Here is a 144179-nt window from a genome sequence, read left to right as displayed (position 1 = left end):
ATCTGGAGACACCTTAGCAATCATCATTTCAAGCTCGATTACACTTCCTAATTGTAATTGATCTTTAAATCATGATCATGCCTAAAGACTGCAATGGCGATATATTTTGGTCTGTTCTCACACAAAACCAATTGGATCGCTTCTGAAGACATGGATTAAACCACTGCAGTCGTATGTATTACTTTTATGCTGCCTTTATGTACTTTTTGGGGCTTCAAAGTTTTGGTCACCATTCACTTGTATTGTAAGCAACAACAGAGCTGAGATATTCTTCTAAAAATTTTCATTTGTGTTCTGCAGAAGAAAATCATACACATCTGTGATGGCATGAGGGTGAGTAAATGATGGGAGAATTTTCATTTTTGGGTGAACTAACCCTTTAATGTTCAATGTTTTTGTACTGGGTATCTCCTCCCAAGTTGATAAGCCTATTTATTTTCCTATCCTAACTATGCACGAGTATATGGTTATTTGCATTTAATTGTATTTATTTCCCTTGCTGTCGGCAACTCCATCAGAACAGACCTGTGACCCTTTTTTGGGCAGAGACCCACCATTTGAGAACCACTACCCTAGCTGGTGATTCCTTGTTTGTGTTGTCTTAATTTCTTCAGAGGTGGAGAAGGACTTGGCCAAGCTGGCAGAACAAGGAAAGCTCAACCGAAGTCCAAACAGCCCTCACCGGAGCTTGCTTTTAACCCCTCTCTTCCACACCACAAACACTCATCCTGTCATCGGACAGACGTCCAGACCACAGTCTCCCAGCAGCCTTTCCACAAAGACAGCAGGCCTGCCACTTTACAACACTAAACCCACAACCCTAGTCATGGGCCGGACATCTCCCAGCAATCCCAGCAGCCGAGCCCAGACCCCTAGTGGAGCACGGACACCCAGCAGACCTGTGACCCCCAATAGTCTCTTGCGATCATTCACTGCTGGAAGCCATGGAAACACAGAGCGGGTGTATGGACGTTCTAGAAGCAGACCTGTCACACCAACTGGACAGATAACAAGGCCGATCCTCACACCCCCAGGCCTGAGCACTACAGATTTATATGGAGGCCTATGGAGCACACTGACAGAGGTATACATGAATACACATTCAGGGACATGCACATATATCTTAAAGTGTGTAAGGTTTCCTCAAAAAATTACTCAGACTCCAAACAATTACAAAGATCTTACCGTCTTATAATAAAACAATGGTGTACAATCATCGCAGTGCAATATTTTGGACTCTTTGTGAAGTAGTTCATAGAGATTGGATCATGTTTTAAGCTCATTTAATGCCGGCCTTGACAGAAGGTCCATCAGGTGAGGAATGTTAAAGCTCACCGTTGGTAACCCCATACACCTCAGGTCAATGGGTTCAAAATCACACATGCTCACTGTTTTTGTACCAGTTAACAGTTGTAGTCTGTCTTATAGTCTATTGTCCATCTCAGTTTATGGTCTTATCATAATGTTTTGTTGGCATTGAACAATGATCCACAGAAAATTAACAGGATATCCTGTATGTACAGTTGCCTGCTCTCAGTAGTGAAAAAGAAGTAGTTTGGCATTTTATAAGGCTTTCCTTCTCTGTTTCTCTTGCTTTCTTTTATTTTATAGTAATAGTGCCTATTAATACATCCAAAGCCCTTTTTAAAGTCTTTAAGTGGTGCAAACAGGAATCATATTGTTAGCTCATATTCATATAACTCATGCCTTGTTGAAATTATAAAAGCAGAAATGCGTTGATCACACGCTGATTCCGGCCACCTGGCTCAATAGCTGTTATATTAATAGAGTCTCTGAAAAAGAACAAAACTATGCACCTGTACATCTCATTCAGTTCAGAATGGGATATACAGAGATATCAGATGATTTGTCCTTTTTGTTTTCATAGCAATGCAATGCAAAGGCATGTACCACCAATACCTTACAAAACATCTGTAGAACAAATGGGTCTGACATGCACATACACCAGCTCTCTACATCTCTACTGACAGAGGATTTCATGGCATTCACTCGCCACCTTCCTGCACAAGCCAGAGCATTTTTCTCCTTTAATACCAGCAGACTTCCTGAATATTGGAGCAAAAGAAGTTACAGTATAAGATTCCTAGGAGGAAATGGTTAAAGTGGATTAAGGTGGTTATTGAATACACTGCAAAAAATAATTTTCTTAGTATTTTTGTTAAATATCCTTATAGGGATAGTTAAGTTTCTTCTTTAAATCAGAAGATAAGGGTTAGTAAACAATGGCAGAATTTTATTTTTTGGTGATCTATCCCTTTAAAACAAGATACTTTTACATGCAAAGAAAAATCTTTTTGCTTAAAACAAACAAAAATTGCATCAAAATGATATACCCAATGGCAAATGTTTATATATATATATATATATATATATATATATATATATATATATATATATATATATATACAGGTGCATCTCAATAAATTAGAATGTTGTGGAAAAGTTCATTTATTTCAGTAATTCAACTCAAATTGTGAAACTCGTGTATTAAATAAATTCAATGCACACAGACTGAAGTAGTTTAAGTCTTTGGTTCTTTTAATTGTGATGGTTTTGGCTCACATTTAACAAAAACCCACCAATTCACTATCTCAAAAAATTAGAATACATCATAAGACCAATAAAAAAAACATTTTTAGTGAATTGTTGGCCTTCTGGAAAGTATGTTCATTTACTGTATATGTACTCAATACTTGGTAGGGGCTCCTTTTGCTTTAATTACTGCCTCAATTTGGCGTGGCATGGAGGTGATCAGTTTGTGGCACTGCTGAGGTGGTATGGAAGCCCAGGTTTCTTTGACAGTGGCCTTCAGCTCATCTGCATTTTTTGGTCTCTTGTTTCTCATTTTCCTCTTGACAATACCCCATAGATTCTCTATGGGGTTCAGGTCAGGTGAGTTTGCTGGCCAGTCAAGAACACCAACACCATGGTCATTTAACCAACTTTTGGTGCTTTTGGCAGTGTGGGCAGGTGCCAAATCCTGCTGGAAAATGAAATCAGCATCTTTAAAAAGCTGGTCAGCAGAAGGAAGCATGAAGTGCTCCAAAATTTCTTGGTAAACGGGTGCAGTGACTTTGGTTTTCAAAAAACACAATGGACCGACACCAGCAGATGACATTGCACCCCAAATCATCACAGACTGTGGAAACTTGACACTGGACTTCAAGCAACTTGGGCTATGAGCTTCTCCACCCTTCCTCCAGACTCTAGGACCTTGGTTTCCAAATGAAATACAAAACTTGCTCTCATCTGAAAAGAGGACTTTGGACCACTGGGCAACAGTCCAGTTCTTCTCCTTAGCCCAGGTAAGATGCCTCTGACGTTGTCTGTGGTTCAGGAGTGGCTTAACAAGAGGAATACGACAACTGTAGCCAAATTCCTTGACACGTCTGTGTGTGGTGGCTCTTGATGCCTTGACCCCAGCCTCAGTCCATTCCTTGTGAAGTTCACCCAAATTCTTGAATCGATTTTGCTTGACAATCCTCATAAGGCTGCGGTTCTCTCGGTTGGTTGTGCATCTTTTTCTTCCACACTTTTTCCTTCCACTCAACTTTCTGTTAACATGCTTGGATACAGCACTCTGTGAACAGCCAGCTTCTTTGGCAATGAATGTTTGTGGCTTACCCTCCTTGTCCTTGTAAATGATTGTCTTCTGCACAACTGTCAGATCAGCAGTCTTCCCCATGATTGTGTAGCCTAGTGAACCAAACTGAGAGACCATTTTGAAGGCTCAGGAAATCTTTGCAGGTGTTTTGAGTTGATTAGCTGATTGGCATGTCACCATATTCTAATTTTTTGAGATAGTGAATTGGTGGGTTTTTGTTAAATGTGAGCCAAAATCATCACAATTAAAAGAACCAAAGACTTAAACTACTTCAGTCTGTGTGCATTGAATTTATTTAATACACGAGTTTCACAATTTGAGTTGAATTACTGAAATAAATGAACTTTTCCACGACATTCTAATTTATTGAGATGCACCTGTATATATATAAGCATAAACCTCTTAGATTTCTTTGAAAACAAGTGGACATTGTATTTTGCTTTGCTATACACAACACATAATTTCATTAAACTGACTGATCTCAGTTCAGGAGACTCTGTGCTGTCAGTAAAGGGTTCAACTTTTGACCTACAGAGTCATGTGACAAAGCAACATGGTGCTGATCACAGCAGAGTTTGTTTTTTGTGAGATACACTAACAAAACTACACCTCATAAGAAACCTAATTACATTTTTACATTGAAACCTGTTTGAGTCAAAAGAGTCTCTAGTTTCATCCAATATGCCATTTTTAAAATTTGAGCGATATATCACCACATAGAAATGCCAAAACCAATGTTCACTTATGTGTACAATAGCACAATGTTTTCATAAGAAATCCTATATTTACTGTGCATTTTCACATTGAGATATTTTTTGGCTTTCAGAGGCTTTATTTGTAGTTAGGTGCATTTCGAACTGTTCTGAAACCAATGCAGACAGACAAAGCAATAAATTTGAATTTGAATTTAACTTTAAATGTAATTCTTCAGTGCGGTTGTGGTTTATATCTGTTCCTATCATGTGTCTTGGTAGGATGAGTTTTACCAGCAGTTGCAAGCAGTCAGGAAGCCCTGGCGCATCCCTAGTGACACAGAGAGTGATCCTCCTGAGCAGGACAAGTGTGAGTATTTCAGCTCTGACCCCTTTGCAGTCCACTGTGGACCATGGTAAGGAAAATGGTATAACAATTAAAATAACATTTTCTTGTCCAACAAAATTGGAAATGACATGTAAGGAATCTTAAACCGCTTCGTGTTACAACTTTTGGTTACATTAGAAGGTCTTTTTTACAACCACAATGGATGTATCTTAAATTATTTGGTAGTTATTATGAACATAGTGAATTTCTCACTTACAGTGCTGTTTATGAATTGGCAAATCTGAGACTCTGTAGAGACCTATTAATGACAATATCTGATCTTCAGTCCCTTGAAAATAAATGAGTCAGGTCAAGGGAGCTACTTCCAAGTGCTCCAGTCCTTAAGGCAGCACTTTTATAGCTTTCCTGTCTCAGATTCTCCATATACGCAAGACAGCAGCATGTGTGGCTTTGAGGTTGAAAAATATCGGACACTTCTTAGATCTAAGATTTCCATTACAGTGGATGTTTGAAAGATTTAAACATGCTTGGAGTCATTAGATTATTATTATTTGTCCAAATCACGGTCCGTCATCTCTAATAAATACTGCTGGCCTAATTTTTCACTCTTTGAACATGACATGGCCAGAATCTTAGTGTCCCTCAAGAGCAATTAGTCTGTTAATGAGCTCAATATTTTACCATATCAAAGCTGTAGCTCAGAGAGAGTGTCTCTGAGTTTATGTCTTATGTAAGAATGATCGTGATCTTTATCAGAATGAGGATGATTGTCCTAATCTAATGAAGACGTTTTTAAACAAAAGAAATGGTAAAATATTTGCTTGCAACATGCTTGATTAAAGCCAAAGGATGAATGTAGTTTCTGAGAAAAATTTGGAGAAAAACTTCTGTGCTATGGAATCCATGTCTTTTCCACTTAAACTCAGAAACTGTCTTAGACAAATATTTGTTATAGATCCGGCATAATATTTATTTGGTAAACAAATGATTTAGACATACATTTGGAACACGAAATCGCACCGCCCAGGAAAGTTTTCATGAAAATCACAGGGCAAAATTTGTAGACAAGCAAAACATTACACATACAATCTCAGCCCTGCTAGCAAATGAAATGTAACAATAAGGACACTCCATTCTGCCAAGAACATACTGTATCTTACAAAAAGCAAGCATATTTCGCTAATAGCCTCTACAGGCTTGCTTGCTAGAACTGTCATGCCAGTCAGGCTATTTAAAGGAACATGAGGCACAGTCTGTTAGTGAGAGAGCCTGGCACTGCCAACCACAGGACATGACAAAATGCCACTTGGCAAAAAGAACATTGGCTGATTGGCTGCCACAGTGACTGTTGATGCTGTCTGTTGGAGTTGAGCCTGTGCCAACACAGGTTTCTGAATAGCCACCAAGTGCATGGCAAGACCAAGATCCATAACAATTTCCTATTATTGCAGAAACTTCCACAATGGGGTAACTGCTAACACTTAAAAAAAATCAAAAATCAGTGCTCCATTCCTTTTCAATTTCATGCTTTTAATACAATGCTCCATTTCCTAAGCAAAACTGATAACTTTAGTTCATGGCCATTATAGAAGGTGTACGGTGTAACTATTAAAGTATATACATATTTTACCCATGATTGATCAGTAATTCAGAGAATTTACTTATGGAAAACTACCATCTGGGTTCTACTCAAGCACATTTGTAACACTGACCATGTTTACTCCTTTGTACAAAAGGTCAGATTTCCTTGATTCCATTGAAGCACAAAACTTTTGGACCCCACTGTATGTTTATAAATGCTAGATATGGAAACTGTAACTATTTTTTCTCTCTGTATTTTGACTCTTTTTAGGTAATCCAAGTGGAGTGAGAGATGCCAGCAAAAGATCAGTGTTCTCAGGTAAGCAACACTAATACTAAGCAACCATAATTAAAATATATATATATATTTACATTTAAATAATGCAGAATAAAAGCATTTTCATTAGTGACTTCAGACTTTTGGATCCCAATGTATATAGTACACACAATGCACTGGGGTTAGTTTTGTAGCAGGTCCTTAAAGTCTAAGACTATATCAGGGCCTAGTGTTATGGAAAGAGTCTGTCTGATGGCCGTTTCTATTGACTTAGCTGGGTGCCTCTCAAGCATGTGGCAGTTCAGAGTCAAGGTAATGACGACAGTGTCTCCTGTGTGGTTTGACTCTTTGTGCCCAGCTGAGGTTTTACAGTTTGAGAGGGCAGACTGGCCCATACAGTCAATGCAGCCAATAAGCTTTGTGGTGGAACTGGGCTAACCAACCCAAAGCTGGGTGCCGAATCCTGTGACTTCATCCATAATACTGTATACACGCCCATGTATGTACAAAATGAAATGGATGGCAGCTCAGACACTCATTTTTCCATTCTCACATTTATCTTTGACATGTTCAAATATTAAAGGGTGTTTTTTATGGTAATTACTGAGGTTATTATGCTTATTAGTGGTTATATTGAACTGAAGTCTGTCTCTGAGCAACTAATGTTTTTGTCTTTCTGCAGGCTTGTAATGATGTGTATAGAACACACAGATTCAATCAAACATTTATGCAATTTAAAGGGGCATTTGAAAATTGATTTAGCAAGAGACACTTATTTTTTAAATTTTCAGCAGAAGATTGTGTACTTTTTCCACAGAAGTTAATATTTCTTAAAAATGAAGGTATTATACAGTACAGCCATTTAAAATGATAGAATGTAGTATGTTTATCAGAAAAACATAAGCCTGTACTTGAATTTTCTCTCTGTTAGCATGATTCTTGTCTGTCCATGAAATGTTATTATTTAATGCTGCCTTGCGTAAATAAATACAATTGATCACTTTATGTGCCATATCAATGGTTGGTAATGGGGATTTTAATAAGCCCTTTTAATAAAGGTAAGCAACACAGTAAACTATGTTTTATGGCATTAGCAGACAATGTGGATATTAGAATTGTTCCGGTATATGTACAATGTAAATCCTCAGTTGGACATGCACAGCACTGCCCTTGTGGACCTCAGCATGACACTCTATCATTCCCAAAAGCATTGTGTGTCTACAACTGGTGAGGACAGATTTCTAAAGATCAAATTACTTTGACTTTTATACCCACAGAAAAATATGTAGCCTGTTACCTGTTATATCCTTGTATAATGCAAAATAAAAAGATTTGTATAAAGTTGGATTTGTCTGCATCTGTGTTCGGGGGTACAAATGTGCTTACTTTATATGACTTTAAGACCCTATGAAGTCAAAACTGGTGTTTTGTGTCTTTTAGTCCATGTCTGTTTGCTTTGATGTCTTCTATAGTGTACTCCTACAAGTTTGCAAAAGTAACTTTTAGCAAAAATACATTTTCTCTTCTGGGAAAACAGACCAAAAATATTCATTACTCATCTCACACTATACAGATTTTTGTCAAAACAAATGCTCTCTAGAATGAAAATGTCTCTCACCCTAATACCTCTTACTTCTAACTAGCAATAGTAAATAGAAAATGATGTTCATGGCTGTGACGTACAGTAAACTAAAAGCCCCAATTTATTGTATCAATAGGAAATAGAAAACATGCGCTTGTTAAGCCATTTCAGGTGGTCTTTAAACACTCTCTGTTACTAACACATAAAGATGTGGCAGACTTCATCTGTTTGGTTTCTGGGCATGAATCTAAATGGAAAAGACCCAGATCTCATTCAAATCTCATTAGATTTTAACCCAGACTCAACTGTGTTTGAAATGTGACTCAACAGTGACATATTTCAAAACAACTGCACTTGTATGACAATTTCTGTAATCTCTGGAAATCTTTCCCCACTTACGATTAATTAAACTTCACATTTTCCCCATTAGCATGACAAATGTGTGTTTTAAAGCTGACGCTACTGAGAAATCACCAGCCCTCATTTTGTGGTTCATGCTTCAAGAGTTTTAAGTTGGTGATGTTGGCGGGTGTGAAAGTTGGGCAACGTCTTCTTGTCTCCATCACTCTCCCTTCTCGTGTTCTTGAGCTCTCTACCATGAAAAAATGAAAACACAATCATCTAAATTATAACTAAGATTCAGCCCTTCCACCCACCCCTCAAAAAAAGAACAAAAGAAAGTACCAGCAGCCTGTTGCAAGAAATGCCTTAAGTTTAGAAATCCCTTAGTGACAATACCCTTAAAATTATAACAAAGTGTTTTCTTAACTTAAGGGGTTTATTTCAATTGGCTCCAGGACCTCTTAGACATAGAATAGAATAGAATCTTTATTGACACACAAATTGGCCGGTAGAAATTGCTGCGGGTACAACTGGCAACAGGACGTCTAAGGAATAGAATAGAATAAAGTAGAGTAGAACAGAATCTTTAATGCCATACGACTTGGCCGGTAGAAATTGTTGAAGGTGCAACCGGCTCCATAACCTCTAAGGAACAGAATAGAACTGAATAGAGTCTTTATTGCCACACAGCTTGGCCTGGTAGAAACTGTTGAAGGTACAACTAGCTCCAGAAACACTAAGGAATAGAATACAATAGAACTGAACAGAATAGAATCTTAATTGCCACATGACTTGGACGGTAGAAACTGTTAAAGGTACAACCAGCTCAAAGACCTCTAAGGAATAGATTAGAATTAATTTTTTTATTAAATAAAATCTTAATTGCTACACGACTTGGCCGGTAGAAAATGCTGAAGGTACAACCAGCTACAGAAATTTGAAGGAATAGAATAGAATAGAATCTTTATAGCCACGAGAACTGGCCAGTAGACATTGTTGAAGATGCAACTGGCTCCACGTCCTCTAAGGAACAGATCTGAACAGAATAGAATAGAATTTTTATTGCCACAAGACTTTACTGGTAGGAATTTCTGAAGGTAAAACTGGCTACATGACCTCTAAGTTACAAATAGAATAGTATAGAATAGAATGAAATAGAATATTTATTGCCACAAGACTTGTCCGGTAGAAATTGTTGAAGGTGCAACTGGCTCCACGTCCTCTATGGAACAAAATAGTATAGAATAGAATAGAATCTTTATAGCAACAAGACTTGGCCGGTAGAATTTTCTGAAGATAAGACTGTCTACAGGACCTCTAAGGAATAGAATAGAATAGAATAGAATAGAATAGAATAGAATAGAATCTTTATTGCTACATGACTTGGCCGGTAGAAACTGTTAAATGTACTACCGTGTGACAAGGAGGAGGGCGGGGTCTACGCACGCCCGGGCTAATCAGCCGAGGAGAGGGATAAGTGTAACGAGATGCGGCAGTTTGAGAGAGAGAGAGAGAGAGAGAGAGAGAGAGATACAGGCAGCTGCCCTGTATGCGTTTACGTTTGTGTGACTTTGTGTTTAAGTTTATTAAAAACATTACTTTGATGCTTCGTCCGGTTCCCGCCTCCTCCTTTCCATTGAACCCTGTTACACACCAGCTGCAAGACCTCTAAGGAATAGAATAGAATCTTTATTGCCACACAACTTGGTGGGTAGAAATTGCTGAATACAACCAGGACTTCTAAGGAATAGAGTAGAATATAACAGAAAATAAAAGAATAGAATGGAACTGAATAGAAAATTATATTTATTGCCACGTGACTTGGCCGGTAGAAATTGTTGAAGGTGCTACTGTCTCCAGGTCCTCTAAGGATTAAAATAGAATAGAATATAAAAGATTATAATCTTCATTGCCACAAGACTTGGCCTGGCAGAAACTGCTGAAGGTATAACTGGCACCAGGAACTCTAAGGAACAGAATAGAATATAGAATAGAATCTTTATTGCCACACGACTTGGCTGGTAGAAACTGATGAAGGTACAACTGTCTACAGGACTTCTAAGGAATATAATAGAATAGAATATTTATTGCCTGGTAGAAATGGTTGAAGGTGCAACAGGTTCCAGGTCATCATAGGAATAAAACAGAATAGAATAGAATCTTTATTGCCACAAGACATGGCTGGTAGATGTTGTTGAAGGTACAGCTTCAAGAAATACATAAGACAGTGTATGAATGTGCAAGTAATACTATATACACTATGCAGTGCAGTGCACACTGAGCAATATACAAAACAGCACACTAACTTAGATACAATACAGACAGATTTGAGAAATCAGTGCTGTCATAAAAGTATACTTGAAATCTACATTGAAATCTCTCTCTTGTGATCGTGTGCAGATTCTGTATTTTTTTGGTGACGCAGAGGTCAGGAAATTATATGCTGGTGGCTAAGGGGATTAGAATAAATGTCAACATCGTATTTTTATTTCGTCATGAACTGTGAGATATATTCAAAGCAGCCCCACCCAGATCAAGCATCAGATCACTGGGGTCTTTACCCTGTGCCAAACCTCAAACCCTTTTTTTTTTTTTTTTTTACACTCAGCTCTTAAACAGGATGTGGTTACTCAAAGGGGTTTGTCTCTGTTTAGAGCTACAAAAAGAGCAATTCCAGTAAATGCACTATGAACGAATGTTCATCAGTTTCCTGTATAAAATTAAAGATTTCATTAACTATAGTCTGATATATTCCCACACCAGGAGTCAGGAGGATGGGATGTGGTTCAACAGGAATATGACTCAAACTTGCCAGTTCAAAATGGTGAAAAATAAAGGGTATTAAAAAACAAATTTCAGTTTTAGGACTTAAAATGTTAGCATGTGTTCTCAAAGGAGACTCCTATATTTGTAAATATTTGTATATATGTAAATTGTCACTTTGACATCAGCATTCCGCATCATACATTGTTTTTGGTTTTCAACTAATGGAAATGCTTTTGACATTGTAACAAGAGTTTTCATAGCAAATCAATATTTGCATCAGTGTTTACTTGAAAATCAAAGGTAGGCCCATTTTCTTGTTAAAAGTTCAGCAAAGTATACAAAATCTCCTGAAGCACAGATTTTCATAAAACCACAGCTGCTATGACACAGATGTCATCTTTAATATCTTTATTTGTGAATGTGTTTAGTTATATTAATATTGTGTCCATTGACATTTTATGAGATTTTATGAAACTTTTTAAGATTGAAAACTATATTATTGTATAAGGGTAAGTAGCCTATATATTTTACAGGTCACCATATTTTACGTTTTGTAATTTCGTAAGTTTTTCATATTTTTTTAAACATCTTTTCCTCCACTAGCTCATTCAGGTAAAAATATTCCAGTTAATCTTTTACTAATAATGAGGCCATAAAAATACATGTGTAATCATAAGATAAAGGAATTAGTTAAATGCTTTTGAAAATAGTTTCAGTATAGCATGTCAGTATCCAAAAATATTTCATGTCAAATACCCATGTAAATGTTAATTTCCTTTCATGTGTCATTATTAAAAAGAAATTGCCACAGAAAGGGTCAGTTTGCCCCTTTAAAAAGAATATATTTCCTTGTTCTTTGCCATCGTTATCTTATACTAATTATAATAGTCAACTGTGGGCCTACCCAGAAAAGTCCATGGTTGCATGTGATTTTGAGCTAATTGTTAATTCTGTAAAAGAGCAATAATTTTATTTCAAAATTGAGGCTATTATTCTATTCTTACCAATCCACTATTATCCATTTACTGCAGCATTTCCCATGAGCAGGCATACTGTCAAAGTCCCCAGGCCACCAAAGAACATCATGCACCTCTCACCATGTAACTCTTTCTCACATCTCTCTCTCACTCCTGCAGGTTTGGACCACCAGCAGTGGTCATCTGAATGGCCTCAGCTTTTTTATTTATGACTGAACTAAGTCATATTAATCCTGACATAAATGGCAAATAAATCTATGGTCAGGTACAAGTATGCTCTGAAGCAGTATACATGACAGCTTGTCTCTCTACTGTTCCCATAGTGTGTGTGTGAATACAGTTGAGCTGTTTTCAAAACCAGGCTCACATAAGTGTGGCACTTCTGTTCATTAGGAAGCCATCCGGGGTCTATGTTTGAATTCCATCTCTTTGGAGAGCCAGCTGTTCACTTGGAAGACTCAACTGAAAATCATTGCTGGACTTTGTAATATTATAGACACCCTTCCCCATGCAAAATGAATAAGTCTTTCATTAACCAAACATAATAATAATAATAATAAAGGATGATATCATTTTCTCCTTGTTTTTACTATTACTTTTCAATGCTTAATTATTTATGGTTTGTCTTTCAGAGGTCTTAAAGGGATAGTTCACCCCAAAATGAAAATTCTGTCATCATTTACTCATCCACATGTTGTTATGTGTGACTATCTTTCTTGCTTGGAACACAAAAGAAGATGTTAGGCAGAATGTTAGTCTCAGTCAGTCACTAACATACTGCCATAAAACCTCTGTATTGTATGGTCATAAAGATGCAATAAAAGTGAACGGTGACTCAGGCTGTCAGTCCCTAACATTGTGCTTTACATCACCATTTGCATTCCACAGAAGAATGTAAGTCATGCGGGTGAACTTTCCCTTCAAAGTTTGAGAGAACAGGTTTCAACTGATCTTTAAATACATTAAAAGCACTGCATGGTTCTTTAATCCCAGATTGTCAGACCAAAGAGACAGATCATTGAAGCATTATGTAGCAGGATCTGCACTGATGGTATTTCCTTAGGACAAACCTCAAAACCAACCAGCAGAACAGGTAGGGACACAGGCTTTAGCTACACATGTGCTGTCAATTTAGGATATAAAAGTCCAAATTACCAAGGTTAGAATCTTACCTCATATAGGCCATATGCATTCAGTTGTGGGCATAAATTTGTTGAGCCAATCACCTGAACCGTAAAAATGCCACGAGACTAATCATTCTGTAGCTGCAGTAAAATGACATCTTGACTAGCCACTATCTTGAGATGTGATGTCAAAGACAACAAAAGAGCGAAAAATATAAGTCCATTTTATGCTTTTAAGAGACCTAAAAAATACAAATGACATAACTTTTAGTTATAGAAGAATTATCTGTGATTGATGTGATGTTGCCAGCATTTTTGAATGGCTGTCAATGGAGAAAGATGGCAGCTGAATGATGTAGTTACAGCATTTGCCAGCAGAGGCCAACTAGCCTATGCTAACCAGTCGTTTGCCCCTGGCAAAATGACTCTCAAAATGGCTACCCCTCACTTGTTCTTCATGAATGAGTTAGAATCAAACTACTAATCAGTTTAGAGGAGTGGCCAAGTAGCATAATTAATGTGATATTTAGTTGGGTCGGAGTCAGTTTTTCACTTTAATTGGTCCATTCTTTGGTGAAATGGATGAGGTTTATCATACTTTTGAATGAATAGCTGGCCTGGATGAGATAACCTTCTGGAAGTATTGAGACCAAACAACATGATTAGACCATTTTTGAGGTCCTGCTCAAAATTCCTAAGGTGAGTCATTTGTTCATATCAGAGAGCCATATACATATTGGCAAAAGAGAGCAAACTATTCAAGGAAAATGTAGTTAACCCCTCACAAATCCATAAATTTTGGTTTGGTTGACTAGCCTTCCCAGCATTTTCAGGTATTTGGCTCATTTTATCTCCCAACATCTAAAGCAGATTTGAATTGCATTTCCTTTCAAGCAAGTCAATACTTGTTAGCTAGCTTGTTGATTCTGTGAAGGTGAATGAACTTGCTCAGCTAATTACAGCTTGAAGTTGTGACTGCCTGCAATGGACTTCGTATGGTACATTCCCTGTATGGTAGGTCTCAAACTTGATTTACCAGAATGTATAAGTCATTAGTTGTTTGATGTTCTAGCCAAATTATTGGAAGAGATTGTTCCTCATTACTTTGATTTCTGTTCCTAGTGAGGAACGATACATACTGTACCATTTGTAACAAATTTAAATGTCTAATTCCCAATCATCAGAACTAGGTCCTTTTAACAGATTAGCTCACTTTTATTGGGACATTTGCACATATTTACAATATGAAGATTAGCTCAACGATAGTTCACCCAAAAATGAAAATTCTGTCATCATTTACATGTTTTTCCAAACTGATATTTCCTCCTTTTTTTTATATGGAACACAAAAGGAGATTCGGCAGTATTTTAGTTTGTCACTACTCACTTTCAAGTCACTTTAATTCTTGCCTAATATCTCCTTTTGTGTTTCATGGAAGAAAGTAATACGAGTTTGAAACCACATGACGGTGTGTAAATGAATAAATGTTCATTTTGGGGTGAAATATCCCTTTACTACCAAATGGTCAAAGGAGCAGCTGTTCATTGTCCCTTGCAGGACTCTTTTGCAGTTAGACATGTAGCTTTCAAATAAGCCATTTAATCATTTTATCCTTGAAAGTGTTTATCTATGAGGGTGATCATTCAGTTAAAGAGTATGCACTACTAAACTGCACAAATGGTCACATTGACACAATGATGTCAGGCCACAAGAAACTTTCAAGGTGTGAGAGTTAGCTTGAAACAATGGAAGTCTTAAAAGTCCTCAAATGAAGAACCAACACTACTTGATCTGGCAGACAGGGGAACAGTTGTGCTTATCATTCAAGTAGAAAGACTGAGTATTTGTGCAGCATTCAGCTGTTTCTTTTTTGTTATGTCTTCTTACCTCATTTGTATGGACTTTAAATGATACGTTGCCAAAAAAACAGCGCTCTTGGTCAATGTGGTGACGTTTCTATTGTCTATAAAATATCGAGGACTGAAGAGGGAGTCATCATTTCTTAAGCACATGCATTAAAAGCCCTCTAGGCAGTAGTGTTTCATGCTTAAGCTGAAACAGACACTGTAGGTTGTATTCCCCCGCAACTTAACATTATAGTGTAAGTCATGACAGATCTGGATAAAATCTGGCTCTGGCTTTTATTTCATGGTCATTTTATAAAGATGTACTTGAACGTAAAGTGCACATCTGGATTTTTATGAAACTGTTATTTGTGAAATGGGTTTAAACTATTTATACAGCTTCTAGTTTTTGTCTGTCATCCATGTGTCGAGACCCCTTCGTCTTACTCCACTCATTCACCCTCAAAGTGTAGTTTAACTGTGGCGTGGACCGCAGAATGACTGTATGTTCTCTTGCAGTCAATCTGTCCACAGGAGGATGGGCAGTTTTAAAGGGCGATTAATATTTAGAAGGCTGGAATTTATTTCTTTGGCTATGTTCTTTCTGAAGACCATCTCTGGCCAGAACATGTGTTTTTTTAAATGGCTTAGTCTAGATCCTGTTCACAGTGAGTTTGCGTCTTTCAATGATTTTTGTCATGACTAGGCATTCAAAACAGAATAAGGCATAATCATGCTGACTGCAAAATTTTTTTTTTTTAAAAATTAGATTGTAAGATTGATAAACTTACAATGGAAGTAAATGGGTCCACTGTAACTAACATTTTTGCTTTAAAAAAAGGGGGGGACAAGTCTAAATTAAGGGAATAGTTCACCCTAAAAATGAAAATTCTCATTTATTCACCCTCATGCCATCCCAGATGTGTATAACTTTCTTTCTTCTGCTGAACACAGAATTTTAGGAGAAAATCTCAGCTCTGTTGGTCCTCACAATGCAAGTGATGAATGGGTTCCAATATTTCCAAAAGCACAATGACAAAATAAAAGTAATCCAGAAAATTCCAATTGTTCAATCCATGTCTTCAAAAGCAATAAGTGTAGGTGAGAAACGGATCAATATTTAAGTCCTTTTTTACTGTCAATCTCCACTTTTACTTCCACATTCTCCTTTTGTTGTTGGCGATTTGCATACTTATTGCATATTGCCACCTCTGGGCAGGGATAATTTATAGTGAAAAATAATTAAATATTGATCTTTTTCCCACCCACACCTATCATATCACTTCTGAAGATATGGATTTAACCACTGGAGTCATATGGATTACTTTTATGCTGTCTTTGTGTTTTTTGGAGCTTCAAAATTTTGGTAAACATTCACTTGCATTGTATGGACCTACAGAACTAAAATATTCTTCTAAAAATATTTGTATGTGTTCAACAGAAGAAAGAAAATCATACACATTTTGGATGGTTTGAGGGTGAGTAAATAAGAATTTTTTTGGGTGAACTTTTCCTTTAATTGTTGTGGTAATCAACATTATGCCACAAATGCTGTCGATTGAGCTTAACTTGTTTTGAACAAGGAATATTCCTTTTAAGCCCTGATTAGTCTCATGAAAGTTGTATGGTTTATAATCATACATCTGCTGTTTACATGAATTAATGTTCTTTATTTTCTAAAAGTTTGATAAAGTTGATATATAAGTGATATAAGGCATGGAAATGTAAGTCCCAATGTCTCGACGCCCATAAGGTGGCAAAACACAAACTCCATGAATAGGCTTGTTTACTAACCACAAGTGCTTCCACTCACGAAAACCATAACAGCACGGTACACAACAGGGGTGTAGTTGACTTTTACTGCTTCCTGGTGGAAAAGAGCTTTCAGCTGGCCAGCACCTGCAGAGCTTTGAGGCTGTGTTTTATGGTAAGTGACTGTTGGATGTTGACTTAAAAAAAAAAAATAGATGACCCCAGTTTCTTGTGAATGATGTGAAAACTCTATTCTCGCTTTTTTTTTTTTTTTTTTAAACCCTAAAGTTCTGTTGAGGTTGTCTTTATATCTGGGGTCCTAGAGACCCCAATGATGTATTTTTGAAAAATAAGAGTTATTTTTAAATTAACCCATCTTTCCCCCCTGAAACTCCTATAATACGTTCCTCTAACCTGTTCAAAATGCTATAGGCGAATACAGTTTTAAACCTGTATTTGATCACGAAGTAGGAATGCACTTTCCAGAAATGTCACTGGTATCCAATTTATTAAAGGGATAGTTCAACCAAAAATAAAAAATTGTTTTCATTTACTCAAACTCATGTTGTTCCAGTCCCATTTTTGAGTGAACTAACCCTTTTAAGCTTATCAGATTAATTGCATTGGCTATGAGAGTTCACTGACAGACCTTCAAACATTTGTCAGACTGACCCTACATTAATTGGACATTTGCTTATGAGACATTGTGATGATTTTAGGAGTTTAGGCATGTTGTTTCCTCTGTTCTCATGAAGCTTTCATAAACTGTCAGGGTGAACCATAAAAACAGGTTGTACTGGATGTGCTGATGTTTCCCTGTCTTTATTTCCCCCAAATAAAATCTGACTGAATGTCAAAAACATCTGTCCTAATATATTCTCTCCTTTGTGGCCACCCAGAGGCGTGTTGAGCCATTTTCTTTGATTTATTCGAGCATAACGCACAGTAACCGTAATGGGTTTGCCCCAGTCAACTTTCTCAGTATTCAGAAGGTCATCTGAGACAAGGTTTCAAAGCTGTGGGATGGAACAGAGTGAATTTGATTGGGGTGAGGTCGTTTTGAACGAATGTCCTGAGAGATGCTTGACCGAGTCAAAGTACACATGGATCAAATGTTTCATGTGATTCATGTATTCACAAGGTGCAGCAGGGTCCCTCGGTGTTGAGCTCATGATTGGCCACATGAAAGGAGGCCAAGGAGTGAATTGAATCCCAATTGGTAAACATCCAGATATCTTAAGGGAGCAGCAATGGCTTGTATAGAGAAGTGAGGAGGTGAATTGCCAAACTATCAGCATAACTCTGAACATAGACACAAATCTTTGTGATTGGTTCTAGCAGAAACTTGACAAGGGTGTAATTTTGTTTTTATAGCATCTTTTTCAGAAGGAGAAAGGGTTGTTGCCTTGTTCGGTGCTTGGGTGGGACCAGGTCCTGTAAGTGTGTGGTTTTTTTTTTTTTTTTTTTTTTTTTTTTGTATGATTTACTTTAATTTGACTCTGGCATCAAATTATGTCTCCTGTTCTCTTGGCTGGCATTTCAACATCCTCCCACTCACATTGTGCTTTTACCAACTGTGTCCTTTGTATTGATGATTTATAATGATCGAAGGTTTGCACCCAGGCTTGGGGTGTTTCTTTGTCATGTCAAGACTACGTTATTTAATTTAAAATTCATACTGCCTTGACATGCTATCAGAATTACACTTCCCACTTCTGAAGCCGTAATTAGCATGTCATGCTCAAGTGTTTTGAGAGAATAGGAAACATGGAAGATGGCAGGTTCATTCTTGCATTTTTTTTTGGGGGGGGGGGGACTCTTATTTTGACACCATGATCCTTGTTAGTCAGCTTGCTGAGGATAATAGAATTATTGGTCAAATTCATGATTTTCTCTGTGTATGTATGCATTAAATGGTCACTACTGATATACATAAATATATATGACTGAAAAGGCAAATGCTAATAAGGTAGCTGCATTTAAATAAAATGAATAAAACCTATCATTCACCACATAAATTGCTCTCTCCTCCATGCTGAAAAGTTTGTAGTTCGTCCCAATTTGAGAACTCTAGTATCAAAATTTCACTTAATGTACTCATTTTTACGACTCTGGGGCATTCATGTGCAACTTCCGAGTAGGAAATTCATATTTACGATAACTGCGATGGCATATGAAGGCAGCATTAGAATGTAGACTCTTACAAAAATTGAGAGTTCATGGCAAATGTCGCAAATTTGCCTATTGTTGTTTTCACATGCAAATGAATTTGTAATGCGTAATGTAACTTATTTGCAGCCTTATTTGCTTAAAGCTGCCAATATTTTTGGCCAAAACTGATGATAACTCCTGGTTGGGGGGGGGACCTTTGTTAGTCATTGATTATATTTTCACCTGAATGTCTTATCAAATCAAATCACTTTTATTGTCACACAACCATACACACAAGTGCAATAGTGTGTGAAATCCTTGGTATGCCATTATGTACTGTACCGTATAGTTTGAAGAGTCATAACTACCATTGGCTCACTCTTCCCACTCTTGCTTCTGTTGTACAATTTAAATGTGCTACAGTTAGATGCATAAAGCTGAAGTGTGTAACTTTTTCAATGTTAAAATACTTTCTCCTATCGCATCTTATTATGCAGGCACAACCATAAGTCATTTGTAGGTTGACTTCCCCAAAAAGTGTAAACGTTGTCCCCTGTGGCACTAGAAAAATGTTGCTCTGTTAATTTGAGCATCCCAACTAGCCAATAACTCAACCAGTTATGTAAGTTTGGGGTGAGACTATCTGTCCAGTTTACCGATGGAAGATGCTAATTTAAGACTTTTTTTCCACTCCATTTGGCAACACTAGAGGCGCTGACATTACACACTTCAGCTTTAACAATGCTGATAGTTTGCATACTATAAAACCATAAGAAACACGATTGATAATTTACTGAATGTGTAAGTATCTTGTGTTTTTTTTTTTTTTTTAGCTTTGTACTGTCTTTTGAATCAAGTGTTTCTTATGGAGCACATAACAGATGTTGCAATTCGAAGGAAGCACGTTTACAATTACAGTAATACAAATGTAATTTTGGTTAAGCCAGATGAGAACTTGTATGATGAATGAAGAGCTTAAAGCTCACTCTTGATGGCTAAAACAAATGGAACGCGTTTAGCAACCACTTAAAATGCCTTCATATCCTCAAGTAATTTCTTTGACCCCATAAAGACTTTCTGCTGTTTGAAAGACAGATGATTGTGAGACATTTGTTTGAAAGGGATGTAAATGTGCATCTAAAGTTCTCACGTTTGGCACGCTAGGGGTTTATATGAGTAGTGTTACTAACAGGCTAATTGATACCCAGGCCAAGTGGAGTAGGGTAAACAAGATACAGCTGCTTAACCGAACCAGCACGGTTCAGCCTTCCCATAATGCTCTTCCTGTTAGGCCACATGAGAGGCCAGGAGATGGGCACACAAAGGCAATGTTTGCTCAATCTATCCAAGCGAGGGTGCTCAACTGGGACCCTGAACTTTCCCATCGCTGGTGTCATGCCCTTTTTCTACAGGAAGTCTTTGAGTGAAGAAAAAGGTGCTTTTGGGCCAATCTGGAGGATAGACATTTAATGTACAAAGAATTTTGGGGGTATTAGTACCTTTTTTTACTTTAAGGGATCAGAATTAAACACTTACTACAGTTGTTTTCAGAAGTCAAATATTTTAAGATTGCTGCAAAATTTTACTAAGAAATTGCATTGGTGATGGAGTGATTAACCTTCTAATACAGGCGCAAGTATTAACTTGGGTTTTGGTGAAAACTTCAGAAATGGGGAGAAAAGCCTATATCGAAGAGGAAATTTAAAGAAAATTGGATGTAATTGTTTAAGACTTATTTAAATAAAACAAATTTATTTCCCAAGTATCATTACCTTAGAACATTTACTGTATGTATTCCAAGCCCTTGTCTGCTTAGTTGAAGCAGATGTTCTAACTCTGAAATGCTCCCTGTCTATTGAAATGCACAAGATAAAGCATAATCGGCCACACATTTTGTGTTTTCAGGATAGTCTCACTGTTAAAGAGAAGAAATTATTATTATTATTATTTATTTATTTATTTTTCCCTAGTCAGGTACAACTAGTATTTGTGTGAGTGTAGGACCCACAATGATCTCGTTCTGAATTTGGGGATATAATGAGGCTATAGAAGAGAGACTTCAGTGTGGGGCATTCCACAGAGTTGCTATGCTGTTAGAATGGATTGTTTGCTTATGTCGAGCCCGCAGAATAAATGAGGGCAACAGTGGGCGAATGTATTGACCGGACTTTTCTTTGTGTTATTCTGTCCATATTTGTAGAGTCGTGGCAGCATTGCAGATGGATAAAGAACACATTTTTGCAGGGGTAAAGTTTAGATAACAAAAGTTGAAGGTCTATTGGTAGAAATGAGGACAGTGTAGCACTCCTTGAATATAAAAGTTGTTTTTTGTAAGAGCTGATTAGTCTCTGTATACTTCTAAACTAACCTAAGTACTTTTAGTCTCTTGGGAACCTTCCTAGGCCTTGTTTGTCAGCCTTTCTTTCCCTCTCATTTTGTTAGTTTTATTAAACCACTTTTGTTTTTAAATGAATCTCTTATATTTGGGCTGTTGACATAATACGTTTGAAGTTGACATACTGTGAGATACTATACTCCATCTATTATTATGGATGGAGTTTTTAGGATATTGCGAGACCATACGGAATATTTTTATATTTTTAAAAACGCATGAAGGACCATGTAAAATCAAAACAAAAAGGGTAAAAAAAAAAAATGGAGAGTAACTTAAGGTCAACTGTTATTGGATGTAATATATACTGTACACTTTGCCTTAGACAGTGTGTATGTATGTGTGTGTGTATATATATTGAATTCATGTCATTAATATGGGTGTTTCTTCAACTTTGAAGACTTTAATGTCGCAGTGGTTGATTTTTATTAAAATGAACAGATAAACTTGGGGACTGAAGCAGCTGGATTGCATGCAGACCTCTGGGTCATGGGTCATGGAGGTATAACCCATCAGAACCAGAGTTGTGGAAAACCATTGTTCCAGATCCCCAATAAAGGGACACATGGTTCCCACACTCTTACAGTAGATCTGGCCTCTAACCAAGTGTCTGTTTATCATGTATGTATGTTATCGCATCCTTTCTGTTGGAAAGCATTAGCAAGAAAGATTAAACCAATGTGACGAGCCACAAATTATAAATCTAACTTGCCATGCTGTGTCTAGAATCGGCTGCATTTATAATGTTCATCTTTTGATTGTCAACATGAAAGTATCCTTTCCAGACTGGTTGACTTTGATTTAAAGTTTGTGGATGGGGCCTCTGGGTTCAGGCTGAGCTAAAGAGGCATTCTAAAGCAAAAGCGTTTATTTTTAAAGGCCTTCTGTAGGCTTTCATTAATATGGGGTTAAACAAACAGTGACACTGTGAGTGAGCTGATGGGCAGCTCAGACTGAATTTGTTCATTTTGGAATGCTGTTTAAAAACTGCATATTTGCCAGCTCTCCATAAATTACCTGTGTCAGAACTGCATGGGATAGTGAATTTAGAAATCTAGATTAATTTAAAGGGATAATTCACCCCCACCCCAAAAAAAAAAAGGGTTGTTTTTTTTTTTTTGTTTTTTTTACATACCCTCATGTTGTTTCAAACTCAAAATGAGTTAAGTGTTAGTCTTAGACGCCATTCACTTCCATTTCATTGAAAAAAGATGCAGTATAAAAAGGAATTGTTGTTGAGGCTAACATTCTGTCTCAATTCTCCTTTTGTGTTTCATGTAAAAGTCAGTCATATGGATTTGGAAAATGAGGGTGAGTAAATGGTGACATGATTTTCATTTTTTGTGTGAACTAACCCAAATTTTTAATATACAAACTTTTATATTTTGTTGTATTTCATATGGATGCATGTGGCCCACTTTTGCTGTTGCCTCCCTATTTTGGAAAGAAGTAAAGGATATAATGTGTTATTTAAAATTCCAGTCAAGGAAGTATGTGAAACCTCCGTACATGGTATCACAAGTTTTCCAACGCTTTCTCTTCCTCTTATCCGAGTCATTTAATATTATCACTGTTTATACGTGCTTGCTTAATGTTTACTGTACTCGCATGGTAAAATTTAAGGAGTGATGGATTACCGGCAGATAAATCTCTTTTAAACCCCCAGAATGACTCAGTTGTATTTAAAGTGAAGCAGTTGATGAAACAGGAAGGACACCTCCACCATCCATGACATCATCTGTGGGGAAAATGCTAAGACAGCCATCCCAAATATTTGAGTTATAGATTTATTTATGATTATATTTAAGAGGCTTTGACACATTGCCGAAAACATTTTCTAGTGTCTCTGTTGAATGGCAACTGTAAAATGCCAAGATGGTATTTTTTGTTTTAAATCTCTAGATTAGATTTAACAGAGGTAGATTAAACAATTAAAGTGGTAATGTGACTTGGTAGAAATGTCTGGCTTTTGTCTTGTGTAGTATAGTTTTAATCTTATGGCCATTTACAGGTTACATTTGATGTTGTTTTAATATTCCCCCATTTTGCTTGTACTATGTTAAAAATTATGAAGCATGTCCAAAGTCATTGTTTTGGCATCTTAAGCTCCACCTGAATCTAAATATCAGCTTTTATAAGATTTCATTTAAACAGTGACCCTCAAGTTTTCAAATCTACTTGATGTAACCAAATGTTGGTTATTTTTATTTTTTATACATTAAAAGGGACATATTATGCCTCTTTTTACACAATGTAATAAGTCGCCGGTGTCCCCAGAATGTGTCTAAGTTTCAGCTCAAAATACCTCACGGATCGTTTATTCTACCATGCTTTTGTAGCCCTGTTCCAGTGCTGTTTTAGTGTCTGTAGCTTTAAATGCAAAGGAGCTGCTGCTCCCCACATCCCTTTCTGAAAGCATTTCCTGCTGGTGCCATGAATACCCCAGCGACAACAATGCAAATAACACGGAGAACACACTAAGTGAATCATCTTACTGTATTGTGCATGACAGGTTGGGTGAAATATAAAACATAATTGTTTTTGAAATAATGACCAGTTTTATTACACGGAAAATCTTCATTGCATGACCACTCAAGCGGGACTGTGGAGCATGCCAATCAGTTTATATCTTAACCGAAACAGAGCTGCAGCTTAATTGTTATGGAATAAGGTAGTTGGGGACTAGTTTCTATGTTACACAAAGTGCAGTGTTTTCACAACAAGTGTTTTTCGCGCAACGTGCAAACAAGCAAATTCAGAAAGCCAAATTGCAGACTTTAAAAAAAGTATAAAGTGCGAAACTTACTACTAGCAAATCTGAAGTTGGGTCACGGAGAGTTGGTATCTTCCTTGATCCTTACCTTTGAAGCAAATACAGCCTTGTGTTGACCATCATCGATGAAGCAGTCGGAGTTGGCACAAGCGGCTCTAGCGAGGAGATAAATATGGCGGACTGAGTGCTGCTCGCTCAGGTTTTAATGAGGGCAGATCCTTTTCCCCTTTTGATGTCATAAGCAGGGGTGTAAAGTAACGAATTACAAATACTCACGTTACTGTAATTCAGTAGTTTTTCCCAGGAATTGTACTTTTTTTTAAGTAGTTTAAAAATGTTATACTTGAGTACATTTTAAGTGCTGTAACTGTACTTTTATTGTGCTATAATCCCACCGTCTGTGTTCGCTACTTCCCTGTCCTGATTTTTATTTTTATCTATCAACATGATTGGCTAGGGAGAGTCTCGTGACTCATCAAATCACATGTAAAAAAACTTGAACGGCAGCTGTAGATCGGCGCCAACTGTTATGGATGTGGAGGATGCCTCAAACACATTTCAACACCTGAACATCACGGCCGCACCTGAAAGGGCTTTTCGCAGTGAAAAAGGCCAATTGCTTGATTGTGTCATGTGAGTTTAGCTGTCTCAAGCCAGATATCAGCATTAATCCTGCCTTTTAATTTTAAGAAACATATCAAGGTAAATTTCATATTTCTGCTTATTAGATTCTGTGTGTCTATAATGTAGCCTGTAATTTAGCTATCTATCACTGAGATTATTAGGTTGATGTGAGAGATTAAGGCAATGTTATCAATAGGGTTGGGCAATATAATGATCTTGATGTTTATCTGAAAAAAAGAGAGATGTCCTCTATTGATGATAAATGTTTGAGTAATTTTCTATACTTAGCCTATGTTCTACATCTAGAACAGGGGTGTTCATTACATCGATCGCGATAGCAAGACAACCACTGCTTGGTTGATCTAGATGAAATATAAATTTTGACTTTATTTCCAGGCATCTGTAGCTGCGTGCTCTTTGACAAGTGGCTAATATTTGCGCGCTTTACGTGCGCTTGTGCTCCAAGAGCGCTAATGCAGGTACACCACTAAATGGTCAAATACACTTTATAATTCCACCAATGCCCGTCTTTGTGAGGCATTAATGTAAACTTGGTCGGTTTGGTCTAAAGTGAACGTAAACAGTGGGACAAAAAGCATATTTGCATCAAAAATGTTGGACTTTAAGTGTACATGTAACCGAATAGAGCACTAGGCTATGTCATAAAAAGGCTATTAATCAAACAATAACAGGGAAATGAGAGAACCACTCACTACTTTTGGCTGAATAACTTAAGTAGCTTTAAAAGTATTAATGTAATAGAATAAAACAGTGACATTTTTAATATTGTTAATTTTTTTTTTTTTTATAATACTGACCTCTGATGTAGAGAGTAATTTGTATAATTACCAGGAAAATAGAAATGATAAAATTTTTATAATTATGCTTAGCCTTTTATCAAGTTTTTTTCTAATGCCTGATAGAAAAGCATCAACCTTTTGTAGAGCAATACTTCAGGCAGAACATTCCACCAGTCACAAACTTCAGAAAATTGTGCATCATGTATTAGAATGAGAACACAGCTATTGCTGGGCTTAAAAGAAACAAGAACTAAATGTGGAACATTGTATCTCATAATTATTATGTGGCCCCCCCGTGTGCTACTTAAAGAAATAGTTCACTCAAAAATGAAAATTCTTATTTACTTACCCTCATGCCATCCCAGATGTTTGACTTTCTTTCTTCAGCAGAACACAATTAAGATTTTTAGAAGAATATTTCAGCGCTGTAGGTCCATACAATACAAGTGAATGGATGACAAAATTGACGCTCCAAAAAGCACATATGTACTTTTGTACTGCCTTTTAAGACATCCATGACTTCAGAAGTTATATGATAGGTGTGGGTGAGAAACAGATCAATTAAGTACATTTTTGCTAGAAATTTTTCTCCCTGCCCAGTAGATGGCGATATGCATGAAGAATGTGAATCGCCAAAAACAAAAGAAGTGAAAGTTAAAGTGGAGGTTGACTGAGCAGGGAGAATTTATAGTAAAAATTGACTTAAATATTGATCTGTTTCTCACCCAACCTATCATATCTCTTCTGAAGACATGGATTTAACTACTGAAGTCACATGGATTAGGCTACTTTTATGCTGGTTTGTGATTTTTGGAACTTCAATTTTGGCACCCATTCACTTGCATTGTATGGACCAAAAGAGCTGAGATATTCTTCTAAAGATCTTAATTTGTGTTCTGCTGAAGAAAGTCAGTCATACACATTTTCATTTTTGTGTGAATTATTCCTTTAAAGCACAATGCGGCCCCTGTACCAAACAATTGCTCTACCGCATCTATTGAGCGGGACATGATGTGCCAAGTGACCCTGCTTTTTTTTTGTGTGTGTTTATTTTTATATATTTTTTTTTTTTTGCATTCCTTGCATTGTTTTTGAACATGTTTTATGCGCAACAACTCTCTGTCGACATTAAGGGAAATTTTGACCCTACACAAACTGATTTTAATGTAATTGTTTCATACATTATGATATTGAAAATAACTTAATTTCTGTAATCATGTCGCCCTTTTTAAAAAAAAAAAAAAAAAAATCAGATTCAGTAGTGTTTACATTATTATAGATAAGTGACGTTTTAAAAGCTTTCAATCACAAAAAAGGGAATATAAAAAATAAATATAAATTACGGTATGTGTGCTACATTTTTAAATTGCAGCATAGAGTTTTTATTATAAAGGGGCATAGCTTTTGCAACTCAGTACTCGATACTCACTACTCATGAGTACTTTTAAATGAACTACTCTTGTTCTCTTACTTGTAGTTTTTAGGACAGGTACATTTACTTTACTCAAACTACACTTTAAGAAGTAACAGTACTTTTACTTGAGTATTATTTTTCAGTACTCTTTCCACCCCTGGTCATAAGGGGCTGCAAACCTGAACGGCTCGGTCGGAGACACTTTTTTTTTTTTTTTTTTTTTATTGATTGGGAAAGGAGAGAAACAAGGGGATGGTCTTTTACCATATTTTGTGGATGTCTACACACACTGGGGACACATAATTATGCTCAAAAAATTGAAAGTGGATTTTGTAAAATGTCCCCTTTAACATAGCTACCCAGCTCAGCACAAACAATGATGAGCTCCATTAAGGATATTAGCATCATCCTTATGGGCATACTTCCTCTTTTCCTCCCCTACTTGTGTGTTCTATTACCTGGCCCTCCTCCTGTAGTCACGGCCAGTAAAATGCTAATGAGGCTAAATTGCGGGAACTTCACTGAATGCACAAGAATGGGCAACAGGTCAGTTCAGATGCACATGAGTGACAGCTGCTTTTAACTCGCCCCTGTATGATAAAATAGCCTTGGTTGTCAACAGGTTTAGCTGCCCTTGTTCTAAGAGGATGCTGTCTCAATGACATGCATAGGGAATATACTGTCTTGTGTTGGGGAAGCTATTTTGGAACTGTAGTTTTGCAAACTACACCTAATTTAAAGTAGTTAAACTACAATCAAGTTACCTTTTTTTTATTAAAGTACTAAACTATAAGCTTTTAACAAAACCTAGCTAACTACAGAAGGGGGGTTCCAAAAGGGGGCGCTGTGTTGCGAAAAAAGTTTACGCTTAATGTTCAAGTCTCGGAGCACATAAGTCATGCATATGTGGTATTGTTTGAAAGATTAGAATCTGAACTTTTTATAGATATTCAAATCACTTCTTCTGCATTTGTTACATGAAATAACAAAAGGCCTAAAAATATTTGTCACAAATCGATGCCACCTAGAGATCATCAAATAAAAGTCTTTCAAATAGCACTTAAATAGACAAATCATATCAAAGGAAAGCTCTGAATGCAACTATAGTTTTTGTTGCCTTAATACCACAGTTCGAAAGATTTTCAAAAGAATCAAAGTGAAATATGATTTCTGTAAGATATCAAATTCAAATTTTTTATTTTTTTTTATTTTTTTTTTTTGGTGCACTGAACCTTGGATTTAGGATAGACCTCACCGAAATCACCAGCCGGTTGAACTGCAATGCACCTCACTGATCTCTGCCTGCATCACCTCGGTCTAATGAAAGACTACACTCTTATAATGGAATACATAGACTATCAATTAATTGCCAACAAAACCCTTCATCAGTCAACTAACAAAGGACAATGCATCTATGTGAACTTCTGCAGTTAATCCAGGATGGACTTCAAAGACTTTAGTCATTAATCTTACAGTTCATACAAAATCTTTGTTTAAACACTGACCCTTAACACTTACTTGGATTAATCAATTTAAACTGGCCCCCACAGTGAGCCTGGTTTCTCCCAAGGTTATTTTTCTCCATTAACCAACATCTTATGGAGTTTTGTGTTCCTTGCCACAGTCGCCTTCGGCTTGCTCACAGGGGTTCTAAATACAATTATTATTTAATTACTTGTTTTTAAACAATTCACAATCGTATTTTATCAAACTACACAATGATGACTGTAAGACTTTATAGATATTACAGTTTCATTTTCTGTTAATGCATGATTTTCTGTAAAGCTGCTTTGAAACGATGTGTGCTAAGCAAAACATCTTAGGAGACAGTGGTATGAAAAGTGCTGTATTACAAAAGTATCACTAGCATCATAATAGTATTCAAAATAGAATAAAGTGCTACAGATATTTTTTTTTTTTTTTTATTTAAATGACTGGTTAAGTGCTCATGGAAAAGATGTGTTTTTAGTCGTTTTTTGAAGACAGAGAGTGAGTCAGCTTCACGGATGGAGTTGGGAAGGTCGTTCCACCAACGTGGTATGATGAAGCCGAAAGTCCGGGGAAGTGTTTTGGTGCCTCTTTGTGTTGGTACAACAAGGCGACGTTCCTTAGCCGACCGCGGATTTCTAGTGGGCACGTATCCCTGCATAAATGATTTTAGGTATGCTGGTGCAGACCCAGTAACTGTTCTGTATGCCAGCATCAGAGCCTTGTATTTGATACATGCATTAACCGGTAGCCCGTGGAGAGAGACAAGGAGTGGTGTAACGTGCTCTCTTTGGTTCATTAAAGGCCAGACATGCTGCTGCATTCTGGATCATTTGGAGGGGTCTAGTTGCACATGCAGGGAGGCCTGCAATGAGAGCGTTTCAGTAGTCCAGTCTAGTTATGACAAGTGACTGGACAAGCAGTTGTGTGGCATGTTCAGATTGGAAGGGTCTTCCTGATATTGTAGAGTGTAAATCTACATGATCTTGCGGTCTTTGAGATGTGGTCTGTGAAATTTAGTCTGTTGTCGATGGTTACCCCTAGATTTCTGACCGATTTGGAAGGCGTTACTGTAGTTGCACCCAGCTGCGCGGTGATATTGTGTTCAACAGCAGGGTTGGCTGGAAAGACAAGGAGTTCAGTCTTGGCTGGGTTGAGTTGCAGGTGGTGCTCCTTCATCCAGGCCGAGATGTCCGCCAGGCAGGCAGAGATTCGAGCAGTCACTGTGGTGTCATTGGGCTGGAAAGACAAGTAGAGTTGCGTGTCATCAGTGTAACAGTGGTAAGAGAAACCATGTGCTTGAATGATGGGTCCCAGTGATGTTGTGTGTGTATATAGAGAAGAAGTGGCCCAAGCACTGATCCCTGAGGTACCCCAGTAAGTAGCTGATGTGGCTTGGATACCTCACCTCTCCAGGCTACCTTGAAGGACCTACCTGAGAGATAGGAATTAAACCAGTCAAGCACAGTTCCTGTGATGCCCAGCGAGGAAAGGGTAGAGAGTAATATCTGATGGTTGACTGTGTCAAAGGCTGCAGAAAGGTCCAGCAGTATCAGGACTGATGATCTGGATTCAGCTTTCGCCCGTCTCAGCGACTCTGTGACAGACAGCAGGGCGGTCTCGGTGGAGTGTCCACTTTTAAAGCCTGACTGATTGTCATCCAGCAGCTTGTTCTGTGAGAGAGAGGCAGAGATTTGATTGAAAACTGCCCTTTCAAGTGTTTTTGCCATGAATGGTATGAGAGAGACTGGTCTGTAGTGTTCTATTTGTGTGGGATTAAGTGCGGGTTTCTTCAGCAGCGGGGTTACTCGAATGCCATGCTAGATGTTTAAAATGTAGTTAAACTACCATACAATGCATCTAAATGAAAAATTTAAATTTAGAAAACAATTTATGGTGTCTGAACAATTACATTGGCATTCTTGGATTAACCAGATCATCTTAGTATAATAATTTGGATTTAATAGGAATGCATTGTTTCATTTTAAGATCCTATACATATTTCCATGCCAAAAAGAACATTGTCCTTGTCTGATTCAGTCCTTTTAAGCCTCCATTGGCTATTTGGGAATTTCCTATTTGCAAAATTGTTCATTTAACTGGTGTGAAATTTTCTGATTCATTTGAATGTTACCCCGAGTTACAGTATATAAATGGTTAACAGCAGTCATTAATAAAACTTTTCTTGTACACTGTAAAATCTAATTAGTTAACCTTAAAGCATTTAAACCAATTGTGGAATAGTCCAGTTTACTTGAGACAAATAAGTATATTTACTTATTTTTAAGCAATTGGTTTCCTCACTTTTTTTAAGTCAAATTATTACATTTTACAGTGTACATTTAACAACCACACCAGAGACGACAAAGTCCCATTGATTAGGGTTAATTTGCATTGTTTCAAGCTAATGGCCATGAAGGTGATTTACCTGTCTGCTTATCCTGTGTACACGCTTACTTTTAAATAAACTGCTGCAAAATTTTAGTGGCCATAAAGTTGTTGCCATAAGCAGCTGGTCAGAGTTTATCCCTTGGTGATCTCCAAAAATAAACTGTTATGGATCAATAGGGGAGAATGTGTGTGTGTGTGTGTGTGTGTAAACTCAGATCCAAGTCCATATTTACAGTAATTTCCATTGTTTCTCCTGCTATCATTTTCCCTGCTTTAAAAGTGGATATATGTAAGTTGGTATTTTAAAAAAGGAACGGATCAACGTTTGTTTGGATATAGTCTGTTTATTAAACTGCAGTGCGAGTTAACGTCATCAGAGCATTTGGTCATTTCCAACAAGGTCAGGATTTATCTAAACATTTACGTTAATTCTTAATATCTATATGAAAGCAGTGCTAGAATAGCTGTCATGGGCATTAACACTTTTAATCACCCCTTAAAATGTATCCTGCTGTTAATGAAAGATTTCTGCTTCTGTGAGTAATCCCAAATTATGCACCGGTAGGAAATGTATAACTGCATAACCAAAGATTGAAAAAAACATGTGTAAATGGCTTAATGTCATGGGATTAAATGTTAGTTTACGCTGAATCAAAGAGCATAAAAGTTTGAAGTACTTCCAGATTCAATACAAGTTAAGCTCAATCGAAAGCAGTTGTAGCATAATTTTGATTACCACAGAACATTAACTCATCTCTATTTAAAAAAAGGGGGCAATACATAAAAATACACACTGTTATAAAAGTACAGCATATCCACAAAATGTGAACATTGTGTTCATAATTTTAATTTAAAATCTCCTACATTATTTTAGTACAATAAAATTGCTTGCAGTGTATACTGGCATTGTATCATATTGGATATAACTACACAGACAAGGTGCCTTACTGTAACCATAATTTTATTTTTGTTATTTTTTTTGTATAAATGTAAGAAGTCAGTATTTTTTGTGGTAATCAACATTATGCCACAAATTCTGTCAATTGAGCTTAACTTCTATTTAACCCTGAACATTCCCTTGAAAGTGAAGGATTTAATGTGAGAAGCTGGCTCTAGCAACCAGGGTTACTAAAATCAGAATCAGCTTTATTGCCAGGTACGATTGCACATACAAGGAGTTTGTCTTTGTGACAGGAGCTTCCAGTGCACAACACTACAATACAGCAACAAGACAAAGATGATGATGATAATAATAAAAGAAAAAAAAATAGAATAAAAAAGAACATTGAATAGAAATATATAGATAAATATATAGAATACACAACAAGACTAATATATATGTGTGCAATGCAAATACAAATCTGTTATATACAGTGCAAGGGAATGTAATGGCTGAAGAGGTAGGATGTGTTGGATAATATAAAAGACTAAGCTGTGAATTGCACAATTATTTCTCAATGGGACAGTTTTAACTGTTCATGAGATGGATAGCCTGAGGGGAAAGAACTGTTCCTGTGCCTGACAATTCTGGTGCGCAGAGCTCTGTAGCGTCGTCCAGAAGGCAACAGTTCAAAAAGGTAGTGTGAAGTGAGTGGGGTCCAGAGTCATTTTTCCAGCCCTTTTCCTTACTCTGGAAGTGTACAGTACTTGAAGGGAGGGCATGGGGCAACCAATAATCCTTTCAGCAGTCCGAACTGTCCTTTTTGTAGTCTTCTGATATCCAGTTTTGTAGCTGCACCAAACCAGACAGTTACTGAAGTGCAGAGGACAGACTCAGTGACTGCTGAGTAGAACTGTATCAGCAGCGCCTGTGGCAGGTTGAACTTCCTCAACTGGTGAAGGAAGTACAACCTCTGCTGGGCCTTTTTCACAAAGGAGTCAATGTGGGTCTCCCACTTCAGGTCCTGTGAGATGGTAGTGCCCAGGAACCTGAATGACTCCACTGCAGTAGTGAACATACTTGCTTAACAACAATTTCAGTAGCATGACAGTAGCTCAGCTGTGTTTAAAACAGGGTAGCTTTTTCAGATGAATCACCTATTCATTTGAGCGCATTCATAGAATTTTTTTTTTTTTTTTGTAGCAAAATCTGCAGTTAAACACTACTGGTCGTCACTGTGTTCGACTCAGTTTTATTAGCTTTTTAATTATTAGTTAATATATTTGTTAGAGTTTTAATGATGTCATTTAATGTTTTTTAACAGTGGGCTTGTTTCTTGAATGGCCTGGATCTGTTACCGTTTAATGTATGTAAATGCCTGCATTACAAGTCACGCGTAGAGACTGCACTACAAATAATCTTTTCGTCACTCTGGCGGACTGAGTAGACCATGACGGAAATGTAACTTTTTATTAGTCGCATTTGTTTTAGTTTCCCTGATAAGTAGTATTAGTTGTACATTCGATTGTCTTGATATAGCCAATATTAACATTTACCGTAGGCCTAATTACAATTCATAGCAAGGGAGAGTCTGAGTTCTATTTAAGAGTTAGGGAACGTTAGCCTAATTTTAAAAAGTAATGGTGTTACCAAGGACATAGATTCCCAGGGAGATGGGGGGGGGGGGATTTTTGTCCCCCCCAATAATCAAAACAAGCAAGTACAACCCCCCATTATTTATACCATGATCAATGGAAACATGGATAAATGATTCACGCTGCAACCCCCACAATATTCAAGCCAAATCTATGCCCTTGGGTGTTACATTATTGTGCTATTGGTAATGAAAGTATGTTATGCCATTACTTTGTGTAGTGTCTTATAGGTCACACACACAGACTTCACTACAAATTATCTTTATTTGTGGTGGACTGAGTAGTTTTCCATCATGGTCTATTTTTATCAGACACATTTGTTTTAATTTCCCTGATATGTATTAGTTGTACATTTTGATTGTCTTGATTTAGCCGATAATAATATTTACCGTAGGCCTAATTAAAAATGTATGGTCACCCTATACATGTAACTTGTAGCTTGGGAAGCTGCAGTTTCAAAGTAGCTTCCACAGCACTACTAGCAAATAACTGATGCAAACCTTCAAGAACGGCCTTTAAAAGACCTTTTCATTTTGGTGCCAAGAGTGCTGGATAAGCTTATTATTCTTGATACCGACCTGCTGGCAAGACCATTGGATGCCAGACGTTATTGGAGGCTTTTCTCGCAGACTGTCATTTCCTCCCTTACATGTCTCCTTTTAAACATACGCTGATGTATGGTTTATTAGCCTGTTAGCACTCCCTGCCCCAATTACTCCTGCCCTAATGGAGCTGCTGTGACAGGTGTGTTGGGTAGTTTACATTCAGAAAAAGTCCCATTAAAACCTGTTTTAAGTGGCCAATAATTAAATGCTGCTCAAATGGGTGGATTACTGGGAAATGGCTATGTTAAGTGGTCAACAGCTCCAATGCTGAAGTTGGTAAGTAGATTATCCACTGCAAATCTTACTAACAACAGCCACTTTATGTCTCCCATACTCTTTAATGGTTTGATGGCCCAGCCTCTGCGGTAGTGGGAAAGCCTTGTTGCTCTTGTTCAGAGAACAGAGGTGTGGGTAAAACAAATGGATCTGGGTGTAGGAGTCAACCAGCACGAGGTGGGTTTAAATAGCAGCACCATAATAAACTCTAAATAAATAGTGGGTTGCTAACAGTGTGAGCTAGCCAGGCCGGAGGGCTGCTGGGAGCTGTCAAGAGTCTGGCGTTCTTGGAAAGACCTGGAGGAAGCAGGCACCCATTACAGCTTAGAGACAGCTCATGGGGATTTTGTTTATTTCAACACCCATTTGAGAGCATAGTGTCATGCACTGAGAGAATGGGAAGAGACTGCTTGACTGTAAGCTCCTTTTGTGTTTGCTTGGGTAATCCTTCACCATGCATTTTTCCTGTTTTATAATCCAGAACCTTCATAATACGAAACCCAAGTTAGTTACACTGAATGTTACCTTCCAGTTTCACAATACCATCTCCAGCTTAAGGCAACTAGATATAAAACACTTGCAGTAATCAGATCTCCTATCCAATGCAGACATTGTACCGAGGATGCTTTTGAGCATGCACCCATGCACCTTTTCAAAATAACCCTCATGTTTACAGTACCAAAAGGACAGAGGAATGTAGGAAATGTACCCAATCTGTATTCGGTCTCATTACGGTCCTGTTTGTAAACCTCCCTCAGGGACCATTAACTCAAAGGATTAATTCTTGGACAAAGAAAATGGCTTCACTTTCTCTTTCATGAGAACACACTAAAGTAGATATTTTTTCAAAAGTGCTGTTATATTAATTGTTTCTGCTGTATTAGGAGGACTATAGTCCAGCAAATCCATTTGTTCTACATACACTGTCACGTTTCGAAGGCTGTGTGCTCCGTGGGTTGCATTTGTCAGCCGCATTTGTCACAGAGGCTTGTTTCTCATTTCAGAAAAGCAAGTAGGACACAGAATGTAGCCTTTTGAATGTGACCATCTTTCACAGGAATTCGGAGGATGCAAGAGGTCTATCCTTCGTTGCCACTCAACCCACAATTCTTCGTTATAACTCTCCTGAAGTTTACATCAGATATTCCCTTCCCATTCAGAGCACTTGTGCAGGTTGAGAGTGTAAGGTGCTGTCATAGCAACCATATTACCTTGGTTCCGTTTGTCCTACGAAGGGCATCTTCTATAATTCTAAGTTTAGGGCGTTCGGTATACCGCTGCCTACAGAGGACATGTCCTATCTAGCAACATCCTTTTTTAATGAAAGAGACGCACAGATTTTAATTACACCTTCAGGTTGCTATACTCTAGAAGCTTCCTTAGACACAATATTGGCTCAACAATGCTACATGACCTCAGTAAGAAACATTAAAACCCACAAGGTCCAATTATATTTGCAATGAGGCAAAAGTTTTATTTTACTATAGGGATTGTTAGATATCCTGTTGAGGAACTTGTATTCTACTTCCACCCCAATTTTAATTGGTTTCATAAACTCATCTTGATGAAATAAACAGCCTCTTTATTTCTTTCAAATGTAGAAATTCTGTGCTTTTACCATTTAAACTGTGACATTTACTCATTTTAGCATTTAGGATGCAACCTACGAATGGATTACTGTCTGTCCCTGCATATTAAGCTGGGAAAGGAAGTATTTTAACTGAAAAAATAAATAAAATAAAATACATCTTTAAAGGCATGTACTAGTAGTTATCCATAAACTAGATTTGTTTCTAACAACATGTTAAGCACTATCACATCCGTTTACATTGGCCAGTAATGCTCTTCATTTTTGAGCATACATTACACTGAACATAAAATGTAATTAACTTTGGCATTAGCACAATATCTCAGCATTTCCTCAGTCATGAAAATTCCTCGGAAGCATGGCAGGGCTTTCAGGGGTGTACCGGCAGTTTGTTTACCTCAGGAATGGTGGGAATGTGTCCCCCCCCCCCACCCCACACAGATCCTTCTCTGTCCACTTTCCTTCCCAGACCTTGGCTGGGAGCTCCCCTAATTTATGACTCATTTCCTAAACAAAATATAGAGTTTCAGGTGTAAGTGTTCATATCAGTGGGCTTTTGGGGAGTGGGGGGTATACAACACTTTGGTCTGGATTTGATGGAGGCTGACAAGCTGGGCTTAGATTAATAGAGCCCTTGTGACAGAAGCTCACATCTGGAGGGTGACGCAGAGTGCAGACACCTGAGCCTGGTGGCCGTAATCTCGCTCACCACCTACTGAAGCAGCAGTCAGTGAGGTCATGGGACGAGAAATGAGAAATTATTTCCAGGGTTGCTACAGTTTTGCATTTTTAATTGCATGTTTTCTTAATGTTAATTTTCAAGTTGTTCTTTCAGTTTAGTTTTACCTTTGTCTGTTTTCACTGGTTGTTAGTTTAATTTGTTTTGGTTCTTTTTTCAGTGTTTTGTTGTTTTAGTTTTTTGGTATATTTAGCTTTTAATTTTTGTATTTGTGTGTTTCAGTATTTGAATGTATTAACTAACTAAATATGTTTTAAAGCCACTAAAAGGGCAATCTAGTGTTACTGCTATTTAGTGGCATTTTCATATTTTAGAGTGTGGGTTGTAAAGGTTTCAAATTAAATAATATATTGTGTATTTAAATAAAATATGCAAATTTTTGGTTTCAGTTTTTTTTTTTTTTTTAAATATGCCACTTTATTTAAGGGTACTCTACAGAGGATTTCTTGTTTAATTGTTTGTTAGAAAATAACAATGTCAATATTGGGCCAGTCCCTTAAAACATGTGTTAAAAATTGTGTTCTTGCCTTACTCTGGTAAGCCCACAATAATGATTTTGCATTGAGCTATTGGGTTTGATTTGACAGGAAATTTCAGGTCATTTGTCCTTGCATGTTTGTCGTGTCTGTTAAAAAAAAAAAACAAATCAGACAATATTATCTGGATATACAGTACTGTGCAAAATGTTAGGAATGTATTGTAAGGATGTTTTCAAAAATAATGTGATTTGAAATGTATTTATCAATTAACTTCATACAAAGTGCAGCAAACAAAAACTAAATTAATTTGATGTGACCACCCTAAGCATTTAAAACGGCACCAATTCTCCTAAGTACAGTTGCGCACAGTTTTAAGGTTGATGGCAGGTAGGTTGTTCCAAGCATCTTGGAGAGCATGCAACAGTTCTTTGTATTTAATGTCTCAACTGTTTCTGTTGCTTTATGCAATCCCAGACTGACTCAGTTGGGCAATCTGATCTTAAATGTAAAGCGAGACATCACCGTTACACCTGGTCGTCTCTTTTGAACACTTGTGTTCAGATTTCAAGGGGAGAGGATATGATTTTATGAGGACATGCATCAGTCATTACGTCTGTGAATTACTGAATGATAATAAAGCACAAAGAAAAAGAAAGCCGTAAAAACCGCTGCACAGTTATTTTAGTGCAGTACCTGAAACTGAGCTTCTACTGTGTGTGCTTCTCATATGTCACTACATGTAGATATCAGACACCTGAAGATGTTTTTTTTTTTTTGTTTTTGTGCATTCATGAAATCACAAAATGCATGTAAACCAACATGAAAGAAAAGTTGTGCCCGTTTTAGCGCTTATTTGCAAAGAAAAAATAAATAAGCATTTTAAGCTCTTTATATTTAATTGGCTTTAGCTCATTGTCTGTCTCTAGCTCATCAGGACAGTGTCAAGATATGTCTAATCAAGCTGGTTTAAAAATTTCGTAACGTCTGCAACTTTTTGGGGCTTGTCGCAGGAGTGCACACACTACAGGGCTGTTGGTCGTGAGATCTGAGACTTCTCATTGCAGACCAGTCGCTGACTCAACATGAATGAGTTTGAGTTGTGTAGTGTACACTAGGCTTAAAGGAATAGTTCACCCAAAAATGAAAATTCTCTCATTCACTTACCGTGATGCCATCCCAGATGTGTATGACTGTCCTTCTGCAGCAGAACACAAATGAAGATTTTTAGAAGATAGAGCTCTGTCATGTCCTTATAGTAGAAGAATAAGGGTGCCAGCACTTTGACGGTCCAAAAGTCATATTTAGGCATCATAAAAGTAATCCACACGACTCCAGTCGATCAATGAATGTCTTCTAAAGCAAATTGATAGGTTTGTGTAAAAACTAAATCGATAATGAAAACGTTATTAACTTTTAAAAAGCGCTTCCTGCCAGCATCTGATACGTAGCGTGTCTGCGAGTTCACACTAGAATTTGGAAGCGGCACTTTATTTACAACAGAAGAACGAATGTTATGCGAGAGTTCGGCCATTTCAAACAGCGTCAGAGCCCTGGACTGAAGTGCTGATTGAAAGTTAATGTTTTAATTATCGACTTGTTTCTTACATAAACCTATCGATTCCTTCAGAAGACATTCATTGATGGACTGGAGTCCCATGGATTACTTTTATGCTGCTTTAAATGTGACTTGGACTGTAAGTGCTGGCACCTGTGTGCTTCTATTATAAGGAACTGACAGACTCTATCTTCTAAAAATCTTAATTTGTGTTCTACTGAAGACAGACAGTCATATACATCTGGGATGGCATAGGTAAGTGAATGAAAATTTTCATTTTTGGGTGAACTATTCCTTTAAGACTTTTGCACAGTATTGTACGTCTTGCAGAACGTTTCTTTTTACTACCAGTGACTCTTAGTGTAGCCTAGTTAGTCAAATCTGCTCTGATATGGTAATCATAGGCAACCATCGTTATTCCACAGGATAATTAAACCATTATCGGATTCAGCCGTCCAGAGTAGCAGTGCAAAACAATGTTCTTCGGCAAGAAACTTGAAATTCTATAAATCAACCACAAATGTCAGTAGAAGGCCTAATTCTTTTGTGTAACTTCAGCTAAATTTTTTTTTTTTTTTGTTAAAGATAATAGCAAGAGAAAAAGTAGGTGGGGGACAAAGTGTGTACAGAGAAAATAAAGTGAGTGTGTTTGTCAACAAAATTCCAAGCTTCAGTTTCGTCCAATGTGGTTCTTGGTGAGGCAGGCAGAAAGTATTGGAATGGCACACGCCTGGATGAATTTATGATCTGTGGAAAATGTGCAACTGCTCTCAAATTTAACGAGTTCTACCAAAATAAAATACTGTATACACAGGTGAAAACTTAATGTGGCAGCTCTTTAAAATTTTTGATATGACTGACTGCTTTGGTTTGTTAAATGTGACTTATAAATGGGCATATTTCTGTACCTTTTAAGGAACTTTGTTAATGAAAATGTTTGATGTTAGAGGCTGGTAGTGTCTAATATTTAAATTTTGTTTGTATTTGCGATTCCAACAGTACTTCTGCAGTAAAGCTAGGGCCTGTCTCTTACCTATTAGGTTGTGAGCTGTGCTTGGAAGTTCTGAGCTATAATTTCAACACCTGGTGCCGAAATGTTAAACAAGTGATCTATTCCTCCTCAAATTGGTAGGCTAATGAAAATGTCCATTTGGATGGTAACTGGTCACATTTCTGACCAAACGTGCCTTGTTTAAGAGTGCTTCCCCATTAGCGCGCTTTGTACGAACCAGAGCAGAAAATCTATTTAAATTTGGGTGGAACTCTAACAAATTCTAGTTGGACCAAGCAATCTGAGAAATAGTGAAAACATCCTAAGGGGCTGTTCACATAGAATCCGTTTGCACTGCTGTCTACGCTGTTTAAAGGAATACTCTGGGTTCAATACAAGTTAAGCTCAATCAGCAGCATTTGTGGCATAATGTTAATTACAACAAAAAAATAATTTTGATTTGTCCCTCAAAAAAAAAAAGAAATCAAGATTACAGTGAGGCACTTACAATGGACATGAATGGGGCCAGTTTTTGGAGCGTTTAAAGGCAGAAATGTGAAGCTTATTTTATAAAAACCCTTGCTAATCACTGTTCACATGCATATTGTTTACATCCTATGGCTTTTGAAACGGTGAGTTTTATTTAACATTTACGGATTGGCCCCAATCACTTCCATTTTAAGTGCCTCATGTAACCCAGATTTTTATTTTTTTTATTAAAGAAAAGGAGGGACAAGTCTAAATTTGTTTTAATCAACATTTATGCTACACATGCTTTTGAGCTTAACTTGTATTGAATCTGGAATATTTTTTTTTTTTCATGTAAACATGCATTCAGATGTCTTTTTGTATCTTGCTGTTGTCTCACGCCATGATTGCTGCATTTTTTAGGTGCTTTGTCAAGTTAAAAATAGCTTTTAAAACACCAGTGTTTTATTCCCCTCTGGCTGCACCGTGTCTCGCTGTTTTTGAACGCAAGAATGTGTCCTGTGTAAACCCTACCTTAGTCACTTGAATTTTGCACTGCGTTTGATGTAAAAAAAAAAAAAAAAAAAAAAAAAGTCCTGTTTTTACACACTGTTTGTCATCGTACTCCAGGATTAGGATTTCCACTTATTCTTCTTTAGTGCATCTGGTTAATTAGGGGAGCCAGTTTAAACAGAACTAAACTAACGGTAGAGGTATAATGTTTGGGGAAAGACAAGATACATTGATGTGGTGGAAAAGTTGGAGTGTCTTTACTCCATCCACTCCCATCTCCCCATAGTGCTGCTCAGATGTCTCAAGTGTTTGTTTTCATAGCCTTGTTATACGGTGTCTAAACCGGTGTGTGGTACTGCTTATGCATGGGACATTTGAATCTTTAGAATGGTACAGGTTAGACAGACGCATATTAAATGTGTTTTTAACATTTATCCCATTGTTCTGACCTATTAGTGAAAACAAATTGGTAACTATAAAAGGTGGCCATAAAAATAATAAAAATACTATTTAAGGGAAGTCAAGCCTTTTTTTTTTTTTTTTTTTTTTTTTTTTTTAAATATCCCATTTTGGCAGCACATGAAGTGTAACAAAGGATCTTTACTATAGATTTCCTTCACATTTTGGAAGATATTTATGTTTTTTTAAATCAAGGTAGTTCAGGATCCACCTTTTTGCCAGTATTCAAATGCAGTAGTGTTTTCTCAGTTTTCCTCTTTCTCACCAATCCTTTTATATCTGAGGTGCGTGTGTGCGTGCAAATGCCTACAAATGAAATGGCAAAAATAATAGGTTTTCAGAATACTCCCTCAATCTACCATAGGTTGGACAAAAGGATATCTCCGCCCCCAAACCCATGCCAGTGGCTGAGCCAATGATACCATGTTGGGATGCTCGAACAAACAGAGCAATGTTTTGATAGCCACACAGTGATTACAGTTTTTGGGGAAATCAATCTACAAATGGCTTGCTTACAGTTGTGTCTGCATATTGAGCTGTGGTAGGAGAAAGTATGCCTATCAAGGTCCTTCTAACTTGAAACCCTGAGAGATGTGAAAGGTTAGAGTTAACTGAAACTGTACATATGCATTTATGTCTGTTGTACATCTGGGTGGATGGTAATGTAAGTGTCCATGTGATGTATTCTTAAATGTTGTAAAAAATTTGACATGACCATTAGCGATTTACAAAACTCTTTTTCTGGAACATCAGAGTTTAGAAAAGGAACACATCCTTTGGGACTAAAATATGAAGGTAAGAATTTAGCAAAACTTGAGAACTTGTAGATTTGAATTGAGAATTTGTATGAAAACAAAAAATCTGAAATTTGAATGTTACAATCTGCACTCACAGAAAATAATCAAAAACCTGTGTTCTGAATTCAAATTTGCAGACAAATATTCACAAATGTGTACAATGTAATTCACATAAATACAACAACAGATACATTTATGTATTTCATTTACTTTTTAGCCTTAATTCAGTTTTGCAGTATAACCAAAAGTCTGCACTTAAAACCTCTCAGATCTGGCACTGCAACTTCAAATCTTAATACCTTCAGTTTTGCAATTTTTGTGATTTAAACCTGTAGCAAAACTCACTTGTGCGCTAGTAAATCCACATGCAAGAGAGCAGATAGCCTGGGTTGGGCGGGGGACGGGGCCAATGAAGTCACTGGAGCTGGAACAATCAATGCCGGACAAATCAAAATGGATCATATTACTTGGTTTACTTTATAAAGACTTAGGAGTAAGTTATAATGAATCTACATTGCATCAGAAATAATATATTTATCAGTCCAGAATAAAACTTATTACTAGAGGCCATTTTTAAATGTCTTTTTTTTTTCTTTTGTTCTAGTTAAAGGTCAGTTTGAACTTTTTTGTTTAAAGGTCTGTTTTATCAGCCCCTACATGCTGAACTATAACAAGAGTCAAGCAGTTACAAACTGAAGTTAACGCTTAATAATTGCCTGATTGCAATTATTTGCTCTAATCGTGATCATTACAGATTACCATGATCATTGTGTGCTTTAATTCCAGTGACCATATTGCCATCTAAAAAATGTTAAGTGAATTATGAAGTCTCATTTCAAACAAGAATGTATGGTGTGTTCAGTACTATAATATATATTTATTCAGGAGTTGTAGGAAACAACAAACTAAAATATTAATTTAAGGCAAGATTGTTTATAATCTATAGATAATATGGTTAATATACTGTATCCATTCATATCCATTCTGTTGAGTGTTTTACACTTCAAAAAAATAAATTAAAAAATAAATCCTGTTTCTGCTGACCAGATTGAATAAAATCAGCTATGAGGCTGATGGCCGCAGTGTACACACGTAAATAGTAACTTTTGAGCATTTCAGGTTTTCAAAAACGTATTGTGTATTAGCTGTTGGAATAATTTTCTGGTGAAAATTGAGAATTTCTTTCTTTACTCTTCCTACTGATACTTAAGCTCTTTCATATTTTGCATGGATATATGGAACTTGTGGAATTTGACAGTTGGCTGGATAGTCGCATCCCATGTAGTTTTACAGAATACAAACACCTTGTAGAAATATTTCTTGAGAGAATTCTCTCATTGCCATCCTTAGACATTACGTGTGCGGTCTGTTGGCGCCATGTTCTGCATTGATCAACGGGTTAAATTTCCTGTTTTGATTTGTTATATGATAAATTCACTCTGTATAATTTTATTTTCAAGATATTTATCAGCCATTGCCACTGCTGGACTTATTTTGGTCTTGAAAGATGGCACTGGCACTGCTGCTTGATGTCATCGCGTGGTCGTTTTTCCGTTTTGATTTGGTTCTGCATCGATTGTTCCATCTTTTGTGATCAGTGACGACTTCATTGGCCTTACCCCCTGCCCAACCCTAGCTATATGCTCACTTGTATTTGGATTTACAAGTCCACAAGTGAGTTTTGATTTATTGTCTGTGTGTGCAGATTGCAACATTCAGCATCAGGGCTGAGTGTAAATTTCAATTTACAAGTGCAAATATTTATTGAACAAATTCTCGTATTCAAATCGACATGCTTTCAAGTTTTTCTAAACTTTTACCTTCACACAAAAGGACCTACTAAATCAAACTGTTACAAACAATTTATCCCACTTAAGGTCATTAATGACACATGACTAAGCTTAGTTGTGAAAATAAAAAGCCTCCTTGGCCATAACCTAACACCCCACCCCCCGCACTAGAGAATCCAGATGTTCGTAGGTAGCGGTGCATATTAAACAATGGATGTCATGCGAGCTGTAAATCCTGTGTGTGAAGAGGGAGTGAATGATCTTTTCAGATGGCTGCGAGTGTCTTTGACTTTCTACCAGACTGTTAAAGTGTTCTTCAGCCCACCGCTTTGTTCTCCTTCAGCAGTCTTTTCTCATAACCACAGTAACAGGTGGGCCTCACTGCTTGATCTGAGCCCGAGTCTGTCCTGTTTTTAGTAGTAGAGGGGTCTGTTTCTTGTCTCTGCAGCTTTTGTTGAATAGGAAAATGGCTGGTGCCAGAGTGTTTATGGTACATTATTTCTTTGTTGGCTCATCACAAGGTCTTTTTAAACTCCATGGCATTTTTTCAATGCGTAAAGTCTGCTGTGCGTGTTCCTTGCCTGTCCCATTGATGGAATTAATAGAACATCCTCCCAGCTTTAGAGTCTCTGCCAGAAAACTGCTGTAGAAGTGTCTGGAAACATTTGTAATGCTACATAAATGTCAAGAGAACAGGGCGACTGTATGTAGACCAATATAAAAGCCTTATGGATCCATGCACACAAACAGCAGCCAACCTGAGGTTGTTTAATGGTGCATTTCAAGCTGTTTTGTCCCCACAGTCAGCTCTCAATGTCAATTAGGTGACCTTTTAACCTTTTGTGAACGGTTTTCATTCATTTTGTGTAGGAATGTGTAAAACTACAGATTTTCATAATCTACAAGTTTGTGGGTTGTCTGAACCACTAGTATGTCTTTAAAGGGATAGAACACCAAAAAATGTAAATTTGTCATAATTTACTCACCATGTCATTCCAAACCCATATGAGTTGCTTTCTTATGAAAAACCCCCAAAAATGTTTTACTGAACATCTCTGTATTGCAAAGACAGAAAATGGCAATGGATAGTGCCTTTTTTTTTTTTTTAAGCTGAAAGATGACCCAAAAGTATCAAAAAAGCCAAAAGAGGTAAAAATGTAAAAAGATTTACTGTCACTCCCTCATCACAGTAGTATTTACTATATTTTAAATTAATGTCACAAAGCATAGTATTATAAATGTGCATAACATAAAAAAAATTGTAAAAAGAGAAGTTTGCTACATTTACACTGTTACTTTAAGACAGAAATGCATCATCACAGTCTGTCAAAGGTCCATAGGGTAACTGACTGATTTTTAACAAAGAAAATAGGCTACAACCTCACGAATTGACTAGTCTGTTGATGGGCAACCATCGTGACCCATCCCCAAATCATCAAATTAAAAATAACTAAACAAATTTAAATAAAAAAAAATCTAATTAAAAATAGACTTGCCATAAACCAAGATCTGTTTCATTACAATACTGACTTTGTCAATTCTCATCAGCATTCACACTTGTGCCGTGACTAACTGGAGTCTAATGGCTTTTTAGTGCTTTTCAGAGACTTGTTATTGCCATTTATTTAGCCTCAGGACATCTAAAAAGATGCTTGCTGATGATTTAATGCACTCTGAGCTCTTGACTCTCACTTGGCCTTGCTAAGGATGTCTGTCTTTAGATACTTGTGTGCAAATGCGTCCTTTAGAGTCCTCCTTTAAATGCTTAATTATATTTTAACACAGATGAAAGTGCATTTCTGTATTAAAACATTTTGCCAAACAGGCTTTGCATTTTGAATCTTAACATCTTTTGATCCCACATCATAAAACTTCACCCTTACTCATACATATGTGTTTTCAGGATAACCCAGTTTGAAGTCTTTCATACTGGGGTCACTGATTAAAGCAATTACATTTCCAGGGATTTTCGTCTACAATATGAATGATGGTTAAGGATTTCCTCAATGTTTCATTTGAGGTCAGCGAATGTGACCAGATGTGTTGAGCATGTTTTATGATGTGAAGCAAGCCTGTATTCCGGGGCTGAATAAACCGAGGTCACTTAGGGAGACATTGTAAAGACTTTTATTTACAAAATATTGATTCTCTAAAGGGCACACTTGCAAAGCATAATGGAGCGAATTATCATCTGAAAGTTAGTGGCAAGTTGGAGTCTCGGTGTGTGTGTGTACATGTTTATACTACATTGTGGGACCCAGCCAGTGGTCCCCATGAGGGAAATGGCTTAATACAACATACTAAATGATGTTTTTTTTGAAAATGCAAAAAGGTTTCTATGAGGGGTAGGTTTAGGGGTAGGGTTAGGGGATAGAAATTATTGTTTGATCTGTATAAAATGCATGGAAGTCGATGGAGTGTGTGTGTGCGCTTTATGGACCAATTTGTACCCAGAAGTGTGCAAAATACGACAAAACCTTCCTTTTGGGGACATTTTGGAATGTCCTCATTCAGAAAAGCAATACTTAATTTTTACAGTTCTAATGCAAAAAGTTGTCTGTTGGGGTTATGTTTAGGGTGTGGGTTAGGGTTATTTTATAGTAATTATGGTTAGCTTTGTATAAAGACAATAGAAGTCTATGGTTTGTCCCCATTTAAATAGCTGAGCCAAACGTGGCATTTGTGTGTGTTACAGTTACTCTAAAATGTTCTTCTAGGTCAATGCTGAAGGAATATTCTGGGTTTAATTGAAGTTAAGCTCAATCGACTTTTTTTTTTTTTTTTGGCATACTGTTGATTACCACAAAAAAATAATTTTGACTCGTCCCTCCTTAAAAAAAAAAAAAGTTACAGTGAGGCACTTTAGGCCTCGATATACTTCCGGAGAAGTTTTATTTGTTCTTCACTCAGAGGTAAAAAGAAGTTCTAAACAGCCGAATAATGGTACACTGTTTACGAACATTCAGACACCAACCACACCAGTGTGGGAGGTGTTTAGAAGTACATTTACGTAAATATGAGGACGCTACATGTAAAACCTAAACTAAGGTGACATTAAAATGTGTTTTTAATGACTTGATGCCTCATTCTATGAGTAGAATTCACACTAAAAAAAAAAAATTTTTGCCACACGATGATGAAAGTAATATGCTGTATATGCAGTAGAAAATTTTTAGTTTGTCTTGTTTACATTTTGAATTCATGACGCTAATGTGTAAATGCGCTAGACACGGTCATAATATGCACCGGTTACACTCTGTTATTGTCATTTATGATGAGTGTATAGAACTGTTAATGTGCAGAATAAAGAAAAGAATGATGATAGGCTTTGGGCAGATGTGTAAATGACTTTCACTGCAGTTGGCACATGAGTGAATGGGCATTTGAGAGTATTTGAGTTGAATTTATTCCTTTTTTAGACTAATTAAACAAAACAATCGCATTACATGGTCTTTGAAAATTTCTCTACATGAACAATCATACAGATGTAGGTAAATTTGAACCAGCTCACTAATAACTCTACATGCCGGTGTGTTCTTGTTGACTGATTTTGACTGACTGAACAACATAAACAAAATATGCTGTTGGCATCAAGGTAGGTGGAGCTATAGGTCACACCAACTGATGACGTGGACCAATGGTAGTGAGATGGTGTTAAGCAGTCAGTTAGAAGTTTTCCTAAATGTTCGCACAGGCGAGCTGTTGCGAACCACCAAAATAAACGCAAAAACAGTAATTTTAGCCAGATTTTCATTCTTTGATTTCGTATTTAGTATATTTGGGCCTTTACAATGGAAGTGAATGGGGCTGGTTTTTGGAGGGTTTAAAGGCAGAAATGTGAAGATGATGATGATGATGATTATTATTATTATTATAAAAGCACTAACGTTAATTCTTCTGTAGAGACTTGTGTATTATTTGAGCTGTAAAGTTTAGTCATTTTTACTATCATTTTAGGGTTTGTTGATATTACATCGTCATAACAACGAAGTTGTAAAATTGGCTGTAACATTACACAGAAATGGTTAGCAAGCGATTTTTATCAAACTAAAATCATGTTAACACACATTGTTTTTGTCTTGTGGCTATACTTTTCAAAAAGTGAGTATTTTAACATTTACCGATTGGGCCCCTATTCACTTCCATTGTAAATGCTTCACTGAAACCAAGATTTTTGCTCTTTTTTTTTTTTCTTTATAGAAAAGGGCAATTCAAAATTAATTTTTGAAGTAATCAATATTAAGCCAAAATGCTATCGATTGAGCTTAACTTGTATTGAACCCAGAATATTTCTTTAAGAAAATTGTAATTCCATTTATGCTTTTTATGTACACAACCAGTCAAGAGTTTGGACAGACTTGGTTCCAAACCCATACAACTCTTTATGTGGAACAGAAGATAAAATGTTTTAATATCTCGGTCCATCATTTCACAGTGCCCCGAGTGTTTATGCGAGAACTTGCATTGTTTTTGGGTTTTCTGGTTGTTTCTCACCAAAACCTACTGGATGTATATACTGCATATATATATCTCTGACACATGCAAGCACTTTATCTTCAGATTATGGACACATTCTTTATTCAACAAATTTGTTCTCTGTACATCACACATTAAGGATAATTGGAATCATATTATGATGTCATATGTATAACAATGTGATTCTTCGTTGATGTTTTGATGTGGTTTCGATGATATCTTGCACTATCTCTTGTGGTGAACTTATTTTGATTAATGACCTTGGGCATCTATAAATGGCATCTGGTATGCTGATCTCACCCTTTTACCACAGAGCAAGAAGAACTCAGAGCCTCAACTTTTAGTGATCACATCACCAACTGTCACAGACTGGCTTTGCGTTTAGTGGGTTCTGACTGCCTAAAGACAAACCGAAGCTAAATCGCAGCCTGTTACGCTATACGAGAGGTATGGAGACCCAATGGGTGGGTGAGCTGCTTTGACTGTGACTCCCCCACTTGGATGCATAACAGTGTGAGTGAAATGGCAGTGATGGTCTCAGGAGAAACCTCTAAATTGAGCATAATTTTGCCTCTCGAAATCCTGTCTTTGTTCTGGCAGGCTTTCTGTTATCACTTATGGAAAAATAAGGCCATACATGATGTGGGTAATGCTTTTAGTGTGGTTATTGCCATGAAAACTAGCAGGTCTCATAAGTTTAAAACATAACATACTCTATTTTGATTATGTCTGAGCTTTAATCGCATTAAGTGAACGTGGGGAGATGGCTTTTATCCCTTAAATCGTTGTGTATTTTCAAGAACTAGCAATTCGTTCTGTCAGTTAGTCCAGCGTTATTACTGAAATACTGGGCTTTCAATTAAGACACTATTTTTTTTTTATGTAATATACTTGGAGTGGTCAGGGTGAGCCATGTATGTGGTTTTGGTGGGTAAATCTCTGGAAAATGAGGAGCATTCCACATTCTACACAGTCCTGCAGGAACAAAGCTCCTTTATAAAGATTAATGGCTACCACAAAAAAAACATGACTTCTGCTTCAACTATAAAGTTCTGAATATGAAGCAGCACATCTAAAATGTTCATCCTTTGAACTACAGTGATAAATCTACAAACATAAATCTTTGCATCGCTTATATTTAAAAATATAGACACAGCAATACCTTGACAGGGCTTTGTATCTGACTAAAATGGTTCACACACTGCCAAAACATTGGACGAAACATTACACATTCCGCTTACATTGTGTCCATCTCTTCAGAATGACACTAGAACTTGGCTAAGTCTCAAGCAGATGAAATCAATCTTGATGATCAAAGGCCACAAAAGTAAGCATGGCAAAGAAAGCTCTTGCCCTGATCTCCATCTGGACTTGGGACTGTCAGTCATTTTTGCACACTGTTAAAATACAACCCTTTTTATACTGTATAATATACTAGGATACACTTTAAAAGGATAGTTTACCCAAAAATGAAAATTCTCTCATTTACTCACCCTCATCCCATCCATCAAGATGTGAATGACATTCTTCTGCTGAACAAACTTTTTTTTTTTTTTTTTTAAAGAATATCTTGGCTCTGGGGCCTGTGTAGCTCAGTGGTAAAGACGCTGGCTACCACCCCTGGGGTTCGCTAGTTCAAATCCTGAGTGACTCCAGCCAGTTCTCCTAAGCAACCAAATTGGCCCGGTTGCTAGGGAGGGTTGAGTCACATGGGGTAAACTCCTTGTGGTCGCTATAATGTGGTTCATTCTCGGTGGGGCGCATGGTGAGTTGAGCATGGTTGCCGCGGTGGATGGCGTGAAGCCTCCACACGTGCTATGTCTCCGTGGCAATGCGCTCAACAAGCCACGTGATAAGATGTGCAGGTTGACGATCTCAGACACGGAGGCAACTGGGATTCGTCCTCCGCCACCCGGACTGAGGCGAATCACTACGCGACCACGAGGACTTAAAAGCACATTGGGAATTGGGCATTCCAAATTGGGAGAAAAAGGAGAAGAAATAATAATAAAATCTCGGCTCTGTAGGTTCATACAATGCAAGTGAACTCCAAAAACACCAAAAAAGGAGATAAAGGCAGTATAAAAGCAATCTATAAGACTCCAGTGGTTTACTCAATGTCTTCTGAAGCAATCCAATTGGTTTTGGGTGAGAACAGACCAAAATGTAACTCCTTTTTCACTTTACATCTTATCATTGCAGTCTCTAGGCACGATCATGATTTCAAGCTTGATTACACTTCCTAGCATTTGTCACATGCACAGAGTGCTAGTTGCCACCTATAGGAAGTGTAATCGAGCTTGAAATCATGATCAAGGAGACTGCTGTCAAGATGTACAGTGAAAAAGGAGTTATATTTTGGTCCATTCTCTCCCAATACCAACTGGATGGCTTCAGAAGACATTGGTTAAACCACTGGAGTATTATGGATTGCTTTTTTGCTGTCTTTATCTCCTTTTTGAGCTTTTGGAGTTCTGGTCACCATTCACTTGCATTGTATGGACCTACAGTGCTTAGATATTCTTCTAAAAATCTTCGTTTGTGTTCAACAGAATAAAGTCATGCACATCTTGGACGGCATGAGGATGAGTAAATGAGTGAATTTTCATTTTTGGGTCAACTAACCCTTTAAGGTTTCCACTTCAAGCCTGTTCATCAAAATGTCCTTTTACATTTAAAGTGCTATCATACTATTATCTTCGACTGGTTACCTAAGCGAGTTGCAGTATGTGAAATAAGGAAGGCAATTTTATTTCTGTGGCTTAGGGATGTTACTGGCCTTTTTAATAGCATAATATAAACTCCAGAAAAAAAAAAAAAAAACTTTAACCAGGGTCACTGGAATCAGCCAATCAGAGGAAAGTCTGTAAATTAATTAAATCCAGCAAACATATATACTACATGGTGTTGAAGTCAGATTACTTATGATTTAAATTAGTCTTTCTGAGCCACTGAAAAGTGAAAACTAGATTCTAGATTGAGTCACACCCTACCTGCTGAGACTATATATTTATTAGAACAGTTGTTTAAACCACCCTGTTATTAAGAGTACAGGACTAAAGTTGCTTGGCCCAAATGATTGCTTCATTTATTTGGTTTTCGCTGTCCAGACTAAGCTAAGACAGTCAGTAGGAACCTGTGGATATTCTATATACTGTATATTAAATTAATATTATTTTTATTTTTTATTATTTTTAGATTTTTCCCCTTTTTCTCCCAATTTGGAATGCCCAATTCCCAATGTGCTTTTAAGTCCTCGTGATCACGTAGTGATTCGCCTCAATCCGGGTGCCGGATTGGACGAATCTCGGTTGCCGCTGTCTGAGATCGTCAGCCCGCACATCTTATCACGTGGCTTGTTGAGCACGTTGCCATGGAGACATAGCGTGTGTGGAGGCTTCACGCCATCCACCGCGGCAACCATGCTCAACTCACCACGCGCCCCACCGAGAACGAACCACATTATAGCGATCGTGAGGTGGTTACCCCATGTGACTCTAAGCTCCCTAGCAACTGGGCCAATTTGGTTGCTTAGGAGACCTGGCTGGAGTCACTCAGCACACCCTGGGATTCGAACTCCAGAGGTGGTAGCCAGTGTCTTTACCACTGTAAGTGTTGTCTGAACACTTTTAGTCCTTTTAATACTGTCTTCCTGCCTTTGCAGGTTTCAACCTCTGAACAAAGTTTGCTCTAGTTTTCTTAACTAGCTAGACGTGATAAAATTATCTTAGCAAGCAAAGTTTGCAAAAGTGAGGATTCCTGCAATTTCCAGGGATCAGATGACTTTGTTCTGGCAGGATGTGTTATTGTAACTTGTTTAAGCTGGAAGCTTTTTGCAGCCCAACCAAAAGGGTGTGAATTGGTTGCTGACCTGCAATTTAACATTCCAACTTTAAGACTTTTGAAATTAGCCTGACCTGAAATGAGAGAGTTCTGAATTTCTTTCTATGCCTTTTTGATCTTCTGTTTTCTACAGCTTAAATGTATAACTATGGCCTTTCCACTCTGATCTCTCTGTATTTTTGCTTTAAATGATATTTACCTTTTATAGTTGTTTTAACAATTGTTATTTTTATATTATTTTACGTTTTCCTTTATTGGCTAAACTTGAAGATGTATTGTATTGCTATCAGTATTGGGTGTAATCTGATTACAAAGTAATTACTGTAATATGATTACTTTGTAGTCAAAAAGTAGTGTTATGCATAACATTAAACTATTGTAACCAGATTACAGTTACTGGCTTTCAAAGTTAATAACTTAAGTACATAACTTGGGTTACACATTTCTAAATTAATATTATTTATATATAAACCATTTAAAATATGATCAATGTAGGCCTACCTCTGTTTGTATTTCTGTGACAGCTGATGGGACAACGACATTGAAACAAGGAGGAAATCTAAACATTATTTTAAATCATTGAGTGGAAAAACAAACTATTCTGTGAATTATTTCATAAAGTAACTTAAGCAAAGTTATTTGTAATTTGATTACTTTTCATGAAGTAATCTGTAAAGTAATCCAATTATAATTTTAGAGAATAATTAGTAATTTGTATTGGTTTGGATTCTATTTGAGTAACTTACCCAACACGGATTGCTTGGCAAAACTCTAAAACAGTTAAATGGCCAGCATTTGCATATTAATTGTGAAGTGTGTAATTTCTGTGCTACTAGCATCACCAAACAAAATTTTACCAATAATGATCCTTTTCAAACGGTTTTCCCAGACACTCCACCTGTAGTCCATGATTACACAAACGGATAGTCCTGCCCCAAACTCAAGTGACTGGTTGGGCCGATATATCTATGACCTGCTGCAGGCTACTCAAACAGAGCAATGTTTGATAGCGCCACAGTCTCTACATTTCTTGGGGAAATCAACCTAAGAATAGCTTACTTATAGTAGACTTTGCATATTAAGCTGGGATAGGAAGTATTTTATTATCCAAACAAATTACACACCACCTTAAGCCGTTTTCTGAAAACTGTACAAGTGAGCTTTTCCATAATACTGCCTGCTTAATCTCTCTATATTTGACTATGTACTTGGATATTGATTTCACAGAGAATGACCTTTTAAGGCTGATGTTCAAAAACTTTATTATACAAGGTTTTTTTATTTATTGCTTACATGTATAAGGAGATGACGATGTTGGTGCTTATCATATTTTCCCCATGAAATTTAGTTTTTTCCTCATACCAATTTTCATGCAGGTATGAAAAGGTCTTTTACCACAGGTCCAGGAAAAAAGGTAGTGAAATTGTGACTGACCCCTGCACAGAAAAATGTCCTTTTGAAGTTGCCTCTACATATTTTTCTGGTTGACAGATCAGAGCAACAGAGCAGAAATCAAAAGTGCAACTGCTTTGATGCACTGGGTACGCTGCAATTTTCATCACTAAACAAACTTTTGAAAATACTTACCTGAAACATAGTACATCTAATGATTTCAAATCTCAGCATGAAAACACAAGGTTGCTGTAGTCTGTTTTGGTCTTTTGAAATTTTATCACGCATTGACAAGCAAAAACATCATCAGATGATGTGTGATATGTTAGATTTGCCAAGATACACAGAAAAGCTGGGCAGTAATGGAAATGAAAAAAGCTAGAAAGAAAAAATGTCTTTCATCCTTCAATGCTCAAGTGTTTTTTTTATTTTTTTACTTTTTAAATAATCCAAGTTTTGTATTCCAAAGCATTTTGACCCCCATGTTCGGCCCCCCAAAGACATTTTAATAGCTTGAAAATCATACTTAACACTTTGACTTTTACTAATGTTATGAGATCTGACTATAAACTAAATGTTAAATTCTAAACATGATAACATGCTTCAATCCCCCATTAAAAACTATACATTACTTATTATCTGCCTTTTGGATTTTGATTAGGTCAAAAAAGGAACTTATTAACAGATTTTAAATTGAGTAAAAAAAAAAAAAAAGAATAATAATAAATCATTGGGGTCTCTGGGACCCAAAATACAATAACAGTAAAGGCAATCTCTACAGAACATGAGAGTTAAAAAATTAGGGTACTTTTCCAGAGCTCCCAATCTACGCAAAATAAGTCTAGCAAAAGGGCTGTAATTGGAATTTAAATTAGATGTGATCATTTTAACCAACAATTCAAGATGATATACTGTTAGTTAATATTTTCTGGCCATGCAGTAGGAATGTCACAACTCGAGGAGCTTATAGAATTCCTGAGCACCAACTGTGAGGTGCTTTCATTTCTTCTTCCATAAACACAGCCTACTGAAGGATGAGGCACGCTCAATTTAGCTAAGTGAGCAGTCCCCCTTTCCCTCGCCTTTCTTCAAGAAACATCTCCCATTGTGTTGCCACTCCCAGAAATAGTCCATCACACTCTGGCTAACATTGAAGATACTGAGAACTTTCTATAACTATTTCATTTTCCAATGCCTGGGGGTACAAAAACCCATACGCTGGTTTACAAAAGTTGCCAGGACCTGTTATACTACAAATAAAGCTTCCCAAAGTCTGGCCATCCTGTGTGCGTATAAAATAATAAAAAAAAAAAAAAAAAAAATATATATATATATATATATATATATTACACACATGCGTGCGCACACACACACTGGCGGCCAAAAGTTTGGAATAATGTACAGGTTTTGCTCTTTTGGAAAGAAATTGGTACTTTTATTCAGCTGATCACAATGTATAGTCAGGACATTAATAATGTGAAAAAATTACTATTAGAATTTGAAGAAAAAATTCAGAACTTCTTAAACTACTTCAAAGAGTTCTCATCAAATTATCCACGTACAGCAATGACAGTTTTGCAGATCCTTGGCATTCTAGCTGTCAGTTTGTCCAGATACTCGGGTGACATTTCACCTCATGCTTCCTGTAACACTTGCCATAGATGTGGCTGTCTTGTTGGGCACTTCTCACGCACCTTACAATCTATCTGATCCCACAAAAGCTCAATGGGGTTAAGACTCCTAACACACTTTTCCAATTATTTGTTGTCCAATGTCCGTTTCTTTGCCCACTCTAACCTTTTTGTTTTTCTGTTTCAAAAGTGGCTTTCTTTCATAAGGCCTGCACCCCTGAGTCTTCTCTTTACTGTTGTACATGAAATGGGTGTTGAGCGGGTAGAATTCAATGAAGCTGTCAGCTGAGGACATGTGAGGCGTCTATTTCTCAAACTAGAGACTCTGATGTACTTATCCTCTTGTTTAGTTGTACATCTGGCCTTCCACATCTCCTTCTATCCTTGTTAGAGCCAGTTGTCCTTTGTCTTTGAAGAGTGTAGTGTACACTTTGTATGAAATCTAGCTTTCAACTGTGTGTGATTATAATGGCAAGTGATTTTCTAGTACCAAATTAGCAATTTGGCATGATTACTCAAGGATAAGGTGTTGGAGTGATGACTGCTGCAAATGGGGCCTGTCTAGATTTGATCAAAAATAACTTTTTTCAAATAGTGATGGTGCTGAATTTTTTTTTTTTTATATATAATCTTTTTAGACTATACTTTGTGATCAGTTGAATGCCACTTTGGTGAATTAAAGTACCAATTTCCTTCCGAAACAGCAAAATCTGTACATTATTCCAAACTTTTTGCCGTGTGTGTGTTTATTTATTTTTTTATTGTTGCTGTTATTATTATTATTATTGGACTTTATAATTTTTTTTTTTTGGCCAGTGTTTTATTTTGATTTTTTTTTTTTTTTTAATTAGTTTATTTTAATTTATATCGTGTAGACAGGAAAGTGGGACTGAATTAGGTGGTGTGGGATTGGGAAATGATTCAGGTCAGACTCAATCCGGAGCCAAGAGCTCTTAAAAGTCGTGAACAAGTGCACGGCTCACAGTGCAAATAGATGTCCGTTTTAGGAGTTGACTCAAACTTTTAGTCCAATGTAGAAAAATAAATGAACAGTATTTTATGATTAAGTTTAACCCCTAACACAAACCTAAACAAAGTCTAACCCTTACTCAAACCTTAAACCGAATCATGATTATAATGCAAATCACTGTTGTTACACAGAAGAGAAACATCTGGGTTTTGAACAAGCATATGCTTTTCCCTAAGTCTGACCCCAAACTCAAATCTCAAACCTAACTATGATTTTAATAGGAAAATAACTTGTGTAGGTCAGAAGAAATAAAATGTGACTGGAACGAGATGAGGGAAAGTATTACATGTTATTGATGTTAATCAGTCATGTGTATTGCATAATTATGTAATGAGTAACCAATTTTGTTGACGGATGTTTCCTTTTTTTAAATAGTGTTTTATAGGAGGTTAGCTAAAATGTTATGCCTGTATTATACTTGAAATTCTGTTTGTTGATTGGTTGGTCTCTATGGGAATAAAACATTTTACCTTTTCGTATGAGCCAAGTCATATGATATTATGATTTCGCTATCTTGTACAAATTATTATGAGTTGTCACGAGACCCTGTTGGTCTGTATTCGGCAGTCATTGAAAATGTAATTAGAGTAGACGTACATGACATCATAACAATGTAGAACTGTCTGACAGCCTTCATATTGAAAAAACAATGGCCAAGCTGTGCGGCATTTTACAGACTAATAGTATTCTGGAAAAAATTAGCTCCGTGTGACGTTCTGTTAAAAACAGTGGTAATTTACGCAGCATACTATCAACAAGCCCTCTAGACAGGCGTTAAGGAGGGCATGATTAATGAAGGCCTTGTCTGTTTGACATCCTTTTTCCTTTCACACTTCATAGCCTGAGCCCACAACACCTCAGGACCTTTGCCTTCCCTGACTACAAGAGGATGGAGAGATTAATGTGGGTAGTGGCCACAGAGGGGTGACCATGCTAGTTAGTTTTGCTTGATACTATCTAAATTTCTCAAGAAGACAGTGCCTGAATGCTTGGCCACCTCTCAGAGACTCAACCCAGAGCTCTTTGCATCTTGTGACAATTTGTTGCTTCTTTTCAAAATGCCAATTTGAAGTGGATATTTATTGTAGTGTTTACTAAAATACATGTTGATGAATTGCACATCTGTGTACCGAATGATGTGAGATCTGAAGTCGTGCCGTAGTGCGCGAGAACTTGCAGAGAAACACTCATCTGTCCTACTGAGATGTTAAATGCATTTAGTTTTAACCCCACCAACTTTAACACTTGGACATCAAAGGGGCCAGAAAATGAAGAGAAGAGTGGGTGGGTGTCTTCCTTTTCAGAAGCTTCTTTGTCTCTCATTTGTCTTGGCATTCCCTATAAGCAGATTCTCCTCTGTTTACCATTGGCTTTGGCCAAACATTAAACCGGTATGGTCTTTTAAACAGAGAACTTTTTCCTCTTTAAATTCAGCACCAGTTCACTCTCTCTTCCTTTTCAGGCCTGTATACAGCTAAGGTCTTCCATTTGCTATAACTTGCAGTGACCCTTAGCCAACCAAATCTGGAGTTATTTCTGTAAGTCACCTAAGTGCTAATTCTTGTTAATGCCCCCATTTGTGCAGCAGTGCAATTCCTTTGCCAAATACTGTACTGCCGGAGGATATTTTGCTTTCCCAGTCGTAAACAATGACATTCACTCTGTGGGGGTCTGCACTTTGCCATGTGTGCGTTTGCAGTCTGTGCAAGCAGAATCTGCTCTCTTTAAAATGGCAAAAAAGCTCATGCATTTTAATTTGTTTTATAGCGTCAGGCAAGAGGTAGCAAACACAAAACAAGAGGGAGGCCGTTTAGTGTGAAGAGTGAACTCAACTCCATGTGGAGAAGAAAGGAACTGACTCTGACTTTTTTGAATGAGATGCAGTGACTGTGTTTTATCCTTAGTTTGCATGGGCAAGATGAAAAGTTGCTGTCCTAAGGTGCTCAAATGTCAAATCCATATGACATTAATTCTTCTGTGAAAGTAAATGGTGACCAAGGCTGTCAGGCTCTAACATTTGATCTAATATCTAATTCTGTGTTCCACAGAAGTAAGTCATATGGGTTTGGATTGACATGGATTTAAGTAAATGGTTTCAATTTCTTTTTTTTTTTTTTTTTCTTTTTTTTTTTTTTTGGTGAACTAACCCTTTAAATAGGGTTGTGAGAGCTCTTGATTCATAGCTGAGCATATTTGTCTTTGTTCAAGCTCAGCTGCAATGTAAAGCTGAGTCCCGACAGATAAGACCCAAGATTGATGCGAGTGTTCGCTCAGTCTTGATTTAGACTCAAGTATATTTCAACAGTCTGCTTTGAGAGCCAAGACTGACTTATCCAAGATCCTATGTTGCTACACAAATGCAAAGTCAAAGGTCACTTCTCAAAAAGGTGCTTCTCAAAGCTCTGGCAATGCATGATAGTGGTGATGTCATCCCGTAATGAGAACAGAGCAACCCGCTGACATTTACTAGAGAAATTTAAACCATAGAAATGGCATGTAGACGTCAAACACCTTGTTTGGGCTTTGCACCATTGCAATGGCACATGCAGTTCTACTTAAAGCTCTATTAATGATCAGTATACTTTCCAGATGTTCCCCTTGTTTAATGTTGCATGCACATGACAACTGAGTCCATCAGCTTGGCTTGGATGCAGCCCCACCACATATGTGTTCAGTTGCATTTTTTCTTTACTCACCAGCTCTGGAACCTGTGAGTGATTGAGTATACTGGCCTTGTCAGTCAATGGCAGTTCAATGCATGTCTCAGTTCAGTTGGTTCATGCTTTGGCATAAACTTGCACCATCTCAAGATGGGGGATCCAAATTGCAGGAAAAGCCCTGTGTCTGCAGATGCATGATCCAATATTTGGTTTGGATCATGTATGTCTCGGACTCAGACAGCACACCCATGGACCACCCACAGTCCGTTAGCTGACTGTCTGATGGGTGTTGCACATAAAATTGTAAAGTATTTTCCTGATCTGGCAAGCTCTAATCTGATTGGCTAACTTGTACGCAACTTCCGGGAGTAAATGCACACAGGGTTTTTGTATCAGTCCGCCTTGAAACAAAGCTGTGTTTAAAAATTTCCAGGTCGATACAAAGAGCACTTAAGGTTTAACTGAATTTGCTATAGTTCACCAGGTTAGTGGCATCAAATCTTTAACAGATTTTCAGAGTTTTTTTGCGACTTTTCTGTGTTTGTCTATACAATCATGCACAAAAACTGTTACACCATTAGTGAAAATATTTTCCTCACGACAATCGGTTATTATGATTGATTAACCCTAAGCCTGCCCTAAACATCATGTAAAGAGACCAACCACAATTTTTTTTTTTTTGCTGACCAGACGGTCTCTTCCTGTCTCAGTGAGCGTCCTTGGCCAGAATAAGCTGCATTGTGGACCAGAGCTTTTACTCTAAGTCAATGGTCTGGCTATGCGACACTAGGATCATGTTGGCAGCAGTAACTGGGGACAATGCTGGCTGGCAAGCAGTTTGGAGATATTCAAAAGGCAGATGATTTTCACCATAAGGGTATGTTGTCTAAAAGGGTGAAGGAGAAATGCTGGTGGGGAACTTGGCCTGCTGTCAACGCCATATGGTCTCGGCAGTGTGGTGATGTGAAGCCAGCAGGCCTTAGTTTTAGCTGTTCATGAAGGGAGCTGTTTGGGTCCAATGAGGATACATGCACACACTAGTAATCCAATCTAAAAACTGGGTGGTCGCTAATTTGCCATTTAGATGTATAATCCTCTGAAGCCATGTCGCATTTGTCAGATTTTTCAGGTGCTGTCTAGTACCATGTCTACTTCAGCCCAAATTTCATGAGTGACAATGAGCCATTGGCTTTGGAATTACTCAAGTGCAAAGGCTTTACAACAGACGTGTTCGCCACAAGTGCGACTCAGCAGAGCGGATTACATAGCTGCTTTAGAAACGCTTGGTAAATCTGAGTGTTATCGGCTATGTACTCAACCTGAGAATCTAAACCTTACAGAAAGCTTGAATTAATAAACAGAACAACCTTTAGATGCGCTAAGTGTAAAACAATCTGTATATTTTGTAAAATGTCTCCCCAGTAAGAGCTGGGCTGTTTACAGTTGCTGAACAATGTGTCGTTAAGAGAATTGATCTGATGTGCGGTCAAAGATGTGGGCATAATAGTTATATCACAACAGCTTTGTGGCTCATCCAATCAGAATTTAGAGTCTGAACTCTGTTTTATAAATGAGATTTACCTGGTAAAATTTGTGAAAATTAGATATATTATTTCTCTTCCAGAGTGTGATTTCAGTTCTATTTCCAATAACCATATTAAATATACCGGTTTCAAAAGTTCAGATATATCATTATATATTAATCTATTTAGAACATTTATATATACATATTTATTACTGAATTTGAATGAACAGAAAAACCAAGAGGAGCATCTAATGCTTATGTACTTAACGGAAATGCTTTCCCATTTTAAGCCTACTGAATTATTGTACTGGTTTACATGATGATGACTGCAACTGATATGTTTTTTTTTTTTGCGTTCAAATCTTAATTATATGTCCATTTATAAAATATTTAATCAATGAGTCCTGGATGCACAGGAATAGGTGAGCCATCTGTAGGCTATAGCAAACAGGATGTGCAGTACAAAAGAATTGCTGCATGATACGAAGATATGAAAGAACTTAGTGAGCCATATTGTTTTCTTTGCTTAGAATTCTGATCCATGTGGGTGACGACAAAAAAAAAAAAAAATCATATTCTTGACCTCGGCTAACTATTAACCTTGCTGTCTTAATGGGCTTTCTGTGAAACAGCTGAAGACCCAAATGTGCTCCATGATGGCTAACAGAGAACAAGCAGTACTGTGAGATAAGGTTCATGTAATAGAAGAACATTGTCAGATGTAGTTGCACTCATCTAAAGCAGTCAATGATTTTCTATACAACAATTGATTCCAAAGCTAGGGAATAGCACAGTTAACTGAAGGAAACGACAAAGACTGCTACAGACAAATGACAGATGTTTCCTATTAAAGGACCCCAAAATTTGAATTCTGTTGCTATTTACTCAGCCTCATGTTGTTATAATCCCATATTAATCTATTTTTGGTGAACTATTACTTTTAAGAAACATAGCTTTTCAAACCGGTCACCCTTATAGAGTTTGATTACCGTTAGTATGAACGTTGATGGCCCTTTTCCGTTCTTAGCAGAGCACAACATATACACAAATCTCATATTCCATGACTGGGATGGACAATAATCCAAAGTTGATGGACATCCCGAGATCTTCACTGTTTAGTTTCTGTGTAGGCTAGGTAAAGTTTAAATGAAGTTCACCAAGTGATCCAGAAGGCACTGAAGTCACTTTGTATAGAGAGGGAAGATTGCATTTCTGCCTTGTCTGAAGTATGAGTAATAAGAAAATGAGGCTCTGAACTTGTTATAGTGGACAGGGCAGCTTGCTGTAATTGCTCAAACTATAATGTGCTTTTACACTGGTGCTGATGGCTTTTCCCAACCCATGTTGGCATGGATAATAAGCCGCAGTTGATCAACATCCTGAATTTCTCACGGTTTCCCTCTTTCTGTGGTGCATCAATGTCCAGTCCAGAAAGAAGGGGAATTTTATTTGTCATGAAGGGAAGCATTGGTAATTGAGGTCTGCACTGTCTTCCAGCCTACATTTATTCCTAGGCACTGTGTCCAAACATGCAGAATCTGAATCAGCCCTCCACATCGGTGGAAGGAAATCACTTGAAAAGCAAGCGTTCTGGCTGACTGCTATCTACAACGAAGAATGAAAGTAAACAAGGATTATATAATGACTGAAGGGACAGGAAGAAAATGTCAGATTAACTTTTTTTTTTTATTATTATTTATTTTATTTTATTTTTTTTAAACTATGCTGACAACACTGGGCATCAAGATGTCTTTTGGAGGAAGTGGGCTTATAAAACATAAGACCTTTTTTCTATGTTCTCTTGTTGTCTAGAGAGCTATACTGAATAAGAAAAAACAGCTTAAACCAGCCTAAGCTGGTTTTAGATGGTCTACACTGGTTTAAGCAGGTCTCACAGTCTGGCCAAGTGTGTGCTTAGTTGGTTTAAAACTGTCTTGTTTGGTTTTAGCGGTTTATTAGCAGGGCTAAAATGTGTGCAGCTTATCCAAGATGGTAGGTGAAGGTGTTTCTTCTTGGTAGAATATCAGAATGATCTCACTGTGAATTCGGTGATATTAAGGCATAAGAGCTTCTGCTGAAATTGGTCTGTTTTCTGAAATTACAATAACTGCCCCCAGTTGCCGAAGCTGGAAGTGCTTTTTGAACGAATGGGCATGTGTGAGCTCCATTTTCTGGGTGAAATGTAAATTTTCTTTTTAGTTGTAAATTATGTAATACAGACTACAGGAAATGCATTTTTATAAACCATACACCCTAACCCAAATCTCCAACCCTAAACCTAACTGTCAGTGGAGTAACAATGTAATCTTAAGGGAGTCCCACACTGGACACGTCTGGCAGATGACACAGAATCCTAAAATTTGAAACCATTGCTTACGTTTAACTGGACACAGTGTCCTAAAGATGCTTGTGACTAGAGACCCTGAAAAGTAGTGAGATGCAATGTAACCAAAGTGAGATGCTCAAAGCGTCCGTTTGATGCACGGGTACGTAAACCAATAATTAAATATAGCATAGACGGTATTAGGCCAAAAATAAAGTTGTATTTAATGATATAAACAAACATTATTTTGACTTAAATACACTTTAATAAAAGACACCGGGAGATGGTGCTTGGCAGCAACTCGGCAGAATGTGGTCAATGTCAGAGTGCCGGAACGTTCAGTAGCACAATGTCGAGTTCCTGTGTGATAATGTTGAGAACATTTGAGAATTACCTATCAAATTGTCATCTTGGGAACAGCTCCTGAGGAACTCAGGAACTGCTAATTAGAGTTGTGAATTGTCCTTCCATCTAGCATAGAGCACTGGTTTTGGCCCTGTGAGGCCAGACATTTCTTCCTCCATGCATATGCAAGCACATCCTGAGAATGAAGCTTGGCTGAGTGTCAGGGGAGCACTACAAAAGATTGGTGCTTGACAAGAGGCTGAGCTCCCTGCCAGCCAGGAGGGTTACAAAGTGGAACAGAGGCCCCAGTTATGTTTGCTAAGATCTGAAGCTGTTCTCTAAAGCACTATTTACATTTCTTTCACTTGCACAGCTGAAAAGTACATAGTCTTTTTTTTTTTTTTTTTTTTTTTTTTTTTTTTTTTAACCTCCCACTTCCACTGTCCTTCCCTTTTTTTTTTTTCTTTTTGACTCTGCAAGTTGTATGCTGCCATTTGGTGAAAGAATGTGTACCAAGGAAATTATGTGGCCTAATGGGATTATTAGTTGGTTTGTTCCAAATGGATTTCTCACACCAGTGGTGTGCATGCAGGATCACCCCGTGGGCTTGTTCTTTTGCAGACGGATCAGGAAAGGTTTTTTTTTTTAGACTGCCCATTCGGCTGGCAGAGTTCCACTGCCATTCATGATGCTGTTTTTGCACAAGCATACAGGATGTTATGACAACTATAAAAGGTTGCTTTGAGTTAGAGGGGGACAAATGGATTTTATTCTGCATTTGTGGAATGCTTTTTTGGGTCCGGTTACATCGCATTCAGTGTGATTCAAATTCACAACATGCAATATGACACCAAATTCGAATTAATGTTTATGGATGGTTTCAGAGGAAGCTCTATGAACAGTAGCCATCCTGCGGACATGAACCTGATCCAGGTCAAGCTCTCGGTCCTTAAACGGAGGGCATTTCTCAGCTGCTTGTGGGGGATAGTGACTGTCAGTGGGGGTTAGATTAAAATTTGTCCCTTCACAAACTGGCTTTTTTATGGCTGTCAAGAGGTTCCTCTTTTGTCACTGTTGACTGCCTTTGTTTAAATGGGCACCCAATTAGCACTGAGGTGATAGTAGAGTCTCATCATTGCCTTTAAAAATTTAGTGGGTTTCCTGCTCATTACACTCTCATACATACAATAAAAAGCTGAAAATAGCCCTGGCCTCACGGTCAGAGTGGATAACACCAAGGTGTGAATTATGGCTAAAGCAAGCATATCCTCTGACTGTTTCTGAAGCAGAAAGGATAGATGACCTGTTCTGAATCAAGACACTTCGGCAAGCGCCACTGGAAAAGCTCTGATAAAAGCACAATACTCCCTACTAAAAACACAAAGGTATTACTGGGATTTGCACCTGTTGCAGGGCAAGCACGTGCAATCTTTCTGAATGTCCTAAAAAGATGACCGCTGCTGGCCAAGGCAAAGCAATTTTGGTAATAAAATTGGCTAAGGAGAAGAAAAAAACAGAAGACAATGCCACAAGACATTTTGATTCCTTGTACCTTTGCTAACTTTTTACCTTCGATGTGGAAAAACTCCTTTAAAACTGCTCTTGACCGAAATGTTCGTATTTATTCCCCTGTTGCTACAAATAAAGTTTACCTTTTCTATAGACTTATTTTTATTTTTTTGGCTCTACCAAATGGTAACATCAGTAACAGTGTTGGAGTAATTAACTAAATGTTGAGATGCTACGAACATAAAATGTTTCAGGACCGTTATCTAAGCAATTTTTTTTTTTTTTAACAATATTGTTGCTTTTCCAGTAACGACTTGCATTTTCCAACAAGTAGCACTGTAGGGAGTAACCATACAACTCGTATCGTAGCGCTGGGAAAAAAAAAAATTAATTACGTTAATCAGCTCCTTTAGACGGTTAGAAAATAAATGTTTACTATATATTTATCTTTGGGAAATCCGATTAATTTTAGTTAGTCGGTTCTTTCGGATGGTCTATGTAAATGAACAAGTTCACAAATGATTAGCTGATTCACTTGAGCCCCTTGCATCCTTAAAGGTAGTTTGCCTTCTTTAAAGTGAAATATTTATGAAAATTGATGGTGTTTAACATTCAATTCAGTTTTATAAGATAGGGTGTTAGTGTATACTAAGAATACATAACTTTATGGAAATGAACAATGGTTTTGCTATAGTAATGCACTAGCATGTGTTTTTGTTTTTTTATGGAAACCATGGTTAAACTTTAGTTACTGAAGTAACACAATGGTTAATTTCCGCTAGAGAATGTTACCCTAATTAAATATAGCTTAAAATTATCAGGTGATATTGAATTCTGCATTATTGCAGAATTAAATAATACTGTCTGACTGTTTTATGATTACAAATATTTTCTTCTTTAAATTGCTTCAATGTAGTTAGCTACTTTTTGTTAGTAGATTGTAGGCTTGGGATCGATGCCTTTTTCATGCATCAATAATCTGAAGATTGCACAATTGTCTTTGTCTCTTCAGACATATTTCTCAACACAACTTTGGTAAAGTGTGAGCGGCAGTGTAAATTAAAGGGGACACTGGACGCATCTGGCGGACATGGCATGTTCTAAAATTAGAAACAATTATTTATTTTCTACAAAGGTATATGAACACACCACCAACACTCGGTGTCAACATTCTGCAGTGCCACGGAACACAACTCGCATAGTTTTCCATTAAATTCGACCTCAAATCATTATCAAAGGACAAAGATTTACTCTAGTATAACTGGATGATATATTGTGTATAAGTATCTTTCATAGAGCCTACACAATATATTTTCAGTAACAAATATATCTTTGTGGTTTGACAGCTTGAATGAAAGACCTTTTCATCACTACATACAGAGAAACTAAAACGTCGCCATTTCTAGTTATTCAGTTTGCGCAGTTTGACCAGTTTCACTAACCTTCAAACTCATCAACGTCACTGTTCATTCTTGAAGTACAAAAACCTTTAACTTTGGACTGCCATCTGCGCTGCTTCAGCTCATCGTGTGTGTGTGATTGTGACTGCAACCAGCTTCAATAAATGGTATATCACCCTCTTGTGGACTCCCAATGCTATTACGCCAGACTGCTTAACTGAGGCCAACTGATTGAGTTGGAAAGCACACAACTGACAGCATGACAGAATGACAGCAGCGGTTGCCAGTATTTCACTTTCATGAGTAAATCTAAATTTTCCACAAGTCTTAGAGTTGACCAACCCCCCACCATCATTTCATGTTATCTCACACAGAGGCATGCGCACACTGTGACGAGGACCCTTAAACGTGGTCATTCTTGGTGCAGCAGCTGCGTCCATTCTCTGAGAGGCCTGGGCGCAGACGTCCTCTATTGTAGCACAGGGCCATAATGTCCCCTTTCCACTGCCCCTTCATAAACAGCCAGGTGTGAGCGCTCTAAGAGAGGCGCGAGAGAGAGAAGGCAGGAGGGGTCTGTTTGGCACTCCTCATCTATTTTCATACAAATGCCCCCTCTTGTTCGTAAGAAGAGATCTTATAAACATTATAAATACCTAGCAATGTGATAAAGCCCCATGCTTGAGCAGTTGTTGTTTTGCAGTTGTACTTTGTGGTAATAATTTCATCTAAAAAAGGGAAAGGTGCTGGAGGCTAAATTAAAGAGCTCCCTGCTCATGCCAATAACAGATAGCCAGACCCTTGTCACTTCCTTTCCCTGAATGCTGAAATTAGAATTAAAAAGCCACAGCCATTGGTGTTCTCTTTTTCCACTTCCCTCATGGATGGCTTCTCCTACAAACAGAAATTTGCTTGTATGCCAGTAGGTGTTTTTATCAGTGGTTCTCAACTGGTTTTGCTTCAGGTGGACCCAGGTTGTGGTGACCCAACACGGCAAAAAACAGAATTATGTATTGTCTAAAAGTAACAATGACTTTTAAAATGTATATAATAGCCATAAACATTTAAAAGATATTGCCATGAACTGCAGAGGCCCAAGAGTATACAAAATTAACATGACATGGTCTGAATAGGAACCCTGACCATTTTGAAAATGCATAAACGATGGCAAAATTTTATTTTTATTTAATTTTTTTTAACCAAACTAACACATGGAACAAATACATTGTCCAAAATGTTAAATTAGTATTGGATGCACAACCTATGACATCAACAACAAGAGATATGGGATGTGATTTCTTAGGTTTTGATTAGTCTATTTATATTCCTATCCTAACACTGCACATTTATAAAATGTAATTGCATTTAATTATTTGTATTTAGCATGGTTTTTGCCCTGCTGTCTATGACCCTATCAGAATAGACCTCCAAACCATTTTTCGGCCACTAACCTGTTAAGAAGCACTGCAATATACAGGTGCATCTCAATAAATTAGAATGTTGTGGAAAAGTTAATTTATTTCAGTAATTCAACTCAAATTGTGAAACTTGTGTATTAAATAAATTCAATGCACACAGACTGAAGTAGTTTAAGTCTTTGGTTCTTTTAATTGTGATGATTTTGGCTCACATTTAACAAAAACCCACCAATTCACTCTCTCAAAAAATTAGAATATGGTGACATGCCAATCAGCTAATCAACTCAAAACACCTGCAAAGGTTTCCTGAGCCTTCAAAATGGTCTCTCAGTTTGGTTCACTAGGCTACACAATCATGGGGAAGACTGCTGATCTGACAGTTGTCCAGAAGACAATCATTGACACCCTTCACAAGGAGGGTAAGCCACAATCATTCATTGCCAAAGAAGCTGGCTGTTCACAGAGTGCTGTATCCAAGCATGTTAACAAAGCTGAGTGGAAGGAAAAAGTGTGGAAGAAAAAGATGCACAACCAACCGAGAACCGCAGCCTTAAGGATTGTCCAGCAAAATCGATTCAAGAATTTGGGTGAACTTCACAAGGAATGGACTGAGGCTGGGGTCAAGGCATCAAGAGCCACCACACACAGACATGTCAAGGAATTTGGCTACAGTTGTCGTATTCCTCTTGTTAACCCACTCCTGAACCACAGACAACGTCAGAGGCGTCTTACCTGGGCAAAGGAGAAGAAGAACTGGACTGTTGCCCAGTGTTCCAAAGTCCTCTTTTCAGATGAGAGCAAATTTTGTATTTCATTTGGAAACCAAGGTCCTAGAGTCTGGAGGAAGGGTGGAGAAGCTCATAGCCCAAGTTGCTTGAAGTCCAGTGTTAAGTTTCCACAGTCTGTGATGATTTGGGGTGCAATGTCATCTGCTGGTGTTGGTCCATTGTGTTTTTTGAAGTCATTGCACCCGTTTACCAAGACATTTTGGAGCACTTCATGCTTCCTTCTGCTGACCAGCTTTTTAAAGATGCTGATTTCATTTTCCAGCAGGATTTGGCACCTGCCCACACTGCCAAAAGCACCAAAAGTTGGTTAAATGACCATGGTGTTGGTGTGCTTGACTGGCCAGCAAACTCACCAGACCTGAACCCCATAGAGAATCTATGGGGTATTGTCAAGAGGAAAATGAGAAACAAGAGACCAAAAAATGCAGATGAGCTGAAGGCCACTGTCAAAGAAACCTGGGCTTCCATACCACCTCAGCAGTGCCACAAACTGATCACCTCCATGCCACGCCGAATTGAGGCAGTAATTAAAGCAAAAGGAGCCCCTACCAAGTATTGAGTACATATACAGTAAATGAACATACTTTCCAGAAGGCCAACAATTCATTAAAAATGTTTTTTTTTATTGGTCTTATGATGTATTCTAATTTTTTGAGATAGTGAATTGGTGGGTTTTTGTTAAATGTGAGCCAAAATCATCACAATTAAAAGAACCAAAGGCTTAAATTACTTCAGTCTGTGTGCATTGAATTTATTTAATACACGAGTTTCACAATTTGAGTTGAATTACTGAAATAAATTAACTTTTCCACGACATTCTAATTTATTGAGATGCACCTGTAGGTATAGTCTGTGTGAGGTTTCCCCCTCCATTTGCATAATTTGTGTCAAAGCTTTACATAACGCAGCATTTTTTTAATTTATTTTTTTGTCACTTTTGAATCTCCTTTTATCTCATCTTCAGTCCTGAACTCCCCTCTGCTCTTAAGTTGTCCAACCTCAATGATGCATTTAGCCACAATCTTTTTATATCTTCCTCCTTATCACTGCCCTAAGCAACCTCAAGGGTTATGCAGCAGGTGAACGTTATCAAGATGACTATCCACCCCACACACAGACAACCTTAACTCTCCCTCTCAATGATCTGCTGGTGGCATGCTTTTAGGGATTATACTCAACCAGCCATTTCAGAATGTTGAAGTGCGGACGGGGCCTCCTCAAATGAGGATTTGCCTTTACTGTTTTGTTCCTGCCTTTCACCTTTGGGCCTGAGAGGATTAAACTAGGCTTCCGGTAGCAGAGCATTATTCGTCCGGGAAAAGATGGCCAGGGGATGTAACTCGGATCTAGTGATCCTTAAAGATGAAGGTACACTATTGGATTTGATGCAGTTTTGGAAACTTGGTCTTCTGAAACATTTTACTTTGACATACTCTGCTCAAACCAGACCATCTTAAACAAGCAATTCCCATGCTGGTATATGCTGGTTAGTGTTGATTGAGGCTAACTGGTGGACCAGCATTGCCATGTTGTTCACCGTATACACTTAGCCATGAAGCTGGTCGACCTTTTATTTATTTATTTATTTATTTATTTATTTATTTATTTATCAAAACGCAACACTGTATATGGTGGTGACCAGCTTTATTTCAGCAGGGTTTACCTTTTTTGTAATTTAGCAGATGCATCTGTCCAAAGCGACTTACAAATAAGGAACATTACAACCAATTTGTCATGCTAGTGTCAACAATATCTGCTGTATTGCACTGTCAAATTGCAATAGTATGGTAAGCTAGAGTAGTAGAAAAGCTAGAAGAGTAGAAAGAAATTGCAAAAAAAAAAAAAAAGTTAAAAAAAAAAATGGAACTGAACATTTAGTTTCTGTGAAGGGTAAGTAAAAGTTAGAAATTATGTTCACGAAGTGTCCTAAGTAGCATCAGGGAAGAGTGGGCAGAGCAGCTTGCTATAATTGTTCAGTCCATAATGTACTTTCAGATTGATGATCTCGATGCTCTGAGCTCTTCCTCCACCCGAGCAAGGATCAGATATAGCCTGCTCTAGGGATGGGATGATGATACAACATGTAGAACTTCTGATGTGGCTGCTTTCTTTTTACCTGCCGATTTTTCTCTTGTACATACATTTTAGAGAAGTAAAGATGAATTTTCCTGTATATGAATAGCTTTGTCCCAAAATGGTGAAATACACTCACTGAGAACTTTATTAGGAACACCTGTACACCTACATATTCATGCTATTTATCTTATTAGCCAATTGTGTAGCAGCAGTGCAATGCATAAAATCATACAGATATGGGTCAGGAGCTTCAGTTAATGTTCACATCAACCATCAGAATGGGGAAAAAATTTGATCTCAGTGATTTCAACCATGGCATGATTGTTGGTGCCAGACAGGCTGGTTTGTGTATTTCTGTAACTGCTGATCTCCTGGTATTTTCACACAACTGTCTCGAGAGTTTACTCGGAATGGTGCCAAAAACATCCAATGAGCGGCAGTTCTGTGGACAGAAATGCCTTGTTGATGAGAGGTCAACAGAGAATCCCCAGACTGGTTCGAGCTGACAAAGGCTACAGTAACTCGGATAACTACTTTGTACAATTGTAGTGAACTGTAGTGCATAATAGCATCTCAGAATGCACTACAGTGAAGACCACATCGGGCAGTTTATTAGGACCATAGTGTTCCTCAAAGTTCTCAGTGAGTGTAGATCTCTAATTTAGGCAATGGAAGAGATGAGGTACTTTTGATACACTGCCTGCATAAACCATTTTTAGAAGTCACATTTTTGTTACTGTTTTAATTTACTTTTGAAAAAGCAATATTGGCATGAAGGGTGCAACTGCTGCTGTTCAGGAAGGCTATGAGTGTGCTTAACACCCCAACTCCTTTGGATCTGAGCTATACACTAAGTGGCCAAGTTTATCTGTACAGTATTATGGCTGTCTTTTAACCATGCAAGTATACCAACCGCCTGCAACAATTTAATACTCATTAATTGATACTTTTAAGCATATATATTATTGGCCTTCAAATTCCTCATCATTGCTTTGGGATAAACATTTAGAATTAAAATAAATTGCTTGATTTCTCTTGGACTGTTCAATTATGTTTATAGTGATGAATATCAGTTATGTAAGATATGTATTTGACCTAGATTTCAGATGTTGCTGCTCATTCCTAGAGTCTGAGGGTGGGAGTTTTCTTGTCCTTTCGGTCTTCTGCTCTGCACTCTTGACAATGAACTGATTCAAAGTCTTGTTCCATAGGAGATAGTGAAAGTTCACTCTAATGACCCTTGCTTGGTGCCTTTTCTGCGATGGATGTTTCAGAGAGTCTCTTTCTGACTCTCTTGCAGCTGCTCCCCATCTGCTATAAATGCGAGATTAATATAGCTTTATTCTTACATGTGGAGTTCCCACAGGCTAATAATTTACACATGCTGTCATGTTACACTGTGCTTTACTGTTTCTCGAGTGCTGAGATGCTGAGCAGTGACATAGCCTGAGGGCACCAAGAGATCTTGAGATTCCTGAATGCCACTGAGCACACTGGGGTATGCAAACTCTGGATGGGCTGGAAGATTGCCTGGCTGTCCCTTTTCACTCAATGCGTCACTGTCATAATTCGAGACAATGGCTTTAATGTCACATGGGTTTGTTGGTGAATCAATCTGACCCAGAGGCCAACAGTACCACTGCAAAAAAAAATAAAAAATAAAAAAAAAAAATTATTTCCCTTAAAAAAAAATCTGAACGTCCTTAAAACGAGAACAATGGTATAATAAATTTAGTCTGGTTTATGCTTAAAACAAGAAAAAAGATCTACCAATAGGATAAGAAAAACAAGTTTTTTTCTTTTGAATCGAGTTTTTTTTTTTTCCATTGGCACATAGTTTCTCAAGCATAAACGTTGCTAAATATAGCTAGATTTCTCTGAAAACGAGACAAAATATATTGTCATTTTGCTTCAAGTAAATGTAACTTTTTTTTTTATTATTTTTACTGTAATACAAGACAAATACTAGTGTGGCAGCAGGGGCTTGGTCAAGCGTCCGTCCGGAGAGAGAGAAAGTGGTAAGGGCGCTTGCACCCGAGTTAGATTATATCAAACACCTTAATTCCAGTGAGCATGGGGAGAGTGGCATATAAGCAGCCAAGCCACCAGCAGAGAGAGAGAGAGAGAGAGAGAGAGCCTGGCAAAAGGAAGTCCATGGTGTCTGTGAAGCTGATGAATTTGAATGTTCGTACCTGTGAAGCTAATGAGTTTTCTGAAGCTGTAAGCGTTGAAGTTGCCAATTAAAAGTCTTACCTGTGCCAGGAGAAGCCCGTTTCCCTGTGTCCTCCTCTCATTCTGCTGTGGACCCTTCCACACTGGTTCCGTAACCTGGGAGATTGACGTTGGAGGAAGTATGCCCATGGAGTCCTCCCAGTTGGCAGAGATCCTCAAGTCCCTCGTTGGCCTACACCAGTCCCACCAACAATCCCTGCTTGAGCTCCAGCAAGATCAAGATTGCCGGTTTTTCGAGGTCCTTCAAGCTCAAGCAGAGGACTGGCATGCGATCCGGAGCCTTCTCAGCCAGGAGAGAGCCCCGGCTGCGTCCCCAGACAACCACAGCCCCATGCCCCCGCTCACGCTCTTGAAGATGGGGCGGAAGATAACCCAGAAGCTTTCCTCGATCTCTTTTTGAGCGCACCGCTGAGATCTGTCTAACCTCCTGGCTTATGAAGATCTGAAGAAGATCATCCTGCAGCGGGTTGGCCACAGTCCGTAGCAGCATCGCCAGCTATTCCGATCAATGAAGTTGGAGATGACCGGCCGCCCATTTGCCTTCACCCAACGGCTCCGAGACACCTGCCAGAAATGGCTGCTGGTGGTGAATCGCAACATCGAGGGAGTGATCGATCAGGTGGTACTGGAGAAGCTTGTCAATTGGCTACCACGAGGAACAGTGGAATGGGTCCAGTGCCACCACCTGGCATCGCTGGAGGAGGCTGTTAGATTGGAGGACCATATGGCGGCGTACCAGAGGGCGTAAGAGCCCTCCCACTCTCTCTCCCCTTCCCCTATGTTTTTCCGTTCTCTTCCCACTCCCCTCTTCTCTCTCACTCTGCTCTCTCACCGGAGCCTTTTCCCACCCCGCGGAGGTGAGGAGTCCCACCACCGAAGCCAGTTCCCCGCATGCAGGGGTTTGCACCACCCACAACATCGACAGTGCCCCGCCGCTCTCCCACTCATGTGGAAGTGTACGCTGATGCAGGTGCGCCTGGGCCGGCCTGCTGGAGTTGCGGGGATCCGGGAAACTTCCGGGACCAATGCCCTGTGGAGCTGGGGATGGTGGTCCAGATCCCCGACACTCCGCAGGCTGCCCCCAGTCGGGCCGGATACCATGAAGAGTCAAGGGGGGTACTCGCCAAGCATTGGTGGACATGGGTTGTAATCAAACCACTATCCACCAATGCTTGGTTCAACACGAGGCTTTGGACACAACCAAAAGGGTGAGGGTGAACTGTGTGCATGGGGATATTCACAATTATACCGTGGTGACCCTTGTGATAAAATTTCGGGGAACAAAACAGAGTGGAGGCCGCGATTAGTTCCCGCCTCACCCATCCGCTGATTTTGTGGACTAATTGGCCTGAATTCAGAAATGTGTTAAAGGGAATATGTGTGGATGGGTCCTGCATAAAAGCGATGAGATGTGAAATGTGCGATGCTCTGGCAGGGGAGGCAGTGCCGGGGCCGTCTTTATCAGCTGTGGGGGGAGGGTGAGGCTGCAGCCCCACCCATCCTCGGGATTTCACGAAGGGGATTTCCCTTTGGAGCAGTCGCAAGACGAAACCCTCAAGCACGACTTCAACCAAGTGAGAGTGACTGATAGTCAACAACTCTGGCCGAATGTCGCACTTTCATATCCCTATTTTGCAATTATAAATGAGCGGTTGTATAGAGTGACGTAGGATGCTCAAACAAAGGAAGATACAACCCAGCTCTTAATACCACGGAGCCATCAGGAAATGGTGTTCCAGGCGGCTCATTATTATCCCGTGGCGGGTCATCTAGGGGAAAGAAAAACACTGAACTGTGTAATAGCCTGTTTTTATTGGCCAGACATTGGCGGTGATGTCCGCAGTTGGTGTGCGGCTTGCCGTGAATGTCAGCTGGTGAACCCGCCGGCCACCCCAAAAGTGCCATTTGCGCCCCCTTCTGCTGATTGAGGTCCCCTTCGAGAGAATTGGCATGGACCTCGTTGGGCCATTAGCGCGGTCAGCACCCAGACATTTTGTTTTAGTCCTAGTGGACTATGCAACGCGATATCCGGAAGCAGTGCCTCTATGCAGTATCTCAGCTCGTAGTGTTGCGGAGGCACTCTTCAAAATAATCTCCCGGGTGGGGATTCTGAAAGAGATCCTCACCGATCAGGGCACAACCTTTATGTCATTGATACTACGCAAGCTTTACGAATTATTGGGCATTAAGTCAATTTGCACCAGTGTTTACCATCCACAAACGGCGGGGGTGGTGGTGGTATGTAGCCGTCCCTACCGATTGCCCAAGCACAAAAATAAAATTGTCCGGGAAGAACTGGATGCAATGCTCGATATGGGGGTAATAGAGGAATCCCACAGCGATTTGGTCCAGTCCGGTTGTTCTGGTTCCTAAGAGCGACGGGTCTGTATGGTTCTGTGTGGATTATAGAAAAGTCAACGTGGTTTCTAAATTTGACACGTGCCCAATGCCTCGCATTTGAGTTACTCGATCAGTTGGGCACTGCTCAGTTTTATTCGACACTAGTTTTGACAAAGGGTTATTGGCAGATCCCCTTGACACCAATTTTCTGTGAAAAAACTGACTTCTCCCTCCGTTTGGATTACACCAATTTGTGACACTTCCGTTTGGTTTGTTTGGGGCCCCTGCTACATTTCCGCATCTCATGGACCGAATCCTCAGACCGCATTTGGTTTATGCCACTGTCTATTTAGATGACATCTTTTACAGCAATGATTGGCAGCGGCACATGCAGCATCTGTGGGTGGTTCCGAGATCGCTGCGACGAGCAGGACTCACAGAAAACCCCAAGAAGTGCACGATTGGGCGGGTGGAGGTACGGTATCTGGGGTTCCACTTGGGTCACGGGCAAGTGCGTCCCCAAATTGACAAGACTGCAGCGATTGTGACCTGCCCAAGAACAAAAAGGGGGTGAGACCATTCCTTTGGCTAGCTGGCTATTATAGGAGATTCATGCCTAATTATTCGGATGTCGCCAGCCCACTGACTGATCTCACTAAAAAGGAGCTCCAGACCCGGTCCAGTGGACGGAGCAGTGTCAACAGGCGTTTATGCAGGTTAAAGCCGAGCTTTGTGGGGGGTGTGCTTTTACATTCACCCGATTTGTCTATCCCTTTTGTCTTGCAGATGGACACTTCAGACAGAGGGCTGGGGGCCATACTCTCACAGGTGTTGGAGGGGGAGGAGCACCCGGTGCTGTACATTAGCCGCAAGCTCTCGCTGAGGGAGACTCAGTACAGCACCATAGAAAAGGAGTGTCTCACCATCAAGTGGGTGGTCCTCACTTTCCAGTACTACCTGTTGGGGTAGGCCTTCACCATCTGCTCGGATCATGGCCCACTCCCATGGCTCCACCGCATGAAAGATACCAATGCGCGGATCACCCGTTGGTATCTGGCTCTTCAGCCGTTTAAGTTCAAGGTGGTCCATAGACTGGGAGTGCAGATGGCTGTCGCCGACTTTCCAGAAATGGGGGAGTGGGAGTGGTAGATAGGCCAGATGTCTCCCGGGCCTGAGTCGGGTGGTGGGGATATGTGGCGGCATGGTCAAGCTTCTGTCTGGAGAGAAAGTGATAAGGGCGCTTGCACCTGAGCTAGATTATGTCTAACACCTGTCTCTAATTCCAATGAGCATGGGGAGAGTGGCATATAAGCAGCCAAGCCACTAGCAGAGAGAGAGAGAGAGCCTGGCACAAGGAAGTCCATGGTGTCTGTGAAGCTGACGTGTTTGAGTGTTCATAACTGTGAAGCTAATGAGTTTGTGAAACTAGGTACCTGTGAAGCTAATGAGTTTTGTGAAGCTGTAAGCGTTGAAGTTGCCAATTAAAAGTCTTACTTGTGCCAGGAGAAGCCCGTTTCCCTGTGTCCTCCTTTCATTCTGCTGTGGACCCTTCCACAACTAGTTAAATTATTTTTTGCAGTGAAATCATAGAGTCTGGTGGTACACTGCTAAAATAATGTTATTAGTCGTTTTCCAGTAAAAACACCCAAAGATCTGTAAAATAATCTGCCGGTGGAGCTTTTCAAGTTACTGTTTAAGCATAAAATTTCCTAAATTTGTTAGATTTATGCTTAAAACAAGGGGGGGGGGGCATTTGCCAATGGGCTAATAAAAATAAACTTTGATACATTCTCTGAAAACAAATCTTAATATCTTTTGCAATTTTCTTCACAAATTTTTCTTTTTTTTCTTAGGATGTTTAGATATTTTATTCAAGACAAAAATACTAATAAATGTCCTTTTGCAGCATAGGTTCTGAGAGTGTTGTGCAGATAACAGATAATTCACTTTACCCATAAAGTACCTCATGCTGTATTCTGTGTCCATTTATGGCTCAGGGAGTTGATTTTTATAGCATTATCCTGTTTTTTTTTATTTTTTTTATTATTATTAAAATTAACCTCAATAGGTCAGTCCCTTGGATTGTAGATGTGCGTTTCTGCCAAATTTGGAAAGTCATGTTTTAAAAAGCCATGTCTTGACTGTACTAATATGTTTTAGAAAACCCAATATTGTTAGCCATGCAGAAAGTTTCAGGCAAAACTTGGAGGCCCATATTGCAGAAACAGATTAATGCTCTGATAAAGACTCCAGAGGAAATGAGTTCTATATTCAATTTCAAGCTCTACGGGCAACGAGGGCCTATGAAACCAATACACCATTTGAAGTGTTGGTCAGTAAGTAGCCAATGCAATACCTTTACTGATTGCTTATGGCAACCATTAAGCTTAGCGGCTAAAGTAACACTCTCTTTTGACAGTTGTTTCAGCTTAAAGCTGAAAATTATTATTGCTTGGGATCTGGAGGCATTTATAGATACTTTCGTCCAAGAAAGTACTTGACAAGTGCTCAATCTTTCTGGCAAAAGGAACCAATCCGCGTAGTGGACAGTTCTGGACATGTGTGGACAATTAGCTTGAAGTTACTGTAGCTTCCCCTGATATGAAATGCAGAATTGTTTTGTCAAGAAATAAAAATGTTGTGGTTTGTGCAACTGAGTCTTAGCTAAGCAGTTTAACAGCTATTAAAACATGAGTTAAGTCTCTGGAGAAATTCTCTCACATTAGCAGATCCATTAATGGTAGTCATTCGGTTCCAGTGAGGCGTGAATCCCCTCTTCTCTCTGTAAAAACGATTGAGACGGATATGCAAATAATGGTTTTATGTCATTTAGCTTTGTAATTATAGGGTGAAACTACTCTGATTTAAGTCTCATTAATTGAATTTCCTCCCCATAGTTATTTGATTAGTGCCAGTGACACATGACACTTCTATGAATAGTGATAATTGCATTAACTAGCTACAAGCAGTCGAATCTCAAAGAACTCTGCTGACAATGGTGATGGTGTCTGAGAAATCAAAATGGTTCAATGCAATTAGTTTGCAATTAGTTACCTTTTGATCTGTCAATTCTGTGAGTCTGATGAATGGTAGGCTATTCTTTAATGTTTCTGAAATAGTTGTTGGGATTTTGTTGCATCCAAAGTGAAAACCTTTTGCTTTGTGTTCTGTGTTTGACACCCAAGCTTAGCTTTTGCAAGTACATTGGCAATAAAGTCTTGGATATTTCAGGATGGTGATGGTATTTCTTTTAGATCAGAACATGCATGAGGTCAAAGCATTAGGCAGCTGTCTTTATAGTCTTTGATCCAAAGCGCAGCTGCATTGCACACATGCTTTTGGCACTCAAGAATGTGGAAGACAACACCATGTATATCATTTATGTTTAGAGCACTCTCTTTACTCTCGCTCTCTCTCGCTCTAACTCTCTCAACCCCAGCACAAAGACACCAGGTTTCATCCAAGCATAATTAATGAGACAAATGAACCAAGTAACCCCCCTTGTCGATATGCACACCCAAGGTTCTTGCTGCATCTGTGAGCCTCATTTGGGATTGTAGATGGGAGCGGGCCCTTGCAGGGGTTGATTCTTGCTGGGTTTGTCCTCTGTGTCCCTCATTCTCCTCGCTTTTGAGTGTTGGGAGGAGGAACTTTTTTTGGATTTGCTTTCTACAGCCTAAGTGACATCTTGCAGGGTCTTTAGGCTTGTTGGACAGAAGAAGATTGCATAGTATCCTATTCTATAGGCCTAGAAAACTCTTAATCCCAAAGATCTCCTAGATAATGTTCTTTTAGTGTATGAATCCTCCTTGCTGCATTTAGGTGGAAAAAGACAGGGTTTGTATGCAAGTTTAGCAGTGTATTAGGTGTTCATTGTAAAAGCAGGGTTTTTTGTGCATGAGGGAACTGCAAGGGGTTTGTTTGATTTTGATAGAAATACAATTTGTACATTTTAAAATAATGAATGAATCATAAGTTCATATATACACTACCATTCAAAAGTTTGGAGTCACTTGCCTGAAAAGTTTCTCATGATCTTAAAAACCTTTTGAGCTGAAGGCGTATGCTTAAATGTTTGAAATTTAGTTTTGTAGACAAAAATATAATTGTGCCAACATATACATTTAATTACAAAACAAAAATTTTATAAAAAAAAAAATGGATGTTTTTGAAATGGATGACTTTGACTGAATAAGAAAAGCAGCCACTATGTGCCCAGCATATAGATGGGAACTCCTTCAGTACTGTTTAAAAAGCATCCCAGGGTGATACCTCAAGAAGTTGGTTGATAAAATGCCAAGAGTACATTTCTGCAAAAACTAGACAAAGGGTGGCCACTTTGAAGATGCTAAAATATAACAGTTTAATTAATAAACTCAATAATAAAGAATAAGTGACCCTAAACTTTTGAACGCGTGCGTGCGTGTGTGTGTATATATACACACACACACACACACACACACACACACAGTGTTGGGAGGGTTACTTTTGAAATGTATTCCACTATAGATTACAGAATACATGCTGTAAAATGTTATTTGTAACATTCCATTAGATTACTCATGGTCACTAACGTATTCTAAATACTTTGGATTATTTCTTCAGCACTGGTAGATTTTTTTTCACTTGTTTTGACTATAAAACTCTGCCAGTACAGTAAGACAAAATACACATGTTAAAATATTTTATGCAGTGTTGTTTCTAAAACGAGATAAATCAAATTGATCTTGTTTTAAGGATTTTTAGATATTTTTACAGGAAAACAAAAAAAATTATCAAGAATAAAACTTTTGTCCTAATATCAAAGGTCTTACTAGAAAAAAGAAGAAAATGCACATGGTAACGTGCATGTAAAATGGCTAGAAATAGCATTTTAGCTTAGCGTAAAGCTGACAATTTACACAAGGTTTATTTCTATTTCTTCTGCTCCAAACTTACTTCAAACTTCTCTATCTGCTCGTTTGAATGTAACACATCATAAAGTGTTTCACCGCTGTTCAAATGCACTTTGGATTGCATCATTTATATGTATAAATGTTCTCCTATCTGAAAGGACTAAATATTTAATTAAACAAATGACAAAATGCAAAGGAAGCTCTTCAGTAATCAAAATGTAACTGTATTCTAATTACCAATGATTTAAATTGTAACTGTAATGGAATACAGTTACTTATATTTTGTATTTTAAATACGTAATCCCGTTACATGTATTCCGTTACTCCCCAACCCTGTGTGTGTGTGTGTGTGTGTGTGTGTGTGTGTGTGTGTGTAATATATATACACACACTGGCGGCCAAAAATTTGGAATAATGTACAGATTTTGCTCTTATGGAAAGAAATTGGTACTTTTATTCACCAAGGTGGCATTCAACTGATCACAATGTATAGTCAGGACATTAATAATGTAAAAAATTAGTTAATTTAAAAAAAAAAAAAAATCAGAACTTCTTAAACTACAAAGAGTTCTCATCAAAAAATCCTCCACGTGCAGCAATGACAGTTTTGCAGATCCTTGACATTCTAGCTGTCAGTTTGTCCAGATACTCAGGTGACATTTCACTCCACGTTTCCTGTAGCACTTGCCATAGATGTGGCTGTCTTGTCGGGCATGTTTCACGCACCTTACAGTCTAGCTGATCCCACAAAATCTCAGTGGGGTTAAGATTTTACCATAACACTATTTTCCGATTATCTGTTGTCCATTGTCTGTTTCTTTGCCCACTCTAACCTTTTCTTTTTGTTTTTCTGTTTCAAAAGTGGCTTTTTCTTTACAATTCTTCCCATAAGGCCTGCACCCCTGAGTCTTCTCTTTACTGTTGTACATGAAACTGGTGTTGAGCGGGTAGAATTCAATGAAGCTGTCAGCTGAGGACATGTGAGACATCTATTTCTCAAACTAGAGACTCTGATGTACTTATCCTCTTGTTTAGTTGTACATCTGACCATCCACATCTCCTCCTGTCCTTGTTAGAGCCAGTTGTCCTTTGTCTTTGAAGACTGTAGTGGACACCATTGTATGAAATCTTCAGTTTTTTGGCTATTTCAAGCATTGTATAGCCTTCATTCCTCAAAACAATGATTGACGAGTTTCTAGAGAGAGCGGTTTCTTTTTTGCCATTTTTGACCTAATATTGACCTCAAAAACAAACACAAAGACAGTGTTAAGCTTCATTTAACAAACCAAATAGCTTTCAGCTGTGTTTAATATAATGGCAAGTGATTTTCTAATATCAAATTAGCAATTTAGCATGATTACTCAAGGATAATGTGTTGGAGTGATGGCTGCTGGAAATATATATATATATTAGGGGTGTAACGTTCAAATTTCTCACGGTTCAGTTTGTATAATGGTTTTAGGGTCATGGTTTCGGTTCGGTATTTATGTTCAGATGGAAAAAAAATATTACTGCCAAATCGAAAGTAAAAAATATTCTATTTGGTAACAGACGCTTAGAGATTTGCCCTCACTACAAATCACCATGGTTTTACTACAGTAACTGTATTTTAAACATTGGAGTAAAATCATAGTAACCACAAAATTAACATGGTTACTGTCATGGTTACAATACTATAGTCAAATCAAGGTTACTATATGGAAACTACAGTATTACTGTTGTAAAACAATGGTTAATTGAATCAAAACTATGATTCTGCCAAGAAAACAATGGTGACAGCAGTCATTGTTACTTCAGTCATGGCTACTACAATATTACTATAGTAAAACCATGGTTACTATATGGCTACTACAGTATTACTTCATAAAACCATGGTTAATTCCATCAAAACCACGATTTATGCTAAGAAAACCATGGTGACTACAGTCCTTGTTTATTACTATAGTAAAACCATGGTCAAATTTCATTAGGGTCCTTAACTAAAGAAAAAACTAATTACTAACTCAACATTTAAAATGAATACCTGCATTATCATGCTACATGCATCAACAAACTGCATCTCAAGCTCAACTCAACATATATATTCAACATTCAGATCACTACAGAAGAAATAAACTTGTTATTAAAATGAATGAGAATGGATGTCGTAACGTGACTTGATTATTTTAATCATATGCGGAAATCCCACATCTTCAAAGGAGTAAGGGTGACATAACTTAGTTTGGCTATGAACTCCCCAAGCACTTTAGTTCTTGTTTCATGTCTGACCGAACTAGCACGGAGTGCCTGTTTAAAGACGAGAGTGTGTCTGTGTGCAGTTTCGGGCTCACCTGCGGCTCTGTGCGCACCATGCGCTATATAGCTTCAGGTGATGTTGCCGTAAATAGCTAATCAAATATCGACGTATTACCAGTACACGGCACTCGAGTTGAACAATGTCTGCAAACAGTGCCTGTTTTGTAAACGTTTTTTGACCATCGCTGTTGTAATTGACTGCATAAAGAAAAAGTTCCCAGACAGGAGACTTAAATGACGCAGGGGATTATCTCTTGTGGCTTGTTTTCTCCGCTTGCCAATTTTGCCAACTAACACGTGCAGAACTGTGGTGTCATCAACTGATTTAACATACTAACAGTTAATAGGATAGCTTCTCTCTTTAGAAAGTTGACCCACATGAAACACAGGTGGAGTGTGTCAATCTACAGAGCCATACAGGTGCATTAGCGGAGGGTACAACTGTGCATGTCTATTTGGTGCTTTATTTTCCAAACTCTATGATCCAAATGCGTTATTAAGGTAGAGATGAACCATTGATCAAATGCTTTCCGATCCGTTGTTGGCAAACCATACAGTTTGGTTTTTACACCCCTAAAAAAAATATTATATAAAATCACAAGTGAACTTGCAAAGATGTTAAATTCATTGTATTTTAATGCATGACTTCCATTAGCTCAACTAGTTAAAAAAAAAAAAAAAAAACATGGGGGAGGGGGGGGAAATGCAAAAATGTTTACCTTTAAATGCTCCAAGTTGTTTTGGATAAATGTGTCTGCTTAATGTGTAAATGTAGGTACCCCCTGAGATTTTAAGTAAATTACTTGGATCAAAAGGGTTATGCTTACATATGTTTTTTGAGCCCTTGTCTTGGAATAATAAATCTTTTTGAAGACCCTGCCAACTTGTACCATACGAGAGCTTTCTCGTGAGTGATCAGTGAAGTCCACTAAAGAATAGGGTTGTTTGCCCCTGCCCTCCCTCAAAGGCTTTTAAAAATATCTGAGGGTGGGGGTTGGGGGACTTGGTTTGGGGTTTGAGGTGCAGCATGTATGGAGTGTGCAGTCGCGAGGGGGTGGGGTAGCACTTTTGTGAATTCAATCTAATTTAAGCACTTTTCCTGAAGCCCTTGTCCCCACTCCCCTTTTCCAAACCTCTTGTGAACGAAGACTGGTGGGTTTCACGTGCCCCTAATGAAAATAGCCTTTTTAATCTAATATCCTGCGCATTTAAACAGCAGCGAAAATGAGAATCCTGCTAAAAAAGGTGGAAGTATATGTTTTTGGCAAGTAGTTCCGCTGAATTTGCTGGCCAGAAAATGGATCACGCAGTGACTTGAATGAGAGCATGCGAATACTGTTAAGAGATGATGAATGCATTAGCTGAAAGTTTGTGTTCCGTTGCATAGGCAACCCTTTAAAAATTTAGTCTTGGTTTGATTACACGCTGGATGTTGAGTGGTATCAGACCTGAGTCATCCTTGTTCTTTCCACTGTGTTATTTGGGTAAACTGTTACAACTCCCCTTGATTTCTAGACTGATTTGTCATGTTTTCCCAGAATTTTATCAGATCTTCCAGCCTCCCTATGAAACTGTAATCAGTGTAATTCCTCTCCTATATTGACACTATTGGCACAGGAAAGGTGAAATGGATCTTGTCCTGCTGGGGAAAAATAAATAAATAAAAGCTTAAACCATCCTAAAATGGTTTGCTGGTCATTGCTGGACTCCCAGTCTGGTCATGCTGGTCTGTTGGAAATAGAGGGGTTTGGGGAATTTTTCAGCTTGTTAGGCTGAGGTACCAGCTACACCATCTGAAGATCAGCTTGGTCAAGCTGGGTGACCAGCTGAAGACCCAGCTTGGCCAGGCTTGGTACCTTGCAGCTAGACCATCTGAAGAAATGACAACATCGTTGTGCTTGTTGGATTTTGTGCTGTTGAGGGGTTTGTCACAGGCAAAGATTGATCAGTGTTTGAGTTAGGTCTGGTCTAACTGAAACCTGTGTGATCATATGTGAAAGCAGTTTTAAAGAATGCTAATAGGTCACTTAGCAGCCTTTTGTTTTAATTTCCTCAATTGATGAACTTAGTTGCTAAGATAGTACAAAGCCAGGGTTAGAATGTTTATTGAGCTGCAGGTTTGATAAAAGACAAGCCACTTTCTGTTGAAGTTCCACTAACATGAGGATGAAATGATTAGTCACTTTCCATTGTCAGCGTGTCAAAACACGAACTGTTTTTCCAAAGTCTTGATGGCTAGAGTAAATATTTCTAGTGGTTCTAAGTACAATTCTAAAGTAAAAGATATTATTAACGTCAAGTATTTAGTCTAGCTTCAGGGCCAATTATGATAAGGCTAAGTCCAGAACAGCATCATAGATGGAGGTATCTAAATTAAATTAAACAAAACTGGGCTAATAATTATGCTCAAATCTTATCTCTGGAAAATCTCTCTCGCTTAACTTAAGGCAATAGATTGTAAAGGACAGGAATGCTGCCAAGACAGCTGAAGATTTATAACTGGGAGGTGTGAGTTGTGCAGATGTAACAGTGTAGTGCAAACAGCAGTGCACTAGTCTTTTTACTTGACCACACTCAAAGGGAGGTGGTTTTAGGGGTGTACAATACTAAAACTGTGTTTAAGTGAATGAGTGAGATTTGTGAGGGAATCAAGGCTGCTGCTATGTGATTCATGTGAGCTACAAGTGGTAACATAACTGTTCAGAGGAACAATCCCCTCCCTCCCTCCCTCTGTACTTGCAAATGCATACTCGCATTCTCAGTCCCCTCCCTCCCTCTTCTCCTCTCCACCCTCTCTCTCCCTCTCTCTAAATCTCAGGTTACTGTGGCTGGAGTTTTTAGACATCTCTGCTAGTGTTTCCCTTATGTCCTTGTCCCTGCCTCCAGCATGGGAAGAGCCACTCAGTACCCTCTCTGATTGGACTGGGTAGTTTGTCTTGACGCACCACTGTGCTGAGTGCTGGAGGACGTGTTTCAACAGATGGTTGGGGTGTGTGTCATCACATCGAGAAAGAATTAGAGGAGGAAGGTTGTCTTCCATGAGCAGTGTGGTCCCCACAAATACTGACTTCATGAGCAGAGTTTCAAGAGAACTGCACACAGAAAGAGATCAACTTCATGAACAAGACTGTGACATCCTGTTATTCAGGTAGTAACTGATCTAATTCTCCCTCCTCTTCACTTTTTCCCTTCTCTTTTTTTTTTTTTATTGAGAGGCATCTTGTATTTATAAAAAAAAAAAAAAAAAAAAATTGACTAAATGGTTTTGTCTGTCTCTGTGAAATTAAAGGGTGCTGTCAGGTTTGATATTCAGAGAGGTTTTCTGAATGAGAGTTTGTGGTGGATATACAGTCAGTAAGTGCTGACCTGAGCATGCTGTGTGACTGTGTAAACTTTGACTGACAGGACTTTTCTGGTTATTTGGATGTTATGCTAGTTTTAATTATCCATGGAACTGGATGTTGGCAATACATAAAGACTGCATTACCCCTTTGCTAAACCTTGATTCAATTTCTGTCATGCTGCGAAGTTTGAGTGAAATGAACGTCTCACTTTGCCAGTGTAGTTGTCATGTGCTGAACTTTTAAACTGTGCCAGTTCTTCATTCTTTTTTTGATTGGAATGACTTGAAATTGCTTGGGAATTAAGCTAGATTTACTGGAACTTCTTTCAAATATTTATTTGTCTACCTCAGTAATGTTTTAAGTCACAGATTAATTTTGAGACTGAACCTACACACATTGTTGGCAAACTCAAAGTTAGTGCATTAAATGCGCATCAGTCATTTCAATGAGTTGTGTCCTGCATTAAGCTGAGTGTCTGCATACTAAACAAATGTGCTGTTAAAGAGTGTCTCCTGGACCAGCTGTCCAAGTTGTGAGACATTCATGCAAGTGAAGGGGATGTAGTACAGAAATCGTGGCATGAGTTTCACTCAACTCCATTCAACCCTAAAGATTGACCTGCCAATGAAGGAGCAGGCAGAAATTAGATGTCAAGCATTAATATTTTGCTGCCAGGCATGCATACAGCGTGAGGTGTTTGCTGAGGGGACTGTACAGCTGTAAAGGTGAGGGGGGCAAAAGAATGATGCCAGGAATTCCACAAAGACAGAGTTGTGTGAATGATGTTTATTTACACACATTAATCAGCCATGTCAGCATCACTCACTCACACACTCACTCACATGCTGAAATTCATCTGAGAAAAACCACAAATACATCAGCATCAGTGTTGAGATTTTACAATGAGGGCAGTCATTACCAGTGACGACTACAGGATTATGAAGGGATGTGAATTAAGAAGGCATATTTCGTTTATTATGTTTTCATTACTGTACAGTCATACCATTTAACTGCCTCTAAATTCATTCGTGTCTGAAAAATCATTTGAAGGATGAAGTTGGTGCAGGCATTACATTTCATCAAATCAGTTTAATGCACAAGAGAATTAAATGTGATGTTAAAAATAGAATATAAAACCAAGCGTTCAATGCTAGAGCATGGCACTAGCAATGTCAAGGTCATGATTCCCAGGGATTGTACAAACTGAGAAAATGTATAGCTTGAATGCACTGTAAGTCACTTTGGATAAAAGCATCTTCCAAGTGTGAAAATTACATTAGATCAATCTTGATGGGTGACGTCAGTTTGCGATAGAGTTAAAGCACTCAAAAACAGCTTTTCATCACCTTTAATTTACTTTTACATGATTAGTGCGTAATTAGAAGTTATAGCTCTGAGGTCTTTGAGGATATTTGAACTGAAGACTGTTTATGGTCTTGAACCCTTGTTTAGGTTCAAAAGCAGTCAACACCCTTGACTTGTTCTTTCGTTTTCAGTGCAACACTATAAACTTGTCAATTAAAATTATTCATCAATCACTTGCTCTAGGTTACAATTAGTTTTAAATGTAATGGACTGCTTCTCATTTCTGTGCAACATGTTTGGAAGGGGTAGTTCACTCGTTTTATAAAATTTAAATTCTGTAATTTATTTACTCGCCCTCATATTCCAAATCCATGGTAATAACTCGGGAGACATTAGGCAGAATATTACGGACTTGGAGGCTCAGTCACCGCTCACTTTCATTGTATGGGAAAAAGATGGAATGAACGTAAGAGGTGACTGAGGCTAACATTTGATCTAGCACCACCTCCTGTGTTCCACAGAAGAAAGATAGTCATAATTTCTTGGAACAACATGAGGGTGAACTATCCCTTTAAGGTTAAGAAGTGCATGTTGGTTCAGATATGATGGATACATGATCCTGATCCCATCATCATTGAAATATTGGAGCAGTTTTGTGTCTAAAGTGCATAAACAGTCACTGCAGCTGTTGCTAATAATTTGTCATTCTAGATTCGGATCTGCCAACACTAATATTGTTTCAGTAGCTGTTCTGTCTTTTGTCAGTTTTGACCGGGGATCAGCTGTACCGTGAGAGTGAGACCACACGAAAGAGAGCTTGCAGCGTAAACTCTAAGCACTGCGCAAGAAAAATAACTAATGACCATATTAAGATAAAGCTTAGAATATGTTCCAATGGTGGTTATTTAAAATGATTCTAAAGGACACATTTTTGTGATTTGAAATATGATTTCAGTTTGACTTTGTCAATGAGCATTTCATACCCAATAATTTAATATCCTGAAGCCTCGGACATAAGTATTTTACCCCCTGCCATTTGTGTTCACTTACTAGCTCAAATCAAAAGCAGCAGGGACCCCTGTGCCACAGCCCTACATGGCTCTTGTGCTGTTTATAAAATTCCTCCTTGCATTTAACTAGTTGCATGCATTCACTGCCGTTCTGTCAAACAAATCATAGTTGCCAGGGTGCTGGACATTTAACAGCCTGTGTACGGATGTTTCTATCAAGTACTGGAAAAACGGCAGCATGTGGAGATGGCCGCCAGTACCAGCTGTTCCTAAGATCCTCTAAGGTTCTGATTTGAGCACCACTGAGTAAATGGCACAGCCATTTGACCACATGGACATTGAAAGCCTTGTTTAAAAAAGGCAGTGAGAGAGGATGTTGAGCCACACTCTGTTTATCTCTGCTTGATAATGATCCTACAGAGAGTGAGGTGGTAATTTAAAAGAGAAGGGAGGGTGACATCATGGCTATAATTGAGAGTTGACCATGTGTCAGTACAATATTGTCTTGCTTATTTGTGGCTCATAGTCCTCTGCTGTGGGTCTAGGGTTTATAATTTCACATATTCAAGAAGCATTGTTCTTTATACATGGAGAGTTAAGATGTTTTATGATGGTTCCCCAGTCTTGGAATGATAAACTCTCATTAGGAAAGCTGCCACATTCATGTTTGTCCTCAGAGGAAGCGTTCAATAGCACCCCCAGTTGTATGAAGAGGGTCACCCTATTGCATTAGGGGTCACAGCAGGCAAATCCTATTCATTGGAAATAAAAATAAAAAAACATGACACCATTTAGGGTTCCTCAGATTGCCATACTAGCAGAACCCTGTGAAGAACCTCACTTGAAAAAGGCACTTGACCCTTTGAAAGGGACGTTATATGAGGAACAATAATATGGAACCTATAAGTTCCTCCAAGAACTCTAAAGGCTGTCAATGGTTCCTCCAATATAAAATGTATATTAAATCTTCCTGAGTACAGTATAGGATAGGTATAGTATAGAATATTTGAGGCTCTTTCAAAAGGGTTCTCCTGAGGTTTCCCCCAGTATGGCAATCTGACGAACCCCAAATTGTTTGAGTAACTTCATTTTTACAGTGAAACTATCCTCTAGAGAGTAAGAGTGAATAGATGTTTTGGAGTTAGGGGTTAAAATTAGGGACCTACTTGAAATTCCTTGGGGTTGTGATAATTGGTGAGGTAATGGGGCCAGTCATTATGTATCTGTGAGATCAGAATGGTAGCTGCTTAACTGGAGAAAAGGCACATATGTGCATGTGGTTTTTGGCCTTATCAAAGAAAGAGCAGTGTTTAGCCAAAAGCATACTTTGGTTTTGATGCGAGTGATCCACGTCTGCATACACTCAAACACGAGCCTGTCAAAGTATACTTCATTTTAATGTGCACGTATACACATACGGATAGCGAATGCATGCTATGACTACAACAAATTACTAGACTTTTTCTCCTCGGGAGTTTAGACACAAAGATGTCTATATTCTTCGGACTTGAGTTAAACAAATGCAGGTATCTCCTGACCTCCTCACACGCACTCTTGATGTGCACATCCAATGTTGCTGTTTCCACATTCATCTCCTATTGTTTAGTGGCAATTACATCATCTAGTGCCGCTTCGTGACCACAACGGCTCAAATGTGAGCGTTGCCACCTTGTGTATCCACTAATTAGTGCAAATAATTCCTGGTGCATTCAAAGACGTGTTTGAGTGCTCTACTGATAAAAATTTGCGTCACGCATCCTGTACACGGACGCTCAGCATTTGTGTTTGACCAAAGTATATTTTAGTCATTAACCCTCTGAACACTCTGGACTGTGGCGATGCTGGAGAATGACTGAGAAGGACTTGAGGCTGAAAGGAAGAGGGGGCTTTTCAGGTTTCTTAAGAAAACAAGCATCCTGGTACATGTCTTGGAAGCCTTTACCTAGTTTTGTCCCAGTTGAGGTCAGAGGGCCCGACGACCATTGTGCCGCCCCCCCACCCTAATTTTTATTCTCACAATCTCTCATGCACATGCCTGTAATCACATCTCACATCATATCTTGCATATCTCATATGAGATCTCACAAATACACACCTCGACTTGTTTCTACCTGCCTAAGGATGGTGCTGGCCATACCATGTCAATTCCGCTGCATAACAATGCAGAGATCAAGCAATCTGATTTAGGGTTGAAAGGAAAAAAGGTCCTGCCTATATCACATGCAATTAGGCAGCCGTCAAGATGCATTGGAGTTGGAGTGGCTCAAAAAGGTAGTGTAGCCATGGGGTGATGCTTTCATCCTCCGCTAATTCAGAATACAAATGGAGAACAAACTGGGGGGGATAATAGGCATGCTTCGCCGACAGCTTGCCTAATAAAAGCATGCAATGCTTTCATAAACTAAACTTCTCTTTCTCTCTCTCTCTCTCTCTCTCTCTCTCAACCATTGCTAAAATGCATTGAGTGGGTCTGTAATGGCCTGTTTGTGACATCACGGCTCAAAGCAGCACACAACTTATTCTGTTGCTGCATGACTTTGACTTTCCTCTGTCTCTTGTCTTTGCCATGGGGATATGAGTCTGACCTCTGCTCTGCTGTGGCTTACTTTTGAGTGGAATGCCTATAAACCTTTAATTGCATTGGGTTAGTCTTGCCAGAGCCCAACATGCAAGCCACTGGTGAGCCGTACCATACAAATGCAGTGGTTCTGTGGTTTTCCTGTTTGGTTGCCATGGTGTGATCAATGTGGCAGTGAAGAAATTAGGCTTAAATCAAGAGTAAGGGAAATTGCATTGGTATTCTTTTATAATTAATGATGCCAAAGTGTTGTTTTTAGTTGATTTGGCAGATGTTTTATGACTTAAAAAACAGGTAAGCTTCCACTAAATTTAGTGACTGTTCCAGGACTACAAAGAGGTCGGCCATCTGAGCTTCCAGAGTGCTTTGCAGAACTCGATTCAAGGCTTATTTATGTAATGCATGTGTTTTGTCTCTGGCACACGGCATTGTAGATTTGGTCTGCTGGTTGAACAGTAGGTTCGTAAATGCATGTGAATATTTGGCTGTGCATTTCTTAAATTAATCCTTCGATTTGGAAAGATCATACAGTCTGTGGATGGGGTGTGACCTGTAAGTACAGGTGTCAGAAAAATCTAAGTGTACTCAATTACATTACAAATTATGTGATTGCATGCTTTAAAAGGAAAAAGAGCCACACACATTTGCGCCCCAAGCGTTGGTGAGGGGAGTATCGGAGTACAAATTACAGGTTGCATTTCTGCATGTGTCTGTGTGGTTGACTAGATGGGTGTTAAATTTTTTTTTTTTTTTTTTTAAATAAACGAGTGACATCCCAGTGCATCAGCAGTGAGTGATGGATGGGGTCAGGGATGGGTTTTCTCATAGTCTGTGTCTTTCTACCAAGATTCTGTCTGTACAAGCCCCACATTTTGGAAGTGTACCATTTCACAGCAGGGCAGAAATGTTCTGACTGGGGCCTGCTGACAGAGCCCTCTACACACCCACCCATGTCAAAAACGTCTGTCTGGAATTTTGTTCCTATAAGTGCCCCAAGTACATTTGCAGTATTCGGGTCGCTGAGGTCTTTGGTAGGAGAGGAAGAGTCTCAAATGAACATGTAAAAGTCCTGTGAATATGCACTTCTGTGGGTTTTTCAGCTGAGGTGTAGCCACTAAATCCCTTACTTTGGTCTTACTGATGAAATGAGAACGAGATGTAAGCTGATCCTGGCATTAGAGTAACACTGTCTCACTTTCTCCACTTCAGTCAAGGCCATATGTTCCAGTTGTGAGGCCTGTCATGCACGCTTGCCGATAGACCAAGTATTTATATTTTGGGTTTGAACACAATTTATTTTGGCTCATTAAAGTAGCAATAGGGAGTCTAGGGAATCACTGTCTAATTTGGTTTTGTTCAGGCTTTTTTTTTTTTTTTTTTTTGTGCCCTTGTATGACTTTTCAAAGTACAGCTCAAAAGTTCATAATTTTTTCCAGTTATTTGTACAGCTTTTTATTTAATTAATTCATATTAATGTAATTTCACACAACTGTCTGATTTAAAATGGGCAGAACTAGATCTAACGACCCGTAGATAGTTAACTGTTATTTAATGACATAATAGTGATCAACTAATCAACTATTATCAAAAGTTGTTTCTAATGGGCAGTACTAAATGGAAAAAATGTGTTCTATATGTTGTATGCTGTTGTATGTCTTTTGGTTTATGCCAAATTTCTGAAATATCAGGCAAATTGTTGTTATTTTTATTATTAATAAAAGCATAATTTTTTTATTCTATATATATATATATATTATACATTTTATTTTTTCATTATTAACTTATGCAATTATAACAAATATAAAAATCTTAGAGATTCTGCAAGGGGTATGTAAATTTATGTGCAAAACTTTAGAGATAAATCTTATTGAATCTGGGTTGCATTTGGAAAGGATCAAACATAGAAGGGGTGTACACTTTCAGACTACTTAAAGGAATTGTCTGGCTTCAATACAAGTTAAGCTCAATCGACATCATTTGTGGCATAATGTTGATTATCACAAAAAAATCCTTTTCTTAAAAAAAGCAAAAATTGAAGTTACAGTGGCACTTACAATGGAAGTGAATGGGGCCAATTTTTGGAGGGTTTAAAGGCAGAAATGTGAAGCTTATGATTTTATAAATGCACTTATATTAATTCTTCTGTTAAAATACGTGTTTTATTTGAGCTGTAAAGTTGTTTAAATCTTCGTTTTTAACAGTGATTTTGGGTTTGTTGAAATTACGTCATAATGGCACCAATGTTGTAAAATTGGCAATAACTTAACACAGAAAAGGTTAGTAAGTGATTTTTATCACACTAAAATCATGTTAACACGCATTGTTTTTGTCTTGTGGCTATAATTTTGAAATAGTGGTTGTTGTGATGTTTACGGATTGGCCTCATTTACTTCCATTGTAAGTGCCTCAGTGTAACCCAGATTTTTGCTCTTTTTAAAGAAGGGGCAAGTCAAAATAGTTTTTGTGATAATCAGTATTATGCCACAAATTCTGTCAAATGAGATTAACATGTATTGAACCCGGAATATTACTTTAAACGAGTGCACAAAGCCCTGAAATTACCTTCTGCTTGTAAATACAATTGAACACCTTTTTAAGCAAATTTGTTCAACATGTACTCTGGTAGGTGTATTCATTAATCATTAGCAGATCTTGTGGGTTATTACATCTGTATACTTCAGTAGCCAGGTCTTTTCACCCGTGCATGTCGATGAATAACCAGCCCTCCATGACACGGAACCCCCAATGATACAGGTGACTCCATTTCCATCAATGCCCAGTGCCACCACCACTTCTCCCTCTGAAAGCTGAGAAAGAAAGCTGATGTCCATAAATGAGAGGGATTTATGTCTCGAATGTTGTAATGGTGCCAGGCGTCTTCATTCAGGGAACAGTGCATATAATATTAGGCTCACTTAAGCATCATGTATACACCAGCTCAAACAGATTTGCTTGGCTCCCTTCATTCTTCATGTGGAAGCTGACCGCTGATTCAATGGAAAAGACATAGATTTATTTATTCAGAATGGTTACGTCAGTGGAAACTCACTGAAGCTATTTGAATATTTCCTTTGTGGCATTTAATGTGTTTGGTGTATTTGACATGGTGAGAGGAAGGATTCTTTAAAAAAAAATTAAATTAAAAGATTCTTTGACCGTTTTTGTTCTGGCATCCGGATACAGGTTTAAAATAAAAATAGGTATTTTTTCTTAATGATGTACAGTTTGTGTCTTGTGGAGGATACAAACTGAACATCACAGGCTCTAAAAGAACATTTCTCAAAACAAAGAAACACATTTATTATGGTATGGCTGGTTGCAGCTGTAATTAATTTTTCTCTCCCCCAACTAAAGACCCATAAAATGCTTTTACTATGTCTGTTTCTCTGTTATTTGTGTAAGTTGATCAAAGGCCAAATGTTTGACATGGCCCTCGTCTATTTTCCTCTGTCTTGCTGTCTTTAGAGATCTGCTTTTTTGCTGCTTTCATTAACCACACACTTACAGAAATGGCCTGCTGACCAAGACAGGCAAAGATGGTTTGCATAAGCTGTTTCAACTTGAGCAAATATGCCAGGAAGATTCTCCGTCAGCCTCCAATAGAACAACGCCAGATTCGGTTTGAGTTGACTTCAACCTTACCTGGCAATCTCAGTCAATTTTACTTGCTTTCAAACAGCAGGTTAAGTAGTTGAAGAGGTCTAAAGCTTTGACTGGGTATGCTGTGCTGAATTTGCTGGTGGCTAATGAGCTGGGCCTTCATAAGAGAAAGCTAATCTCTCCCAAAGCCAAGCCGAGGAGGAGCTGAATTGAATTTGCTTAGCTCTGAATTATATGCCGTGTGTGTTTAAGGCCGAGAGCTGCACTTTTTCTTTCTACAGTCACGGAGCTGCTGCATGGTGCCCACCGGCACTTCTTTCCCACTGTGGCGTGAAACACATGGCAAGTCTTTGCTTGGCACACAAATGTACCTTGTTCCCCAAATCACTCAGTGTCACCATCATTCTCAGACAGCGTGACATCAAGGGCCTCTCCAGCATTAGTATATTGGATTATGGAAAAATCATAAAATTCAAGGTCACCACTGCTACTGTGTCACCCGAGAAACTGCCATTTATATGAGCTGGCATAGCAGAGCAGCTTGGCAGCCTAAAGAACTGAAGAGGTTTGGTGCATGGCATCAGTGCTTCGAAATCTAAGGGCTCACATGTGGTGTGCCTCATTCCAAACAAGTCCACAAAGATACAAATGATCAAACCGGGTATTTGAAGTCTAGCATGGTGTACTATGCAGACCCAATGCAATACTGTGACAAGTGTTGTGTCTTCCATGTAAATTTGAGTTTTTGTTCTAACCAACCATGAGACACATTTTGTTGGTTGCCTGGTTTCTGTTGGGCATGTTACACTAGGTAGCCCTGCCCATTGAGAAATCTCATTGGTCCAAAATTGTAAACAGTAAAACTCAATGTCATGACAAAACAGATCAGCTTTTTCAAATCATTTCAAATCATCTTTGCTAACCCAGCCCCCCCAGTCAATATAGTGGTTAAACAATAATGTTTCCTCCGCTAAATATAGTCCAGTGCCTGTTAAAATCAGTTTCAGATAAACGGTTAGCAAAGAAACAGCACAAATGAGGTAATAGTTCAAACGAGTTCATGTGCATCTTTTAAGGGCCAAAGCCATTGCACTATGTCACCACTAGAAATGAGTTGTTTTTGGCCGTTTCTTCAGAAACCACTAGATAACTCGATCAGGATGGAGATCTTTTGCCTACAGGCAGAGACCAATACTGAAAACTGCAGAATTGCAAGTGCTCATATTTGGACAGTGGTATTTTTAATGTTGGCTGGCATTACACTGTTGACAAGCTGCTGCCGCTCTTGATTTTTAATAGGTTTTGTAGGTCTGCTCAGCTGTTCTAGCAGATAGGCAAGCTTCGGTTCTCTTGGCACAATTCAAGACTCTTGATACACACAAAAACATGCCTAGTGCCAAAGAGAGAAACAACCTAGAAACATCAGTGGGATGCTTCAAGCATATGAACTTGCATTTGAATTTTTTTTTTTTTTAGAATATTTCCTCCCATGATGGTAGTCTGACTTCAAGGGCAGCTGTCTTTTGTAGATGGCTTTTGTAATGGAGCTGCTGTGGTCATTCAAATGGAGAGACATACTTTGTGTAATAAGACTACCAATTAAAAAAATTGTCTATCCACAAACTAACCCTTCACAAACCCTCTTCACCCTATTTTCACTCAAAGCGTTAGCATCAAAATCACCTTCAAAGTATTACCATTAAATTAATTAGTACTAAACTATTGGGTTTATACATTTAAAAACTGTCAAGGTTCAGTTCTTCAGCTGAAACAAATGTAAAATTAACTTTCAAAATCCTTCATTGTGCAAGAGGTTGTGTCCAATATTAGCTGTAGAAGCATGCATGGACACATTTCAACTGGGACAAAATATATATATAAACCAACAATTCCTAGATATAATTATTTAATGTACGTTTATTTTCTAATTTTCACATACTATTTTGGATTGATGGCACACAAACTGTGATGCATCTTTGTATTGACCGCAAGTAAAAGTCAACTTATCAGCTGACACTTGGATTTCAGTGACGATAATTTTAAAGTAGTTTCCTCTCTGCTTTTCTGCTTAGAGTAGTGAAAAGCCTGAAAACTCGAAGTTGCATGTGGTTTTCCCATTTAGAAAAGGTGTTTGCGTGCGGGTTTGTGTGTTGGCATGGCTTTTATTCATGCGACTGCAGCATATCCGTTGCCTTCTCTCTGCAGTGATTAAGCGGAATGGTCCAATGACGTGAGAATGAAGTAAAACCACTTCAGTCGGATTCCACATTCTTCTTTTTACCACATAATCAGAACTCTGTTCCATCAGCGAGAATTAAATGACAGCAAGCTCTGCTCCGAAAGTAATTAGGAGGAGCTACATTTGGGTTTAAAGCACAAGCATTTCCCTGCATGTTCTAAAACTGGGCCACTGGTACTATTGGCCTTCCTTGCTCCTGTGTGGGTGAACAGGGGTCTTGTTGACAGAGGCTCCGAGTGGCATGTGGTGTGCCCTGGCCACGGTCCTGCAAAGCATTATAAGATTTGACACTGTGACGGCTCGGTGTGGATGAAGCTTCAACCACAATGTTCAGGCTGATTCAAAAAAAGAAAGTTTGCAAAATCCAAACCTCAACATTCTCTGCTTCTGCGGCTGGGTAATCATGTCTCCCCCAGTGGGAATAATCAGTGTACACAAATATGCAAACAGCCTTTGCGGAAATAAAACACTAAAGACCTCAGAGTTGTTCTTCTCATAGATGCTCTGTAAAACTTCATGTAATCTTAAAGCTTAAGTAGTTTTTGAAAAAGTGTTTAAATACTTCTCTTATCCCAGATTACACTGCAACATTGGCTGAACCAATGGTGTTAGTTTGGGGTGGGACTATCTGTTTGTCCCACCAATGTAAGACAGGGGTATGTTTAGGAAACCTGATAGATAACTATCACTATTTTGGCGATTCCGTTTGGTGAAGCTAGTGGCACAGAAATTACACACTTTAAAGAAAAAACAAATCTTACGTTAGACTAGAGCCTGAAAATAAAAATGAAACTGTCACTGCCAATAAACTGTGTGAAACTTTCATATATCGGATTGCTCTCGAGTGACTTGGCTTCTGTACAGGCACATTCAATGGAGAGCACAGAGCGAGCAAGGTCTCTATATTAGATAGTAGTAGATTATAGTAGATTAGCCCTCGAGACAGTCTTTGTCTTTGGAAACCTTGCATTTATGAATGGCTGACTTACTATTTAGCTGTGCCATCAGGTTTGATTTATACTAATTGTTGGCTACGTAACAAGGGTCTCTCATTTGCAGTGAAGATGCACATGAGAACAACCTTATCATTGTGGAGAGTGAATTTTAGCATTGTACTTTGCTTTTAAGGGATAGTTCACCCAAAAATGAAAATCATTTACATCCCAGATGTGTATGACTTTCTTCTACAGAACACAAAGATTTGTAGAATATCTCAGCTCTGTTGGTCCTTTCAATGCAAGTGAATGGTGGCCAGAAATCTGAAGGTCCAAAATGCAGATAAAAGCAGCATAAAAGTAATCCAATAGAATCCAGTAGTTAAATCATTATCTTCAGAAGTGACATGATAGGTGTTTTCTTTTTTTTATTAATTTTTTTTTTTTTTAATCAAAAATCTTCACTTTCACTTTTAATTTCAGATGTGAAAATGAAACTACCACATCAGATGTAGGTGGCTAGATGTAGGCTTCAGATGTAAAAGTGAAAGTGGAGATTTATAGTAAAAACACTTAAATATTTATCTGTTTCTCACCCACACCAATCATATATCTTTTAAACATATGGATATAATCACTGGAGTCTTAAGCATTACTTTTATGCTGACTTATGTGATTTTTGGAGCTTCAGAGTTCTGGCCACCATTCACTTTCATTGAAAGGACCAACAGAGCTGAGATTTTCAACTAAAAATCCTTCTATCTGCAGAAGAAGAAAATCATACACATCTGGGGTGGCATGAGAGTGAGTAAATGATGAGAGAATTTCTATTTTGGGGTGAGCTATCCCTTTAAAAGGAATTATTTCAAGCTGACACAGAATATGGACACGACCATTTTAAAGTGAAAACCCGCTGCCATTCCAAACCCGGATGACTGTTTCTTTCTTTCCGTGGAACAAAAAAGGAGATTTTTAGGCAGAATGTTGCCAACTCGCAGCCTAAGTCGCCATTCAGTTTCATGGAATGGCTGATTGAGGATAACATTCTAACATATTCAAGGATGTTTACGTTGCTCTTTATTTCTATACAATAAAATAGGCTGCCAGTCATAAACATTCTGATTCTGTCTAACATTTCTTTGTGTTCTATGAAAGAAAGCCAGCCATAAGGGTTTGGAACAAAGGGTGAGTAAATGAAGACACATTTTGGAATTTTGGATGAACTATCTCTTTAATATCAGCTTCTAAATCACTTGAAAATCCTAACTTGTGCTGGTTGCACATTAAGTATGCAGCCATTCTCTGCCTAGGCATTTTCATCTTTCTAACAAGAGGTTAACAGAAACCAGACTAGGCCATATGCAGTCTTGATATTATAAATCCCATAGTGGTTGGAAAGGAGAATGTGCTAGGTCATGACTTTCTGATCCTAATCGTGTGGCCTCTTCCTCAGGAACTCATCTATCCTAACCTGTGGAGCCTATGAATTTAACATCTCCTGTTTTGGAGAGTCTTCTGAGAGTCCAGGTGCTTGAGGTTTGGGTTAACCACCCCACATTACCAAGTGGGTCAAAGGGGGTTCAGGGCGCATGAAAGTATGTGGTCTGGCCTATACCACAAGCAGCCGTGGTGGGTGTTTGTTCGCCAAAACCTTTGCGCCGCTGTCTCTGATAGCACTGCGTGGTAGAAAACACTGCTTATGTGGTTAGGAAGAGGGGCTAAATGCCTCAGTATGCATGGATATTTATATGGGTCCAATAAGTGTGGGGGGGGGGGGGGGAGAGAAAGCATAGCGAAATCATAGAAGCTCAGTTTTTGGATTGCATTGAAGGACCCTGGTCCTGTCATCCATTTAATCTGAAAATTGCCCCTCTTTACCAGGGGGGGTCTATTTTTGGCAGCTGTGCATCAGGCTGAAGAGTCTAATAGTACCCTTTTTGTTTTGCTGCTTTGAACCTTCGGGACATTTTTTTTCTCAAATCCCAAATATTATTCCCCCTAGCTTAGCTCTGATTAGTACAGTAGAGGCTATTTTACTGGGTCATTTGCTTTAATCCCTAAAAACAATTAAGGGCTGAAAGATGATGCTTGCACTGGTGCTTCTCGGTGGCCCACAAGAAAGCTTTCTTGTGTTTCTCTGCATTGTAATTCTACAAAGGCATGGCTCTCAGCAAATGTGCACAGCCAGACGGGGGAAACAAAGTCCACAAATTAAAGACTTCCAATGATCTTGATCCCAAATGAGTTTCAAGCTGCCGTAGCTTGAAAACAACTGTTGGTATTGGCCAGGACCAGACTCGTCACGTTGTCCAGATTACACCATCATTCCTTGCCAGGCGATTGTGTTTTGGAAAGTGTTTATTCAATACAAAGTTCCTTTTTCCCACCAAAATCACTTATTGATTGCCAAACTGATTAAAGAAAAAATTTAATTTAGATCAGCTAAGAGGTTAAAGGGTTAGTTCGCCCAAAAATGAAAATTCTCTCATCGTTACTCACCCTCATGCCATCTAAGATGTGTATGACTTTCTTTCATCTGCAGAACACAAATGAAGATTTTTAGAAGAATAGTTTAGCTCTGAAGGTCCATACAATGCCAGTGAATGGTGATCAGGCCATAAATCAACATAAATAATCCAGTTGGTTTTGTGTGAGAACAGACCAAAATTTAACTCTGAACTTTTGAAGTTCAATTACACTTCCTATAGCACTTTCTAGCACACTGCACATGTGTCAAGCACTAGGAAGTGTTATGGAGCTAGAAATCATGATTGTGCTTTAACGCTGTAATGGCAAGATGTACAGTGAAAAAGGAGTTATATTTTGGTCTGTTCTCACCCAAAATCAACTGGATCACTTTAGAAGACATTGATTAAACCACTGGAGTATCTCTTTTTTTAGAGATTCAAAGGCCTGATCACCATTCACTCACATTGTATGGACCTGAGAGCTGAGATATTCTTCTAAAAACCTTTGTGTTCAGCAGAAGAAAGTAAGTCATGCACATATAGGATGGCATAAGGGTAGGTAAATGATAAGAGAATTTTCATTTTTGGGTAAACTATTCCTTAAAGGTTTGGCTGGTTATGGTGCCATCAGCTAATCAGCATCATTACGTTATTTTTCTGTGGCTCCAGAGTTGGCAAGCTTGGTTTGTATGTTCCTCTGTTCTTTCCTCTTCATTTGTGGCCATTTTTCACTATGGCACAGTCCACAGAATTCTTGGCTTGCTTGTTTATTGCAGACTTTGGAGTTTGCCTGCTCTTTAAGACCTTTCCAGAGTCTAATGCAGTGGCCCAGACAATTCACTGAGATCTGCAGATATATGCACAGTACTTCAGTATAACCGGATGGCATTTAAAATAGTTTCAAAATAGACATTTAAATCAAGCAAATTTATATTATGGTACTTTTTGTTCTGTTTGAATAGGCAGCGTTCTTTAAAAGCACATTAGTCTGAATAACAGTTTTTGTAAAGCCAGAGGAAGTCAGCAGGTTTTCAGTGGAAGGCTTCAGACACAAACATCACATTATTATCTCTGCATACCAGTCCAGTGCTGATTTTGTGTGAGAGTGTTATGGTCATGTGGAAGTGGAAATAGTTGGAGGATCGCAGGTCTGTTTATCTTATAGGCAAAGGGTCAGCGGAGGACTCATACTACATCAGAGTAAGTAGTGGTTTATGTTCCTGCCAGTGTCACTGACTGGAACACAATTTCACAGTAATGAGGGTAATTAAAATTAAATTATAATTCACGACCCTTTTTCCCTACATGGAAGAAAATAGGAGAGCTATTTTGAGTCGACTGTATTCTAAAATTACAGTGCTGGAATGAGGGTGAATGTGTCATCATTGAGGGCAGAGACAGTTTAATTTAGGGTTTCTTGAGAAACACATGATTGAGCTGAACATTGGGGTTAAAGGGATAGTTCACCCAAAAATGTTGTCATTATTTACTCACCCTCATATTGTTCCAAACCCATATGACTGTATGGGTATGAATTTTATTTTTATTTTATTTATTTATTTATTTTCATGGAAGACAAAGGGATACATTAGGCAGAATGTTAGCCTCAGTCACAATTGATTTTCAATGTTTACTTTTGTGTTCCATGGAAGAATACGGGTTTTGGAACGATGTGCGTAAATAATGACAGTTAACTATCACATAAGAAGGTCAATGCAAGGATTAATTTAGCATTTTAAATTGAACACCTGATGGAAAAAGTCAATCTAATTTGCAACATGTATGCACAAAATGGGAGCCTGGAATGAAAATATGTTTGCATAATTTAGTGCATTATAAGATGAAAATAGATATAATAAATATAAATATTGAATGGTGGCTGAGGCTGTTATTCTGCCTAACAACTTCTTTTGTGTTCCATAGATGAAATAGTCATTTGGTTTGGAACAACATGGGGTTGACGATGATGATTGTCATTTTTGGGTGAATTATCCCTTTTAAGAACTTTTGAGAGTTCTGGAAGCCATATCTGTGTGTGTCTGTGTGTGTGTCTGTCTCTGTGTCTGTGTGTGGAATGGATGACTGGACGACTGGACCCTGACATGCCCTGCACCATGGGTTTGTTTAAACAGCGCCAGTGTTTTCACAGTGCTGTCAGGATCACTGGACTAGCTAGCCCTCATGCAGCCTGTCTGAAATCCACTGTGTCCAAAAAAGCACTTAGACCCTATCCGAGAGGCAGCCCATCAGCTACACAATGATGGAAGACGGCAAGCACGAATGCTTTTCCATTCAACAGAATCTAAGGGTCCCCTCTTATCAGACTTCACATTAGCTCCCAACCCATATGACTTTCTTCTGTGGAACACAAAAGCAGATGTTAGGCAGAATGACAGCCTTAGACACCATTCACTTTCATTGTATCCTTTTGTGTTCTTCAGAAGAAAGTCATACAGGTTTGGAAAAACATGAGTTATTAACAGAATTAGACCAGCTGAACACCCACACGGGTATCTACCCCTGTTTTCTTTAAAAGATTCCTCTTTCTTATAATTTGGTTTTTATGCAAGTCACTGGTGCTTAAGGGATTTTCCACTTGTCAAACTGAGTATTGTTAGTTTGAATGTGTGGACACATGGACTTGAGTTGACATTGTAAAACCAGTGCTTACTCTAATTTATTCATTGACTCTCACTGGTCGTTTTGTCACACAAAAGTTAAATGACTATGCTGAGTCCAGTTTGGTCGTTCTCGTTGCCAAGGAAAAGTATCAAGACAAATTAATGGCATCAGACAAGGCTCAGGTGCATAAATGTCAGTGTGGTTTAACAGTTCATTTATCTGAGACAAAGATTGGCATGAGGCCAAAGGCAATATGGTCCTCTAAGGTTTGTACAATAAACTGCAGTGAGCAATTGGATGGGTAAATCAATCAAACCCACTTTCATGCATGCTGCTAGACAACAGGTAAATTAAAATCTGTCTTTCCTGGTCTTATAGTGAACAAATTATCGTGCATTTTATTCTCAAGAAAATAATTGTTTGTCTTCATAATCTAGCCATTGGATAATGTTGACCAATGGCCAAATAGCTCTTTAGGCACTGTTTTAGCGAATTTTGCATTTTGGTCTGGCTCTATTCCTGTATGAAACTGATGGATAAAATCAAGTCCCATCCTATGTCGTCTTGTTGAAAATCTTGTTTTGCACAGAAAATACATCACATTACGAAACTAAAATGGGTTGCAAATTGCAATTCACACTGACTTTTAACTCACATGGCTTTTAGTAAATTAAAGGAATAGTTCTCCCCAAACATGTCGATTTTTATCAATTTCCTCACCCTCATGTCATTCCTAGTGTGAACCATTCCTTTTAAGCATGTCTGTGAAATGTGGGGTGCTGTCTTTACTGTCGTTTTTACCCTTTCTTGACACACAGAGCCGTGGGACTGGTTAAAGAGGTGAGTGTAAATGTGACTGGCGACCGCAGCACAAGGTTCAATGTAGCGGAACCCTGTCCCCCCTGTACTGCCTCTGCTGGCTTCGTAATTCCCACCGGGTGTCCGCTAGGGGTCACAAGCTCTGAGCCCTCTGAGTGACAGCCCTGCCATAAAACACAATTGGCTGGGTGTGGGCTGGTACAGCCCCATAATAGCCAATGGCAAAGCCTCAAAAGCATTGAAGGCGTGTGACTGATTAGAGTGAAAGAGCTGGCTTGTCTGCACACATGGAGGAAGAGTGTGCTGCATTACTGTAGGCCTTTTGACTTTAAGAAAGTGTCTGGGCATACAAGTGTAGGTCTTTTTGACTGAAGTTACAGATATTGGAAATATGACACCATGTTACCGATGACTGCTCGGCTGAGAGCTTTGCAGGTAGGGATTAGAGGATTTGTGTTGCGTTTTAATGCTCAATAAGTTTGTGAAAGTTTTGCTGTTTTGTTTATATAAAAACTATGTCTCTATTTTGCATGTGCCTTGTGGCAGGAGCACATCCATGCTGCATGCCGGAAGGTTAAAGGAATAGTTAACCCAAAAATGAAAAATAAAAAAAATTCTCACCCACATGTCTTTCCAAACCTGAATGATTTCTTTGGAACACAAGTAGAACTTTTGCAGTGTTGACATTGCTCTTATACATCTTTACAATAAAAGCTCTATACAATGAAAGTGAATGGTGACTCAGGCTAACGCGTTCCATGAAAAAGTCAGAAGGGTTTAAAACATGTGTTGACATTCCTATAAAATAGTTTTGTATTGTAAGCTTTAAATGCAGATGCTGCAATCTTCTGTGGTCTGTTACCATGTTTGTGGATGATATGAAGATTAAAAGCAGATGCAAATGATTTATTAGAAGTTTCGGACAAGGATCTGGAATTGTCATTTACTTGTCTCACAGAGGAAATGAAAGTGGTTCTTTTTTCCATCCAATTTCTGTTAACCAAAGTAACATTTATTTACACCACTTTAGAAATCCAGAAACATTTTCAGTTGACATCTTTTCTCCCTTCTCCAAACAGATTACCTAAATCATTCTGAGTGTTCTTGGGCCCCTGTTTGCGATCTCATTATGCAGCTGGTGAGCCTGGCCTGGATGATGGCCCTGGCCACCCCACTGGTCTGCTATGGCTTCACCACTCGCGGTCAGGGCCTGCGTGGGCGGGTTCAGGGAGACCGGCGGAACATCAGGCCGAACATCATACTCATCATGACAGATGACCAGGACGTGGAGCTGGGTGAGCATACCAGATGCAATTCATCATTAATGGCCCATATGTTCTGCAGGCAAATGAGCTGAAGACCCCATCCGCCAATCTCGGGGCTTTGTCAGCACTCGGCACGCAAATAGTTATGAATCGGCAAGTAGTCTGGAAAAGTTGCTTTAGAGAACATCACAAACGGCAGTGCTGTCTGGAGAAAGTTGGGCCCTTACTGATTCAGATGTCTGCGTTTGCACCGTCTTCACTTAAATAGTTGGAGACTAATGTTTTATTGTTTGAGAGAGTATAGAATTAAAAACTGCACTAGTGAAAAGGAACAGTTTAAACAAGCCTAATGTGGTTTTATGGTCTTTCTGGTTTAACTGGGTTTAGATGGTCTCTCAGCCTGGTCTAGCTGGTCTCTCAGCTTGGCTAAGATGGTGTTTAGCTGGTCAGCCATCTGGTCTAAACAGACCAACCTAACCAGATTTGCCAGGCTTGGAGTCTAACAAATGGCCAAAAAACCCTCTGAAACCATCAAAACAGACCAGTCTAACCAGATTGTCCAGGGTTGAAGGCTGACAAGTCCCCCAAACACCCTCTAAAACCATCAAAACAGACCAGCCTAACCAGACTGGCCAAGCTTGGAGGCTTACATGTGCCCAGAAACCCTCTAAAACTATCAAAACCAACGAATCTGACCAGCCTAACCAAATTGGCAAGGCTTTGAGTCTGACAAAGGCCCATAAACCCTTTAACCCCATAAAACCCATTTAAACCCATAAAACCATCAAACAGACCAACCTATCCTGATTGGCAAAATTTGGAGGCTGATAAGTGTGCCAAAACACTTCAAAACTATCAAAACAGACCAGCCTGACCAATTTGGCATGGCTTGGAAGATGACAAGTGCATAAAAACCATCTAAAACCATCAAACAGACCAGCTAACCAGTTTGGCCAGGCTTACAGACTGATAAGTGATCAAAACAGGCCATCTTAACCAGCTTGGCCATGCTAGGAGACCATCTAACCATTTTAGGCTGGTTTAATCTGGGGTTTTGTTTTTTCAGCTGGGTGTTGTATTGGGTTACAGTTTATATAGGCATCAAAAAGTGTCAAATGTATTGATTATGCATTTCCACTATAGCTTGTAATTCTTCTTTTAAAATAACTCATTTTAGCTTGAGCCTTCCATTATTAAATCAACCCAGACAAGAAAAATGCTTTAGCCTTCTCGCAATTCAGCCCAGTGTCCTGGAAGCATTAGCATGCTTGTTTTTATAAGCCTTCTTGATCTGCCACCCAAGGCCTTCGGTTGGTTTTTGTCCTGTTACAGCTATACCAGACACGTATGGCAAGCCTAACTGTTGTCACTGGATCAAGTTCCTTCCTCTGAGAGCATAACATTCAAAAGGTCTCAATCTCAGACTGTCATCACAGGTTTGACTGATTTCCTCCCTTAATATTTAATGGCTTCACTCAGACATCTGAGAGGCTGAGGGCCTTAGTCTTGCAATCGCAGCCAATCTTTGGATTGCCAAAGAAGCAGCAGGTAGCCTTCATCTAACTCTTACATTGGCTTCTTCGGATTGCATTTATGTATTTTAAGACCATTTAGATGTTTGAACTTGAAGAGTTCTTGTAGCTCAACTGGTAGAATAGCAATGCCAAGGTCATGTGTTTGATTCTCAGAGAACACACAACCAGAAAAAAAATGTATTCCTTTAATGCACTAAGTTGTTTTGTTTCTGCCCAATACATAAATATCCATGTCAATGTAAAAGTTTTTTAACTTTGTTTCAGTAGAGCTTTGTACTGAAATTGCATTTGTTTGGTTGGGTGCGGCAGGTTCGTTACAGGTGATGAACAAAACTCGTAAGATCATGGAGGACGGTGGTACCTCATTCACCAATGCGTTTGTGACTACGCCCATGTGCTGTCCATCACGCTCGTCCATGCTGACCGGGAAGTACGTTCACAACCACAACACCTACACCAACAACGAGAACTGTTCCTCGCCTTCCTGGCAAGCTCAGCACGAGCCACGTACTTTTGCTGTTTATCTCAACAATACTGGATACCGAACAGGTGAGACATTTTTATTCAGATAAGTATAAACCCAAATGAGTGACTGAACCTAATGACCTATTGTGATGCGCTTGATTTATGAATATATTATTAATGTAAATCATTGTTCTAACAGCTTCTCTGTTGTTCTTTTGGATGTGATCCTTACGTTAATCTTTTTGCATCTTCTATTGCTACAAATAATATACGATTACAGTCTTATGTTGTGTGTTGACATTTCCTATTGAAACAGGAATTTTGGGTGGGACATTTCAAAGGCTTTTTTTTTTTCTTTTTTTTTTTTTTTTTTTTTTTTAAACGGTCAGTATGACTTGGTGTCATAGCCATAAACCATGATTTACTAGTCAGTTGCAGGTGGTGTTAGGGGGAGGGACATTCTCATTCTAAAAGAGCATACGATTGGACAAAAATCTGTGTAGTGCATGATGAGTCATCAATATTTTTGGTCCGTATTCCTGTTCATTTTACATGTGTATTTATGCTTATTTTTGTCAGCTTTTAGGAGTACAATAGCATGTTGATAGTTTAAAAGCTAAAATACGTGGACTAAAGGCCACAAAACTCCAGTTTTGATTTCATTGGTTCATTAAGGTGTTGTAATCTTTCTGCAGTTCCACTGGAATGTTGCTTCAAATTTGTTCGTAGAGGTCAAAGAAAGTTTTTACAGCCATCTTCAATCTGACTGTCTGGTTTGTGAAAGCTAAACATGGAGCTGCCAGTAGCCCTGTTCTGTGTGTCTAGAGTGACTGCATATTCTGACCCTGAATACAGGGGTACAGGCCTTACCACAGTTTGTGGTTTTAATCTGATGTGTTAGTCTACAATTAACTCTCTGGGGCAGACTGGCTGCTTGCCTGGCTCTTGGAACATGCTTTAGCTTAATGGAAAAAAGGGTAGAGTAGACCTGAATACAATGCAGATACAGACATTTACAGGTACTGCTGAAAGGCAATGTTTAGAGGTGGATATAATATTAGTCTTTCTGCAACCTTGCTGAACATAGACACAAGTTTATATACTATCTTTTTTTGTCCCACAGCATTCTTTGGGAAGTATCTCAATGAGTACAACGGCAGCTACATCCCACCTGGGTGGCGCGAATGGGTGGGGCTGATCAAAAATTCCCGTTTCTATAATTACACTGTCTGTCGGAATGGGAACAAGGAGAAGCACGGAGCAGATTATGCCACGGTATGTGCATTTTGGTCACGTAAATTCACAACACTGTCATCATGCCAGAGTTTTCTTTTAAACTCTGTTTTCAGTTTATGCTCAATTGCAAGGTCTGTTTTTAACAAATTTCAGACCTCTAATTGCATATAAAACCTAGGTTGGTTGACTCCACATGGAATATGATTAAAATAAAGGGGGAATGGGGAGTTGGATGTGTCTTCTGAATAAGACTTGGTAGACAAAGTGATGTTCTTTGGGAAAAGTGTTTTTTGCAAACAGTTGATATGAAGGCGTGGACATGAACTTTGTTCGGAAAAGCATATTACCATACTACTATTACTATTTCTGGAGTATATTGTATTTATACTGTGCATAGTATGCACATTTGCTGTATTCACTGCGTACTGTAGCCCATAATGCAGTATGTGTTTTATTTTTCTCTTTCATGATTTATTTGATCAAAATGCCAAAATTTTAGAGACATTTTCACTTAAAATTGGATTAAAAATGCAAAATAGGCTAACTGTTTGTATGTCCATAATTGGACACCACTTGCTGAATTAAACATGCAAAGTCGACAATAATCTAGCATTTAAGACTTTTTTTGCATACTGCATTCTGTTTTACATACTACATCCTTAAAAAAATGAGTATACAGTATATACAGTGTGGTATTCAGTAAGTGGTAAGCTAGTATTCCATTCCACACATAGCCATTTTTCACAGTATATGGTATCTAGCTGTGAAAAGATAGTGAGGATGAAAAAACCCACAACATTTGCTATCTTTGTGCAAATGATAAAATCTGTTTAATCTGACATGGCCACCCTCCATCTACACAGTGTGATATGGAGCTGATGTCAAAATACATTTTTGGCTTCTCCCATCGCTGTCTCCCAGGTAGCGCATTTTTGGGTAATTTGGAATTTGTACAGAGGTTTCATGGTTTGGGCACAAATTGGTCTGGATTGTTTAAGGTAGTCTAAGTGATGAGTAAATAAATGTTTGTTCTGTCACTTGGATGTCAATAACCCACTTGTTGACCTGGATGAAAGTGTTACCCACAAGTTGAGATGTACAAGAGAAATTTGGTGGCTAGTTGTTCAAGTGGTTCCAGTAAACCCTTAGGAAGACTAATTAGATTTTATTTTAAGGTTGAGACTTGCTAATGGAGCTTTTATATGTCATAATCCATAGTAAACATACATCTCATACATCTTAGGCTGACATGTTGCTCCAAACTTGGTATACCCAAAATGTCCCTGCTATGATTCTCATTACTGAAGAATGCCACACATTTAAATTAGCTGTGGCCCCAGTTTAATCAACAAGTGAATCAATAGAAATTTGACTCATGTTAGTTGAATAGTTTCAGAACTGTTTGTGCCTTGAGTCAGTCCAAGCAAAACAAGTTTAAGATCCATTCTCAAATGTGTTAATCAGGTAAGGTGCATTCAGATGTTATGAACAGTGCTCTTTCATTCACTTCTGGACACTAAGGTATGCTAAATAGTTTTCCAAAATACACAAACCAGTTGCAGGTACAATTAGTGAAACAAAATTTTGAAATGAAGCAGTAAAGTGCTGAAATGCTGAGGAGAAAAGTCCACTGCACAAGTCTCTATACAGTAGCTTCCACAAGACTTTTACTTCCACAGATACCAGTAGCTGCTTTTTTTTTTTTTTTTAAGCAATAGGGAGGGTAAAGTGGGGTTGGAGGATTTCCCACAACCAGGCTGAGCCAGGAGCGCTGCCATCAAGGGGCTTAAAGCTTCAGTACCACGTGATTTTTTTTTTTTTTACCCCCAAGCCCTCAGAGAGCTTGTGCACATTCCTGCTGAGCCTCATAGCAGTAAGATTGAGACCTTGCCGTTTTCATAACATCAGCCCCATGGAGGGATACAAACCTCTCTTACTACTGAGTGAAGGTGTCGACACACTTGTCATCATCTTTACTGGTTTGCACCAACACAACAGGGTTTTTTAAACAAATATATGTGCTCTGCTACCTGATCTGTACTGGAAAATCTTCATTTTTTGTGGATAAATCACTGATAAATTCATTAGTTCACTGTTGTGTTGTCTTGACTAAGCCAGAATACTGTTATTCAGCCAGGCCAAGACTCTTCAAACTCCAACTGTCAAAAAAAAACCCACACATATGGCCATTAATCAGCTGTCTATCTGTAGACGATATTTGTCTGTCTGTCTTATGGTTTTACCTGACAGTCTGTCTGTCTGTCTAGCTAGATAGCTAGCTGTGTATTATTGCAAGTCCCATTAAACCTTTTTAAACTCAGGCCAAGCTTTGTCAAGCCAACATCAAAGTTTGTCTTCACAAACTTTACTTATCTTGTTTAGCTTTTTTTAAATTGTCAATGAAATTGTATTCAGTAGTTTCTGACTTGGAAAGCACAGCTTGCATCAGTCAATGACTAGCTGTTTGTAGAATGGGATGTTCAGTCTTGATGTAAATGTTTAGGCTAACCCGGTAGGCTAACTGACCCTTCGCTAAGCCCCACCCCCCTTGGTTACCATTGCTCGCTCTGACAAGCTTTGTAGAAACTCCCATTGGAATTAATGAATGGGAGAGTGCTGTAAATGGAATTGATATTACAATGAAAAGTGACTATTTAAAGCATATTTGACTTTTTTGTAAAGGAAATTGTTAAATAACACCGTAATATGTTTGAAATCTGTGGAGACTGTGAATCAGAATTGAGGCAAATGATTATCACAGTCACTTGAAAAGAAGTGTAATTTGATGGTAATTACACACCTGAAAATATAAGTGTAACATCCTATCTACACTGGATGAGACCGATGACGTGTCGCGCCACTATGGAAGCTGCGTATTGCCAATTTAAAAAAGAATGAAGAAATAAATTATCAGTTTAATTTGAATATAATTAGCCAATTGCTTGTCTTTATCCATTTGACAAGAGTTTAAAAATGCCATTAGACAGTTGATACGTAGGAGCAACCAATGAACTTTCAACTCAGTTTTAAGACACACCCCCTCTCCCACATCCCACTCGAAGGAGATGTAAGACGGCCTGTCATTGAAAGGTTATTTAAAAGATACGAGCAGTTTGTGCTCTATGAAACTCATGCTCTCTGTCACCGCTGCTGTTAAATGCCAAGTGTGGCCCACCTTGTGTGTGGACAATGGAAGGGAGCCATTAAGGTACTGAACCACTGGAGAAAGCTGCCAAACCTCCGGGCTTATGGTCCTTTTTATTAAAATAATTTAACGAGTATGATCGGGGAAAAGGCGGACTAAGGCAAGCGAGCACACTTTTGTGAAAAAATTGTAAAGCCTAAACTACTGTTGTGTTTTACTTGTCAAGCATTTAAAAATAGTCTCTTTGGAATGATAATTTAAAATTATATATATTTTTTTTACCTCAACCTGATTTGAACGTTTAAAACACATTTAATGTTGCAAATAAAGTCTGCTACTCAATCTTGTGCACCTCTTCATGAAGATATTTATTGACTAACAGTAGCTTTACACACATTAAATATACACTGTACATTGGCATTGAAGTGCTTTATAAATTATTGCTACTTTTATCACATACCTCTTACATAGTCTTGGTGTTATGGGTTAAACTGTTTAATGAATTTAGTTGTATCAGAATTGATTGTTTTTATCAATTTACAAAGGTCATGGCAACTAACATGTCATAGATGTTTGAGGTAAAATGACAAAGCTTAAGCTAAACCTTTTCTGAAAATAAAATGGCAAAAATCAACAAGTGTTTTACCCCTGCTCGTTTACAGCTTGAAATGTGTAAAATAAAGCCTATATACGATATAAGATATAACTTATTGAAAAAAAAAAATTTGTTTGTCAAAGCAAACAGCAGTATCACTTTTATTAAGCTATATACTGTAAATACAACCCCATTTCTGAAAAAAATTGGGACAGTATGAAAAATGCCAATAAAAACAGAGTGATTTGTAAATTATATTCGCCCTTTGCTATGTTGAAAGCACTACAACTAAACATTATATGATGTTTTACCTTGTGAATTTCATTGATTTTTTTTTTTTTTTTTTGAAAATGTACAGTAATTTCAAATCAGATGATTGCAACACTTTTTTTTTTCTAATAACTTAAGTATTTAGGCACTAAAGATATAAGTTTGTTTAAAAAGTGGAATTTTCCCCCATTCACCCATTATGCAGGTCTTCAGCTGCACAATTGTACAGGGTCTTTGTTGCCGTATTGTGCGCTTCATAATGTGCCACACATTCTCAATTGGAGATGGTCAGGCAAAATGGCTATTTTCTGTCAGCATTACGCAATAAGTGTAGACTGCATCACAGTTGACGACAACAGCTGCTAAGATAGGATTGGTCTAAAATGCTTTTAAGGCGGGGCTTAGCAAAGGGTCAATTCACCATGCGTTCCCTCAGGAATTTCTAAAGGTGTTTAGAATAACAGTTTCCATTTATAAATTAAATGAGGTCAGTGGTTAATTACTTTAAGAGACTTCTATAACAAATTACACAATTTTAAATTTTTAAGCCATTGTATGCTTTTGCTAAATTTCTAACAAGTTGCTACCTAAGGACGAGAATGGATGTCCCATTATTTACCCATAATTTTTCAAGAAACAAACTAAAAATTTTAGGTGTAGTACATACACAGTACAATTCAATAAAGCTAGTGCAGAATGTTTAAATATGAACGCTACTAATTAGCTTGCTAACTAACTTTACAGACATTCTTGACACATTATTGTAATCATGTCTGAGGACTTTAAGTATGACTGAATGCAATCGATGTTGTAAAACAAAATGTCAGTCTTTTCAAGTAATGATAACCACAGACCTTATTCATAAATCTACAAATTCCAGAAAGAATATATGGCTTGTAAGTGCTTACCCTCCCTTACTCTTAGGACTAAAACCTAAATACCTCCTATTCAGTTTCTGCATTTATTTCTTTGGTTCTAGGACTACTTCACAGATTTGATCACCAACGACAGTATCAACTACTTCCGAATGTCCAAGCACATGTTCCCGCATCGGCCGGTGATGATGGTGATCAGCCATGCAGCGCCTCACGGCCCAGAGGATTCAGCACCCCAGTACTCTGAGCTCTTCCAAAACGCTTCCCAGCACATGTGAGTGACATTCAGTTCAGTTACACACTGCCCAAGAGCAAAATAAGCACTGGCGTTGGAATTGTTGAGTCTAGATATTTTTATTGTACTGTATGTATTTATAATAGGATATTCCAAGGCACACAAGAGCCCAGTTCTAAAAGAACAGTAGCATTCCAAGCAGATAATTTCCCTTTAATTTTTAAAACATTATAATTTGTCTCGCAGGTAAATATAAGTTTGTAGTTCAAGGAATTTTTGTGGCCTCATATATTTGAATTCTCCATTAAAATTAGAAGAGATGACAGTGTGCTGAAATGCATTTCACACATGACTCTACCACCATGAAACTGAAATGATTTATCATGTTAGTAAATTTCTGGCACATGCCAAGCACGATGATGGGGGATGAGAGGTTTATGGATCCCATTCTGTTGCCAAGACCTTTATTGGTTCACTGCACTATCATAAAATCCATGGCTAGGATCCTATTCCACACAGTGCTGTGGCAACAATCCCGCTATCTCCAAGTATTTAGCATCCCAGGCATTTCAGAATCTTGGTAAGGAGAAGATCACACTTTTGTCCCTCAGGCGTATCTATTTCTTTCTGCCTTTTTCACAGTTCTTTCAGCTTGTCCACCAACACAACTTCCTGGGTCTTCTCATATAAATCATGCCATTCACCATGAAGGTTTTGGGATGTGTGGAATGCATTGTTTGTCTTAGAAAACCCTTTGTGTTATTAATATTTTTTTAAGCGCATACTTTGGGCTCTGAATTGCTCACACTAGGATACCCCAAGGCTCGTTGGCTGGCAGGTTGCTCTAGTGCCAAAATGGTTGCTTGGCAAGTTGCACCAAATGAACAGAAAAACAGATGGCAGGCACAGGTTACATTCTGAGCAGTAGGGTTTCAGAAACCACTCTTGAGCTCTCCATAAAGGTCCTTAAAGGAATATTCCAGGTTCAATACAAGTTAAGCTCAGTTGACAGCGTTTGTGGCATAATGTTGATTACCATAAATTATGTAGATTCGTCCCTTTTTAAAATAAAATAAAATAAAAAAAATTGCAGTACAACTTACAATGGAAGGGAATGGGGCCAGTCCATAAACATAAAATACACACTGTTTCAAATGTATAGCAACAAGACATAAACATTATACATGTTAACATGATTTTAGTGTGGTTAAATTGTTTACTAACCACATATGTGTGAAGTTGTTTCCAGTATTACAACTTCGTTGTCATGACGATGTAACTGGAAATCCTATAATCTGGTTTATGCCATAACGCAGATAAATCCCTGATTTTATCACAATAAAATCATGTTACCATGTATAATGTTCATTTCTTGTAGCTATACTTTTAGAAAAAGTGTGTTTGAATTTTTTTGGACTGGCCCCATTCACAGTAAGTGCCTTGCTGTAAACGCAATATGTACTTTTTTTCTTTGAGTAAACGAGTAAAAAAAAAAAAAAAATTTTATTTTTTAGTATTCAACATTATACCACAAATGCTGTCGATTGAGCTCAACTTGTATTGACCCCAGAACATTAAATTCTATAGCCAAAGTGGGCTAGTGGATTTTGTTGCTGAGAGTCAAGTATGAGTTTTAGATGGAATTGTGGTTTATCCATCATCTCCATAATATAATGTTATACCCTGCCAAAGTAACTATGCATAAAGCCACAGATAATTTTGGTGCCAGTCTGGAAAAGCATTGCATAAGCATGCAAACTTTTTGGTGTGGTAACTGATACGAGTAATCTGAAAAGCATTTGGGCTGCACTGCTATAATACGAACCTCTTCATGAAATGGGTTTGACAGGCAGAAGAGCATTAAGGAGGTAAATCCTGTAAACAACTTTAACACCCCATAAATTTCTTCAGTGTTTTGTATTGAAAAGCACATTAAAGGGTTAGTTAACCTCACCCAATTTACTCACCCTTGTGTTGTTCCAAACCTGCATGAATTACTTTGTTCTGAGAAAAACTTTGTATGGGATATTCTTTGTATGGGAAAGTGCAGTGCCAACATTTTCACATTTTTGCTTGTGTGTTCTATGGAGAAAAGGGACATAGGTTTGGAACGCTTTCATTTTTCGGTGAACTATCCCTTTAAATTGAGAGAGATTCCCATGAAACTTAGCTTATTTTTTCAACAAAATCTATGGATTATTTGATGCTTCCGACTTCAGTGTAATTGAGATTAGATCCTTATGCATAGTTTCTGCGTAGACAAGATTGCCCCACCCTGCTTTGTGATGGGTGTCAGATCCAGACTAATTCCTTCCTTTTTGACCTCGAAATTTTCCCTATCTATGTGAAGAGACGGGTTCCTTTTTGTGTGGTATATTAGTGTGCCTCACTGAGTGGGTGAAGAGTTCAGAGAGCGGACAAAGACAGACTGAGGAGAAGAGGCTAGGAGCCATCCACTCAGACAGAATGGAGCTTTCATATGGCCACCATTCATTATGACACCAGGCCCAAGAGTCCTGCCTGGAAAGCCATCTCTCCAACACAATGCTTCAGCTGTGGAGCTTGGCCAACTGCAGTCAACAGGTGGCCATCTCGTAGCCTCAGCTCAACAAACAATTCCACAGCCTCCTGTTTACCCAGCTTTTTATTCTCCACTTCAAATACAAATGACTTATAGCTCTGTCGTTGCAGAACTTATTACAAACTTTATTTTGGGCCCAGAGGCTGGGGAAGCTATTATTTTTCTTACGCATGTGCCAGCCCTCAAACGATTAAACACTGCCAAGAAACCCCGGGACTCTCAGCTTGGTGTGAGGAGAGATGGTGAGCGAATCCAAGATAAACACCAAGCAAGAAGAATTAGTATATTTCCATGGAGGGGGGCATTATTGATGTTTGTCAAGTGTGTTACACAACAGATAACTCCAACAACCACAAGTGGTTGAGAAATAGCAGACAGGTGCATGTTTGACTCACAGTAGCATGTTGTGCTCTTCCACAACATGCTACTGTCTGGAGGGACACATTCCTTGTGGAGCATGGGTCAAACAAACATTATTCCCTCTCATCTCAGTCATACTGTAAAATCACTACAAAATGTGTGAAATAAATTAGAATTGATTTATTCTGCACGGGAGGCTCCCCAAATACAATCCAATTGTTGCATTCCAGTATTTTGCTGAAAAACCGCCAAGAGATAAGATCAAGTACACGTTATGAATTTGAGATTCCATTGCGCAAACATCCTTCTACATTGACATGGCTTGGGTCAAGTTCACCTAACCATGTGGGAAAATACCTCAAATATAGTCTTGTTATTTAAAATAATAACCGTGAAAAACCACTAAAGCATCACAGAAATATCAGAATTTTGCCTTCAATCAAACGTGTCCATGTTATTGATGTTTGTCAAGTGTGTAACACAACAGACAACTCCAACCACCACAAGTGGTTGAGAAATAGCAGACAAGTGCATGTTTGACTCACAGTAGCATGTTGTGCTCTTCCATGTAGAACTCCCAGCTACAACTATGCACCAAACATGGACAAGCACTGGATCATGCAGTACACAGGCCCAATGAAGCCAATTCACATGGAGTTTACCAACTTCCTGCACAGGAAGAGGCTCCAGACACTGATGTCTGTAGATGACTCAGTGGAAAAGGTCAGTGGTTTTTTTTTTTTTTTTTTTTTTTTCTTGCTCAATCCTGGATATTCAAAAGATACTACATATTAACTAGAAGGAAATGTGTGTGTACTGTGTGTTCCAGATATACAATGCTCTGGTCGACACCGGGGAACTGGATAATACCTACATTATTTACACAGCTGACCATGGGTACCACATCGGGCAGTTTGGTCTGGTCAAGGGGAAGTCTATGCCCTATGATTTTGACATCAGAGTGCCATTCTTTGTTAGGGGTCCAAATGTGGAGCCAGGTGCAAGGTAAATTCAAATCTGACTTAAAATTTTACACCCTTTTGCACAACATACCATATTTTCTAGAATGATCTTGCGACTTGTAGTCCAGAGCAATTTATATAATGTAATTGATGTCGGCCAGTCAAACACACTGCACTCAAACACATATGATTTTAAAGAGTATCAATGCGACTTATACATGGATATGAGTTAAGGTTTTGTTTTTCTCTCAACAAAGCAATTTTACCAGGTGCGAATTATTTTCTAGAAAATACGGAAATTGCTTTTTAACTCAGGGTTCCCACGGTCATGGAAAACCTCGAAATACCAATATTTTTATGTTTTCCAGGCCTGGAAATGTCATGGGAATTAATGAAATCTTGAAAGTCATGGAAACTTACTGCATTTTTCTAGTTATACTTTGCTCCTAAGATATTTCTTTGGCTAGATATTGATCATGTGTAGAGTAAAATTTGCAAGCTATAGCGAATTATTCTGTTGAGTTGGTCATTTTAAACAAAATTTGTCAAACCGATTCATGAATCAGTCTGAATGATTAATTGCCGGATTGGTCTAAAAGTGAATTATTTAAAACTCCTCCATTAATCGAAAACAGCTAGTAAGGCCATGGAAATGTCATGAAACTTAATTGTCCAGAAAGTGAGAACCCTGTCAACCCATGCATCGTTAAATTCTTTCCAGGTTTATCAGTTTTATTTTATGGTCTATTTCTCATAGGAACAATCATCTTGTGCTAAACATTGATCTCGCACCCACAATCTTGGACATAGCTGGCTTGGACACTCCACCTGATATGGATGGCAAATCTATCCTGAAACTTCTAGAGCAGGAAAAGACTGGGAATAGGTGAGCTGTCTGGTCCATAACACACATTATATTCCCAGTCTAAAGTGAAATGTATGGTTAAGTAGTATCTCATTATGTATTGCTTTAAACCAGTGAAGTTGAGTTGAGGGAGTTATGGTTTTGCATTTGGATTTAATTTATAAAGGGTTTCTGGCAGGTAAAGAATGTTATAAATGCTCTGGGGTGACTGCCACTCATGATGGCAAAAGATATTAAGCAGATTAAGGTATCATAATTCAAGCCAAGCTAAACATCTCCTTATAGTATGTAAATGACAAGAATACTGAGAAAGGGCTTAAATATTTGCATTTTTGTTTTTCAGATTTAAACCCAACCGGAAACCCAAAGTCTGGAGGGACACATTCCTTGTGGAGCGTGGGTAAAACAAACATTATTCCCTCTCTTCTCAATCATACCGTAAAATCACTACAAAATGTGCGAAATAAATTGGAATTGATTTATTCTGCATGGGAGGCTCCCCACATACAATCCAATTGTTACATTCCAGTATTTTGCTGAGAAACCGCCAAGAGATAAGATCAAGTACACGTTATGAATTTGAGATTCTATTGCGCAAACATCCTTCTACATTGACATGGGTCGAGTTCACCTAACAATGTGGGAAAATACCTCAAATATAGTCTTGTTATTTAGAATAATAACCATGAAAAACCACTAAAGCATCACAGGAATATCAGAATTTTGCCTTCAATCAAATGTGTCCTCGGGAGTTCAGCTATTTAAATGAGAGTCCTATACACTCATTATCAGATAAGTTTCAGTCACTCTGTAGGATGCTCACGACAGCAGCAAATCCTTCCCCGGGGAAATATATGATATTACCTGTGGTATCAGATTCAAACTTGATATGTCTGCATAGCATTACTCTCTATTTTGAGGAATGTAGGTATGGTGTTGAAATTACCGTATTTAACTTACTGTACCTTGCCTGTGAGCAATTGTTTCTGGATGGTCCAAAAAGTATTTGGACACTTTTGAACACTTAAGCCACTCTTAAATATATATGAATTTCTTTGCATTAAACAACAAAATAAAGTGGTGTCTGCAATCAAATGATGACCTTTTCTCAGAACTAACCATTTTTGCAGTTGCTTTAAGTTTTAATTCTAATTGTCTCAAGGTGATTTTTCTTTTATTTCTTTTTTTTTTTCTTTTTTTTGTGGATGTATGAAGTCAGTTCCATTTACTTGGACACTTTCTGATTGTCAAACATTAGTGGAATATGCCCATTGTTAATGTACTACATGAGTGGTTACTCTACTAGAACGCCTGTGTGAACTTGAGGGGAACTGACTTCATACATCCACTAAAAATGTATAGTTCTGAGAAGAGGTCGTCATTTTTCATTTTGAAGAATATATCTTGTTTTATTATTTCAAACCTAACAAACTTATTTTAATGTTTTAATTATGATTGTTTTATATTTCTCTAAAATAAATGCCATTGGTTTGATATTTTCTTATATACTGCTAAGACATTCATAAAAAAAATTTTATGTGTGGCTTAAGTGTCCAAATACTTTTTTGGGGCCACTGTACATTTTTGCCTCTGGATACTTTTATCACGAAACACAAATCCAAGAATATGTTACCAGATCTTTCGAGACCCTTTTATCACTTACCACAATAGACTGTCCGGGGGTTAAGTTTAAAATATGCGGCTTGGAAGCCCTTTGCACGTAATCGCTATGTGTGGTAACTGTGGCCGTGGGCACAACCACGCTGCTGTCTCTGTCTAACATTCCTCGTGTCACTCACAGGGGGCTGTCAGTCTTCTTAATGGCATACTGCCGCTCCCACAGTCAGCCCGCGATTGGTTTCTGCTTAACGCTAAGTGAATGTTTTTCCAGGAAAGTGCATCGTTGATCAGTGCAGGCTGTTGCTTCCGTCACTAAATAACTGTTGTGTATAAAGCCAGACCACTAGATGTGTTTATACCAAAATGTCATTAACCTGTTTTGCACAGTCACGACAGCTCCAATTTTATGAGAAGTCAGATCAGTAACCACTTCATTTATCAGTTCTGGTGAAATCAGTCAGAGTCTCTATTTCCACTACAGGCACAATTCTTAAAGGAATACTCACCCTCATGTCATACCAAATCTGTATGACTTTATTTATTCTATGGAACACAAAAGAGAATGTTATAAATTTATTTATTTTTTTTAAGATTAATTTACTTACATTTCGGTCTTTTCCTCACACAAAGATATCACATGACTTCAGAAGACTTGGAATGTAGCACATTAATTGAATGGACCATTTTAATGGTGCTTCCCTGATGGAAAAAACAAACAAACAAAAAATAGCTAAAACCAGCCTAAGCTGGTTTGTTACTCTTAGATGGTCTACCACCCTGGTCAGACCTGTCAGTTGGCTGGTTTTAGAGGGGTATGGGTCACTTTTCAGCTGGCCAGGCTGGGAGACTAAGCAGCCTAAACCAGCCAACCTGGTTTTAGCTTGTTTTTGGGGTTTGTATTTTTTAGTAGGGTTTTGCATCATTTTTATAAAACTCAATCCCCATTTATTGTACTTGCATGGAAAAAGTCTTTTATTTATTTATTTTTATTTTTTTATAAATGGTAAAATTCTTATTTTTGGATGAACCAATTCTTAAAGGGATAGTTCACCCAAAAATTATTTCATTTACTCACCCTCATGCCATTCCAGATGTGTATGACTTTCTTTCTTCTGCAGAACACAAACGAAGATTTTCAGAAGAATACTTCAGCTCTGTAGGTCCTCACAATACAAGTGAATGGGTACCAAAATTTTGAAGGTCTAAAAAGCACAAAGTCAGCATTAAAGTAATCCATATGACTCCAGTGGTTAAATCCATGCCTTTAGAAGAGGTATGATAGGTGTGGGTGAGAAAAATATCAATAATCAATCCTTTTTTATGATCAATCCCCACTTTCACTTTCACATTCATTTTTTGTTTTTGGCAATTCGCATTCACCATGCATATCGCCACCTATTTGGCAGGGTGGACAATTTATAGTAAAAAAGGACTTAAGTATTGATCTGTTTCTCACCCACACATATCGTATCGCTGAATATATAGATTTAACCACTGGAGTCTTGATTACTTTTATGCTGCTTTAATTTGCTTTTTGGACCTTCAAAAGTTTGGTACCCATTCACTTGCATTGTATGGACCTACAGAGCTGAAGTATTCTTCTGAAAATCTTCGTTTGTGTTCTGCAGAAGAAAGTCATGAATGGCATGAGGGTGAGTAAATGATTAGAGAATTTTAATTTTTGGGTGAACTCTCTCTTTAAATGCTTATTTTTGTGGTTGTCTATATACAGCAACCTCAAATTTGATGAACCAAAAGTACAATCCGATAAAACTAAGGAACAGATATCTTACTACCCAGGGGACGATGCAGTTATTTCTGTGGCCTATATGAATGCAGTGACACAAGATAGGGTTGGGGTGTAGGGTTGAGTGCAATGCCAGGAGGTCAAATGACTCTGCACAGAGCAGTTATATGAAGCTGACTTGGGCGGGGTGCCCATGCTTTCCTGGCACCCGAAGCCACTGTGAGGCTGCCAGCTTCGAAACGCAGCCTAGCAACTCACCAATGCCCATTTGTCATTTCAGCAAAATCCTGCGCAAGAAAGATGACTCAGGAGGTAACACAAACACCCAACACTCCAATAGCTTACCCAAATACAAGAAGGTGAAGGAGGTGTGTCAGCAGGCCAAGTTTCAGACACCCTGTGAACAACCAGGACAGGTATAGGCACAATGAACACAATACATCACTCTGTCTGTCACCCATCTGTCTCCCTCTGTCTCGCACCCACTGTCTGTCTACCTCATTTTTCTTATTGACTCACACATGCACAATGTTTGTTTCATCTGTTGCTTCTCTACTGGTAAAATACAGCTTAAACCAGCCTAGGGTGGTTTGTTGGTCATGCTGGTTTTAGCTGGTCTAGCTGGTTGCCCAGCCTGGCCAAGCTTGTTTTAAACTGATCTAGCTGGTCTCCCAGCCTGACTAGCTGATGAGTGCCATAAACCCCTCTAAACAGGCCAGTGCCATCAGCTTGACCAGGCTGCGAAACCATCTAACCTCCTTAGACTGGTTTAAGATGGTTTATCAGAATGGAAGTCTGCTAGTCTCAACCTGGCCCTCATTTGTCCTGCTTTGGGCCTGACTCAGGGTGTTCATGTTTTGAGAAAATGCTCTGAGAATTGTAAGAAAGCTTTTTGCCCCAATCACTCAACCTTTAGATTATGATTGAATACAATAATCTGCACCTTTAACACGAAACCGGAGATTGGAGCGTGCAGCGCATAGCCAAAGTCCTTTGACTGGTGCCACTGTAATTTAAACCGATATTTACAACAAATTAAGGATAATTGGAGATTGGTTGTAGTTCTCTTTCATCAGTGCTCTGTTAACCAGCACACTCTGGGCCTGGTCCACCAGACCTTCTGTGGTGTGGCAATGAATCAGAGAGAGCTGAACATTACAAATTGGTACAATTTCAGGTAGCGTAAATGCAGACAGTATTTCAAGGACTGCGCTAATGCAAACCAGGTTATTTTTATGGTCAACTTAAGTGTTTGCCTGCAACACTTTGTCTGGAAATTTGATTGAACGCAGCTTGGAATAACACAGGTTTCCATCTTTTCATTTTAGTTCAGTCACCTGCCTCAAAGTTGAAAATCCTGCCATGTTTGTATGAAAAGACCTCATAAAATTTTAGGTCCTTATTTATATCATTAAACATGATGGCTTGTACTTAGCTGCGATTTGCTGAAGGTAAAACTTTTATGGCCAACCCCGAATGATTTGCTCGTGCTTATTCAAACCTCACTTTTTATACCCTTTTACATATTTGTAAACCATTTTCACATACTTTTAAATATTATGCAAATTAATCTTGATTCAGGATATTGAAGCACACACGCACAAAAAAATCTATTTCTTAATCAGTATTTTTGTCTTGTTTTTCAGTAAAAATATCAAACATTTCTTTAAGGGTAATTTCACCCAAAAATGAAAATTCTCATCATTTACTCACCCTCATGCCATCTAAGATGTGTATGACTTTCTTTCTTCTGCAGAACACAAATAAAGATTTTTAGAAGAATATCTCAGCACTGTAGGTCCATACAATGCAAGTGAATGGTGATCAGGCCTTTGAAGCTCCAAAAATGCAGATAAAGTTGGCATTAACATAATCCATCAGACTCCAGTGTCTTCTGAAGTGATCTAGTTGGTTTTGGGTGAGAACAGACCAAAATGCAACTCCTTTTTCATTGTACTGTACATCTTGCCATTGCAGTCTCTTAAGCACAATCACACTTCCTATAGCGCCATCTAATGCTCAGCACATGCGTCGAGCACTAAGAAGTGTAATCGAGCTTGAAATCATGATCTTGCCTAGAGACTGCAATGGCAAGCTGTACAGTAAAAAAGTAGTTATATTTTGGTCTGTTCTTACCCAAAACCTTAGGTGAACTATTAAATTAACCTTAAGGTACTCAAAGTAACAGAATTGCAAAATGTGTTCAAAGTAGTATCTTTTTTATATTATTATTAAAAAATTGTTAAATTGCACATTACAGTAGCTGACACTCTGAACTGTATCACAACAACTTTATGGAAGGGGGGTGCATTCTGAATCTCACAGCTTGCTAAAGATTAAGATCAAGTTTATACCATAGACTGCTATTGTTTTCTTGCGTCACACAAAATTCACCCCAAAACACAATATGTTAGAAAAATCAAGCTTTTTATAATCAGTGGTTTCCTTTAAAAAAAAAAAAAAAAAAAAAAAAAAAGAAAAAACTGTCAATCTCTATATAAATCTTTGTCTGTCTCTGAAGGTTAAAAAAAGATAAGAATGAATGTTAATTTCAAAATATAGTAATATATTTTTTAAATCAAAAGTTGTATTATTTAACATTAGTTAATGCACTATGAACTAACATGAACAGCAATTATATTTTTTATTTACTAGTGTTAACATATTAATAAATGCTGTAAAAAATAAATAGTTTATTATTAGTTCATGATACAGAATACATTAGTTAGTGTTAACAAATGGAACCTTATTGTAAAGTGTTAAAAAAAAAATATATATATATATATATAAAAACATTGCCAATGGGGCAAGAAAAATACGCTTAATTTAAGATATTTTCCAGAAAGCATCTTATGCCTTGGATCAAGGATGTTAAGAAATTTTTACTTGAAAACAAGACGAAAAATATTAAGTAAATTATTATTTTACAGTGTACTGCACAATTTTATCCCATTTACAAATCTTTTTCAAATCAATTTCTACATTTCCCCCCAGTCACCCATTACTTAACCCCATTTAGACATTGTTGTTTTGGCATGAAATGCACTCATGTTTAAGGTGCTGAAACCAGACAAAGCTTATTGTAGTTTTGGTCTACTACTTCCAGTTCAAGTCTTAGCTTGTGGATAGTATCAGTCTCTGTCTTGCTAATGCACTGTTGGTCTCAACTCCCTCACTCTCTGAGGCCGTGCTTTTCCTCTGTGACTAGTAGGAATGTGATGTTAAAGCCTTGCAACGACAGCATTTATGCAATAATTGACAAGTGCCTGCAGTGGAGTCAATGAGGGCAGTGTGTTATTGAGGGTATGTGAAAGTTAATGCCTGTGTTAGTTTCTCTGTGTGTTTCTTCCTGAGTTTGAGATGTGTCTTTGTCATGCAAGTAGTGAAGTAGTGAGCCTTCGCATAGTTGGCGGTAGCTCTGTTTGCTCATGTCTGTTTGACTAGTGGCTGTTTGGAGTCAGTCTCCTTGTGTGTGTAGATGTCTGAGAGAAGCAATGCTCAACCTGTGTTAAGCCTGGTGCACACTACAGTTTTTGAGTTTTTTGGTCTTTCACAATTGTTACGTGTCAGATTATACAAAATGACCCTGGAGAGATCTTATATTAAAGCCAAATTTGAATGTGTGAAATCGATCTTTCATGTCCTTGGGTACAATATACATCGCATTCCAGACTTCGGTTACACTTAGCAGCGCTGACTGGTCCATTCTGCTATCCTCATTGACACATTGACCTAATATCATGCATAGCAAGCAAGCCCTTGTGTTAATGCTGACAATGTTTTGCCTGGAAAATGTAAAAGAAAAAAGCCTAAATCTGTCTGGAGTAAGTTGCCTCTGACCAAAAGAGGTCATGAACTTCAGAGCGCACTCGAGTGACTTCACATAATTGTAATGGTATATTCATAATGTAAAGGGAACAATATTTAAGTTACATATCATATGGAAAAGCTAGTACCATGTTTTTTAACTAAACGTCTCTCTCTCTCTCTCCCTCACACACAAACGCACACACACATCGTTATTGCTGTTCTCCTACTAGTTTTTCGTTAGACGTTCATCATCGGAACAGTCACACTGCAGCACTGCGACCTTAAATTTCTCACACTTTTAGAACTTCACCAGTGGGTAAGATTTGTTGCAAGAAAATGAATTGCCATTCAAGAAACATGTCACAATAAAGGACAAATATTTCAGTTTTCTGCAGGCTAGTACGTCTTGAGCACATTGCGCATGATGCAAATTTCGTCATAGGCACAGTACGTGTGGACTGTTGCGTGAAGCCTAGTTTTTGTAATCATTCGAACAGTCGCCATTTTTGCGTGTTGATGGTGTATGCGCCTGACTGTGCTCAAAGAGTATCACAAACAGTCGTAGTGCACATGGATCGAATGCATCTGTTTGGCTCTCGGTCAAGAGAGTCAATTTTGCAATATGAGGAAAGACATCTTTTACAATTCCCGAAACTTGTCTCACACTGCAAAATTGTGCCCAAAAGCATACAGCATGCACTGGGTTTTAGTGCATGTGTGTTTGTCTACTGTATGCTTGTCTGGATGAACTAAACGAGTGAAAGTGCTCAGGCCAGCTTTGGCTCACCCTTTTGTGGTTTATTGCCCTGAAACAAACATCCTAGCTGGAGGCTTCTCCATCTGTGTGCCTGTAAGCCTGATTTACCAGCACAAGCAGATATATAAACTCAATGACAGGACTCCACAGGAAATCTGAGCATTGCTGTGGCCATTGTTTGAAAATGGTTTCCCATGGTTGTGAGCACATGTCTGAGTTGTGGTCAGCTTTGAGCATCTGCAGAGCAAATGGCTAAATCAAATTAGGAGATTAGGTCTAAAGTAGCTTCTGATTGCTGCTTTATGGAAAAGATTTGCAAGGTGGGGCTCTTACAGTTGTGAATAAGTGGGATTACTCTACAGATGCTCAAATGCTAAACTCTGTTTGCAGTCCGAGGATTAATTTCATTCAGAGACAATCTCTAATTATGCAAATGGGGTGGCTTTTGCACACTAAGTGGTTAGCCAGACAAGTTTGACCTCCTACTAGATTTTTATTGAAAGTTATTTTGCTCTTTGTTCCAGAAATGGCACTGTGTCGAGGAGGTCAGTGGGAAATGGCGTTTGCAGAAGTGTAAGGGCTCCCTGAAGGAGGGATCCAAGAAAAGGACAAGGAGTCTCCGTTCTCGAAGCTATGACAGCCGGGAAAAAGACTGCCACTGCGGAGACCAACCTTACAAATCAGCCAAGGCAGAGCGCCGGGCACACAGACGGTTCGCCCAGAGCAGAAGTCCACGTAAGCATGCTCAGAAATCCAGATTAAGTTATTGTGGAATAGGGTTGTTAGATTTTCAAGGTTGTTTTTAGACAAACACTGAACTCTTGGGTGCCATTCTTGAAAATTGAGGTTGACCGATATTGGATTTTGCCAGTACGATAACTATGATGGTGGAAAAGGCAGATAACCGATTAATTGGCTGATTTTTGTAAAATCTACTAATAGAATCTTAGTCTTTCCGGATTGTGATAGGCACAGACATAATGGCAACAAGTGTCAACTGAATAAAATCCAATTTTTTTGTGCAACCAAAATTTATAACAATCAGATAAAAATTTGATTTGGTACATAACACGGAACTTTTAATAAGTTCGAATTACACCGGGACTCTTATTTTGAAATGTCTTTGCTCCCCAGCTCACACAAACACATAGAGAAAACTAAATATGCACTCTTATAATCGTCCACAATGTATTTACAGTTTAAACACTTTAAAGTAAACATTGTCATATAGGCTAAGTTCTGTGTAAGCAGTATTTCATGAAAAGTAGATCATCATTTATCAACAGTACGACATCAGCAATCGCTTGTCATTATTGTCCTGTATTCTGATAATATGTTATTAAATAAAAAAATACAAATAAACTTTTCTGTTTGGATAGGTCACTCAGTGAATCGGTGAATGAAAAGTTATTTTAGTGAACAAATTTAAAAGATTTGAGTCACTGTGAAGAATCAGTCCCCATTACTAATAGACTGAACTGTATCTGGATTCAATTATTTTAAGAGAGCCCTGACTCATGTTTTGGTGCCATCTATTGGTGATGAGCTGAAAATTCAATAAAGTGGCATATTTTTTTTTGAATATATATATATATATATATATATATATATATATATATATATATATTATTGAGGATTTAAGGAAATATATTTCAATATGTATAGAAATATTTAGATATGGTAATAATGTATATAAATTATGTATGCTATATAAATATTAAAGTATGTTTGGCTTACACTGATCTCTTCCCTCAGGCTACAGACCTCGCTTTGTGCACACACGGCCTACCAGATCTCTGTCAGTGGAATTTGAGGGAGAGATCTATGATGTGGACCTGCAGGCTGATGACAAAACTCCCCTTGAGCCTCGACCAATCAGCAGACAGCACTATGATCTTGAAGGAGCCTTTGATCCGGACTTAGGGCTGGAGTCTGTGGATGGCTCAGAGGAAATGCAGTCAGATGACACTAATGCAGTGGGCTACACCAATTCTCTCAAAGTTACACACAAGTAAGAGCTCCAATCCAATGGGCACAACTTGGTGATTTTAGCAAAACGCAGTGTTGTTGCGAAATGTTTGATAAAAGTAGTAATTGCATTCCTCTGTGTAAAATTAACATTATGCCTGACATAATTTGCTTTCTAATCTTTGTTTTCCATTGTAGCATTACACTACTTTTTGTTTTTGCTTGTTTGTGGCCTTTCAAAGTGCTTTTTTTTCTCATTTGTTATTCGTGTTACCATGGTATCACAGGTGTTTCATACTAATGAATGACACTGTGCGCTGTGAAAGAGAGATTTACCAGTCTTCTAGAGCATGGAAAGACCACAAGAACTTTGTAGACCAGGAGGTAAGCGGTCAACACATAATTTCTTGGAGGCCCATTTCACTTTTGTATATTGACTAAGATTACTGCTGTAAACTACATAGTGTTTGTCTTATGTGCTTGTTCCACAGATTGAACTTCTCCAGGATAAAATGAAGAAACTGCGTGAGGTTAGAGGTCATCTGAAGAGGAGGAGACCAGATGAATGTGACTGTGGAAAGAAGAGGTCAGTTCCGTTTTAAAGTCTCAAAATCTCAAAAATGGTTAATCAATTCCTTGCATCTCTAAGCAGACTATGGAAACATGATTGGCCTTTGGTTCACTCTCAGCCTACTTTTTGCAATAGTTCTTAATTCAAGTTTCCTAACACAATCCATTTGGTCTGAAATCTGTTTATGAAAAGATAACCTGTATGATGTTGCACTGGTAGATTTTGACATCATTGAACTGCTAAATCCTAATTGAATAATAATTGGTTTTGTTTTAAATCTGAACAGCATTATGACCCAAATTAATTTCTGAGTTAGATCAAGGTATTTTTAGAAGTTCCGTCTAGACCGTTACCTTTAATTTAGTGCTGTTCTCTCATTATAACCAGCTACTATAGTAAAGAGAGAGAGCAGAAAAACAAACCCGAGAGATTGAAGAATAGGAATGACCACCTCCATCCCTTTAAGTGAGTTGTTCTCATGTGTGTACATGTTCGTGTGTCTTTTCCCGTCCATATGTCTGTCCTCAGTACAGCTGTATCTTCTAATTGTTGGAATAAAGTGTGTTGGATTAACTTTGTATGGTGATTGTATGATGTCTCAAAAACACAGTCAACCATTTGGTTCATTTTACAATGGTAATGCTACTACTTATCAAAAGAATATTGTATGTGGGTGTACATAGTACAAGTTTATTTGAATGGTACAAGGCTGTGATGTGAATCCTGTGTGCTTTAAAACAGTCTGTTTGGAGACAGTATATTGAAGAAATATTGGCTTTTGGAAGTTATGCAACCACAGAATATTGGTGATGGATTCACTCCAAGCATTCTCTGTTGGTCCTGTTTATGTTTGTGTGTGAATTCTGCATGCATGCATGCATGCATGTGTGTACTGAATGTGTTGTAGATTAGTGAAGTTTTAAATTTCCCTTTTCATACTCTGTCATAATTCACAGGTCAGATCCTCATGGGGTTATTAACCAAAGAGCTCTTTCCTTAACTAGACCATCATCTACCAATACCATTTTCTATTAGCTTAGAACTAGTTTTAAAGTATAAACAAATAATTGTAATTGCACATTTGTAAGATATTGGTTTGTGAGATAATGAATCATCCTAATCTGCAACAATAAAACCCAACATCAGAGAATGGGGCAAGTAACTGGTGGTGATCTTGTGGATGGGGGATGTGTACAAGATCGTTTTCCCTTCTCATGACCTCTCTCCCTATTGTTTATGCAGTATCGGCTGGTCTACATGTCCCCACCTCATTGTGTAATTCACCTGGGATGGAGTTCACTTTCAATCTGGCTCTAATTTCAAATGTATTTATGCCACAGAGAGGTAATGCAGGAAGTGGACAGCAAGGCTCAGCTCTACAATGAGATCCGTCGCAGGAAAAAAGAGAGGAAGGAGAGAAAGCGGCAGAAGAAGGGTGATGACTGCAGTCTTCCTGGCCTGACCTGCTTCACACATAATAATGACCACTGGCAGACCGCCCCCTTCTGGAACTGTAAGGAAATGGTCAATGATACATGACTCCAAACAAAATAGTGTCAGGTTATAGTAAACAAATATATAAACAAATTCTTGTTCTCTATAGTGGGTGGCTTCTGTGCCTGCACCAGCTCTAACAACAACACATACTGGTGTCTAAGAACTATTAATGACACTCACAACACGCTCTTCTGTGAATTTGCCACTGGATTCCTGGAGTACTTTGACCTAAACAGTGACCCTTACCAGGTAAGGCTATATGATGTGTTTTAGTTGCACTCTGCGATTCCTAAAATATCATCAGATTTGCTCTTGAGTCAGAGCTGTGGAGCAGCGGAAGTTTGTGTGCTCCAGACAGTCAGGAGACTTGGTGCTCCTGTGGAGATGCACGTTTAAGTCTGGCCTGCATTTCTTGATAGCATTAGCCCCCTCTCACTTTCTTTCTGTCTCTCTCCACCATCCTGTCAAATAAAAGCAATGAAAAGGTAATAAATAGCAATTTCATTTATTCACTTCACTTACTGGCTCTGTGAATGCACTGTATGTTTTTGCAGTTAAGCAATACAGTTTATACTGTGGAGAGGGATGTCTTAAGCCAACTGCATCTTCAGCTAATGGAAATGAGGAGCTGTCAAGGCCACAAACAGTGCAACCCCAAACCGAAAAGTTCAGATGCAGGTAAAAATCCTGCTCTCTCTCTGCACCACCCTTTGTGTGTTAAAATGGGGGAAGACACATGCTAGCTCACCTTATTTGTTTGTTTCAGAAAGCTTTTCATTGTCATTATATATTCATTATATATTTCACTGTCAAAATGCTGTTACATCCATTGTATCCAGTCTTAGTGTTTTTTAATATCCTACATATTGCTCTTACATGAAACTCCTATTTTTTATTTATTTTTATTTTTTTTTGCAAAACATGGTAAAATAGAGGATGAAATTTCTGTAACTAAAATCTCATTATTGCCAAGTTTTGCAGCTGTGTCCATTCTTTAGCAACACATGGTCTGGCATGTTTTACTTGGTCCGATTTTTGCATGAAGCATGAATGGGGTTTATCACGTGATGCAATGTGGCATGATTTCTAATGATGGATGATAAATTGGTTACACACCCCCCCCACCCCCACCCCCCATTAATATTTCCATTTCATTCTCTCACCAGGGGACTATGCTCTGATACCAGCAGTCTTGCAATCATATCATCTCATACTTTTGCATTTTTCTCCAATCCTAGTGAAAGAAATGTTTTGGCTATTGATAGCACGTTTCTATTTAGATTGACTTCTGGTAAATTTGAAACCAGCCACAGGGTGTCCAGTAAGAGACTTAGTCCATAGATGTCTGAGATGTGGGAGTAACCAGTTTATTTGTCACCACAACAACTCAGATGATTGCACGGATCAGTGTCTTTGCATGTGTGTGTGGTTTTCTATAAAAACAGAAAATGCAGATAAGTATAAACATTGTGATAATAACATGAAACTTACAAAATAGATATATACATGATGAATATTAAATGAAAGACAGGATAAGTAGGATTAATAATTAAAGGGAAACAAAAACTGGTCATATGCATTGCCATAGGTTAAACACTAAACAGCTTTATCAGTGTTACAAAGACTAGCATATGGCTTGACAGCGGTGCTCTGTCTGGGCATGTTCCACTCAGATGCGCATTAAGTTGTTTTGAACACCTCAAATTAGAATATTTAACAATTACACCGAAACCCATAAATATAAGTAAAATCAATATAAACAAAGTGTAACAGTAATATACATTTAATATCAAACTGTTTTAAAGATACAATAATGATTAGCCTTAATAACCCGATGCACACTGTGACACCAAAAGTATAAGAAAACAGATCAAGCGTATTGCTCATAACACTGTGTAGACTCCCATCATGTTCTTGTTATACTGTCCTTGGTAGTGGCTTTCAAAGTCCATTATATCCTGATGGAAGCGCTCGCCTTGCTCCTCTGAGTTCGTTCCCGTGTTCTCCTTGAATTTATCAAGATGAGCATCAAGGATATGGACTTTGAGGGATTTCAGAGGTGGAGCTAAGGAGAGAAACCCATACTACCCCAACCAAAATGACTTGATTAGAGATCTTGGTCTCACCAAGTCCAATACCGAGCTTTTGATGTCTAGGCTCAAGCAGTGGAACTTGTTGAATGAAAGTGTGCAAGTCACAGATCAAAGGAAGCATCACCAAACTTTTTCCAGCTTCTTCGCCTGTCAAGATGGGCTCTGCTTCTGCCGCAATGTGACCAGTCTGTTCGAGGCAATCGAAATCGCCTGTAACCAGAATGATTGGTGCCTCTTCATTGACAGCTCATCCAGGAGCCTTAAAGCCGTGCTGCTCCATAATGGTAACAAGTACCCATCTCTTCCCCTGGCTCACTCGGTGCACCTCAAAGAGGATTACAACAGCATCAAGACCTTGCTGGACATCTTAAAGTATGATGAGTATGGCTGGGAGGTCACAGGTGACTTCAAAATGGTGGCATTCCTGATGGGTCTCCAAGGCGGTTTTACCAATTTTCCCTGCTATCTTTGCCTTTGGGACAGCAGGGACACCAAGGCACACTACCACAGGCAGGACTGGCCACAGCAGACCGAGTTATCTGTGGGGAGGAACAACGTCAAGTGGGAGCCACTGGTGGACCCCCGGAAGGTGCTGATGCCACCACTGCACATCAAATTGGGATATCTGCCTCAGGAGATGAAGTTGAGGTGAAGAAACAAGTCTGTTCATTGATCTCATGCTGGAGATGCTGCACAGGGCCCAGTAATGTCCAGCCAAGGCGTGTCTTGATGGCAGCAGGCGGACCGGCTCCACTGGAGTAATAAGATGGGGGTATATTAAGCATTACAGGATGGACAGTCTCTAGATGCCTCAGTGGAAGCCCCTGTAGGTGTAGAAGAATCTCATTCATGGTATTAAGAAGACAGGAATTGGTAGTAGTGACGGCAGCTTCATTTGACACAGTCCATGAGCCCTCAGCACTTTTCACTGTAGTGTCATGAAGGACAAGATGATGTCGGCTGTTACACTGCTTGCAGTGCATTTTCAGGCTGCAGTCTGATGCTTGATGGCTCCTGCCACAGCGCCAACACCGGTTGTTCTCCTTGACCCATATACGTTTCTGGTTTGTAGTGAGTTGCTTGAAATTAGAACAATTATTCTAGGAGTGCTTAGTGTGATCGCAATAAGGGCAGTAAGGTTTTTGAACAGTTTTCATGTTAGGAGATGATTATGTTGTGTCAATCAGCGCTTTCTCAGTGAGTAGAATGTTAGTATTCTAATTAGGAGACTTGTGGTCTTTGATCATATCTCGAGTCTGTGCTATAGACCCTCTGCGCTGACTGGTTACGAACCTTAAAGTGTCCTCCTGTACTTGGATTTCATACTCTAGCCATTCAGATAGATCCAAAAGGGTTGGAATGGGCATGTGCTGTGGATGTACAAACCAGCAGAAATTAGATCTGAAATCATGTGGTAATTTCCCCAACAGTCTGGAGACATGGGAGCCACACTGCAGTTCGAAGGTGCCCTTCTTTCCAAGTAGCCCCAGCATACCAACGAGAGAACAAACTTTTAGGGTGAACAGTCTGGAGGCTTTTATGTCTCTGCTGATTATATTTGGGCCATCCATAAGTTCTGCTATTCGTTGTAATGCAAGCTGGTGTGGCTGGACATACTGCTGATCTAGTGCAGGTATTGAGAGTGACAGTATGAATCAGCAATGAGTAACGCCTCTTCTAGTTTGAGATGGTCTGTAAGGATCTGAAATTTAAACCTTTTCTGTGGCATTAGCAGGGAATGTGTTCTCTAAGGTGATCTTCAGCCATGAAAACTATCTCTGGTTTGGATGTACAAAGTCTGGTATGGTGGGAGTAGGGCCTCTGTACATTGGCTCTTGTTCAAGCTGAGGTACTTGGTACTGAGGTGAACTATGGGGCATTTGGCGGTGCCAGGCAGAATTGTAGGGTGTAGAGGCTGCATACTCTGGCTGATCTGGGGGATAATAATCTTGTTCATGCTAGTAGTTTTCTTCCTCTTTTAGGACCTCCCAACTGTATGGCTGGGCAACTGGAGTGTCATAGAGGGAGTAATCTTTGTCCCTAGGAGCAGCCAATAAAGCTGGGGAATGTTCAGAATCTGAGGGACTATCTTGTTGTCTGAAGCGTGGAGATGGCACAGGCCTAAAACCTCTCTCAGCAGACTGCATGCTTTTACCACGTCGTGGTGCAGGAATAGGTTGGCTAGAGCACGGTTGACTTGCAGGAATTCCAGATGGAGGGGGTTAAGCTACAGGCCGTTGTTGATCGACCTGAATTTGTAGCTGCTGCATCTGCCACTTAAGTTGAGAGAGCTCTTGAGCATACTGCTGATTTGTCTGCTGCAATGCATCCCTTTCCTGCTGAATTATCTGTACAGTGTGAAACATGTTGTCATTTGCATGGTGCAGATTTCTATTCCGTTGCTTAAGGATGCCAGTTTCAGACCTGCTTGGTTCAGTGTCAGACCACTCTTCTGAACTATGAGGCTCTTCACCTTCTGACTGATTGGTGGGTATCTGAGTGTGTGGTGACACGGGTTCGGGATACAGCTTAGGCAGGGTGAAGCCAGTGAGATCACAATCTTCATATCAGGCAGGAAAGGCAGTCTTCCTTCTTACACGCCCAGTTGGCTCATCTCCTGCATGTCTGGACATCTTATAAGCCTAAAGTAAGTCTCACATCCGGCTCAAAGGACCATGAAAGAAATGTTTTGGCTATTGATAGCATGATCCTATTTAGGTTGACTTCTGGTAAATTTGAAACCAGCCACAGGGTGTCCGGTAAGAATCCATAGATGTCTGCGATTTGGGAGTAACACGTTTATTTGTCAACACAACAACTCAAATGATTGCATGGATCAGTGTCTTTGCATGTGTGTGTGGATTTCTATAAAAACAGAAAATGTAGATAAGTATAAACATTGTGATTAACATGAAACTTACAAAATGGATATATACATGATAAATATTAAATTAAAGACAGGATAATTAGGATTAATAATTAAAGGGAAACAAAAACTGGTCATATGCATTACCATAGGTTAAACACTAAACAGCTTTATCAGTGTTACAAAGTCTAGCATATGGCTTGACAGCGGTGCTCTGTCTGGGCATGTTCCACTCACGTGCGCATTAAGTTGTTTACAACTTTTGAACACCTCAAATTAGAATATTTAACAATTAAATTACACCGAAACCCATAAATATAGATAAGTAACATCAATATAAACAACAAAGTGTAACAGTAATATACATTAATATCAAAACGTTTTAACGATACAATAAATATTAGCCTTAACCCGATGCACATTGTGATGGCAAAAGTATAAGAAAACAGATCAAGCGTATTCCTCATTTAATCGTTACAAATATCAAACAATATGCACTTACTTTGCACTGACACACAACACCCATGAAATGTATAAACTACAGGTGCATCTCAATAAATTAGAATGTCGTGGAAAAGTTCATTTATTTCAGTAATTCAACTCAAATTGTGAAACTCGTGTATTAAATAAATTCAATGCACACAGACTGAAGTAGTTTAAGTCTTTGGTTCTTTTAATTGTGATGATTTTGGCTCACATTTAACAAAAACCCACCAATTCACTATCTCAAAAAATTAGAATATGGTGACATGCCAATCAGCTAATCAACTCAAAACACCTGCAAAGGTTTCCTGAGCCTTCAAAATGGTCTCTCAGTTTGGTTCACTAGGCTACACAATCATGGGGAAGACTGCTGATCTGACAGTTGTCCAGAAGACAATCATTGACACCCTTCACAAAGAGGGTAAGCCACAAACATTCATTGCCAAATAAGCTGGCTGTTCACAGAGTGCTGTATCCAAGCATGTTAACAAAGTTGAGTGGAAGGAAAAAGTGTGGAAGAAAAAGATGCACGACCAACCGAGAGAACCGCAGCTTTATGATTGTCAAGCAAAATCGATTCAAGAATTTGGGTGAACTTCACAAGGAATGGACTGAGGCTGGGGTCAAGGCATCAAGAGCCACCACACACAGACATGTCAAGGAATTTGGCTACAGTTGTCGTATTCCTCTTGTCAAGCCACTCCTGAACCACAGACAACATCAGAGGCGTCTTACCTGGGCTAAGGAGAAGAAGAACTGGACTGTTGCCCAGTGGTCCAAAGTCCTCTTTTCAGATGAGAGCAAGTTTTGTATTTCATTTGGAAACCAAGGTCCTAGAGTCTGGAGGAAGGGTGGAGAAGCTCATAGCCCAAGTTGCTTGAAGTCCAGTGTTAAGTTTCCACAGTCTGTGATGATTTGGGGTGCAATGTCATCTGCTGGTGTTGGTCCATTGTGTTTTTTGAAAACCAAAGTCACCGCACCCGTTTACCAAGAAATTTTGGAGCACTTCATGCTTCCTTCTGCTGACCAGCTTTTTAAAGATGCTGATTTCATTTTCCAGCAGGATTTGGCACCTGCCCACACTGCCAAAAGCACCAAAAGTTGGTTAAATGACCATGGTGTTGGTGTGCTTGACTGGCCAGCAAACTCACCAGACCTGAACCCCATAGAGAATCTATGGGGTATTGTCAAGAGGAAAATGAGAAACAAGAGACCAAAAAATGCAGATGAGCTGAAGGCCACTGTCAAAGAAACCTGGGCTTCCATACCACCTCAGCAGTGCCACAAACTGATCACCTCCATGCCACGCCGAATTGAGGCAGTAATTAAAGCCAAAGGAGCCCCTACCAAGTATTGAGTACATATACAGTAAATGAACATACTTTCCAGAAGGCCAACAATTCACTAAAAATGTTTTTCTTATTGGTCTTATGTATTCTAATTTTTTGAGATAGTGAATTGGTGGGTTTGTTAAATGTGAGCCAAAATCATCACAATTAAAAGAACCAAAGACTTAAACTACTTCAGTCTGTGTGCACTGAATTTATTTAATACACGAGTTTCACAATTTGAGTTGAATTACTGAAATAAATGAACTTTTCCACGACATTCTAATTTATTGAGATGCACCTGTATATTACATGCAATGGCTAAGTTTACATCCGTATCGGCGCTCTGGCGAGCTCACTCAACCCTGAGTGCCGTGAGCGGGTTGCTCGCCTGCACGTTGATCAGCGGACGCTGATTGGCTGCTGTGCTGGATGCTGTGCGTCACTCAATCTCGGCAAAGGAGAGAGACTTAATCAGAAGGCATATTATACTGACAAGTAATGGCCTTTTTAACACCTAGTGAATACCAGACTAGATTAACATTGCTCCAGTGAAAGTGCTGATGCATAAATGTAAAAGAGATGCTATGTTGTTATATTTGTAGGTGTAAGAACCTGTGTGTGTGTTCTGTGTAAACTCTTCATGATCTTAAATTATAAAGTTATATTTGACACCATCCTCTTTGGGTGTTTTTTTAATATTATTTAGAAGTGGAATTGTGGTTAAAAACATTGTATTTTTTGGGATCTCTGTTCAGTAGGAAGGAAGATGTCTTTATAACATTGAGTATTTGGCCGTTAAGAGTATGCTGTCACCAGGTCCATTTTACTTCCAGAACAGTGGAAAGCTGTTTATAATTTCCTGTGAGGAGAGACTGACTCATCCTATTGACATCACAACAACAGGAAAAATCATAAAGATCAGTTGTAACAGCTGCTTTGATGTTCTGTGTTAAATAATATTTTGATGTATAAAGGATGAGTTGTCATGGCTGTTTTCAACAACTAACTTTTGTTTTAGAGGCAAAAATGATGGCATCACATTTCTTGGTTCATAATCACTGCTGAAAAAAAAAAAATCATCTTGAACCACTCTAAGAGTTTGCTAGTCCTATCGGTTTAAGATGGTCTAACTGGCCAGCTGGAAAGTGCCCAAAACTACTCTAAAACCAGACTAGCCTAATCAGTCTGACACACCAGTTAAGACCAGCAGTCTGACTTGGATAGTCTACACTGTTAATTTCAACAGGGATAAATCTGTAGCGTAGCCTTAAAAGGCTTAAAGGGATATGCACACACATTCATGCAAGATTTTTAGAAAAATATCTCCACTCTGTAGGTCCATACAATGCAAGTGAATGGTAGCCAGAACTTTTAAGGTCCAAAAAGCATATATAGGCAGCATAAAAGTAATCCATAAGACTCCAGTGGTTAAATCCATATCTTCAGAAACTATATGATAGGTGTGGGTGAGAAACCCACTGAAAAATTAATTTCAGTAATTTGTTTTTTACCATAAATTCTCCTCACTGCCCAGTATGTGAACTGCCAAAAACTAAAGAAGAAGAAAGTGGAGAGTGGTAGTGAAAAAGTACTTTTTATCTGGTTCTCACCTGCACCTATCATATTGCTAAAGAAGAAATGGATTAAACCACTGGAGTAGTGTGGATCTCTTTTAGGGTCCTAATACGATTTTTGGACCTTCAAAGTTCTGGCCACCATTTACTTGCATTGTATGGACCTAAAGAGCTGAGAGATTTTTCTAAAAATCTTTCATTTGTATTATGCATAAGAACGAAAGTCACATATCTGGGATGGCATGAGGGGGAGTAAATGATGAGAGCATTTTAATATTTGGGTGAACTATCCCTTAATACACATTAGTGCAATTCTCATGTTCCTTACCTTAGGTCATACAAGACTGTACAAAAACATTGCAGAATGCTTTTAATGTCATGTAACATTCATTCCATTCCAACGCAACACCTTCTTACCACCTGAAAAATGCATCTTTTTCTTAATGCAAGCAGGACCATCAAATGAGCACCCTTGTAGTTGCTCATTCATTTCAGTTTTCCGCCACATCATTGTGTCTTTTAAACTAACAATACCTCTCCTCAGGAGCTGGGGTTTTGCATGAAGAACTGCAATATGATTTTGTTCTATTTATTTTTTTCTTTTAAATCACAATAGACATTTAACAATGAATTGCTTTTATTTTCCTGATCAGGGAGTAAAGATGGAGGAAGCTATGATCAAAACAGGTATCCACACTTTTTGAATCCCTTATTGGCTTTTGAAATAACTGCATGGGCAGCTCATTTCCACTAATATGCGATGTTTCATTGAGCTAAGTGTGTGTGGTTGCATGCTGGGTTTAGCTAACATGAATTCAGGTACATTACAGTACATTCATTTCAAATCATCACAATATAAGCGGTAAACAGCAATTACAAATGCATTCCTCTAATTTATGGAATTGTTTATTTGTTGTTATTCCAAAATTTCAGGTTATGTACACATTCTTATAGTAAATTTGCTGTTAAATGATTTGCAAATTAAATTCCAAAACTTCAGCTATTCATACACGCATCAACTCGGATATAGTTTATTATTGGGGAGTAGTATATATTTGGACATTTCATTCCACGGAACATCAACTTTTCTTTGACTCTACTGCATCACAAGCAGACTGTTACATTTTCTCATTCACGCCTGTCCTGACATCTGTTTTTTGGCTTACCTGCTTACCAGGCAACAGCAGCATCGAAAATGGTCAAAGTTGAGGAGGCCAAGCCTTTCATTCCTGTGAGTCTTTGAGACTAGATGAACCCATGTCTGTTCTCATTCCATTCGTAAGGGGATGGTTCACCCAAAAATGATTTTTTTTTTTCTTCTGTGGAACACAAATGGAGATGTGAGGCAGTATTTTAGCCTCAGTCACTATTCACTTTCATAATATCGAAAAAAGATGCAATGAAAGTGAATGGTGACTGAGGCTGCCATTCTGCCTCACATCTCCATTAGTGTGCCACGGAAGTCGTATAGGTTTGGAGCAGCATCAGAGTGAGTGAGTGAATGATGACAATTGTAATTTGAGTGAACTATCCCTTTAAGTAATTTTCCACACTGTACACCACATCTCTGTAGACCCTGAGTTGAGTGGCAGTTCTGGTTCACTGCAGCAGTATTGCTGCCTGTGTCTCCCCTAGGCCATCAGTTACTGCCTGACCTACTCTGGGAATGCCCATTCCATCTTGCCCTCCCTTTAACACTTTGTTTTTGCAGATTTTTCTTTTTTTTTTTTCCTTTGTTTTGGTTGCCATTTTCTTGGTTCCAGGTTGTCTGGATTTTCCATCTTTTTGTCACTTTCAAAGAATTGTTGGATGTTTTATTTTTAAAGATTCTTATTGCTTTGGAGATTTTCAGTCTGTCCGTGCACCTCTTATGATGTATTGGATTTGGGTGTTTCATTTGGAGGCATACGATATTGGTTGACTCAATCTGCATTCACACTGCTTTACTGCTTTAAAGCTTTGTATTGGTCCATGGCTTACAAAAGCACTGCAGTGTTGTGCGGGGCACTTATTCAAGGCCCTGGCCTCTTGCCAGGCATAGCTGCATGTTTTAGATACATTCCAAAGCAAATGCTTTTCTTGCACAGCCACTGTTAGACCTTCAGACCTAATGGAGTTCTTTCCTTCCTTCTCCCTTTTCTAGAGCACAACCAACCTGGGACGTACACAAAGGATAAGCTGCCCAATTTCACAGAGGATGTCAACCGGCAAGGACTGGCAGATCTGTACAGTGTAAACAAGAGTCTGTATGAACACAGACACAACTACAGTCCAAGCCTGGATGACTGGACAAACTTTTGGAAGGATGTAGATAGTATGTTTGTGCTGCTGAGAAATTTAAAGGAACTCAACCAAACCAATGGGCTGAACCCCCTTGCTGAGCTGGGCTCTGGGGTGCTGGAGGAGGCCAGCGGTGCTGGAAGACCTGTCCAGGAGGAATGGCCACCTGTGGTCACTTCGAGCCCCACCACAGCAGGCCTGACTCCCAAAACACATAAAGAGACTCTAAAGTCTCTTAATGATCTCCCAGAGGGACACCAAACCGAGCTGAGTCATCTTCTCAGAGACACCTGGATTCAGCAGCTGGAAAATGAGCTGGACAATGACGGGATGACATTTAGTGGCAACGGTGTCACTGAGCTGGAGACCCACCATGACTTCCTTTTGCACAGCTCTAAAATCATGCAGGAGCAACTGGAACTCCACCAGACCCCAAAACACCAGCAGGACGAGGAGGATATTTTTCAGGCCCAAGTTTACCTTCCCCTCTCCCCACAGCCAGCTAAACCCCCAGAGCAAGCCAGGGACATGCCTCCACTCCAGACTGACAGCCCTCAGGAGAGGTGGAATGAAAGTGTCAAACCCTTTACTCTCAAGCCCAGGGACCCTAAGGACACAGAGGGCAGTGCCTCGGGCCTTTCCCTTTGAGAAAAGACTGCGGCCATGCACTGTGAAGCCAGCCAACTCGAAGACAATAACCCCAGAGAGCATGGACTGCTTCCTCTGTATGAATCATCTGAGTTATTTTTATTTTTTACAGGTGCTTCCATTTATTAGAAATCAGTGTTATGCATTTTGTAAAAAAAAAAAAAAAAAAAAATTATATATATAAAGATTTAGAGGTAAAGTATCGGATGCATCTCAAATGTTTCAAGTGGAAAACGCCATCAAAGGTTTTAATATATAGTTTTAAAATGAAACAGGTTAAAATGGTGAAAACATTGCATTCAGTCTTGAATTAATCAAATGCAGGTTATTTCCCAAGATATTTGATGCACTTTTTCATGTTTCTCAATCTCAACATATTTTACAGTCTCATTTACATGAGAACAGTTCGATATAAAAAAACATCTCTCGCATTTAAGCAATGTTCTGGGTTCAGTAAAGTTAAGTGGCACAAACATTTCGACTTGTCCCTCATTTATTAAAAAAAGAAAAGAAGAAACTCAGTTACAGTTAGGCACTTGCATACAATGGAAGTGAATGGGGCCAGTCCACAAACATTCAAATACAAACAGTTTCAAAAGAATAGCCACAAGAAATAAACATGTGTTAACATGATTTTAGTGTGATAGAATCACTAACTAGAATCGCTTGCTTACTCATTTGTAATATTGCATCCAATATTACAACTTTGTTGTCAAGATGACATAATGCCAGTAAACCCTGTAATCTGGTAAATCCCTGATTTAATCGCACTAAAATCATGTTAACACTATGTTTATCTTGTGACTATACTTTTAAAACTGTGTATTTTAATGTTTATGAACTGGCCCCATTCACTTCCACTGCAAAGTGCCTTACTGTAACTGCGATATTTGCTTTGTTTTTAAATAAACGGGATGAGTTGTAATTATTTTTTGCAGTAAACAGCATTGTCACACATGCTTTAATATTAAGCCTGGAACATTCCTTTTTAGTCTTGATGTCAAATCATCCCTTTCTGGTGTCTACATTTGTTCACTTTCATTAATTAATATCTGAATGATGGTATTGTGTGTCATGTTTATTTAGTACAGCTTAGACGGTTCAGTTCACTGTTTTAAACTAAAACACTGCTTGAACACTTTTTTTTTTACACAATTGGGTGAGGATAAGCATGGGTTCAGTGGTTATTCTGGTCAGTGAAATGGTTTTCTCACACATGTTGTTTCACTTTAAAATGTATAATAGTTCAGCAGCATTCAGTCCATATACATGCAAGAATGGCATTCACCAAAAGTGCCTTTATCATAAGACTTAAGATAGAAGGCTCTACCTTTTAACTTTTTCACTAATACTAACTCACAAAAATGTATCACTTAAGTAGAGCTTGTTTCTTTTTATGAAGAATGTGAGATCATATGATCGTAACCTAATTTCAGCAGAGTTTTCTGTCACCCTTTGTCTGACCAATTTTGTCCTGTCTTTAGAACTACAGTGTCTAAATTACTTTCTGAAGTAAAATTTGTTTAAATATGAGGTGACCTGCAAAATTTACAGATATTACATTATTTTTAACCAATGGTGTTGGAACAATTCTGGCTTCTGGAAAGCCAAGAGGCTATTTTGAAATAAAAATCTGCCAAACATTTGTTTCACCTACCTTGTGCTTCTGGTCTTCAAAAAATAAAGGTATTGAGACATGGGATTTCATCTAAGGACAACAATAAAACAGTTTTTTAGAATGTACTGTAAGAAATACAGCCAGTTTGTGGTCTAATCTGTTTTCATTTTGGGGTTGGCTCCACATCCTACTGTATCAGCATCTGCCTTTCAGAATCCTTGTTAGATCAAGCCTAATTGAGTCCATGTGTCAATAAGTTGCTTTCGAGTTAAACTGACTTCATGTGATCATTTCAGTTGCTTTCCTGGATGATGCTAATTAATACTTTAAACACTTAAGTTTTTTTTTAGTAAGGCTCTGCCAAGAAGCTGAAACCTGACTGGCTTGGCACTATAGATGCTGATTAGGTAATCGCATGGATGATTGTTTATATATATCATACCACAATTATTGTAAAAGCATAGTAAAAATTACGAAATTAATTTTTTTTTTCTTTTTTTATGTTTTCTTTTTTAAATCAACATGCCACGTTGTTTTAAACGTGATGTTTATTTACAGCATCTGTGGCCTGCTGTCCATTACCGCAGACAAAACGTTTTTAACAATTTCATGTAGCACATGTACAGTATACGTGAATTTAAAACAAGAAGGAGCAGACGTCCGTAACCACCTGTAGCAGGATGGGGATTTGAGGACAAATGAGAAAATGGTGATGAACTGATTTGTGACTTTACGGTCATCTACAATTCTGTATGTTGTACACATATCTGACCACCAGGTGACACTCTACTTCTTTCCACAATATACAGGTGCATCTCAATAAATTAGAATGTCGTGGAAAAGTTCATTTATTTCAGTAATTCAACTCAAATTGTGAAACTCGTGTATTAAATAAATTCAATGCACACAGACTGAAGTAGTTTAAGTCTTTGGTTCTTTTAATTGTGATGAGTTTGGCTCACATTTAACAAAAACCCACCAATTCACTATCTCAAAAAATTAGAATACATCATAAGACCAATAAAAAAAACATTTTTAGTGAATTGTTGGCCTTCTGGAAAGTATGTTCATTTACTGTATATGTACTCAATACTTGGTAGGGGCTCCTTTTGCTTTAATTACTGCCTCAATTTGGCGTGGCATGGAGGTGATCAGTTTGTGGCACTGCTGAGGTGGTATGGAAGCCCAGGTTTCTTTGACAGTGGCCTTCAGCTCATCTGCATTTTTTGGTCTCTTGTTTCTCATTTTCCTCTTGACAATACCCCATAGATTCTCTATGGGGTTCAGGTCTGGTGAGTTTGCTGGCCAGTCAAGCACACCAACACCATGGTCATTTAACCAACTTTTGGTGCTTTTGGCAGTGTGGGCAGGTGCCAAATCCTGCTGGAAAATGAAATCAGCATCTTTTAAAAAGCTGGTCAGCAGAAGGAAGCCTGAAGTGCTCCAAAATTTCTTGGTAAACGGGTGCAGTGACTTTGGTTTTCAAAAAACACAATGGACCAACACCAGCAGATGACATTGCACCCCAAATCATCACAGACTGTGGAAACTTAACACTGGACTTCAAGCAACTTGGGGTATGAGCTTCTCCACCCTTCCTCCAGACTCTAGGACCTTGGTTTCCAAATGAAATACAAAACTTGCTCTCATCTGAAAAGAGGACTTTGGAACACTGGGCAACAGTCCAGTTCTTCTTCTCCTTAGCCCAGGTAAGACGCCTCTGACGTTGTCTGTGGTTCAGGAGTGGGTTAACAAGAGGAATACAACAACTGTAGCCAAATTCCTTGACATGTCTGTGTGTGGTGGCTCTTGAGGCCTTGACCCCAGCCTCAGTCCATTCCTTGTGAAGTTCACCCAAATTCTTGAATCAATTTTGCTTGACAATCATAAGGCTGCGGTTCTCTCGGTTGGTTGTGCATCTTTTTCTTCCACACTTTTTCCTTCCACTCAACTTTCTGTTAACATGCTTGGATACAGCACTCTGTGAACAGCCAGCTTCTTTGGCAGTGAATGTTTGTGGCTTACCCTCCTTGTGAAGGGTGTCAGTGATTGTCTTCTGGACAACTGTCAGATCAGCAGTCTTCCCCATGATT

General features: G+C 38.5%; 2 protein-coding genes across 6 annotated transcripts in view; both read left to right on the top strand.

Annotated features, from left to right (window-relative positions):
• Positions 1-7836, top strand: part of LOC127432061 (uncharacterized protein C8orf34 homolog) — a 139142-nt gene extending 131306 nt beyond the window's left edge. Inside the window, exons 12-15 of one of the 2 annotated variants that reach the window (XM_051682851.1) lie at positions 615-1084; positions 4600-4687; positions 6519-6566; positions 7207-7836. In XM_051682851.1, the coding sequence (XP_051538811.1) occupies positions 615-1084; positions 4600-4687; positions 6519-6566; positions 7207-7214 (614 nt within the window). In that variant the 3' untranslated portion in view covers positions 7215-7836. Of the gene's footprint in view, positions 1-614; positions 1085-4599; positions 4688-6518; positions 6567-6798 lie in introns of both variants that reach the window. The other variant, XM_051682850.1, reaches the window with a different exon arrangement.
• A 77068-nt stretch (positions 7837-84904) lies between these two features.
• LOC127432058 (extracellular sulfatase Sulf-1-like) lies at positions 84905-142113 on the top strand. Of its 4 annotated transcripts, XM_051682847.1 has the most exons (20): positions 84905-85062; positions 103914-104129; positions 105944-106183; positions 107223-107374; positions 112325-112494; positions 115969-116119; positions 116226-116401; positions 117116-117244; positions 117567-117623; positions 120871-121006; positions 125682-125892; positions 126913-127168; positions 127413-127509; positions 127617-127711; positions 128084-128161; positions 129037-129209; positions 129300-129442; positions 129748-129871; positions 138194-138227; positions 139684-139852. In XM_051682847.1, the coding sequence occupies exons 1-20, from the start codon at positions 85032-85034 to the stop codon at positions 139715-139717; spliced, it is 2703 nt and encodes a 900-aa protein (XP_051538807.1). In that variant the 5' UTR covers positions 84905-85031; the 3' UTR covers positions 139718-139852. The 4 variants fall into 4 exon arrangements, with proteins under 4 accessions (XP_051538807.1, XP_051538804.1, XP_051538805.1 ...); XM_051682844.1 differs by lacking the exon at positions 138194-138227 and having other exon boundaries at positions 139684-142113; XM_051682846.1 differs by lacking the exons at positions 84905-85062; positions 138194-138227 and adding an exon at positions 103133-103269 and having other exon boundaries at positions 139684-142113.
• Positions 142114-144179: the final 2066 nt, after the last annotated feature.

This window comes from Myxocyprinus asiaticus, chromosome 41 (genome assembly GCF_019703515.2).
Source record: "Myxocyprinus asiaticus isolate MX2 ecotype Aquarium Trade chromosome 41, UBuf_Myxa_2, whole genome shotgun sequence".
NCBI lineage: Eukaryota > Metazoa > Chordata > Actinopteri > Cypriniformes > Catostomidae > Myxocyprinus > Myxocyprinus asiaticus.
Note: the sequence above shows the minus strand (reverse complement) of the source record. Positions and strands in the feature narration are given on the sequence as shown.

Coding starts and splice junctions, on each gene's coding strand:
- LOC127432058 (XM_051682844.1), top strand. CDS start 85,032: ATGAACAAGACTGTGACATCCTGTTATTCAG. Junction 107,375..112,324: donor ACGGAGCAGATTATGCCACG/GTATGTGCATTT, acceptor CTTTGGTTCTAG/GACTACTTCACAGATTTGAT. Junction 116,120..116,225: donor TAGATGACTCAGTGGAAAAG/GTCAGTGGTTTT, acceptor TGTGTGTTCCAG/ATATACAATGCTCTGGTCGA.